Below are 105,441 nucleotides of genomic sequence, written 5' to 3'. Positions count from 1 at the left end.
GAGGCACGCGGAGGCCGCTATTGCGCCTGCGCAAGGTGAGGCTCTCCGTCCGCTCTTTTCCCCCGCAACGGACGGCCGCAGCGCCCGCGTGGGGGAGGGAGGCATGCCGTGCCGTCACGTGACTCCGGAGAGCGGCGACTGAAGCCGGGAGTAGAGCGGGTGGGGGGCGTGAAGCTTCCATCGACGTTCCCAGGCTCGTGCCTAGCTTCGGGAGGCCGCGGGTGGGCGGGCTCGCGCCCCAGTCAGGGCTGGGGATGCTCCAGCTCCTGTCCAGAGCCCTGGCCTACTTCTGGAGGCGGGCAGAAGGGGAGGGGCCCGGAGAGAAGCGGCCGGCGGCCACAGGTATCGCTCCCTGACTCGCCGCAGCCGGGAGTCTAGCGGGCCCTAGCGCAGGCCCGTGAGGCCAACTCCTCTGGGCGCGATGCTCCAGCCCCAGCGGCCTGCGTCACTCGCCTCCCTCTGGGAGCAGGAGTCCCTGGGGCTGGTCAGAGCCGAGGGTGGCTCCAGCCTGTGCCATTTGATGCCAGCAGTGCCTTGTGCTGCGGGCAGGGAGATCCTGTCCCTAACTCTGAGCTGGACAGGCCCCTGGCCTGGCGAGATCTCTGCGGGGCAGAGAGAAGGGGACCTGGTCTTAACCAAGTAACTGTTGTCTGGTTTATTTCAGCATGCGGGTCAACAGAGGTATGGCCTGCCTGCCACAAATCAACTCGTTGTGGCAGCAACACAAAGACACCACCTTTGTTGTGTCACTTCTCTAGTCTTAGGAGGCAGCGCCTAATGGTCTGAGACAGGATAGGGAGTTTTTTGAAGCAAGGATTTTGTTCCAGAGCTCCAGGACAGCCCTTGGCTTGTGTAATTATGGGCTCTCACATCTTTTATCCTTGGTGCCTCAGATTCCCCATCTGGAAATTGGGATAAAAATGTGTAGCCCCTACGTTGCAGGGGTATTATGAAGCTTCCTTTCTGTTTTCAAAGTACAAGATAAAAGGTACTGTTAGAATGTACTTGGTTGGTTTTTTCATACAGACAGTGACTTGAATACATAGAGCAGTATAAACTGTACACTGAAATCTGAGTACAATATTTATATTCCAATTGATTTATTTTATAATTTATGGTAAAAATGGTAAAGTATGCAATTTTTCAATAATAGTGTGCTGTGGCACTTTTGTATTTTTATGTCTGATTTTGTAAGCAAGTAATTTTTAGGTGAGGTGAAACTTGGGGATACACAAGACAAATCAGACTCCTGAAAGGGGTACAGTAGTCTGGAAAGGTTGAGAGCTACTGTCTTAAGTTATTAGAACTATTTTTCAGAATCCAGTTTTATATATTATTTAGGCTGATTGCTTACTGTTCACATTCCTTGCAACTTTGACTTTGAAAATAAATTTCTCAGGTTCTCAGTGTGGCAGTATTTTGGTTGCAAGCACAGTTGGGAATTGTTTCCATTACATGGCATTTATGATAACTACCACAGTTATACATTTTCATCAAAAATTAGTTTTGTTTTTATATAAGCATATAAACATATTTTCCCCCTTTCAGATGATAAAGAGTTAAAAACCGTACAAGGAGTAGTGACAAGATTTTGCCATGATTATGGGATGATAGATGACTTGATTTGCTTCACAAGTGATGCTGTGATGAGCGGTGTGCCACTGAATGTTGGACAGAAAGTCCTTGCTATTGCTGAAGAGGATAAAACATCTAATGGATTGAAGGCGATCAGGGTAAGACATGAATGAGTAGTGCAATTGGTCTAGCATTTTGTGTTATGAACTGCCTTTGTAAGGAAACGTCTCTAAAGATTTTTCTGTCTGGATGATTTCTGAAGTAGGTGTTTTGTATCACTTTTGGTCAGGTTGACTTGTCACAGTGCCTTTAATTATTGGGGTCCCACACTACCAAACTTGCATCCAAAATATTCATTTAACCCTTTTTCCCATTGAAGGTTGTAGGTATGGGCAGGGTAGGGAATGTCCAAAATGCCAGGGAGAAGAGAGGAGGATACATTTAACTGAAATGGTAGCTGGACAATATGTAGGAAACTAAGCCTCCTAACTTTTTTAATTTCAGTGCCTTGGACACGCCAAATGAATTCCCTGTTCCTGACAGGGCCTTACCAAATTCACATGAAAAAACAAATTCTATGAAAAACATGTCATGGCCCGTGAAATCTGGTCTTTCGTGTGCTTTTACCGTATACTATACAGATTTCATGGGAGAGACCAGGGTTTCTCAAATTGGGGGGTCCTGACCCAAAAAAGGGAGTTGCGGGGGGGTCACAAGGTTATTTTAGGGGGTTTCAGTATTGCCATCCTTACTTCTGCACTGACTCCTTTTTGGGTCAGGACCCCTACCATTACACTGAAATTTCAGGTTTAAATAGGTGAAATAATGAAATTTATGATTTTAAAAAATCCTATGACTGTGAAATTGACCAAAAGGGACCGTGAATTTGGTAGGGCCCTACTGATGTCGAAGATTAGGACCTGATCCTGCAACCATTATTTGTGAGAAAAAGGAGTGTTCTTGTGTTTGCAGGATTGGGTCCTTACTTGGCATGTGTTGTAGGATAATACATATATAGATGGCCCTGATTTTGGAAATGGGCATGGGGTTTATGGATTTTTTTTTTTTAAGTGGGATTCTGACTTAGAAATAAAGCAACTGTATAAGAATCATTTTACTGATCGGAAAATGTCATTCAAAATAAAACCAATAGCAAGTAAAAGTATCTTATTGTCTTGTCCCATTACACTGTTTATTAGAGTAACTAAAATGTAAGTAAAATGACAAAACTGTTTCAGTATAAGTTTCCACATGGAGCAGAATAGGAACACATATCTTCCCTTTATTTTATGAGAGTTGGATCAGTATTCCATTTCTTTTCAAATTTTATTTGTTCTTCACCTTCTCCAAAGATGAGTGACACACACTGAAATAAGGTGAAAGCAAATTGGATTAGGAACTACTCCCAATTGATATAAAATAAACCCTGAGACACTCATATCTTATTCAGACCTGGGTATTGTTAATCATTTAGATTACCGAATATTTCTTTAAGGTTGAAAAGTGTATTAGTACCTGTCAATTCATATAACTGTAAATGTATTCATAATAATATCTTTACCTTCCTATATAAAAATGTGTAAGAAGAAAACTTAAATATTTTGCAATAGCTACTGCACAGTGGTATCTGGTATCTGTCCGTGTACTTTTATGGCCTACCACCTGAGTGCCTGTAATGGTTATGGATCTAGTTGCACCTTTGACTCATCTCTGGGGGTGCTTCTCCACAAGGTGTTAGGCTTCTTTCATTCACTTGTCCTGCGATGGAATCCCCTGATTTTCCCCATTCTTAGATTGAGTCTTGGGCTACAGCCTCCTGTATATCAACCCTGATTTCTCTACATGTGTGACTGGGTTTAGCACCCATAGCTTCCCTTCTGGAGCTATGACCAGTGACCAGAAAACTTTCTTAAAACGCTGTTTAATCTCAGCAGTAGGCACACAGCACAACATAAGAGAGAGCAGATTTTAAAACAATAAAATCATGTATATCAGTTTTCAGAGTAACAGCCGTGTTAGTCTGTATTCGCAAAAAGAAAAGGAGTACTTGTGGCACCTTAGAGACTAACCAATTTATTTGAGCATGAGCTTTCGTGAGCTACAGCTCACTTCATCGGATGCATATGCACATGCATCCAATGAAGTGAGCTGTAGCTCACGAAAGCTCATGCTCAAATAAATTGGTTAGTCTCTAAGGTGCCACAAGTACTCCTTTTCTTTTTATGTATATCAGTGGTTCTCAAACTCTGTCTGCATCGGGACTCCAAAGTTGGTCACAACCCCGTTTTAATGGGGTTGCCAGGGCTGGCCAAAGCCCAAGCCCCACCACCTGGGGTCAAAGCCAAAGCCTGAGGGCTTCAACCCTGGGTGTGTTACCTGGGGTTCTTTCAACCCAAAGCTCTTGGTAACTTTTACTCTATGCGGGGTGGTGTCAGGAAATAAATCAGAAGACACCCGACCGTTGGACGGATAAATGGCTGGCACAAACAGGACAACACAAGAGTGCTTTCACTTAAAGCTAAACTTTATTTGGTCTCAAGCACTTATACACGTGTCCGCAACAGGTTAGTAAAACACCCCCAGTCCTTGATAATTACCAAAGCTGAGTGTGGCTCTCGAGTGGCACAGTGGGGAACACAAGATGTATCCAGAGGGAGAGTCCAGTCCTGAAGAGTCCCACTACCTCAAACTTTTTCCCCCATTTATACATTAGTAATAGAATGACATGTCCCTTAAAGCAAACTTGTTAAGTTAGCAGTTTCAATGGTCAAGCGAGAGGTTCCTTCTGATTACTGATTAACCAGGTGTGGGTTTTTCCAGAGTTTGCAGACTTGAGGCCCCAGTAGACATTCCTGGGGCACATCCTGCTCTTCTAAAATGCATGTATCAGTAGCTTCAACACAGTCCTTATCAGGAAGGATGCGGCGTCAAGCTGCCTTCTCTGTGGCACCCAAAAACCCATTCTCTTCCTCCTGCCTTGGTTAAACTGAGACTGCTGAATGGCCAATTTACAGCCTGCTGACTTGGCTGCTTTTAGCAATAAACCATAGTGGTTTCAGGCACTTTACTGGTTTGCCAAAGTCTCCCCGTACAGGTGGTGGGGCTCAGGTTATAGGCCCTCCTGTCTGGGACAGAAGCCTTTGTGCTTCAGTTTTGTCCCCACCAGCCTTTGGAATTGGCCCCCCTGCCCAGGGCAATGGGGCTCGGGTGGGCTCAGGCTTTGGTCCCCCCTTTTGGGGTCGTATAGTAATTTTTGTTGTCAGAAGGGGGTTGCAGTGCAATGAAGTTTAAGAACCCCTGGTCTATACTCAACTATTTTTCCTAAGGCTTACTATTCCCTAGAGCAGTGGTTCTCAACAGGGGGACCATAGCCCCCTGGGGTCCATGATCCCTTTCAAGGGGGCCACAAGGCCCCGTGGCTGAAACCCAGAGCCTGAGCCCCAGTACCCCCCGCGGGGCTGAAGCTGGGAGGCGTTTGGCTGAAACCCTGATCCGTGGCGCCCACCATGAGGCTGAAGCTGGGAGGCACAGGTGCTCCTTGTGGGGCAGAAGCCCTGAGCACATGGGCACATTTGGGGACATGGAGGCTTTTCCCCTCCTCCCCAAACTGCAGCGCAAGAGCATGGCAGTCCCAGGGCCAGCTCCACATCTCCCCTCCCCCCCCATCTCTTCTCCCTGCCCCCTGGCCAGGTCGGAGGCAGTGTGGGGCAGCTGCTGCTCTGGCTGGTGCCATGGAGAAAGCAACGGAAGCGTTCCCTCGTCTCCTGCTGGTGCCCCGAGTTGAAGCTGCTCCTCAGTTCCCAGCCCCCTTTGCTCCCGCAGAGGCAGCTGGTAAGAGCCACCTGGATGGGGAGACCTGGCTCTGTGGCTGGCAGACCCCTCTAGGAACCAGGACTGCAGGGGTGCCCTCCTAGCACACAGCCCCTAATATCCCTCTCCCTGCACCCTGAGGTTATGCCCTCTCTGCACCCTGAGCTACCCCCATGCCTGAGCACAGCCCCAGGTACCCCTCTCCCTGCGCCCTGAGCTACCCCCATGCCCGCACACAGTCCTGGCCACCCTACACCCAAAGCCACCCCCTGTATGCACACAACCCCAGTTGTACCTTGAGCTACCCCTTGTCTGTACACGCCCCTAGCTACCCCCTCCCTGCACCCTAAGCTGTGTTCAAACTTTTTGAGCTAAGCCCCCCACCTTTGAGTTCTAATTTTTGGTTGCACCCTCCTCCAACCCAGACAGGCTGGGTGGCCTGATGAGGTGAGTCGGGGATGGAGGTGGCATTCCCTCCCTGGACCCCGCCATGAGGAGGTGGCTTGAGCCCTGCTGGTCCCTGCCCGCCCTCCCCAAATAGAAGTCAAAGTACGTCTATGGCCAAGGCCCAAGTTCCCCTTCCCCCCTTGGAATTTCTATAACATATTGAGGTGGGCCTCAGAGAGGAAAAGATTGAGAATCCCTGCCCTAGAGCTTTGGAAGGCCTGAGTGCTGTGTGTGCAAGTGAGTGGGCTGATTGTGAAGAAATTGAGGGAAAGTAGGCACTACATTGTTTTGCATATATTTTGAAATAGGCAATAATGGTGTAATATCTGTTGAGTAAATGCTGACATTTTACTAGGAACCACAATTCATAATATTTGATTTCTGTTGTTTTGGGGCAGGGTTTACAGCAGCACAGAACTAGCCTGCTGAATGTGCTAAGAGTCCACAGGAGAATTAGGTCCAAATCACCTAAATCTTAGGTGATTCATACAGGGAACCTGCCTCTGAATACCTTTCTTTCATATGCAACCCCACCCTACTCTGCAACAGTAGCAGGACATTTTGATCAGTTGCCGGCAGTAATTTAGGATGGATTTCCAGTCATAGTTTTGAGTTGTTTTGTGGAGGGTGCATTGCACTATGGTAATGAATGCCCCCTTGAAGCTTGGGGATGACCCTTTTCTGTGACTCTTACGGACTTCCCAAACTACCATTCGATTACAGACTATGTTCTGAGATCATCTCTTAACCTTCTTTAACCCTCATAGTATGTTCAGACTCACTTTCTAATTCCCAAACAATTTTTCATAGTGGGTATGCCATCTTAATACAAGGTGGTGGTCCATGAGAGAAATACTATTTATGATTGTATAGTATCCCTATAGAAACTACAGCAGTTGCTTGCCTGAAAATGTCATATTTGGTAAGTATTTAGGGTGATATTTTGAAAAGTACATGGCATTGGCCAAACTCTTCTCCCATTTAAATCAATGGCCATTAATTCCAGTGGTAGAGTTGACTAACACTTAAGTGCTTTTGAAAATACCATCTTTTTTGTATTTTTACCTCTCATTAGACCAATAACTACTGTATTGCTGCCTTAGTACAATTTTTGTTTCATCTCCCCATGCATTCTTTTTCTCCTCTTCCTACTCTGCTCGGTGTGTTTTCCTGCTGTTTGATTCCCTGCACTAGTGATGCTGGCTTGTCACCTTGTCCTCTTCTCCCTTGGATATCCCTCTCATGCTGCTTTTAGCAGCTCTAGCATTACCAGAGGGTCCATGCTCAAAGGGTGGTGCTTATTTCCTCTCTTTGAGTAGCGCACAACCCCAGTAGAGACTGCTAACATGTCTCCTCCTTCTTGGTCTGTGTGGTGGTTTGTGGGTGTTTTTTGTTTGCTACTTTCTGAAGAAGGGTCTGGAGGCTTGTAAAGAAGGTCCAGAGTATCTAGTGCTTAACAGACTACCAATGGTGTATCGATCACAGCTTGGATAGCACTGTTCAAGCACATTGCTGCAATCTTCTTCCCTCCATGCTGCAGTGCTGAGGGTTTAGTATGTCCTGTAAGTAATTGCGGGGAAGAAGTGAGGAAACTTACTAGCTGCAAGTTTTCTATTGTGAAACAAGGATATGTGAGTTAGTTGAGTGTTCTACAGGTGTTATTTATTTATAAAACAAGATCTGGACTTGTATGTAAACTGATCGTGTTTCTTTGCTTGGTTTAAAAATCTATTTAAAAAATTAAAATCTACTTAAGTTAAATTTCACTGCCTCACTGTAGTAATTATTCTTTAGGGAAAAACTTGTATCTGTTCAGTGCAGAAGTTAGAAGCAAGACTTCTGATAAACAAGCCATTAAAAGCTTTGTAACCTATGAATAACGGTTAATATTATATAACTGTGGTGCACTTAACTCTTCTGCTGGGTCTTTGAGCTTGTTGTCTCTGTACACTTCACCTCCTGGGATGTGCGGTTGCTGAAAAATTAAGGCCTAAGCCACGATCAGCCTTTTAAAGGGACACTGTCAAGTCAAATTATTTTTATGTAAATAGCTTTTTAGATGGTTATGATCCTATAACCTTTCTGAAAATGAAAACTGATTTTTTTGTTTTTGTCTTCAAACCTGCATGCTTTCTCCAGTGTTACAACCCTCCTTTTACAAGCTCATTTCTAGGTAAAACAATAAAGTTTGTTTACAGATCATGTTAGTTCCTGTGCCCCAGATTGGTCATAACACAGCAGTGCTTGAACATGATGAAAGTCTACCTGTATTCTCTTTTATTCATTTTAAAAGAAAACTATGTAATGGGATATTTATTATATATGTGAGTTTTTATTATATCACTGTTTAATACTAAAATATATTTCACTTTGCTTTCCTTACAGTAATCCCATATCTCTTTACTTCCACAATACCTGCTTGAGTATTTTTCCCCTATCTAGTCCTTTTGCATGCCTTGCCCAATTTCTTACACTGTGCAGTTTCCTCATATATACCCAGACATGGTTTATTGTGAGAGTCTAGCATCAACTGCTGCTTGGAGGTGTAAGGGGCTTTTGGCCAGTGACATCAGTAACTATTACTCTTGAGGTGAGAAGGGGGCTTATGAGTGCTGGAGACCTCCTTGAGGAGGGGGGAAATCCTTGCAGGATGAAGGAACTCTCCTGATAGATCAGTGACTTGTATAGTGGGGACTTTGGTCTAGTGACAACAGTGACTCCTTGGAAGCAAGGGCATGGTACTTAAAGTTGCAGCTGCTGCTTAGCCCTTGTAGGGAGTGTTTCTCTCAGGCCACTGATTCCTAATTCTACCCTAAACTTCCCAAGTAATTAAGGAATCATTACTGCTTCCATGGGTCAGGCAGCTAAGAAGCCTATGGTATCTGCTTCTTTCTTCTAGCACAGCAGAAGACTGGTTGTGTTTACATGACCCTTCTCAGGCTGACATTTTGCAAACACCAGCCTGGAGCTGTTTACCTGCTTAATAAAATGAAAGAGTACATTTTAAAAGCATGGAGGTAAAAAAACCCATTAATTTAAAATTACCAATTGTCACTTGAATGTCCCTTTTTAAATTTTTTTATAGTGTATAAACTGATGACAAATAGTAAGAATTCTTGCATTTGCTGATTCACAGAATGGGAAGTGCTCTAGCTCTAGTCATTTTTTGCACAGAATTAAAGTGTTTGAAAACAAATTCTCTCCCAACCTGCCAGGAGACCCTGTAAGATACTGCCTTGATCTTAAAGTGAGATGGACAAGGCAGATAGATTAATGAACAACAATAATAAATATCAGCACTGGTGCAACTAATTGAAACAAATGTTTGTGACAGTGAAGTTCCTTAGCACCTTTATATCATTGTTACTGCTAGTGATTCCTTTATTTTTATAGTATTTTTAATCTTTTGTGGTGGGGGGAGACATGAGTTTTTGACAACTAAAATGGGTATATAATCCTGTAAATAGTAGTTTTGGTTGGCTATAAAATGTAGTTTAAAATACTTGAAATCTGGTACATCACACGGGACATATTGAGTGTATTTTTAACTTTGCTGCTAACCTAATAATTAGTGAAGTAGAAATATCAGCTATGGGAATATTGTATTTTTGCACTCTTTAGGTAGAAGCTGTCTCAGACAAATGGGAAAACTATAGCAGTCCTACTTACGACTCTTCTGAATTAAAAACTAAAATGTTAATTGGCAATATTACATCTCTTACTAAAGATGGTGGCTATATTAATAAGACAACTTCTTTCACCATGGACCGGGTTTGTGAAGGTATGACTTGGAAAAAAAAATCTTGATCATGTTCATAACCATTTTAATGGTCTCGAAAGTCTTGTGTGTTAAGTGTCTGGTGCACAGTACAAGAATTTATATTTCAAATAGCAGATAATCCTTATTAGAGTAAAAGTAATAACTGGGATGAAGACAGCTATTTTTTTCATATTTTTGAGTGCTGTAGACTGAGCTCTAAGTCACTTTCATTGAAAGTAGGCTTGCTTTGTATGAGAGGTAATTTCTTCTCACAGTTAGTGTAGCCTACCCTTACTCATTTTAAATATAGAGAAATTAGTGAAATTTAATACGTCTTTTTGAAAATAAACATGTTGGTATATAAAAAGGACTGACTCCTAACCTTGGCTGAGGGTGTCCCACACATTTCATTTTAAAACCCTATTTTCAGACGGGGTTTTACACTTATCCAAAAAAAAAAAATGTTGCTACAGGCTGAAACTTGTTGTAAAAGGCCCTTTCCTGAGGGAATGCAGCTGTGTGATCTCATAATTATTGTGTTAAATCTACAGAATCTACAAAATTAAATCTACAAAATAGATTCTGTTTCAAGTGCTATTTTTCACTACTGTAACATGAACTTCTAAAATAATGTATATCTAAAAATTAGGATTATTTTATTTTTTTAATTTGTGGCTAAGATTTCGCCAAATTTATAATACATAAGTTGTAGTCCAAAGTCTGTTCATCTTTGTTTTATCACTGTGACTCCTGAAGTTTACTGTTGAGTGGGAGTAAAGCTGTAACACAAGTAAAAGTATTAAGTATGTGAAGCTATGGCTATCCGACAGCTTAAATTGACATAAATTATGTCACTTAGGAGTGTGAAATAGCCATGCCCCTGAAGGACATAATTTATGTCAACTTAACGTTGTCCACACTGATGCTCAGTGGGAGATCTGCTCTTGCCAACATAGCTACCGCTGCTCATGGGGGAGCGGGGCTGGATTAATTAAACTGACAGGAAAGCTCTCTTCCGTTGTCTTAGAGCAGCTACACTAGAGAGCTTACAGTGGCAGAGCAGCAAGCTCTCTAGTGTAGCCATAGCCCGAGTTTGGTGATGCTTTGACCTTTAAACAACTCCCCTATAAGTGATTAGCAAATGTTGTGGCTTTCTTTGGATCACAGTTTGATCACAGATCTTTCATTGTTGCTAGCCATTTGAAAACTTATAAATTGTAACGTTTAATTACATTTTAATTAATCTTCATTGTTTACTGCAATGAACTTTTAAAAAATCCTATTTCAGACACTTAGTAAAATTCAGTAACTTTTTTTTTTTTTTAAAAACTAGCTTTAAAATCCTCTGTGTGGCCAGCTCTGCGTAGGCTTCGTGCTGCTGGCTAACATGACAGCTTGAACAGTGAATGTTCCTTCACAAAGTAGGGTGGGATATCCAAAACCACCTGTGTAGACACTTGGCTCTTCCATGTAGCTGTACTGACTTCAGTGGAGTTCTGCACAGATGTAGGGGGCTTCCTGTGCAGAATGTATTGCCAGATTAGGGCCAACATTTCTGTGTCTTCAGAATGGTACTCCTTAAACTGTGTTAAGTATTAAAGACAAAGGTTTATCCCTCGCAAGTGTAATTTATGAATTAAATTCCCTCCTCCCCTGTCAAAAAGTTGATGCACTCTCAGTGAAGTCTCAGCCTGTTGCAACAGTCCATCAGGCAACAGGGTAGGAGCTCATGGACGTGCTTTTTGGTGGACACAAAAAATAAAACAGCGTTAAAGTTAAGTGCTGAAGTTCTCTGTATCTCCTGTTACGTGTAGCACTCAATATATAGTGTTGTAATAAGTATACTTTTAACACATTTTAGCAGGTAACTTTAAAGTTCCTTAAATTATGTCAAATCACAGTGCCCTCTTATAGCAAAAACACGACATGCTTCCACAGAGTTATGCAGAGTGTCTTTTTATGACCACTTAACTTGCAAAAATGTCACTGTTTTTATAGGCTTCAAACCTTGTAAAGGTGACTGGGTGCAAGCTGAATATTTTATTAACCCAACAACATGGAGCAGTGAAGCAGTTTCTGTAAAGCCACTGAGATATAAGCGAGTGGACAAAGTATGTATTTTGCATATTGCTCTGGGCATTTGGCAGGGGAATATTCACGCTGTACTGTAAGAGGAAAAATGGCTGCTTGTCTTAGTAGATCTGCTACAGTGTTGGTAGTGCCCTTTGTTTTCAGTTTTTATTTTATTTAATTTTTTCCTGGGAATTTATCGGTGTTTATTACTACAACAACAAAAACTACTGAAAATCGGTGCAAAAACTATTAATAATTTTTCTAGGTAAATATCGGGGTTTATTTTGGTGGACATAAGGACGGAGAAAAAAGTATTCAGTAGATTAATGCTTTGAACAGAATTCAGTGTGGTTTGCTGTATAACTAAAACAGAACTCAAAACAATGTCACCTTTGAGTTTAAGAAAACACTATATCTCTAATCCTTAAATATAACATAATGTTGAAACCATTATCTGCTAACAGCTTGAAATGTGTACATGGTAGGCGTAAGATTTATCAATATATTCAGATGTGCATGCACTTCAGAGCTTGCATGCGTGCCCATTTGTTTCTTGTGTGTATCTTCCAGATTAATACATAGCCTTACTTCAGCAGGCAGTTTTGCATATACACACAGACTAATGTATTATCGTAATACATATATCTCATGCAATGTATTGTATTTTTCCTAATAAAACAAGTTATTTTTATATATTTGAATAATACGAAAGTAGGATGAAAATCGGGGAAAAAACGAATAATAGTTTTTGTAAAACCCAGGATTTTTTTGGTTTAAACTGAAAATGAAGGGGCTTAAGTATTGGACAAGTTTTCATCTGAAAGATAAAAGAAAATTAAGTTCATTCTAATACTCATGAGTTGATATAGGATTATTTCTAAAACAAAGTTTGTGTGTGTGGTGGCAGGGGGAGTTAAATGTGTCATATGGGAAATTTTGTTATTTTTATTGGTTGGGTTTTGTGGTTTTAGCTACCAACCACTTGTTGAGAAGGTAACAAATACCCAGATCATACTGTCTGTACACAGACCTGCTCAGAATTAAAACATCTATACTTACATACACTTGATGCAAAACTAATGAATATCATTTATTCAGTGGATGTGCTTATTATTACGTTTGCTTTAAAAGTCTTCCAATCACTCTGGGTTATAAAAGGACGCTTGTCTTTTTTGGTGAGTGAAAATGTTACTATTCCTTCTTGAGTCACCACATATCCAGTATATCCACAAATGAGTCTTTACAGGTGTTTATGTCAGTTGAGTGTCCAATTAAAAGATAAAACTGTCAGTTTACCAATATCATAGAATCATCATAGAATCATAGAATATCAGGGTTCGAAGGGACCTCAGGAGGTCATCTAGTCCAACCCCCTGCTCAAAGCAGGACCAATCCCCAATTAAATCATCCCAGCCAGGGCTTTGTCAAGCCTGACCTTAAAAACTTCTAAGGAAGGAGATTCTACCACCTCCCTAGGTAACGCATTCCAGTGTTTCACCACCCTCCTAGTGAAAAAGTTTTTCCTAATATCCAACCTAAACCTTCCCCACTGCAACTTGAGACCATTACTCCTTGTCCTGTCCTCTTCTACCAGTGAGAATAGTCTAGAACCATCCTCTCTAGAACCACCTCTCAGGTAGTTGAAAGCAGCTATCAAATCCCCCCTCATTCTTCTCTTTTGCAGACTAAACAATCCCAGTTCCCTCAGCCTCTCCTCATAAGTCATGTGTTCCAGACCCCTAATCATTTTTGTTGCCCTTCGCTGGACTCTCTCCAATTTATCCACATCCTTCTTGTAGTGTGGGGCCCAAAACTGGACACAGTACTCCAGATGAGGCCTCACCAATGTCGAATAGAGGGGAACGATCATGTCCCTCGATCTGCTGGCTATGCCCCTACTTATACATCCCAAAATGCCATTGGCCTTCTTGGCAACAAGGGCACACTGCTGACTCATATCCAGCTTCTTGTCCACTGTCACCCCTAGGTCCTTTTCCGCAGAACTGCTGCCTAGCCATTCGGTCCCTAGTCTGTAGCTGTGCATTGGGTTCTTCCGTCCTATGTGCAGGACCCTGGACTTATCCTTATTGAACCTCATCAGATTTCTTTTGGCCCTATCCTCCAATTTGTCTAGGTCCCTCTGTATCCTATCCCTATCCTCCAGTGTATCTACCACTCCTCCCAGTTTAGTATCATCTGCAAATTTGCTGAGAGTGCAATCCACACCATCCTCCAGATAATTTATGAAGATATTGAACAAAACCGGCCCCAGGACCGACCCCTGGGGCACTCCACTTGACACCGGCTCCCAACTAGACATGGAGCCATTGATCACTACCCGTTGAGCCCGACAATCTAGCCAACTTTCTACCCACCTTATAGTGCATTCATCCAGCCCATACTTCTTTAACTTGCTGACAAGAATACTGTGGGAGACCGTGTCAAAAGCTTTGCTAAAGTCAAGAAACAATACATCCACTGCTTTCCCTTCATCCACAGAACCAGTAATCTCATCATAGAAGGCGATTAGATTAGTCAGGCATGACCTTTTCTTGGTGAATCCATGCTGACTGTTCCTGATCACTTTCCTCTCATGTAAGTGCTTCAGGATTGATTCTTTGAGGACCTGCTCCATGATATTTCCGGGGACTGAGGTGAGGCTTACTGGCCTGTAGTTCCCAGGATCCTCCTTCTTCCGTTTTCTAAAGATTGGCACTACATTAGCCTTTTTCCAGTCATCCGGGACTTCCCCGGTTCGCCACGAGTTTTCAAAGATAATGGCCAATGGCTCTGCAATCACAGCCGCCAATTCCTTTAGCACGCTCGGATGCAACTCGTCCGGCCCCATGGACTTGTGCACGTCCAGCTTTTCTAAATAGTCCCTAACCACCTCTTTCTCCACAGAGGGCTGGCCATCTACTCCCCATGTTGTGATGCCCAGCGCAGCAGTCTCGGAGCTGTCCTTGTTAGTGAAGACAGAGGCAAAAAAAGCATTGAGCACATTACCTTTTTCCACATCCTCTGTCACTAGGTTGCCTCCCTCGTTCATTAAGGGGCCCACACTTTCCTTGGCTTTCTTCTTGTTGCCAACATACCTGAAGAAACCCTTCTTGTTACTCTTGACATCACTTGCTAGCTGCAGCTCCAGGTGCAATTTGGCCCTCCTGATTTCATTCCTACATGCCCGAGCAATATTTTTATACTCTTCCTTGGTCATATGTCCAACCTTCCACTTCTTGGTGAAAAGCTTTAGGTTTTAGTGTTCTCTCAATTCCATTACTTCTATGGAAGGGCGAGGGAACTCTTTGATGGCTATGGTATCTTGAAGTTCAATAGCCAGCCATTAATGTACTATAGCATACAGTTAAAGCATGATTTTTACCCTGCACATGTAGTTGCTTGTGTTTGGGTACTTTTAAATTTAAGGAAACACTAAGGTGATTACTATCTATACTAAATCTATAGACATACTGTGAAATGCCTGGGTGTCAGTTTTCTTCAATAATAAACATATATGATACATGTACTATTCTGTGGTGATTGTTTTAAAAATTACTGCCTAAGCAAATTTAAGCATGTGACATGTAATAAGACTAATTGTGTAAATGTTACAGGTTCGTATTTCCAGTGTTTGTGGAAGAATTGGCGTAATAGATGACAGTATATTTTTCATTCTGGATTCTCTGAGACTTCCTGATGGTTATTCACCTCGTAGACATGACCTGGTCAATGTGGTGGTTGTGGAGAGTAACCAGTCATGTTACATTTGGAGAGCACTCTGCATGGCTCCCTCAGTCAAGAATGGGTAACAGGAAACTTCTCATGTTTGAAGTTAAACATAACTCTTTTTTAAGAAGGGAGAGGAAATAACATGATTTATGCTCCCACAGCTTCTTAAACCAGTTTTTAAAAACCCTCATTGAGGCCTACTAGGAGGTTCATTCTGACCATGGTTCAGTTTAAATTGGTTTAAAGGGACATGCTGCAGAACTGTGTTCATCACCTTGAAATGCTTCCTGTAGCACTATGTCCTACTAATGGTCACTTGTGATAGCAACATAATACAGCTGTTTTAGTGTTCCTAAAGCTCCTGCTTATGTTGTTGATACTCTGTACTACCATGCAGTTAATTTGTAGTCTTCCTTATTTTGTTTTCTAAATTTGTCATTTTTATTATTTTTGCATGAAGTCCCTATACTAAACTGGTGCTTTAATTATCTGTTTTTAAAAATAGAGTTCATGGGTTGTCTTCTACTTGCCAATTGTAGCATCTTCCCCAGTATTGTAAAGGGTAGGGATGAATATCTGTCCACTGTCATAGCAGTGGGAGACATCTAGTGGGGGTTGGGTGGAATTTAAAAAACAAACAAACTTTTTTATTAAAGAAAATCTGCACTAGTTTTTTTTTTTTTCTTCTGTTGCCTTGGATAACTACAGAAAATTCATTTCAATCAGAATATGTAATTTCAGGTATTTTTCATTACTGCTTTGAAATTTCCCTCAATATGAGTTGAACATCTTTGTAATACCGAGGGTCTTACTGATAATTTAGACATAGCCAGAAAGTTGCAATCACTGACACTGATGGGAAACTGCAGGTGGTGGTATTTTTTGATTTTGGTGTGGGTTGTGTTACCTTTTTTTTAAAGTTTAGGCTGAAATCCGCAGTCACCTTAAAAGTGTTTTAGACATCCATAAAGGGACTCCCATGAAGCCAGCAGCAGAAGAAGGAAACTTGAGAATTGTCCCAACCCAGTCATTTCACTTTGTACCTGATTCTAAAGCTTCTCCTGGCATTGGGCCATAAGAAGTTGCTCATGGAAAAACTGCCCTCTTTGCTGATTTTGGGCCCTGGTTTAACTCCCAGTGAAGTCAATAGGAGTCATTCCATATACTTTAGTGAGAGTTGGACCAGGCCTTTGAGGATGAGTAGGTTGGTTCCAAGCCATTACAGGCTACATCCAAGATTTTGACCTCTCTAAAGAAAGGCTGTGTGTGTGTAATACATATATATATATATATATATATATATATATATATATATATTTTTTTTTTTTTTTAAATCATTGCTTCCCCTAGTAAATGCAACTTAATAGCTTGGGGGTCATGGTAGATGGCTGAGAAAGCATTTTTGGACTTCTGTACTCAAACACTGAGGGAAAGTACTTAAGTTTTGTTGGATCTTTAAATGTAATATTTATTTTTATATTTTCCTGAGTCTAACCATTTAACTTTGATTCAAGACAGTGTCATGATTTTTACAAACTATCTGCCACTAGTGAAATGAACTTGGATGAGTCGTATGAAAATTTAATGAGAGACAAAGGAGGACTGGAGGTGTCAAGAATGACTAACTTTGGAACACTTAAGCTAGGGGAGAGTAAAAACATGGTCATTTGGATAGAGTAAGCTCTCTAAATTATTCTCTTATAACTCTTTCCCTTTTGACTGTGCTATTTCTTTTTCTTATACCATTCCTGACACTCTGAATTTCAGACCTTGCACATATCTGACAGGATCAAAGTTGAGTTGCATCCATGTTGCTCACCTTAATGGTCACCATTAAACATTCAACCTTTACCAATAGATGGCACATCATGGACTCTGTTCCCACAGCTATTTCTTAGTCTAAATACAGAGGAATATTGTATAAGCTCTGACGATCTGTTATGCTGTACTAGAACCTAATCCATGGGTCCTACTTACATTACCTTATATTAAAACTTCACAGATAACTTAATCTAGTGGTTTATTCTTTTTATTTTATTTATTTATATTTATCTTATTTTAGTTATCCTGAAAATTCTTCTCAATGGAGTTGATATCCATGCCATGCTTCAGTGAGGGTGGATTTATTGGAGTGTAACTGAATTTGATTCTGTCTTGATTTGTGTGTTCTTTATTGCAAGTAACCTCTTTTTCTCATAAATGTTGTTTACATATAACTGTTTAATTATTTCTAGGAATAAGGGAAATGTACCACATTCCTTAATCAGCTGCAGACTAGCTGGCTGGGAAAAAGAGAAGCAGTTTAGCTTTCAGTTGCCTGAAAAAGGCCAGAAGACTCCAACAACATTTTTGTCATCATCTGTTCCTGTGAAACAAGAGAATTTGTCAAAGGGGAACATCAATTCACTCAATGACAGTAGCGAACCTATGTGCCAGCCACTGAATAACGCATTTGTTATGAATAATGGAACCCCACCAGGTATGTGTGAGATACATACACGTATGTAATGTCTAACTCTTTAAAGCCCTGTATGTTCCTTCAGTAGGACCTTGCATGCCCCACTTGTCAGTAAATAAGAACATAAGAATGGCCATACGGGTCAGACTAATGGTCCATCTAGCCCAGTATCCTGACTTCCAACACTGGCCAGTGCCAGATGCTTCAAATGGAATGAATAGAACAGGGCAGTCATCAAGGATCCCTCCCCTGTTGTCCAGGCCCAGCATCTGGCAGTCAGAGGCTTAGGGACACCCAGTGTAGGGGTTGTATCCCTTACCATCTTGGCTAATAGCTATTGATAGACCTAGCTTCCATAAATATATCTAGTTCCCTTTTGAATCCACTTAGTTTTCACTTCAGCAACTTCCCCTGGCAACAAGTTCAACGGGTTAACTGTGCATTGTGTGGAAAAAGTACTTCCTTTTGTTAGGCAGCAAGTTTAAAACCATTAACCATTGGGAGGCCTCTGGTTTGTGTGTTTATGTGAAGGGGTAAATAACACCTCCTCTTTCTCCACACCATTCATGATTTTATAAACCTTTATCATACAGTAATTAAAGCTTACTGTTTATGTGTCTGTTTACTACAGAAGGAATTAATCCTAAGGATCCAAATTTAGCAAGAGAGAATAAAGATCTTGGTAGCAGAGAAGATGAAAATCTGTGCAGTGGAGAAAATGGACAAAGTGTGGAAGAACAACCAATAGTTGAGGCGGAAGCTAGTGGGGAAATCTTCATACCACCTGAGGGAAAGACTTCCATTGTGATCATATGTACCGCAGTGTATGTGTGTTTTTGTTTTTTTTCAGCTGCTATGCCCAAGAAAGCTTAAGGATGAGATATTACCCTCAGATTTGCAGGCACAGCTCCAGTTGACTGCAGTGGGAAGTGCATGTGTATATGTGAAGGCAGAATTGGTCCAATCCTTTTTGAATTTACAAGGCAGCAACATAATGCTTTAACTTTTAGGTCAGTCTGCATTTTAAACATCTAGTTCTTCTTCAAGTGCTTGCTCATATCCATTCCCATGTAGGTGTGTGCACACCACGTGCCTTGGTTCCTTCTTTCCTCCTGTAATGGTTTTTGGAACTGCTCATTTTTGCTCTGCAAGTACTCCCCAGTGGACTTTTCTTGTGCTTGTACTTTTTCCTGTAAACAGTTATAGAAAAGTTTAGTAGTTAGTGTTACACTTAGTGTAGTGAAGGATCCCGCTTAACAAAGTTCTTTCCCACCCAGGCATTGGGGCATGCCTTGGTTTCCGGGGTGTAAGCTGTGTGAGCTTGCCATAAACCTATGCCTCTCAGTGACCCCTACTCTAGTTGTCTCAGGTCTTTGGGTGAATCTCACCTGTGTGATCAGTGCAGGATCTGTAGAGGTTTTAAGCCCCAGACTCAAGGAAAGGGAGCAGAGGCTAAATTCCTCTTAATGGAGATGTCTCTTTGTTCTTCTTGGAGCCGGGTCACCCCAACTCGGCACCAAGCACCTCTGACTCCAGAAGGTGCACACCAGCTTCCATGGGGGACAGGCACTGCAGCCCGGCCTTCCCAGCACTGAGGCAAGATTCCTCGTTGGCATGGCACGACTCCAGGCACTGCCACATTTCGCCAGTATAGAGGAGGTTGGTACAGGAGAGTGCATGGGCACCACTCCCACTCTCTGGTCCTGTGCAATAAGCAGCGGAAAACTGATAGGGGCACTTCCCTATCCTGAAGCCTACCCGCCATAAAGACTTCGGCAGGCAAGATCACTTGGGCTCAACAACCGCTGCTGCGGCACCATTGACTCCTGCCCCTGAAAGGAAACCATCAAGTCTGGTGCTATTGGACTCTCCCCCCAGGGAGAGCCATAGGAACATGGGAATGGCACTCCCGTCCACACTGGAGGCATTCTGGGAGGCATGGGATCTGATGTCCCTCCCGGTGCCACCGTCACCACCTAGATGTGAGCCAGTACCAGAGGCGAAAGTAATTGCGACACCAAAGCAGGTACCGTCAAAATGGAAGCCGGTGATGATGCAGTATCCCCAACCGGCATCGCGCCCCCGTGGTGTCCGAGGAGTGAATCCTCAGCATCTGACTCGGAACCTGAGTCCTATGTCTCAAGAAAGAGCTGGCACCAATTGCACCAATGGTACTGGAATAACGAGATGAGCCGGGGACTCCCACTCATGGGCTGGCCAGTACAGTGGCAGGTGCCGGTGCAGGGGCCCTTCTGGACTCCTTGGGCATTTCATCAGGCTCAGGGTCCTCAGTCAAGGAGGTCAGATTTGGTGACTTTGGAGGGTTGAGCCCCACCACCACCATCACCACCTCTAACAGTCAAAGAACTGATCACCTACCACTGTTTCCAGACATGATCTCCCAGGATCACGGACATCTCCTTCATCCGGGTCTCAGATCCTTCCACCTGACAGCTTGGAAGCTCCATGGCTGAACCCTTTGGAGTTAGCATGCTTGGAGCCGGTTCAGGAGATCCTGTTAGGGAGCAGAAAACCATCCACCAGGGCCACCTGTCTGGTGAAATGGAAAAGGTTCTCTATCTGGGTTGGACAGAAGGGGATCTTGCCCACTTGAACTACAATACCGACTATTGGTTACATCTAAAACATCCAGGATTGTCTGTGTCTTCGATTAGGGTGCACCTGGCAGCTATCTTGGCCTTCCACCCAGGTTGAGTGGCAGGTCCATCTTTGCTATCGTGTTCTATAGCCGTTTTCTTAAAGGACTGGACAGACTCTACCCACAGGTAAAATAGACAGTCCCGCCTTGGGATCTTAACTTGGCCCTCCTCAAGACTGATGGGGGCACCATTTGAGCCTTTGGTGGCATGCTCTTTGCTCTACTTATGGAAAGTGGCTTTCCTCATAGCCATCAGAGCGGGCAGGAGGGTCTCATAAATCAGGGCCCTCACTTCAGAGCCACCCTACACAGTTTTTCATCAAGGACAAGGTTCAGCTTGGTCTGTTCTCTGCTTGCTTTACCTGGGTTACAGCTTTTCTCTGACCTTGGCTTGGTAAATGCTGCCACCACCCAAATGACCAAAAAAAAAAAAATCCTTGGACCCAGGAAGAAACACTTGGGAATTCCTCCCTGTGGGATACCCTCAAGCTCTTTCACCCTCCCCTCCCCCCCCCCGGGGAGGAGCTGAGAAAGAAAACAAAGGAAATTAGCTGTGCTACCAGCTAATCAAACAAGCACAGACCTCTTAGGACACCAAAAATCCAATCCTGTTCTTAAAAAAGGTACATTTTATTTAAAAACAAAAAGGAAAAAAATACATCTGGAACTTAAGCTTTTGCTTAGGCACCCGCCACCTTCCAGAGATTGGTAGATAACAACCTGGCTGGATTTGGGGAATTTGCAGTTGCCTACCTTGACGATGTGGCTGTATTCTCAGATTCATGGGCAGAACCCCCTGGAAAACCTCCAAACTGTCTTCCAGCGCATAAGGGAGGCAGGACTAACTGTTAAGGCCAAAAAGTGTCAAATAGGCCTAAACAGGGTAACGTACCTTGGACACGGGGTGGGTCAAGGTACTATCAACCCCCTTCAGGCTAAGGTAAATGCTATCCATAAGTGGCCTGTCCCTCAGTCAAAAAGCAGGTCCAATCCTTCTTGGGCTTGGCCGGATATTACTGACGATTTGTACCAAACTACAGCCAAATTGCCAGCCCACTGACAGACCTGACCAAGAAAAAACAGCCAAATGCAGTTCAGTGGACTGAGAAGCGTCAGAAAGCCTTTAACCAGCTTAAGGCGGCCCTTACATCTGACCCTGTACTGAGGGTCCCGGACTTCAACCAACCGTTTGTTGTAACCACAGATGCGTCCAAGCGTGGTGTGGGAGCAGTTTTAATGAAGGAAGGACCACATCAACAATTCCATTGTGTCGTGTTTCTCAGCAAAAAACTTTCTGAGAGGGAAAGCCACTAGTCAGTCTCAGAAAAAGAATGTTACTCTATTGTGTATGCTCTGGAGAAGCTACGCCCATATATTTGGGGGTGGCAGTTCTACCTGCAGGCTGACCGTGCTGTACTGAAGTGGCTTCACACAGTCAAAGAGACTAACAGGAAATTTTTTCGGTGGAATGTAGCTCTCCAAAACTTTGATTTTGAAATACAGCACATTTCAGGAGCCTCTAACAAAGTGGCTGATTCACTCTCCTGGGAAGGTTTCCCAGAATCAGCCAGGTAAAAATGTCCCTGCATTCTAAGTCATTGTAGTCCTTAAAATGTAAAAAGTACTGTTTAGTTCTTCATGTAATTATTAGTAAAATTAGAGGTGCATGTATCTTATTAACTCTTTCCTAAACCTCCAGGAAGAAATCCCAGCTGGTGTGGACCCAACCTGAATCAGACTGGCCAGCACTGTCTGTGATTTGGGAGGCGTGTGATCCATGAAGTGAGGGGGAGTAGCTCCCTTTGATGGACACACAGCCAGCCAGTTAGCTGTAAAATCCCTCTTGGTCTGTTCTCTGCTTGCTTTGTCTGTAAAGGGTTAACAATCCCACAGGTAAAAGAAAAGGAGTGGGCACCTGACCAAAAGAGCCAATGGGAAGGTAGAACTTTTTAAAATTGGAAAAGAAACTTCCCTTTGTGTGGCGGTCTCCGGGCTGCAGGGCCACGGAGCAGCAATGCTGTAAGCAGCTTTAAGCCAGGTATGATTATAGATGATCAATTCATACCTTGAACCTACTTATCTGAAGCCGCAGATATGTAAGAAAATTAGTTAATGACTAAAAAGACGCAATTAGGGTTATTTCTTGTTGGCTTGTGGACTCTTCTGTGCTAATCCCGGATGCTTTTGTTTGCTTGTAACCTTTAAGCTGAACCCCCAAAGAAAGCTATTTTGAGTACTTGATTTTTGGAATTGCTCTTTTAAAATCTAGCAAAAGCCTAAGTTCCAGATATATTTTTTTTTCTTTTTTTGTTTTTAATAAATTTTACCTTTTTTAATTACGGGATTGGATTTTTGGTGTCCTAAGAGCTTTGTGCATATGCTGTTTGATTAGCTGGTGGCAACAGCTAATTTCCTTTGTTTTCTTTTTCAGCTTTTCCCCGGGGGAGGGGGAAAGAGCTTAAGGGTACCCCACAGGGAGGAATTCCCAAGTGTTTCTTCCTGGGTCCAAGGGTTTGGGGTTGCATTTGGGCGGTGGCAGCATTTACCAAACCAAGGGCAGAGAAAAGCTGTAGCCTTGGGAGCTTAATATAAGCCTGGAGTGGCAGGTGTTAATTTTTAGAATCCTTCCAGGCCCCCACTTTCTGCACTTGGAGTGACAGAGTGGGGATTCAGCCTTGACAGATGGTATTGCAGTTCCACAATAACCAGGAGGTTTTCCTCCTTGTGTTCTTCCTGAAGCCACCTGCCAATAGCCAGGAGCAGAGGTGCCATGCGCTAGACATCAGGTGGATGCTGGTTTTTACCTAGATAGGGTCAGATCGTTTAGGAGGACTACTCAGCTCTTTGTAGCAGTGGCTGATAGGATGAAGGGCCTCCCAGTCTCAGCCTAAAGAATTTCTTCGTGGATTACCTCGTGTATTCACATGTGCTATGACTTGGCAAAGGTCCCTTCTCTGGCACTGGCAGCCCGCTTCACAAGGGCGCAAGCATCTTCACTAGCATTCGTGGCACAGGTTCCCATCCACGATATCTGTAGAGCAGCCACATGGTCTTCAGTCCACACCTTTGCAACCCATTATGCCATCACGCAGCAGGCCAGAGATGGTGCTGGATTTGGCAAAGCCGTGCTACAGTCTGCTTGTTGTTGAACTCTGAACCCACTTCGTCTATCTGCTTGGGAATCAGCTGCATGGGAATGGACATGAGCAAGCCCACAACAAAGAAAAAAATTGCAAGCCCTTTCCATGACTATTGTTCTTTGAGATGTCATGTCATTCCCAAGCCTACCCTCCTACTCCTTTGTCAGAGTTGCCTGCAAGAAGGAACTGAAGGGGTGGTGGGGTGGCAGGCCCCTATATAGCGCCATGAGGGTGCGACTCTAGGGCGCACTGGGGCTGACCCAACAGAAACTACTGAGGGAAAAATCTTTCTGTGACTGTGCACGTGGCTTGCACACACCTACATGGGAATGGACATGAGCAATGCATCTCAAAGAACAACAGTTAGGGAAAGATGAGTAACAATTTTTTCAGTTTTTTTTTAGGGGTAAAGAAGTAAATCGACAAAGCAGAATGAGTGAGTCCATGTTTTAATAACACTAGTAAGACATGGTCTGTCTTTGAGCAAAAAATACCCAGAGTGTATATTTTTATGGATAGTTTTTAAGATCCTGAGCTTTATAAATACTCTGTCCTGGGATACTCAAAACTGAGCTGTTCTGGAAACTTAACTTTTTTTGTTTGCCTACATATTGGATTTCTGTAATATAACTGTGTAGAGCACACAGATTCTGCTTCACAGGAAGGATTAACAAAAATAAATCTGCAACTAGGGTTTTTGATTTCAAAAGGGCTGACTTTCAAAAATTAAGGAAACCAGTTAGGGAAGTGGATTGGACTGAGGAATTTATGGATCTAAAGGTAGAGGAGGCCTGGGATTATTTTAAATCAAAGCTGCAGAAGCTATCGGAAGCCTGCATCCCAAGAAAGGGGAAAAAATTCATGGGCAGGAGTTGTAGACCAAGCTGGAAGAGCAAGCATCTCAGAGAGGTGATTAAGAAAAAGCAGAAAGCATACAGGGAGTGGAAGAAGGGAGGGATCAGCAAGGAAAGCTACCTTATTGAGGTCAGAACATGTAGGGGTAAAGTGAGACAGGCTAAAAGTCAAGTAGAGTTGGACCTTGCAAAGCGAATTAAAACCCCCCAATAGTAAAAGGTTCTATAGCCATATAAATAAGAAAACAAAGAAAGAAGAAGTGGGACCGCTAAACGCTGAGGATGGAGTGGAGGTCAAGGATAATCTAGACATGGCCCAATATCTAAACAGATATTTTGCCTCAGTCTTTAATAAGACTAAAGAGGATCTTAGGGATAATGGTAGCATGACAAATGGGAATGAGGATATGGAGGTGGACATGACCATATTTGAGGTAGAAGTGAAACTCAAACAGCTTAATGGGACTAAATCGGGGGGCCCAGATAATCTTCATCCAAGAATATTAAAGGAATTGGCACCTGAAATTGCAAGCCCATTAGCAAGAATTTTCAATGAATCTGTAAACTCAGGGGTTGTACTGTATGATTGGAGAATTGCTAACATAGTTCCTATTTTTAAGAAAGGGAAAAAAGTGATCCGGGTAATTATAGGCCTGTTAGTTTGACATCTGTAGTATGCAAGGTCTTGGAAAAAATTTTGAAGGAGAAGGTAGTTAAGGACATTGAAGTCAATGGTAAATGGGACAAAATACAACATGGTTTTACAAAAGGTAGATCATGCCAAACCAACCTGATCTCCTTCTTTGAGAAAGTAACAGATTTTTTAGACAAAGGAAACGCAGTGGATCTAATTTACCTAGATTTCAGTAAGGCATTTGATACTGTGCCACATGGGGAATTATTAGTTAAATTGGGTAAGATGGGGATCAATATGAAAATTGAAAGGTGGATAAGGAATTGGTTAAAGGGGAGACTACAACGGGTCTTACTGAAAGGTGAACTGTCAAGCTGGAGAGAGGTTACCAGTGGAGTTCCTCAAGGATTGGTTTTGGGACCAATCTTATTTAATCTTTTTATTACTGACCTTGGCACAAAAAGTGGGAGTGTGCTAATAAAGTTTGCGGATGATACAAAGCTGGGAGGTATTGCCAATTTAGAGAAGGACAGGGATATCCTACAGGAGGATCTGGATGACCTTGTAAATTGGAGTAATAGTAATAGTATGAAATTTATTAGTGAGAAGTGTAAGGTCATGCATTTAGGGATTAATAACAAGAATTTTAGTTATAAGCTAGGGACACATCAATTAGAAGTAACAGAGGAGGAGAAGGACCTTGGAGTATTGGTTGATCATAGGATGACTGTTAGCCACCAATGTGATATGGCTGTGAAAAAAGCTAATGCGGTCTTGGGATGCATCAGGAGAGGTATTTCCAGTAGAGATAAGGAGGTGTTAGTACCCTTATACAAGGCACTGGTGAGCCTCACCTGGAATACTGTGTGCAGTTCTGGTCTCCCATGTTTAAGAAGGATGAATTCAAACTGGAACAAGTACAGAGAAGGGCTACTAGGATGATCCAAGGAATGGAAAACTTGTCTTTATGAAAGGAGACTCAAGGAGCTTGGCTTGTTTAGCCTAACTAAAAGAAGGTTGAGGGCAGATATGATTGCTCTCTCTAAATATATCAGAGGGATAAATACCAGAGAGGAAGAGGAATTATTTAAGCTCAGTACCAATGTGGACACAAGAACTAATGGATATAAACTGGCCACCAGGAAATTTAGACTAGAAATTAGACAAAGGTTTCTAACCATCAGAGGAGTGAAGTTTTGGAATAGCCTTCCAAGGGAAGCAGTGGGGGCAAAAAATCTATCTGGTTTTTAAGATGAAACTCGATAAGTTTATGGAGGAGATGGTATGATGGGATAACATGGTTTTGGTAATTAAATATTCATGGTAAATAGGCCCAATGGCCTGTGATGGGATATTAGATGGGGTGGGATCTGAGTTACTACAGAAAATTCTTTCCTGGGTATCTGGCTTGTGAATCTTGCCCATATGCTCAGGGTTTAGCTGATCGCCATATTTGGGGTCGGGAAGGAATTTTCCTCCAGGGCAGATTGGAAGAGGCCCTGGAGGTTTTTCACCTTCCTCTGTAGCATGGGGCACGGGTCACTTGCTGGAGGATTCTCTGCTCCTTGAAGTCTTTAAACTACAATTTGAGGACTTCAATAGCACAGATATAGTGTGAGGTTTTTTGCAGGAGTGGTGGATGAAATTCTGTGGCCTGCATTGTGCAGGAGGTCAGACTAGATGATCATAATGGTCCCTTCTGACCTAAATATCTATGACGTTAGCTGATTTAAAGAAAACTCTTCAGTTTAATAACGGAGCCACATGCCATGCAAAATATTTTATTTTTGTGAAACAGTGTTATAAATGTGCATCATACTTGTGTGATTCTAATTTAAAACATAGTACAATTTTATCCTGTTTTTCCATCTCCATTGCTACACTGTCACTAAAACAATGGTGCAGCAACTTAAATTTCCAGTTTTTATGAGAGCTGTTTTAGATAGAATAGCCCTTATAGAAATTGGAGAAAAACCTTCTTTTAGGGTAGGATCTGTTTGTGAAACCCACCTCTGAAGGAGAAATACAGATTGGGACCCTACTATATGTGGATTGGATAACTCTGTACATATCTTCATGAGAGAGAACGGTAAGAGGATGCTGAAGCTTTAGGGAGGCAACAGGTGTGGGATAAGTGGGGGGCTTGGAAATCACTGGGTAGTTGTTTTGTATAAGGCTGAGCACCTTTATAGGCACGTAAGCCCAGGTCCTCAAAGGTATTTAGGCTCCTAATTTCAGTGAAAGTAAGGAGCCTACACACCTTTGTTGATCTGGGACTTAATGTTTGTTGTAAATTTCAGCGGGAGGGCTAGTTAAGAGTCAGACAGCTAGGGGGATTGTGGGTAGAGGATCAGAACTAAGTTATATATGTTGAAGAGGTGAGGAGAAAATTTGGTGCTGGGACAGAACCTGGAAAGAAATTAAAGGATAGGTTGTGTGGGATAAGAGCTCTGATAGTCTGGAGCATAAGCTCCTCAAACTCTCCTTTGCAGGAATTTGCACTCCCCTTGTTGCCACTTCCTCTGCTGACAGGAAATGCTTGTCTTTGAGGGGTCAGGCTGGGACTTCCCTCTTCCTCACTAGCTCTGTTAGCTCCTGGAGGTCCATGTAGAGGAACATAGACCTCCAGAAGAGCAGAGTTTTTGCTGCTGTGTAATGAGATGCATCCTGGATGAGGGCCTTTCAGCGGTGGAGTGACTGTACACAGGATATACTTTTGGCTAACTCCATTCAGTTTTAGTAATCACAAGGGTGTACTTGTGATTATAGTAGGTACAAAATTTTCAGACTGGTACTTCTGTTCTAAAGCACAGTTCCCCTTTAAACTTTTTTTCAAGGTCAGGCTTGTTAATATTTGGACTTTTTTAGTGCTTAGATTTTTTTTTTAAACTTTACTTTTAGGGAATGTTAGCTGGACTCAACTAAAACTCTTCAAAATTTTGTGAATGTGACGAATTCTTCTATATCAGCCATTACTTGATTTTTAGGGAGGTCCCTCAAAACCTAATCAGTCTCTTTCAACAATATTGTGATCGCTGAACCGATAAGTAAAATCTGTGGTTTTGAAGAACCTAACTTATTTTTGCTTGTTTACTTAAAGAAACCTTGGCCGCTGCAAAGAACTTCTGTTGCTTTGTTTTTCTGATTTTATTATTGGACGCTACATTGAAGTAACTGTAATAAATGAAGAGGAATCTCTAATAGCAGCCACTGAACCATTCTCCCTAAGAAAGCATAAAGTTATTCCGGAGTTACAGCACATGAAGACTACAGTGGCTGTAACAGAACGCAAAAGGTACTAGCAAATAATCCACATTCAGCTGTATCAAATATGAAGGATATGGAAAGGCATGCCTTTATATAATGCTAATTGAAGTAAATGTATAACTTTAGTTTCAGGGCAGTTTATCGTACTGAACTAGCTTATCTCCTGTTTGTAGCTACTATTCATTCAGTAAACAGGAAAAAGAAATAAAAACGGGGGTTTTTCTTCAGAGCTCCGTTGACTGAAATAGTTTTTCCCTGTTCAGCAAACTATTTGAACTTTCTTTACAGATGTTTTTCTTATGATTCACAAACTGTCCTCCTGCTGCATGTTATACACTTAAGAATGAGCTAGAGGCTAATTAAAACTAAAGGTGTTGCCAGAGTGCACCCACTGGTAGGAGTGGTGCAATCTCATGGTGTTTTAGACAGAAACCCAGGAAATCCCTTGACTGAATTACTGATATGTGAGACATTGGTCAAGTCATTTGATGTAACTGGGTCTTGGCAATACAAACTAGAAATTTCTTGAATGAAAAACTGGAAGCGGTCCTTAGATAAGTAAATTTTCACAACAGACAAAATACATTTTAACAGATACTCTAAAACTGTAACTAACATTAAATTGTTCACCATGACACCTTCGTTAGGGAGGAAAAAGTTGGGGTCATAACATTTGAAAATAAAACATGCTTCTATAACAACATTCTCTTCCCCACCTCAATGTAGCAAACTTCTGTTCCTTGTTTTTATTTGAACCTAAACTGAAAAAAGTTTCATTTACTGTACTTGCGCTTTGGTATTGCTGTCTTTGTAGCCTTGAGGATGGTGTTTGCTAACTTGTGGTCCTTCATGTGAATCTTTTTTTTTTTTTTAAACTTATGCTTACTTTAGTAACTACAGAATCTTGAGTTTTGTTCTTACTCTTTAGTAAAGAAATCCACACTAACCAGCTCAGTTCAGTTTGTAAGAACTACTTTGTGCAACCTAAAAATACTGACTTGAAGTAACTTTGAATTCTTATTTTAGAAGTTGTAGAAGATGTCTTCCAAGTTTCCTACCACATTATCCCATACCGGATAGATTAAGAAAATGTGTGGAGCAAAAATCGGACATACTGACTTTTCAACCTCTCCTTGCAGAGGTATGAGTGCACACATATATGCAAGTGTAAAATATCTCTTTGCATCTTTTTGAATGCTAACCTGAACACATACAAAAATACTCCTGTGTAGCTGCTTTCTTTATTATATATATGTGTATGTTAAGGCTGCATGTCTGTCATGGAAGTCACGATTCCATGACTTTCTGTGACCACTGTAACTTCTGCAGTGGCCAGTGCTGGCTCAGGGGCTGCCCGCAACAGCAGTTTAGGTGTGTGGGAGGGAGGTCAGGGCTATGGACAGGTGGTTGAGGTGCGGGGCAGCACTAACCTTGGGGTGGGGCATGTCCCTGCAGCTCCTAGCCAGAAGGGCCAGGGGGCTCTGCAGCTCCCACCCCTGCAGCTCCCATTAGCTGCTGTTCCCGGTCAATGGGAGCTATGGAGCTGGCGCTTGTGCTGGGAGCAGCGCGCAGAGAGCCCCTTGTGACCCCTCCCCCTAGGAGCTGCAGGGACACACGAAGCCAGGTAGGAAGCCAGGTAGGCAGCCCTTCCAACCCTCTCCCTACAGTCCCAGCAGGGGTCCCGGGCCGCTGTTTCTCTCCCTCTCCCCCCACTCCCAGCACTAGTGGGGGTCTTGGGCCACCACCCCCAGTATCCATGGTGCCCCTGCACTGCCTCCCAAAAGCCCCTGTGGCGCGCCGCCCCCCCCACCCAATTTTTAGTTAGGGGTATATAGTAAAAGTCATGGACAGGTCACAGGCCATGAATTTTTGTTTACTGCCTGTTACCTGTTCATGACTTTTACTAAAAATACCTGTGACTAAAATGTAGCCTTAATAATGGTTATCATGTAGGTCTACAAAATCTAGTTAAAAAGTAAGAGTCTGATCCTGGTAGATGCTCTCTTGACTTTAGTGGGAGTCAGAGTATTGCAGGCCCTGAACCAGAGAAGAAATTAGAAGGCCTAGGCAAGTGAGAATTTGAAAATGGATGGGGAGTATATTAGAGTGCCATATGGAAAAGGCCATCTCAGATGCCAGAGCTGCAAAAGAACATGTTTCTTGAACTAGCAGTGTATGGTTGTGGGGAAGAACAGAGAGGAAGTAGGCACAGGATTAACAGGAATAGGTAGGAGGAGAAGGACAGGGTTTGTGAAGTAGGCTGGAGCAGCTCTAGAGAGTTTATTACTATACTGCTTTCTGGATAATGCAGTGTTTCACAACTCATCAGTGTCCCAGCTCTTCCCCAAAATTCCCTGTGTCAAGGCCTGAGTCTAAATGGTTGGAGAAAGAGTTCACAGAAGATTTGAGGGGTTATGGGTTTTTTGGGAGGGGTGGGGGAATCCTTTAAAATAATCCAGAAACTAGAGAGAGGACTGCTGTTCAACCAACATAACGTAAACCAGCAAACTCTCTGGTCACATTCCATTTGTGCATATTGGTAATTTTTATAAACTCCAAACAGCCATAAACATGGTAGCTCTTCGTCTACAGAGCTCAAAGTCCTGGCTTCTGGTTAGCATGCCCTTGTGTCTCCTTCAGAATCACCCAGCTACCTTTTTATGGTCTAAGCATAACTGCTTCAGCTCTCACCTAGGACTCTGAAATCCCGATTGTGATTTAACAAAAAACCTGTTGTCTGAGTTGACAAGTGGCTTCTGAAGGGTACAACTGAGGCATTGCAATAAGACACCAGGGCCATGAGACTGCTTCCAAGAAACTCCAAATGACCTGTATGCTCTGACGCATGCCAATCTTTCACAAGCCAAGAATGATCTCTGTATTTTAGCCTTGTGGTAAGCCAGGGGTTCTCAAACTTCATTGCACCGCGACCCCCTTCTGACAACAAATATTACTGCATGACCCCAGGAGTGGGGACCAAAGCTGTCCTGGGTGGGGGCCTGTAACCTGATCTTCGTCTTCCAGGGCCGAAGCCAAAGCCTGAGCCCCACCACCCTAGGATGAAGCTCTTAGAGTTTTGGCCCAAGTGGTAGCGCTTGGGCTTTTGCTTCGGCCCTGAGCCCCAGCAAGTCTAATGCCGGTCCTGGCGACTCCATTAAAGCAGGATCACTACCCACTTTGAGGGTCTCAACCCACAGTTTGAGAACCCCTGTGATAAGCTAAATCTGCTGCTAAACATGTGGCACAGAATGCAGTGACGGCATTTGTTAATCTGCTAATGCTGCTACTTCTGCATTTCTGTTTTATTTGTGATTTGGGAAAAAGGTGAGAATCGCAGGGTAATCTGAATTTGAATCCTTCCTTCACTGTCCGAAATAGTTTAGGGCTCAAACAAGATTCTACCGTTTCTATCTATCCTGGGCTGCTCTCTCCACATCCTCTGTTGTTAAGTGTCATAAGTGTTCTCTCTTGGAGTAATGTTTGACGGGGATTCTTTCAGCCAGTGTTCTTCCAGCTGTGCAAGGGCATGCCTGCCTTGGCAGCGTAAACATGAGTAATGTTGGCCAGTTGAAAAATAAGTGGTCTAAAATAAGTCCCACGCTCTTTTCCCCTCGGAAGTTACAAGGAACTAGGGTAGCCTGAATGCTATTTGTCGTTGCTATTGTTTTTAAAAGCATCTTTTGAACTGCATAAATCAGTAACATTTTTTACCTTATCCATTTCCTGTGAACCACTAGCTTCCCTGATACCAAGAACTACAATTCCTTTGTCTACTTTTTAGTACCAGTACTGGATTTTGCTTTCTTCTTTTGAAAGAAAGGAGTTAAATACAAAAACATTTTTTTAACTCTTATTAAAATTATTTAATTAAGACCTTCTGACTCTTCCAATAGTTCATTCTCTCTTATTTTCTCCTAGAAGTTCAGTATGTTATTTTAGGGTGCAGGAGTTGGTATTTGGTTTTAGAAAAAAGGGTCTCTGAGAACTTTATGCTTACTCAAAGGTCAAATACTAAATCTTAGATATTTTTGGAACTACTAGTCTTCGTTACAAAATTAGTAGTGTGATCTAAATAAAATACAGCTAAAACCAGGATACTTCTGTATTTACCCTTTAAGATGATTTTTAGAGACATCTCTCAGATTATAATGCAAAAAGTGTAGAAGTACAGTGGCTTAGATTTTTTCAAAGGAACCAAAGGGAATTCTTAAACTTCAATGGGATTTGGGTGCCTAACCAGCTTAGGCTCTTCTGAAAATCCGTGTTCATGTACATGAAAATGGTAAATTAAGGCTGATGTTCTTCCAAAATTCCCATTGTCACTTGCTACCTTTCATTAGTGGATAAGGCACTGAACTGGGAGACTTGAGTTATGTTTCCAGCTCTGCCACTAACTTCTCTGTGACGTTCGGCAAGTCATGTCATTCTGTGCCTCTGTTCTCCCATACCTTTGTCTGTTGTTGTCTACTTAGGTTGTACACCTTTTGGGGCAGGGACTGTGTCTTCATATGTGTTTTGTATGGCGCCTAACACAAGGGACTCAGATTTTTGTTGTGGCATCTAGACACTATTGCAATACACATAACTTACTTTTTTTTAATTTTCAGCAACTGAATCTGTCTAACTATAAAGCAAACCTTTCTACCCTGCTGTGGCTTGAGGAGATCCATGCTGAAATGGAGATCAAAGAATTTAGCTTGAGTGGAATCATTTTGAAAAAGAATGGAAACTTCTTGGTGCTGGAAGTGCCAGGGTTGGCAGAGGGAAGACCTTCCTTATATGCAGGTGATGATTTACATTTAATAAAATTGTTAAAGCTGAATAGCAAGATGATCAATATTCTCAATCTACACAATAGAAATTGATGCATTTTATCTTTTCTATGTTTTCTATTAAAAACATTTGAAGAGACAGGTATTAACCCTGGCACCTAGATAAATAGAACATTATGCCAATATATTTTATTACAGTGCCTCAGAATGTTTGATTTCTGGAGATGTTATGCTTTGAAGAAGCAGTGTATGTGTTTCTATGTGCTTTCATGGCTTGTCCTGGTATAGTCAGGATTCTGATGTACAGTAATTGATTGGGTTTTACATAGAAAATATACTGTACTGTTTAGTATTATACTAAATTAGAGAACATGTGAGAGGCTAAATGTAAAACCAGGTTAAAGGAGTTAACTTTTTTAGGTCAGAATTTTTGAAATCCGTTGCATTGTGCGGGATGTTGTTTCCAATAAATAGTGCTGAAACCGTGTTAGTCGCATACCACAGTAGGTGTCTTAGAAGTATTACACACACACACACACACAAAACTAGGTATTCCAATTTTAAGAACATAAGACTAAATTGAGCTGAGGTGTGCACAGATGCATCATCTTCAGTGATGTCCCTTTGTTGGTGAGTTTGCAGGACCCTTGAAACTCATTAAGTTTCACTGTATTTCCCCCCCACACGTACACACGCACACCCACACCAGTGGCTAGTATTTCAGTGAGAATTTTCCAATATCTGGTAACAGTATTTTTATACTAAACATTGTATTTAACTTTTTTTAAAACTAGGTGACAAAGTGATATTAAAAAGTCAAGTCTACTCTGAGCATATAATAGAGTACATTGCCTATGTTACTGAGGTGAGTGAGTTAGCTTTTCTGCTAAAAACAGTAGCCCACAAAACTAAGGGGAAACTGAGATTTAAAGGAGTAATTGTTTAGCTTTTGTGAAACTGGATTAATTTCAGTTACTCTCCCCCAAATTATTGATTCTACTTTATTTCATACTATGTTCTTGGAAGACAGAAGCTTTTGCTTCTTCTCAACACCACAAATTTCACCCATTAAAAGCAAACTCTGTAAAACTCTTATATAGAAATATGAAATTATATGGTAGATGTTATCCATTTTTTGTTTTTAACTAGTATGAGCAAATGTTCCAGGAGATTTTTCAAACATAAGGGATCTGATCCTAATGAGTGCTGAGTGCCCTCAAATCCTACAGGACTAATAAACTGTCTTTTTTTTTTTTTTTCCCCCCCTCTCTTTAAAACAGATTCACGATGAAGATGTTACGCTGAGACTTAACCCAGAGTTTGAACAGGCTTACAACTCTGAACCCATGGATGTAGAATTTGCATTCAATAGGTATTTTTGTAGACTTTTAAAAAGCTGTATTTCACTGTCCTTTATTATGTTAGTCTTATTACATGCCTATTTGCTTAATTCTGAAAAGTTCACATGAAAGGAAAGGACAAACAAAATCTAAGAACTGGATGGTCCACTGCCTGGCATCTTCTGTACTCATTAATATCTCTGCAAAATGCTATCAAATCAGAAAGGGAGTGATTTACATTTTTTACACACATTCTTTTACATGTAAATGACTACTCTAGGAGCCAGGCGATGGAAAATTGGACTCTGTAATTGAAATAACTTTGTGGCATCAGAGCAGGACAAGAATGGCTGATATTGACCTCACTATATTATTTTTAGTATGCTGCCAACATCAAAACTTGCTTAGAAAGCATTATTTTCCATAAAAATTCATCACTTCATCTTCCTTAATAAAACGAGTTGGGTTTTTTGTTTAAGGAAAAATATCTTCCTATCCTGCTTATCTCTGAAATCCCAGGTAACTTATTTTGTCCTTTTAATGAGAAACACTTTTCATATTTTATCAATCTATCTATTTTAAAGTTTGGTGAAATATGCCTATAAAAGAAACTTGACCAAGTAATCCTTCAGCTAAATACCACATGAAAACAGGAATTGAGGGAAGAAATACATGGTTATAGAGGCTTAATATTTCATTTAAGTCTTTGATATATAGCATTGATTCAAAGAGGAAGTGAGTATTGCTGTATTCTATGAAAACTTTAGTTTTTAGTTTAATCCATACTATTGCTATTCTGTTGACAGGACTACCAGCAGGCGATGCCAGTTTGCAGTCGAACAAGGCATCTATCTGGGTGAAAAAGGTAACCTTCCAATAGCGTGAGGGCATTTTTCCTCCCCTTCAGAAAATACTGATGTGAAGTTAATGTACTGTACTCTTTTGGTCAGATTTCAAAATGCAATGTTTCACTGGGGCTTCTATTCATTCATCTAAAGTACCCCATATCTTTGTTGAGAGAGGAGCAATTCTTTGTCACAGAGCAACCACTATGAAAACTGATTTTCTCTCTGTGGTGTTTCTACATGAGGAAAGCAGTTTGACTCCAATTAGAACTAACATATCTAATCAATTTCTAACTACTGGTGCCACTATGTTGTTTTGCACAATGTGAAAGAGTTCTGCAGGACTTCCCAGCTTGGGTAAATTGGGAAAAATGCAGGAGGAATATAGGGAAGATGCAGAATTCCCTTTTAACTTTTTACGTAATCCTCCTCTGTTAGAGTTGGCTAAATATAATGGCCTTTGTATTGAAAAGAGTTGCACATTTCTGATCAGCTCTACAGACTACAGAAATGTAAACATGGATTTCAGTTTTACCTTCCAATTCCTCCCTCACCATACCTCGGATTTTTACATCAAATTTTCATAAATTGGACACAGCTAATTCAAAGTGCAAGGAAAGAAGCTGATGATTCAGTTATAATTAAACCCTAACAGTAAGTATCTTAATGTATCTATATTGATAGAGCCATGTAAAATGCATTTTCAAAAAAAAAAATTCTTTTTCCCTTCCTTAAACCCAAAGTGTTATTTCCAAATACTCTGGTTTTACAATCCCCACAAGTCGTCAAGATTTGGAATAATATGGGATGTCGTACTGTTGCTGCTGATCGTGAACAGTATACCAAGAAGAAAGATAAGGTAAATCTACTATAAATGTATTTCTTATAATCTTTTACACTTAAATGCCAACAGTTTGCTACTGCAGATATAGTCTTCGACAGGACCAGTACAATAGTGAATGCATTGTTATATCTGGTGTATTTATGATGTCTTCCTTCTGGTGGCAAAGATCTTGTTTCACAGTTCAGTGCTTTGAGTGGATCAACCTGTGATCCATGATTTTGGTTTCTGAAAGGGAAACTGCTTATGAAACTACGAGTCTGGGTTGTCAGATTTGCTTTAGACTGGTTTTCGTAAGCTCCTTTTAAAAAAAAAAAAAAAAAAGGAAGAAGAAAGATACTGGGCTGCAAATCATACTGACTATAGGAGCCAATGAGAATTGTTATTGTGAGGCATAATTATGCTTCCTGATGCGATTGATCCAGCCTTGATACGACTCCTGATTAAACACATCATAAAAGAGGTGAATATTTCCTTAAAAATAGACAAAAAAGCACATATTGGCAGTTCTTATAGGAAAGAAAAACAGATAAACCAATGGTAACTTTTGAAAACTCATCCAGATCTGCAGAATATGTGTGCAATTAGCAACAGTGCTTTAAGATGTCATGAGTAACTTTTTTTCTTTTGTTCAAATAAAAGGGGCCAGGATGTGAGGATATTTGTCTGGGTTTTTCCTTTCCTCTTTGTCCTTCCCCACAGCTTTTTCTGTTGATATGCAGTTAAATGGGAGGAAGTGCTAAACATTTCTAACAGTCTTAAAAGCATTACAAAGAGAGAATAATTATAGCATGCTTACGTTTGATTATTTGTGTGTGTGTTTTCTGTAATGATCTTTTCAGAAAAAGAAAATGCAAAATGAGCAAACAAAATGCATGGTGCCAAAGGAGAGAAACATAGTGGCCATGCCTCGAATGGTGACTGTTGCTACACAGACAAGTAAACTGAGTATGTTTTAATGCTTTCTTTCCATCTTGTACTGATGTTTTGGATTTGAAAGTTGACTGGTAAACTGGTTTGGAGGATGGAGTGTGTATATGTGTGTGTATATGTATGTATGTAGTTTTTAAACAAACCAAAAAAACCACCCAGATCTTGGTACATTGAGGAAGTTCCAGAGGACTGGAAAAAAGCTGATGTTGGACTAATACTTAAAAAGAGTCAATAGGATGACCTAGGTAACTATAGGTTGCTTGGCCTAACATCTGTCTCAGGCAAAATCATAGAAAAGCTGTTATGGGACACAGTCACGAAAGAATTAAAGAATTGTAATGTAATTAATACCAATCAGTATGGTTTTTATTGAAAATAGGTCTCATCAAACAAACTTGATATCATTTTAGATGAGATTACAAGGTTGGTTGATAAAGATAACTGTTCATGTGAGATACTTGGATGTCTCTAAGGCCTTTGACTTAATGAGCACTATACAGAATCAATGTAGCCCTTATTAAATGAATTAAAAACTGGTTAACAAAGGATTGCAAATGAGAATAATTAACCATTAGAGGGTATTTCTAGTGGGATCCTGCAGGGATCTGTTCTTGGCCCAGTGCTAAGCTTTCTCAATACTCTATCAATGTGGAAAAAAAATATAAAATCATTACTGGTAAAATTTGCAGATGACACAGATTGGTGTAGTGGTAAACAGTAGAGCTGGCAAGCGATTAATCATGCTGTTAAGCAATAATAGAATACCATTAATTTAAATATTTGTGGATGTTTTCTACGTTTTCAAATATATTGATTTCAATTACAGCACAGAATACAAAGTGCACAGTGCTCACTTTATATTTATTTTTATTACCAATATTTGCACTGTAAAAAACAACAGTATTTTTCAGTTCACCTCATACAAGTACTGTAGTGCAATCACTTTATCGTGAAAGTTGAACTTACAAATGTAGAATTATGTACAAAAAATAACTGCATTCAAAAATAAAACAATGGAAACTTTAGAACCTATGAGTCCACTCAGTCCTACTTCTTGTTCAGCCAATTGCTCAGACAAACATGTTTGTTTACATTTGCAGGAGATAATGCTGCCTGCTTCTTGTTCACAATGTCACCTGAAAGTGAGAACAGGCGTTCGCATGGCACTGTTGTAGCCGGCATCACAAGGTATTTTTGTGCCAGATGTGCTAAAGATTCATATGTCCCTTCATGCTTCAACCACCATTCTAGAGGACATCCGTCCATGCTTATGACGGGTCTTGCTTGATAACAATCTAAAGCGGTGCAGACAGTGCATGGTCATTTTCATCATCTGAGTCAGATGCCACCAGCAAAAGGTTGATTTTCTTTTTTGGTGGTTTGGGTTCTGTAGTTTCCACATTGGTGTGTTGCTCTTTTAAGACTTCTGAAAGCATGCGCCACACCTTGGCCCTCTCAGATTTTGGAAGGCACTTCAGATTCGTAAACCTTGGGTCGAGTGCTATAGCTATCTTTAGAAATCTTACATTAGTACCTTCTTTGCGTTTGTCAAATCTGCGGTGAAGGTGTTCTTAAAATGAACATGTGCTGGGTGATCATCCGAGACGGCTATAACATGAAATATGTGGCACAATGCAGGTAAAACAGAGCAGGAGACATACAGTTCTCCGCAAAGGAGTTCAGTCACAAATTTAATTAACGTGTTATTTTTTTAACGAGCGTCACCAGCACAGAAGCATGTCCTCTGCAATAGTGGCCAAAGCATAAAGGGGCATATGAATGTTTAGCATATCTGGCATGTAAATACCTTGCTATGCCAGCTACAAAATTGCTACTCAAACTCTGATTCGCACTTTCAGGTGACATTGTAAATAAGAACCAGGCAGCATTACCTCCTGTAAATGTAAACAAATTTGTTTGTCTGAGCAATTGGCTGAATAAGAAGTAGGTCTGAGTGGACTTGTAGACTCTAAAGTTTTACAGTGTTTTGTTTTGGAGTGCAGTTATGTAACAAAAAAAATCTATATTTGTAAATTGCACTTTCACGATAAACAGATGGCACTACAGTACTTTGTATGAGGTGAATTAAAAAATACTATTTCTTTTGTTTATCATTTTTACAGTGCAAATATTTCTAATCAAAATAATAGAAAGTGTGCACTGTACACTTTGTATTCTGTGCTGTAATTGAAATCAATATATATGAAAATGTAGAAAAACATCCAAGAATATTTAATAAATTTCAATTGGTATTCTATGGTTTGACAGTATGATTAAAACGGCAATTAATCACGATTAATTTTTAATCACAATTAATTTTGAGTTAATCACGTGAGTTAACTGCTATTAATAGATCAATTATCCAGAATGATCTAGATGATACCAATCATTTGGTAAGGTTGGATCATTTGAACACCATGTTTTAGTGCAGTTAAGTGCAAAGTCATACATCTATCTAGAAGAAAAGACTGTAGGTCATACTTACAAGATGGTTGACTGAATCCTGGAATGCAGTGACACTGAAAAGGACTTAAGGGTCATTCTAGAAAGCCAACTGAACGTGAACTCGCAATGTGATGATATAGCTAAGAGGTGAACGTGATCCTTGGATGCATAAGTAGGGAAATATCAAGTTAGAAGTAGGGAAGAAGCATTACCTCGTTATACAGCATTACTAGAATGCTGTGTCCAGTTCTTGTGCCCACACTTCAAAAAGGATATTGAAAAGTTTGGAAAAGGTTCAGAAAAGAGTTGCAAGGATGATTTGAGGTCTGGAATACATACCTTAGAATGAAAGTTTTAAGTACCTCAAATTAATTACTTTATCTGAGAGAAGGCTAAGAGGTTACTCGATCATAGTCTACTAGTACCTACATGAGGAAGAAATTTCTTATAGATGACTCTTTAATGGGGAAAAAAACATAATGGGATCCAACAGTGGGAAGTTGAAGCTAGACAAATTCTCATTAGAAGTAAAGCACGTCTTTTAATGTTGAGGATAATTGATCATTGGAACAGCTTACTTAGGAATATGGCAGAATCTTCATCATGTGAAGTCTTTAAATCAAGACTTGAATGTCCTTCTTAGATATGTTCTAACGGTCAAACAGAAGTTATGTATGGGCTTGATGTAGAGCTCACTGGTGTGAGGCTCTTTGGCCTGCGTTATGCAGGAGGTAAGACTAGATGATTATTATGGTCCTTTCTGGCCTTAAAAATCTATGAATGGCCCTTTGCACATTTGAAACTGAAGGCCTTGTTTTTCTATTTTAATTGTTATTGGGATTGGGAATTTAAAGAGTTGTCAGTTACATTTTTAGCTATCACTGTCTTTTTAAAATGATTATATTATAAAGTCTAGATCACATTAAATCAAAATCTGTTTAACTGAAATACTAATTTATAAAACAAACTCTCCTTGTGTATTTGTAATGCTTATCTGTTTTGAATATAGTCAATGGAATCGTGACACCTGAACACAGAGACTGTGAATTTTTCAATCCTGCTCTGAATGAGCATCAGAAATTAGCAGTGAAAAGGATACTTAGTGGTGAATGTCGTCCAACTCCTTATGTTCTCTTCGGACCACCGGGAACTGGAAAAACTGTAACAGTGATAGAAGCGATCTTACAGGTAATAGTGAACAACAAAGCAATAATCTCTGGAATTGCCATAGATACTTATCATAATCAAAACTAAAAATAGCTTTTAAAAAAGCATGCTAACACTTAGAGGGTATTTCAGTTCAACTCTCTCCATGTGAAAATAAATCCAAGAGAAGATCTCTGTACAAGTTTGTGTTCATAAATCTTTTAACAACATATAGTCAGTTTTTTAATTCAGTATTTTTGTTTAAATACTATTCACTAGGGCAGGGGTCGGCAACCTTTCAGAAGTGGTGTGCCGAGTCTTCATTTATTCACTTTAATTTAAGGTTTCATGTGCTGGTAATACATTTTAATGTTTTTTAGAAGGTGTCTCTCTCTTTCTCTAAGCCTGTATATTATATAACTAAACAATTGTCGTATTGTAAAATAAACAAGGTTTTCAAAATGTTTTAAGAAGCTTCATTTAAAATTAAATTAAAATGTTGATCTTACGCCGCTGGCCGCTCAGGGGTTCCATCCGCTGGCTCCTGCTAGCCAGGATCCCAGCTGCTGGACCCGCTCAGCCCGCTGCCAGTTTGAGGTCCCGGCGCTGCCCAAAATACAGTGGGTACCTACCTTCTCCCTGGTTCTAGCCTATTCTCTTCCTCTCTCTCTGCACTGAGCTGAGAGTGGGAGTCCACTGAGCACAGGCTGGGGGTGAAGGAGCAGGCTGGGGGTCGGGGTGTAGGGTCTGGCCAAGAGCTAGAATGAGGGAGGGGGCTCAGGGTTGGGGCAGGAGGTTTGGGTGTGGAGCGCTTACCTGGGCAGCTCCCATTTGGTGGGAGGGGTGCAGGTGGGAATGTGGGGGGGAGGTGCAGGAGCTCCCATTTGGTGCACAATGTGGGGATGGAGAAGTGGGGGGTGTGGGGGGGCTGGGGATGTGGGGGGGTGCAAGAGTCACGGCAGAGGGCTGGGGACATGTGAGGGGGGGTGCAGGTGTCAGGGCATAAGGTGCTGGGAGCCTTGGTATGTGTGGAGGTGCCAGAGTCAGGGCTGGGGTCATGGGGGGGGGTGAAGGAGTCAAGCAGAGAGCTGGGTGTGTGTGGGGGGGGTACAGGGCTCAGGGCAGGGGCCTTGGGAGTGTGCGGGTTTGCAGGGCTCAGAGAAGAGGGCTGGGTGTGTGTGTGGGGGGGTCAGGCAGAAGGCTGGGGTCCTCACGGCAGGGGGGCTGGAGGGGATATGCCCCATTTCCCCAAGTCCCTGCTCCCGCTTCTTCTCTGCCTCCACCAGGAGCAGCGAGCACACTGACTCCGCTCCTCCCCCACCCCTTCCCCCTCCCTCGCAAAGGCCATCAGCTGATCGGCCGGCAGGGAGGGAGGGATGGTGGGGTAGGAACCCAGCACGCTGCGGGAAGAGGCAGGGGAGCTGGCAGGACCAAGCTTCTGCCCCTTGCCCCCGTGGGAGGGGGCGGGGAATGGAGAAGAGTGGGCCGGGCCGGATTTTTAATGGCACGCTGCTGCCTGCCAGGACCCCGGCAGGCAGCAGTGTGCCATTAAAAATGGGCTCGCATGCCGTCTTTGGCACACGTGCCATAGGTTGCCAACCCCTGCACTAGGGCTTTAACCACCGCTTTAAAAGCACATACCCTGCATTCATGGTGTGTGTTTCAATCTGATGATGGTGATTGAATTTCCAGTCTAGGGAAAGATGTTTCCTTGAGTTTTGACTGAACTGCAACATGACGAATGTAGAAACATGACGAATGTAGAAACATTCGTAATTGTATTCTGAATTATATTAAATATTTGAACTGTGTGCTTGCTTTATTTGTGATGAATGTAGCTTTTCCAAATGAAATGTTTTAAAAAGCTGCACTTTTTTTAAAATGCAGATACATTATACTTTACCAGACAGTCGAATTTTGGTCTGTGCACCATCCAACAGTGCAACGGATTTAGTTTGCTTACGACTGCATGATAGTAACCTCCTAAAACCAGGAGCTATGGTCAGAGTTAATGCTAGCTGCAGGTGTGAAGAGGTAAATTTTGTAAATCCTTTTTAATTAAAATACTAAAAAAAAGATGTATACTTTTAATCTTAAAATGTCACTCCTAGGACTTTCCTTTGTTTATTAGACTCACTGAGAAAAATAGTATTTATATTTTTAGGGTTAAAAATAATTCACTAGATAATCAATTGGCGAAAATACGTTAATTGTGGTAAATAGCTGGAATTTGTGCTAGAATTTGAGCCTAAACTTAAACTCATTGTGTAACGCTTTTTTTTTCTGTAAGTAGGCCATTTATGTCAACGGGACTACTTCAAACAGTAAGATGCTACTCACTGTGGAAAAGGGTGATGGAATTTGCTCCATAATGTATTGAGTTGTATGTATGTAACTGTGACGGGGTTCCTCTGGTGCAACCTGGACCGTGGGACCACTGAGCCCTTTGTCCTACCAGCCTGGGGTATCCCTCTCACACTGATGTTGTTGTTAAGCCACAAACCTCTGACAGGCGCTACATTTACACAGCCATCCACAGCCAGGGATGCACCCAATCAGGGCCATCCCGACCCATACGCAAAGTACGCAGCTGCATAGGGCACCAGGAAATTTGGGGCACCAAATTTCGTGGTGCCCTAAGCAGCTGCGTGCTGCTCCACTTCTTCTACATGGCCTCCGCCTGTTTCCACCCCACCCCCACTCCAGCTAGCTCTTCCCCTGAAGATGGCTACAGGGGTTGCGCTCCCTGCACTCACCAATGGCAGTAAGTAGAGCGACCCGGCCCCAACCTGCTCTGCTCCCCGGCTCCCAGCCCTGCTGCTTGCAAGTGCAGAGGAGCAGTTCCCCCGAAGCGTAGGAGCCAGAGGAGCAGAGCAGGCTGGGGCCAGGTCACGCCACTTCCCGCAGGAAGTAGCCAGCTTCGCCCCTGCAGAGGCCTGGAGCCAGCCCTCCCCCCCCCCCCGCCCCCACAGTAGTCTGGGTCCCCACACAGCCCCCACCCCCGCAGGGGGGCGGCTGCTTAGGGCATTAAAATGGCTAGAGACGGCCCTGCACCCAGCTGAGTTACATGAATGCTTTGCCAGCCACTGATGAACCAACAATAGAGAGGCTCCCCCCAGCTCCTCCCCAGCCTTGCTGCACCTCAGAACTGTACTGTCTTGCTCTGGTCAGAAGCCTGATCAGTGTAAGTTCATTACCCAGTCCACCCCCCCTCGATGTGGAGAGGATACACACTAGCCTTTGTAAACTGAGCTGAGATTTCCCGAGCACTTCAAAAAAAGCACACTGTTTTAAGTAAAATATTAACTACAGAAAGATAAATTTTAAATGAATATAAAGAGCAAGCATAGAGATCCAAATTGGATACTTAAGAAACAAAAATAAATTGCAGTCTGAGTTTTACATACTAAACAGGATTTGAATCAAGCAGTGTCTCACCCTGACAGATGGTGCAAGCAGGTTACAGATCCTCAGCAGGTAGGCTGGAACTCGTTTCCAGCCTGGGACCAGCCTCCTCAGTTCAAAGTCTTTATCCACCAGACATTTCTTCTAGGTGTTGAGTTGAAGGGGGAGAGAGGTCCAGTAATGATGTCACTTCCCCTCTTTTATAGTTTCTTCCAGCTTGCTGCAAACATCTGTTTGTGATGTAGTGGTCTGCTACCATTGGTAAAGGAGTCTCCATTATTTACATGTTCTCTCTGAGAAGTCTCCATTGTATACAGTTCCTGAGATAGTGGATTCTGTCCTTGATGGGTGTTGATGAGCCATTAACTGCTGTCTGGTTAATCCATTGTTGTACCTGAAAGGCTGTTTGTGGGTGTTCCATCTTCAGAACATATTTCAGTAACACATACATGTCAAAACTTCATAACCTCACATACAGTGATAGCACATACAATCCAACAGGATATTAATGTTCAACAGATCAAGACTTTTAAAATGGTACCTCAGAAGGCATACTTTGTATGAATTATATGACAGTGGTGAATATGGGAGTTTCAGGGTGGCACTCTAAGGTACAGCACGTTCAGTGGTGGATTGCCCACAAGGCCCATGCCCAGGGGCCCTGCCTCCTGCTCCTCCTTTTCTACCCCCATTTCCTCGGCTAAGTTCCCTCTAAGCCGCACGGCAACCTATTAAGCGCTGCACAGGCACTCAGGCTGCAGTGGGGAAAGATGCCTCTCCCCCAGCCCCAGACCTGCTGCGGCAGGGGGAGGCGCCTCTCCCCACCAGCCCCGGATTAGCCGGGGCAGAGGCACCCCAACCCAGCCCTGGACCTGCTGCAGCTGGGGGAGAGGCACCCCTCCCCAGTCTGGTCCCAACCCAACCCAGCCCTGCTGCGACAGGGGGAAAGGCGCCTCTTCTCCTCTCTCATCCCCTCCCCGCCCCCCCGGTGCTGCTGCAGGGAAAGAGCTGGGGGGAGTCCTCTCTTCCCACCCTAGCCCTGTGGCAGCCTGGACCCCCAGCCGAAGCCCTCACCTCCCAACACCCCAGCCCTTTGACCCAGCCCTGAGACCCTCATCCCCAGAGCCTGCACCTCCCTCTATCCCCGCACCTCCACATTCTGCCCCAGTCCTGAGCTCCCTCCCCCTCAGCCTCACCCCCGCCACATGAATTTTATGTGCACCAATATGGAGGATGTGTTGCTCTGCACCTGTGTGGGAAAAATTAGAGGGAACACTGCCCTCCAGGATCCCTCCACCCTGCTCCTTCTCCTTGAGGCCTTGGGCAGGCTGGAAGACAGACCCTGGGATAGGGTGAGCATATACCCCTTCGCCCCCCATCCCACGTGGAGCTGGTCCAAGCCCTTTTCCCCACCTCCTGTGCATAGCTGGTCCAAGCCAGTACTCCAAGTCCCCCTCTTGCCTCACGTAGGGCTGGCCTGAGCCCAACTGCTCACCACCTCCCCGAGCCCCTTTTTGGCAAAACTGGGCATTTGTCCCATTTGCTCTTGCCAACGAGTTTTGCCAAAAAAGTTGGGATATCCAGGACCAAAATGGGACATATGGTCACCTTAGGCTGGGGTCCCCAAACTTTTTCGGTCATGCTTCTGCCACCCACCCCCCCAACCACCCCATCCCCTTGCAGGAGCAGGGGGCCAGAGGTGTGGCTGGGTGGCAGTCTCTCCCCACCCCACCCCCCGTGGGGGCTGTCCTGGGCCCTACCATGCCCCCCACATATGTTCCTCTCTGCCCCCCTAGGGGGGTATGCCCCACAGTTTGGGGACAACTGCCCTAGGCTGAGGTAAGAGCTGCCCAGGGAGCCCAGAAAGCTGTGTGGATCCCTGGACCGTCCACTCTTCCTGGGTTGGGGACCGAGAACAGCCCCCAGCCCATGTCCCTGCCCCATGGGCACACCACCCAGTGCAGGTAGAGGGTCCAGGGTTCCCTACAGTGGCCCAGGTACCTTGGGCAACTCTTACCATGGCCCAGCTTCCAGCTAGGCCAGGGGGCAGGGGCAGAGGTGAGGGGCCCAAATGTTCTTGGGCCCAGGGCCCCAATAAAACTTAATCCGCCTCCTGAGAGTGTCACAGTAACATACACATCTATTTACTTATTTTAATAATTTCTTCGCTTACATTCAGAACACAGGAACATCCATACCAGAACAGACTAATGGTCTATCTGCAGTAGTGGGTATCCTGGTTTGAGTTGTGACTTATATTGAATGCCTAAAATCCTGCACCTCGCCATGCCCTGAAACAGAAGTAATGACAACCCTTGTCATCTTTGTCCTAAATAGTGATGCTGCTGATGGTTTTTTTTTCCTGTATGAATTCTTCTTTTTAATTTTACTAAGTTTATTTGGTCAAATAATATGCAGCAGGAATTTTCCACTGTTCAATTATTCACTGCATTTTAAATACTTTTTTTTTGCGGGGGGTTGGCACTGTTTTTTTGGGTTGGCACTGTGTAGTTTTCATTTTGTCTTTTTAAGTTGGCTTTACTTTTTTTTTTCCCACCCTTTAATGTTGTGTCCCTGTGTTCTTGTTTTGTGTCACAGAGCAATTGATCTTTTCTTTGACAGTCATTATTTTATGTTCATCTCTTCTTAGGGCTTGTCCTTACATAGAGGGGTAATGTGCCCTTTGAGGGTATTATTTCTGAAGGGCATTAATGTGTTGAGCATTAATTGGTCCATGTGGACCCTGCTGGTATGCATAAAAGGTTCCCTAGTGTGCTTTAATGTTGTGCTCACTAGGGAACCTTTAGTGCATATCAGCAGGGTCTACACAGACCAATTAATGCACTATACATTAGTGCACTTCAGAAATCACACCCCCCCCCCAAAAACACATTACACCACCATGTAGACAAGCCCTTATTGTTTTCCAGACTAATGAAGTCTACATTTATTTACAAAGGGAGATATGGACTATCTTTACAGCCCTTTTTGACCGTTTCTATTTGTGCTGTGTCCTGGTTGTACATATGTTAAGATTTGATCTTATAAAACTAAGAATAAAGACAATACAATGTTATTTTTTGTAATAAAAATGTGCTTTATTTTGCACTCCTCCTTGTTTGGGCAAACTCAGGACCGAACTCCCCTCAAAGTGCATTGCTGGGTCCAATAAATACTTAAAGTACAGCTTCTAAAATAAAATCTTATTAAAATATTCTTGTACAGTTTTAAATATTTAGTGGTTTTGAACTTCAAGCTGGCCTGTATAATTTACACATCATGAGCTTGGTGTGTGGCAGTTTTATAAAAAATACTTGAGTAAATAAGTGTCTTCTGTTTGCAGACAGTCGGTGATACAGTAAAACTTTACTGCAAAGATGGTGAAGATATTTGGAAAGCATCACGGTTCAGGATAATAATTACCACATGTAGCAGTGCAGGAATGTTTTATCAAATAGGAGTAAGGTACTGTGGATGCATGTCATTAATAGCTTTGGACACTTGGGGCTATGAAATAAATATTTGGGGGTGCTCTGCAAAGTAGTTTAATCTGTTTAAACCAGGCAACTGTTAACAAGTAGTAAAACATTGCATTCCCAGCTAAGCTTACAGCCATATTAAATTTTAGTTAGCCCTTCCAGCATAGTTGAACTATAAAATTATCTCAAACGACATTATTTTCAAAATACGTAATTTAAAGATCAAAATCCCATAAAAGTGAGAAGACTGTGTGGCACAATTGTGGTTTTGGTTTTTTCCCCCTCCCCTACAGCAGTGATTCTCTGGCATTTATGTGTATTGCCAAGGACCAACTGTAATTGAAAGCATTTTAGGAGTTAACACTGTAGGTCATGCTGCACTTGGAAGTAAGAACATAAGAACGGTCATACTGGGTCAGACCAAACGTCCATCTAGCCCAGTATCCTGTCTTCCGACAGTGGTCAATGCCAAGTGCCCCAGAGGGAATGAACAGAGCAGGTAATCATCAAGTGATCCGTTCCCTGTCGCTCATTCCCAGATTCTGGCAAACAGAAACTAGGGACACCATCCCTGCCCATCCTGGCTTATAGCCATTGATGCACCTATCTTCCATGAATTTATCTAGTTCTTTTATTAACCCTGTTATAGTCTTGGCCTTCACAACATCATCACAGGTAGTGCTGATTGGGTCATTTTTCAATTATTGCTGCTAAAGCACTTAGCTCCCTTGAAACCATGGGTGTGTCTCTGTTCTCCTTGCCGCTACCTGCACAACACATGCAATCCTGCTTAGCTTAAGAATTACTAGCACTGCTGTGCTGGAACACAACACAGAACATCAGCTCTAAACTAATGACATTCTCCAGCTTATATGGCGGGTGGGAGGCAAAGGGAGGGTGAGGAAAAGTGTCATTTCTATGTCAACTTAAATTTTCTATTCTGACCAAGTTAAAGAAAAACAGGAAATATTTCTGATATATATCTTTCAAAATACGTGACCTCACAAATGAGGGCTAAGTTTACTAGGCTTTTGCTTTCTCCCCGGCAATATTATAAAGCTGTCAAGTGTTGAAATACCTCTCATGTTGAAGATGTGACTGCATCTAGCACACATACTTGATCCTTGTAATTTTTTTCAGAATTATTTGACCAGGTCAACCACAGGGTGGCAGAATATACTAACCCTAAAACAGCTGTCTGAAGTGATTTTATTTAACTCTAGGCTTGGGCATTTCACACATGTATTTGTGGATGAAGCAGGACAGGCAAGTGAACCAGAATGCTTGATTCCGCTTGGGCTGATTTCAGAAGTTAATGGACAGGTATGTATCTTAATAGATGTATGGTTTTGTTGTTGTTTTGTTTTTATTAAAGGGTTTTAGGCTTGCTTTCTTCACTTCCAGTAACAGCTTCCTATTTCTAACGCGATCACTTCATGGCTAGTGATAGGATAAGTTGCTATTTCCAAGAAATGAGCGTGCAGTTCTGGGAACTTGTATTAGTTTGTTAATAGTGTATTATGTTGTAAATACATGTTGCCACTTAATTTGAAGCTCTTAAGTTTTAAACAAATGCTCTAATTTTCAGCATTTTCTACTCTTAAGTAATAGTTTTGAGTACTTTTCATAAAAAACACTATCTTGCTAAAACATACTTGTTTTTCAAGATGTGTTGCTCATGAAATTCCATTCTAGGTATGCGTGCGCCCATGTGCATGGTCATCCGAGATTTTGCCTTAGCGTCATCTGTACGGCCAGCTCTGGTGCCCCCTTGAGTGCCACATTCATGCATCGGTATATTAGGTGCCGCTGGTCCTATGCCCTCTCAGTTCCTTCTTACCACCCGTGGTGGTTAGTCAGAGTGCCTTTCCTTGCATAGCAGGGCTAGCAGTTTCATCTCTTCTGACTTGAAGCTTTAGGGCCTTGTAAATAGTTTGTTATAGTAGTTAGTGTTAAGTACACTTCTATCCCGATAAAACACGGGTTTGCATACAATGTGGTAAAGCTCTGACACGCTGCTCTGAGCAGTGTGTTAAGGGTGCCGGGCCAGGGCCGAGGGGTTGGATAAGGGGCAGAGGGTCTGAGGGGCGGTCAGGGGCTCCCCCCAACCCCCAGGGTCTGGGAGGCAGGAACTGTGGGTGGGGCACTTTTGGGGGCCCCGCAGTCCCAGAGCAGCCTGGGGGATTAGAGGGGTCCGGAAGCAGCCCGCTCAGCTTCCCTGGCCCCAGCCATGTCGCTCGGGGGAGGGGGCTTGGGGGAAGGGATCCCCTGGCGCACTCACTGGCAGCAGCGGAAGTGGAGCAGCCCGGCCCCAGCCTGCTCCACTCCGCCAGCTCCCAGCCGCAGTGCTCCACTTCCTGCCGCAGGTGAGTACGGGGGGCATCCTTTCCCCAACCTTCCTGCACTCGCCAGCGACGGAAGCGGAGCACCACAGCTGGGAGGTGGTGGAGTGGAGCAGGCTGGGGCCACCGTTGCTCCACTTCCTGCCACTGCCGGTGAGTGCCTGTCACGGGCTGGGGGATGTGGATATAAGTCAGAGCAGTCAGGGGGCAGGGAGCAGAGGGGTTGAGTAGGGAGTGGGGTCCTGGGAGTGATTAAGGACGGGGGTCTCTGGAGGGGGCAGTTAGGGAACAAGGAACAGAGGGGCCCAAAGCAAGTTCGATATGACACGGTCTCACCTATAACGTGGTGAGATTTTTTTGTCTTCCGAGAACCGCGTTATATCGGGGTAGAGGTGTAGTTCTTAAGTGTAGTTAGAAGTTAGTCCTAGCAGGGAGTTTGCCCCATGTGGGGCATGCCTCGGTCTCCGGGGTTTTAAGTCCTGCAGACTGTAACAGGCCTATGCCTTTAAATGACCCCCACAGCAGCTGCCTCAAGTGCTTGGGGGAATCACATGTGAAGGACAAGTGTCATATTTGTAAAAAAATTTTGACACAGGACTCAGAAAAAGCGGGATATTCACTTGGGGCTCTCCTCATGGAGGCTGCCCTTTGTCCAGCTTCTGAGCCGTCCCACCAAGACTCGCCTAGTACCTTGCTCTCGGTGTGCAGTGCACCCCCAGCACTGAACTCCGCCCGGCACCACTCCCAGTCACCAGTGCCCCAAGAGAAAACAAAGAAGCATGGCTTCCCAGCACTGAGCAAGAAGGGCCATGAGACATCTGGCAAAGGACTCAGTTGGGGCCACCTGGCCACTCCGGAGCCACATGGATGTGCCTCCCTGGTCGGGGCCCTTACCCCTTAAAGGATCCACTGCCGACTCCCAGGAGTGGTAGGGGACCCAAACTTCTGGCAGCATCAACGTCTTCCCAAGCTCTCCTGGTGCCGAGAGAGCAGAGGCCTCTGCCAGCACCGCAGGAAACGGCAAAGGCTCCCCATGAGGGCAAGCCAGCTGCTAAGACCCCCTCGGGGGCAGTGGCACTCCACCAATCCCCTGAGACAAGGCAGTGCTCTCCTCCAAGCTGCAGATCTTCGGATCTGGGGTTCGCCCTCAATCTCCAGCACAGCAATCGCAGTCCCTGCTGTTCAATGTGGATTGCATCAGGGGAGGCGCTAGTCTCTGTATTGCCAGCACCATTCATCCTCCCGCCAGTCATCCTCTCAGCGCAGATCTCAGTCGCCTGCCCTGTGGGGAGCACTCCCTGTCATGCCTCTGGTCCTCTCGATACCGACACCAACCCTCTCACTTCAGGCACCAGTCTCCAGCGGCAACCGTCAGCAGGCAGACGCGGGCGTCGATGGCCCACTGTGGTCACCAGAAGGGGATTCCTCTGGCACAGAAGGGCAGTTCAGCCCCTCGCCCAGACTCCACCAAAGTGATTGGGCTCTCAAGGCTGCGCTGATGTTGACAGTGCCGCCTTGGCAGCATGGCCAATGGCCAGCACTGTAGCCTTATTGGAGTGCATGGGGCATGCCAGTCATGACAATGCCCCCTTCGCATCGTTCATCTGCCACTGCCTTGGAGCAACAGCTGGCAGTACTGACAGCACCAGACTCAGTGCATGAGTCACACTCGGAGGTCAGGGTAGAGGAGGCTGCACCCACCCCTAAACCTCCTCAACAAGCTTCTCAAAAAGTTGAAAGGTTTCAGAATAACAGCCGTGTTAGTCTGTATTCGCAAAAAGAAAAGGAGTACTTGTGGCACCTCAGAGACTAACCAATTTATTTGAGCATAGGCTTTCGTGGGCTACAGCTCACTTCATCGGATGCATACTGTGGAAAATACAGAAGATGTTTGTTTTTATACACACAAATCACGAAAAAATGGGTGTTTATCACTACAAAAGGTTTTCTCTCTCCCCACCCCACTCTCCTGCTGGTAACAGCTTATGTAAAGTGATCACTCTCCTTACAATGTGTATGATAATCAAGGTGGGCCATTTCCAGCACAAATCCAGGGTTTAACAAGAAAGTCTGAGGAACAGTGGGGGGGAGGAAGGAATAAACAAGGGGAAATAGGTTACTTTTTATAATGACTCAACCATTCCTAGTCTCTATTCAAGCCTAAGTTAATTGTATCCAATTTTCAAATTAATTCCAGTTCAGCAGTCTCTCGCTGGAGTCTGGATTTGCAGTTTTTCTGTTGTAATATCACAACTTTCATGTCTGTAATCGCATGACCAGAGAGATTGAAGTGTTCTCCGACTGGTTTATGAATGTTATAATTCTTGACATCTGATTTGTGTCCATTTATTCTTTTACGTAGAGACTGTCCAGTTTGACCAATGTACATGGCAGAGGGGCATTGCTTGCACATGATGGCACATATCACATTGGTAGATGTGCAGGTGAACGAGCCTCTGATAGTGTGGCTGATGTTATTAGGCCCTGTGATGGTGTCCCCTGAATAGATATGTGGGCACAGTTGGCAGCGGGCTTTGTTGCAAGGATAGGTTCCTGGGTTAGTGGTTCTGTTGTGTGGTATGTGGTTGCTAGTGAGTATTCGCTTCAGGCTGGGGGGCTGTCTGTAGGCAAGGACTGGCCTGTCTCCCAAGATTTGTGAGTGTGTTGGGTCATCGTACCAAAAGGACTGACGGTAAAAAATCCATTACGATCTACATACCACACAGACTATGCTGACAGCTTGTGCCACACGCTCTTAAAGAAACTGCGGAACCACCTGATCAACATTCTCTACAGCAAACAGGGAAAGATCAAGAATGAGCTCTCAAAAATGGATAGTCTCATAAAAAACCAACCTTCCACGCAAACTTCCTCGTGGCTGGACTTTACTAAAACTAGACAAGCCATTTACAGCACACACTTTGCTTCTCTACAAAAGAAAAAGGACACTAAACTTTCTAAACTATTGCATGCCACAAGGGGCCACAGCAATGGTTCCTTCAACCCACCCAGCAATATTGTTAATCTATCGAACTATACTCTTAGCCCAGCAGAAGCAGCTGTCCTGTCTCGGGGCCTCTCCTTCTGTCCCTCCACCCCCACAAACATGATACAGTTCTGTGGTGACCTAGAATCCTATTTTCGATGTCTCCGACTCAAGGAATATTTCCAACACACCTCTGAACAACATACTAATCCACAGAGACCTCCCTACCAACACTACAAAAAGAAGGATTCTAGGTGGGCTCCTCCTGAAGGTCGAGACAGCAGACTGGACTTCTACATACAACGTGCATGGGCTGAAATTGTGGAAAAGCAGCCCCACAACCTCAGCCATGTGGAACACAATGCCATCCACAGCCTCAGAAACAACTCTGACATCATAATCAAAAAGGCTGACAAAGGAGGTGCTGTTGTCATCATGAATAGGTCAGAATATGAACAAGAGGCTGCTCGGCAGCTCTCCAACACCACTTTCTACAAGCCATTACCCTCTGATCCCACTGAGAGTTACCAAAAGAAACTACAGCATTTGCTCAAGAAACTCCCTGAAAAAGCACAAGATCAAATCCGCACAGACATACCCCTGGAACCCCGACCTGGGATATTCTATCTACTACCCAAGATCCATAAACCTGGAAATGCTGGGCGCCCCATCATCTCAGGCATTGGCACCCTGACAGCAGGATTGTCTGGCTATGTAGACTCTCTCCTCAGGCCCTACGCTACCAGCACTCACAGCTATCTTCAAAACACAACTGACTTCCTGAGGAAACTACAATCCATCAGTGATCTTCCTGAAAACACCATCCTAGCCACTATGGATGTAGAAGCCCTTTACACCAACATTCCACACAAAGATGGACTACAAGCCGTCAAGAACACTATCCCCGATTAATGTCACGGCTAACCTGGTGGCTGAACTTTGTGACTTTGTCCTTACCCATAACTATTTTACATTTGGGGACAATGTATACCTTCAAATCAGCTGCACTGCTATGGGTACCCGCATGGCCCCACAGTATGCCAACATTTTTATGGCTGACTTAGAACAACGCTTCCTTAGCTCTCATCCCCTAACGCCCCTACACTACTTGCACTATATTGGTGACATCTTCATCATCTGGACCCATGGAAAAGAAGCTCTTGAGGAGTTCCACCATGATTTCACCAGTTTCCATCCCACCATCAACCTCAGCCTGGTCGAGTCCACACAAGAGATCCACTTCCTGGACACTACAGTACTAATAAACGATGGTCACATAAACACCACCCTATACCGGAAACCTACTGACCGCTATTCCTACCTACATGCCTCCAGCTTTCACCCTGACCACACCACACTGTCCATTGTCTATAGCCAAGCTCTGCGATACAACCGCATTTGCTCCAACCCCTCAGACAGAGACAAACACCTACAAGATCTCTCTCAAGCATTCTTACAACTACAGTACCCACCTGCTGAAGTGAAGAAACAGATTGACGGAGCCAGAAGAGTTCCCAGAAGTCACCTACTACAGGACAGGCCTAACAAAGAAAATAACAGAACGCCACTAGCCGTCACCTTCAGCCCCCAACTAAAACCCCCCCAACGCATTATCAAGGATCTGCAACCTATCCTGAAGGTTGATCACGCGATTACATACATGAAAGTTGCGATATTACAACAGAAAAACTTCAAATCCAGACTCCAGCGAGAGACTGCTGACTTGGAATTCATTTGCAAATTGGATACAATTAACTTAGGTTACTTTTTATAATGACTCAACCATTCCCAGTCTCTATTCAAGCCTATTTCCCCTTGTTTATTCCTCCCTCCCGCCCCCCCGCCCCCACTGTTCCTCAGACGTTCTTGTTAAATCCTAGATTTGTGCTGGAAGTGGCCCACCTTGATTATCATATACATTGTAAGGAGAGTGATCACTTTACATAAGCTATTACCAGCAGGAGAGTAGGGTGGGGAGAGAGAAAACCTTTTGTAGTGATAAACACCCATTTTTTTCATGATTTGTGTGTATAAAAACAAACATCTTCTGTATTTTCCACAATATGCATCCGATGAAGTGAGCTGTAGCTCACGAAAGCTTATGCTCAAATAAATTGGTTAGTCTCTAAGGTGCCACAAGTACTCCTTTTCAAAAAGTTGAAGTTTCACATGGTCTCCCTGGCCACAATCATCCCTTCCCAGGTCACAGATGCTTCCTCCATTTCATAGTGGGTAGGCTCCATTTTTAATTCACAGTGCTACCCTTTGGCCTCTCATCGGCCCACAGGGTGTTCATATGGCGCCGTGGCTGCTTAGCTGAGATGCCGAGGGGTCCAGGTCTTTCCATATCTCAACAACTGGCTCATCAAGAGCAGGTCTCAGGAGCAAGTGCAGAGGATCCTCAGTCTGGTGCATTCCACTTGCCACAACCTGGGCCTGTTAATAAACAAGAAAAAATCCAGAGAGTTCATTGGGGCGGTTCTTGACTCCATGTGAGCCAGAGCCTTCCTTCCGTAAGCATGTTTTCAGGCCATGTCAGACCTGATCTCCCATGTAAAGAACCACCCGCTCACCACGGCTCACACCTGCCTGTGGCTGTTGGGCCGCGTGTACATACGTGGTCAGCCATCCTCTGCTCCATCTCTGGCTCCTGCAAGCACGGCTGGCGTTGGTCTACATTCCTGACAGGCGTGACCTGGACAGGGTAGTCAGGGTACCATACCACATCAGGCCTTCCCTGGGTTGGTGGTTGGACCCCGAATCGATGTTGGAGGGAGTCCCCTTTGTGACCCCATCCCCGTAGCTGACTCTGGTCTCCAGTGCTTCAGACCTGGGCTGGGGAGCCCACCTAGGCGAGCTGAGCATGCAGGGTCGCTGGTTGTGGGATGATCTGGCCCTCCATATAAACATCAGGGAGCTCAGAGCGGTTTGCCTGGCCTGCCAGGCATTCTTGCCCCACCTGAAGGACAAGGTGGTGCAGGTCCTGACAGACAACACTGCTGCGATGTGTTACATCATCAGGCAGGGTGCTGCCATGTCTTTGGCTCTTTATCAAAAAGATCTCCACCTTTGGGATTTTTGTGTGCGTCATGCCATTCATCTGATAGCCACATACCTGCCTGGAACCAGGAACGTCCTGGCAGATCACCTCAGCAGGACTGTCTCCTCTCACCACGAGTAGTTGCTCCATCCGGAGGTGGTCAGCATAATCTTCCAGAGGTGGGGGACTTCCCAGGTGGGCCTGTTCGTGTCCAGGCAGAACAGAAAATGACACGTGTTCTGTTCAGTCTGGGAAACTGACGGGCTCCCTGCCAGACATCTTTCTCATTCTGTGGTTGGGAGCGCTGATGTATGCCTTCCCACTAGTGCCACTGATTCACAGAGTCCTTGTGAAGATCAGGCAAGACAAGGCAAAGGTTATCCTAATATCCCCCACGTGGCCTCGCCCAGCACTGGTTAGGCAAGTTACTGAGCCTTTTGGTAACTTCCCCACTGCAGCTGCCTCTCTGGCCGGATCTGCTGTGACAGAACCACAGCAGCCTTTTGCATCTGAACCTGGTGGCGCTGCACTTTATGGTTTGGCTACTACATGGCTAAGCATGGAAGAATAGGCATGCTTGACCCGTGTCCAGCTGGTCTTGCAGGGTAGCAGGAAACCCTCCACAAGAGCGACTTACCTGGCCAAATGGAAAGATTCATGTGTTGGGCCTCAGAATGGGTGTATTTGGGTCAAGCAGGCCCTGCTGCAGGAGATCCTGGATTATCTGCTGCACCTCAAACTCCAACATTTGTCCCTGTCATTGGTCAAGGTCCACCTGGTCGCTTTCTCAACTTTCCATCCTCTGTTTCAAGGCAGGTTGATCTTCATTCATGACATGGTAGTACAGTTTTTGAAAGGTCTGAAGTGTCTCTACCCGCATGTTTGAGACCCCATTCTCCCACTCCCCTGGACCTGAATCTCATGCTGTTGAGGCTCATGGGGTCTCCATTTGAGCCTCTGACTTCCTGCTCTCTTCTGGAAGGTCTCGTTCCTGGTCACGATAATGTCAGCCCCCAGGGTGTCTGAGTTCAGGGTGCTTACTTCTGAGCCTCCCTATATGGTCTTCTACAAGGATAAGATCCAGCTGTGATTGCACTCAGCGTTTCTGCCCAAAGTTATTTCCCAGTTTCATACTGGCCAGGAGATGTACTTGCCTATCTTCTTTCCAAAACCTCATGTGTCAGATGAGAGTAGACTACACACCCTGGATGTCTGGAGGGTGCAGGCCTTCTACATAGATAGAACAAGGCCGTTCTGTAAGTCAACACTGTTGCAGTGGCAGAACGAAAGGTCGCCCAGTGTCTGCTCAGAGAATTTCGTCCTGAATCACAGCCTGCATCCGCTACTGCTGTGATCTGGTGAAAGTGCCTCCGCTGGCAATCGTGATGGCACACTCGACTAGGACACAGGCATCGTCAATGGCCTTCCTGAGACAGGTAGCAATCCAAGAGATGTGTAGGGCCGCTACCTGCTCGTCTGTTCAAACGTTTGTCTCATTTTGCCCTTACCCAGCAAGCTTGAGATGATGCTGGCTTTGGCAGAGCAGTGCTGTAAGCTACAAGACCACGAACTCTGAGCCCATCTCCTTTGATAACTGCTTGTAAGTCATCTAGAATTGAATCGACATGAGCAAGCACTTGAAGAAAAAAGTTACCCACCTTTTTCGTAAATATTCGAGATGTGTTGCTCATGTCCATTCCATTACCCCTGCCCCTCTGTTGGAGTTGTCGGCAAGAAGGAACAGAGAGAGCGTAGGGCCGGTGGCCCCTGATATACGAACGCCTGAGCATGGCACTCAAGGGGGCGCCACAGCTGGCCCTTCAGATACTGCTAAGGCAAAACTAATGACCACACACATGGGCACATGCACACCTAGAATGGAATGGATATGAGCAACTCATCTCGAACAACAGTTACGAAAAAGGTGGGTAACTGTGTTTTTGGGGGTTTTTTTGTTTTTCAGGTGCAAATAATTGTATCATATTTTATCTTTAAAAGAATAAAATTCTTGTAGATTTGTGCAATAAAGTCAGCCATCAAGTTAATCATTACTTTGCACCTTCCCTCCACCCACTGAATAGTGTTAGCCATTTGAGAAAGAATGTCTACAGTATTGTAACAGCAGTTGATTTTTTTAATCCTTAGTTTTTTAAAAAAAATGTATTCATCTAACTTTGTGTCAGTTCTAATACAGAAGAGGGTTTTTACTTCTTCTGCAGATAGTGCTCGCTGGAGATCCAATGCAGTTAGGACCAGTAATTAAATCTAGACTTGCAATGGCTTACGGATTAAATGTATCCATGCTGGAAAGACTAATGTCACAATCTCTATATCAGAGAAATGAGGATACTTTTGGTGCATATGGATCGTACAATCCTCTATTGGTAAGTTAAACTGCAGGGTTTTTTGTTTTTTTTTTTTAAGTGAGCTGCCCTAAGAAGAAAAAATACGTGGATGGGCGGAGGGAGTGAGTTTCACTTCTATTGTTGCTTTCTGATGTATAAAGAAAGGAGGACCAAGTTTGGTCTTCTGTGGTTTTGTTGGAAGACTTCAAGATTTCAAGTGTGTATTGTGAGTTTTCTTGTACCTTATTTATTAAAGAGTTAACATGTCTACCCCTTCAAAGATGGTTTTCCCCCTCAACTATGTGTTTAGACAGTGGAATAATGTAAATGTTAGACAAAAAACAAAATGCTTAACGTTGACTTAAAATCCCTTCCCTTTCCCATTATCCACTGTGACAAAGCTCTGTCCTTGTCTCCGTGGGTCCTGCGTTTCCTGGCGGATTTTGCTAGCCTCAGAGGCTCACTGTGACCCTCCACGTAGCTCTTCTCTCTCTAGAGGCAAGGGTCACAGCCTGCTGAGCTATTTTCATCATAAGCCAGCAAGGGAGGTGAGGAGAAGCAACCCTCCCTCACACAGTCTCTGTTATCTCCCAGTCTCAGTGATTAATCGGGGAGGGAGCCCAGGCTCACCCTCTACTCTGGGTCCCAGCCCAGGGACCCTAATAGTAGCAGCTATGGTAGCTGACTTTTTGGAAATAGGACATGTAGAATTCCTTGGGCCACTTCCCCACAGCAGCCCCCGCTTCCTCAATATCTACTTCACCGTTACCTCAGGGCCTTCTTCCTTGTGCCTGAAATGGTTTGTACTGCTCTTTGCTCAATTCCTCCAACAGTGCAGCTTCCTCCTACAGCTCCTGACACGCGCCCAACTGACTAACTGGAAGCTTTTAACTAGTTTCACCCAGCCCCTAATTGGCTTTAGGTTTCCCAATCAACCTAGCTATCCTCCCTGCCTTCTGGAAAGATCTTAATTGGCCCCGGGTGTCGTAATTGACCTAGAGGAGCTGGCATTTACTTACCCTGGTACCAGGGATTTATTTAGTCTGGGGCCAATATATCTATCTCCCACTACTTTTCTATAGCCATCTGGCCTTGCCCCGTCACACCACCTTTCAGGGCTTGTCTCAATGAACACTTAGTCGTGGCAAGCTGGGATGTAAATCTACCCCGCAGTAGCCTGCTATGCACTGTGTGCCTGTAGAAACTGCTGCTCACTAAAAGAAGTTCTTCGAGTGGTTGCACATTCCAATCCTGTGCTCACCCAGTGGTTCCAAATAGCGATCACCATACACACTCCCTTTTGTGCCTTGGCAATGGACACATTAGGAGGGGCGCAATATTTGCCGTTTGCTCAAGAAAAGAACGCATATTTCCAGAGACGTGCCTGTTCAGCACCTCATGGAGCATGTGATGAGGACTGCCTCAGTCCCAAGGCCCTTGAGTAAACACCCTGCCACCCTTGTGCAGACTGCCGCTGTGGTTGTCTTGACAGACCTCTGGACTTGAAGAATCTTCTCCACGGAGAAAGAAGGGTCAGCCTTCTGCTCCGGGGCCTACCGAAAAGAGGGGACATGACAGATAAGAATCCCTTGAAGTTGAAGAAATATCCTATTCAAAAAGGACTCAGAACATCACTGGAACTCTTTAGGTACTCATGGTGGAGCTGGGTCATTGACCCATGTCTCCCTGATATCATGGATATCTGTACCATGCCATCAACTCCGGAACCATCAGCAGGACAGTCATTAAGTCTCTGGATGCTGTTTCAGTACTGACAACTTTGCAAGCTTATGAGGCAGCAAAGGATTTGTTATGCATCTCCATTCCAGACTCTCCTGTGAAGCAGGAATCTATTGTACTGCAACTGCTTTTGTTGTCCCAGCTTCTGTGCAGAGATTGTTAGCAGTACTAGTATCTGTACAAGCTAATAAATATGGCGGGGACTCAGCATCTTTGTATTCTCTTTGGCATCGGTACACATCATGTCAGCACCAGTACATTCTTCAGCCCTGATACAAGAATGATCGTCAGAGTTGAGTACTGATTTACAGTTGATATTGTGGCACCAACTACAAGGTCTTTCTCGGCACAGATTCATGATGCCATACCTTTGCCGTTTCAGGGTGCCACTGCAGTATAGACTACCTTACTTAGGTACCGATGTTGGTCTCTTTATAATGGGCCACAGATAAGTCAGGTTGCCTAGTGACCCGATCAGTCTTTGAACCTCCAATGACCACTGACTACTCAGGCGGCTCTTTGAAGTCTGTCTTGGAATATTCTGGTAATTTACCATCCCGTCCTTGGTGCAGTGAGTCTAGCAAGTTGTCTAGGCAGCCTCTGAAAGGCCTCAATGGTTCTGGGAGTGGGACCAATCATTCATCAGAGAGAGATCCTCAGGGCCTAGTAATTACTGGCTGCCCATGTCTTTTTGCTGACCCTCAGTAGCCTTTTTTGCCCCCTTGGGGTGCTTTGTGATCCCCCCCCAGATCTTTATCAGTGGCTCCATCTAGGGGAAGGTTGCCGAGCATCTGGCAGAGCAGCTTCCAGAGCTATCTAGGTTGGAAACATGCAGAGACACTGTTTCCCCTGAGCAGCCAATACTACGAGAGGAACTGTTTCCTGTTTCTTTCCCATCACAGGAGGATCTGTCATTTCTTGTTAACCTGTCTTCCTCCTTGCCCATTGACTCAATGACCCCTGGACTCTTCTTTTCTGATTCAACTTTCAGGAGTTGCTGAGAAGAATTATTGCAGCTTTGAGCATATAAGCTGAGCTTGTTCGAGAGAAGTTACAGGCTTTTCGATATTCTACAAATGGCTGCCCCTGGAAGGGTAGCCCATCCAATTAATGAGACTCTTCTAGAGCTGGCAAAGACCTTGCAGCCCACATCGGCTTCCTTAGCTCCTACAGCTAAGCGTACAAACAATGCCTTGTTAAGATACCAGTCTTTGAGTGCTTTTATTCCCCATCCTGCCCCAAACTCCAGTAGTTGTGGGTGCACCAGTGAAAGATTGTGTCAAGGGAGATTTAAATCAGCTCTCAAAGAAAAAGAGCCCAAGAGGCTTGATTTACTTGAGAGACAAATTTATTCCACCTCCTCTACAAATCTATATAGTGAACCAGCAGGTAGTGTTAGCTAAATATGACTTTGTAAACTGGGATACGAGGTCCATATTTACTGACAAACTACCAGAAGATGCAAGGGAGGAATTTAAGGCTTTCCTGAAGAAGGTTGTGTGGTCACCAAGATGTCATAGCAAGCACAGACTGGAATGACTGCAGCTTCTTCTAGAATGATAGCCTTTGCAATAACAATGAGGTGAGCCTCGTGGTTACAGAACTCGGGCATTGCTTCCGATATCCAGCAAGCTATAGAAGACCTCCCCATTTGATCATCTGTTTTTGTTTTCAGACAAAACTGATGAAACTACGTTCATTTAAAGACTCTCCTGCTACTCTTTATTCATTAGTGGTCTGTGCCCCAGCCTCCAAAAGCTGTTGGTAATGTTGCTGTGGGTGTCAATATTAACATCAGTATTACAAAGAGCCACCATACCAACTCCCAGCTCGACACAGCCAGCTCATCTTCAGTCAGTTACTAGGAAGGAACCCATATGACTTCTCTTTCAAGGACAGCAATACTCAGTGATCTTTCTGTCATTTCCCCCACATTGTTTGGGGACAGATTATCCCATTTCCTCATGCTTGGAAATCTAGAACAATGGACAAATGAGCCCTAAGCACTATGCACTAGGCTATTCTATCCAATTCCTGTCCACTTTGCTTTCTCACCAATCCCATTGCTTTCCAGGGACCCATCTCACAAGTCAGTGCTCCTTCAAGAAATTCAGACTGTTAGCTCTAGGGGCCATGGAGGAAATTCCCCTTTAACATCAGGGAAAGGGGTTTTATTTGCAGTACTTTCTCCACATGCAAAGGGGGAGGTCTGACACACATACTGAACCTTGAAATCTCAGCAAGTTCTTTAGGCATGTAAGATTTCACATAGTTCCCTAATGTCAGTCATTCTTTCCCTTGACCACAATAACTGGTTTGCTACCTTTGATCTTATCTTCAGGCTGCTTACATACATGTGGCAGTACTGCCAAGTCACAGAATGTTTTTAGGACTTGTAATAGTGGGCCAACACTGTCAATACACAATACTTCCCTTTTAGCCTGCTGTGGGTCCTGCATGTATACCCAAGTGCATGGCAGTAGTGGTGACCTACTTGAGGAGAAAGAGAATTCATGCCTTCTGAATGATTGGTTAGGACAAGGCAGGTCTGAACATCAGGTTCTCCACCATGTCCATATATCATTCGTTTCTTCGACTGTCTGGAACTCTTGCTGAATAGGAGACCATCTACATTAGTCCTGACATGGAAAATTTGAATGAATTGGGGCTGTAACACTGCCTGCCGTGGTAGAAGAACATGAGTACCAACCTCAGGGCAGACTGTTAGGAACCAGGGCACAAACCCCAAATAGGCTGAGAGTTCCAACTTAAATTTCACCAACCAATATCAAGTGGAAACATCTCAAGTATTATACTGACCCTAACATGGAATCACAGACAATTCCCTTGGGTACTCTGACCTATCTCGCCACCCAGCCCTTACACCAAGAATCACCACTCTATTCAGATTACTCACAGTCCCAAAGCACTACTCACTTACCACAGGTCAGTTGCACCTTAGATCTAACACCAAAGACAACACTTACAGCCAATTCTATAATAAAGTATATAAAGATTCATGAAATATTAAAAGGAAATTACAAGGTTAAAGCAAGCAAACAGTCACATGCATGAATGCCTCTTCAATTTTAAAAGGCAATATAGGCTTCTGTAATCAGCAAGCTCTATTTGAGCTTTAGGGCTAACTCAGGCTAAGCAGCTGGGGATCTCTTGCTATGCCTAGATACACCTTGCTGCCAATGCTCCCCCCAAGTCCAAACAGCATAGAGATACCTAGTTCCTTCTCTTGGGATTTTGAGCCGCTCCTGCCATGTGGTCTGAGCTGCAAACTCAGCCGATGGGAGGAATCCGCTTGCATGACTCATTGTCACAGGGAGGAGAGAAGAACAACAAAAGTCTTTTGTCCTCTTATTGACAGTACATACGGAAATTCCAGTTGCAACGTCCCACAATCTGGTATCGATGGACTTTTCCTTTGGGGAAGGGCGTAATACCTTCTGTTGAAGATCAGCTCTTCACACTAATTAATGTGTCTCTCCTGTCTGGTGATTTCCCAACTCACAATACAACTGCTCAGATATTACCTTTACAATATAGGCTACAGATGTTCTAAATGAGATTAATTCACATAGCTACTTGCAAGTATTCAATAAACTCTGAATACCAAATGCATGCTTACAATCTTAATACCTGTTTTACCAATGCTAACACATAAGTGAGCCAGACTGATTCCAGCTATGTATTTGTCAGTGTTCAATTGAGACATAGGGACCTTGGCATGAGAGGACACCTGATCTGCCAGTGTCACGGGGCCCTACTCCATTCTGCAAATTTGATGGCTTTTCTCTCTCTAGAGAAATCTCAGACCATTCACTAGTTGTACTTATTTCTTAAGTCAGACCCCACCGTCACAATCTAATGATGACTAAGGCTTTTAGGCCATATTGCCACATGTACTTGTGTGACCCAACAAGCCTTGTTTCTCCTGTGCATCCTTCGAGCGTGGCTGAACTCAGTGTATCAACCAAAAAGACATCCCTTAGAACACTGGTACGAGTTTGTCCTGCAGTCCTATAGCCTCCAGAGTGGTGGATGGGTCAGAAGAACACATGCAAGGGCGTACCATTTTCTTGCCCCCTTCAATTGTTACTGATGCTTCCCTCCTGATAGGGCAGGGTGCTTATCTAGAAGGGTTACAAACCTAAGAGTTAATATGGAGAATTGCCTCCTGCTCTATCTGTGTCCGCAAATTCTGCACGATTCAGAGGGCTTGCTGTGCTTTTCTGCCTCATGTAAAGAGCTTGTTGATCTAGAAGCTGACCAAATATACAGCCACAGTGTACTGCCTAAACAGACTGGGACAGCATGATCTGATCAGCTTTGTCTAGAGGTGATAAATCTATGGGACTTTTGCATCAAAGAAGGGGTTGCTCCCATTTCCACACACTTACCAAGTTCCCAGAATTAGTTGGCCAATCACCTCAGCAGGAGACTTTCCCAAAATCACAAGTGGTCCCTGAAGAATAGTGTGCTCCGAACCAACTTTCAGGTCTGGGGTATTTCAGCATTTGACCTATTCACAACAAAAGACAAGAAGTGCCATCGGTTCTGTTCCATTCTGAGTGAGCCAGAGTACAGGTTTGCTAACCCAAACCTTTCTCTCAACATGGGGACTGAGCTTCATGTATGCATTACCCCCATTCTGCTTATCCCACAGGTTATTGTCCAAGTAAAACAAGACCAGGCCAGGATAATTCTCATAATGCTATCTTGGTCAAGCCAGTGCTGGATCTCTGATCTTCACAGTTTCTCGATTCAAACTCCATGTCATCTCTGTCTATTCTTCCAGGCCTACTTTACCAGCATCCTAGACCTACATTGCACCCAGATCCAAACAGTCTGTACCTCATGGTGTGACTGTTGAGTAGTTAGATCAAACAGAGAGACTGCTCAGTGGCAGTTCAGGAAATATTGCTTAATAGTAGAGAGCAGTCTACTAGATGCACTTTTTCTTCTTTGAGTTCTTGCTCGTATCCATTCCGTGCTCGGGGTGTGTGTGTGCCACGTGTGCGGTTGCTAAAGATTTTTCCCTTAGGGGTATCCATAGGACTGGCTCTAGTTGCCCCTGGAGTCACATGCAGATGCGTCGGTATAAGGGGTGCCGTCAACTCCGCACCCTGACTGCCTGTGACGGTTACTTGGAATGATCCCTCTTGCTCTTGCAAGACTTCTTTCCCTTGGACTTTATAATATATTGTATAGTTTTTGCAGTTAGTTTATATAGTTCTTAGTAAGTGTTAGTGTATATAGGGTGAATAGTGGTCCCTGTTGTTGACGGATTTTCATACCAGGGCCTGGTCATGCCCCAGTCCCCGAGCTTCAAGCCATGTGCCTCCTGCCACAAGCCCATGCCAGAGAGTGACCCGCATTCTAGCAGTCTAAAGTGCCTCAGGGAAACTCACATTAAGAAGAAGTGCCAGATCTTCAGGAGCTTCAGCCCACATATTCAGAAATATAGACACATTTGTATGGAGGCAGCCCTCAGACTGGCCTAGGTGCCAAGCTGATCCAAATCAGCACTGAGCACTTTATCTTCCCTGCAAAGGACTCCACCGGCACCATTCTCCATCCCTGGTGCCGAGGAAGAAGCATTAGAAACAGCGCACCAAGAGAGGGCGCTCTCCAGTTCCAAAGAGGGACAAGTGAGTCCCGGACAAGGATAAGGACAGGACAAGGAGTAATGGTCTCAAGTTACAGTGGGGGAGGTTTAGGCTGGATATTAGGAAAAACTTTTTCACTAGGAGGGTGGTGAAACACTGGAATGCGTTGCCTAGGGAGGTGGTGGAATCTCCTTCCTTAGAAGTTTTTAAGGTCAGGCTTGACAAAGCCCTGGCTGGAATGATTTAATTGGGGATGGGTCCTGCTTTTGAGCAGGGGGTTGGACTAGATGACCTCCTGAGGTCCCTTTCAACCCTGATATTCTATGATTCTATGATTAAGTGGGGAGTGACTAATGCAATGAGACCCGTGCTGGGCCACTCGTCCTCCCTAGAGCCATTGTTGGCTCTGGCGACTCCACCTAGAGTGCTAAGTCCAGTCCACCTGCAACAGCAGGGGTAACTTCACTGTTTCACTCCAGGCAGTGTCAGGAATAAATCAGTGGGAACACAGCAATTCCATATGATGAAAGATTAATGTAAGTAAGCGTGCTCTATCTAAAACTGGAGTTTATTAGATTGGAACAGTATTGAGTAATTAACAGCATGTTTGCAGTGGCCAGTTGTTCACCTGCCAGGGAGAAAAGCCATCAGGAAAAACATCTCTCAAGGTGGCTTCAGAGGACTGCTCCAGAATACACTGATTTAGCTCATCTTTTATAACTAACTTATACATCTTAAAGAGTAGCAGCTGTGTTAGTCTGTATTCGCAAAAAGAAAAGGAGTACTTGTGGCACCTTAGAGACTAATAAATTTATTTGAGCATAAGCTTTCATGAGCTACAGATCACTTCATCGATGCATTCAGTGGAATTTTCATTTTCCACTGAATGCATCCGATGAAGTGAGCTGTAGCTCACGAAAGTTTATGCTCAAATAAATTTGTTTAGTCTCTAAGCTGCCACAAGTACTCCTTTTCTTTATACATCTTAGAGACCCCTATTAAAATCATTACTTTTCCTAACTTTCAGTAAACTACTTATCAACACATTCCTAACAATCTTAATCATAATAATACTTCTGTATCAGTCACCCAAATTCAGGGTTTTCCATCCACTTAATTTCTTTTTCTCAGTTGTTGACTTTTCTTTCCCCTCCTCCCATTATGATTAGCAGAAACTGCCAGCTAGTTTTGACCTTGCCTCTAAAAGCCTGCTTTCAAATTAACCCTTTATTATGTGGTGTTCTATTTTATTAATTCATGGTGTGTGAACGCGCATAATACGGTTGCAATGAGTTTGATCACATTCTGCGGTACACTCCCCCCCCCCTCAAATCCAAGGCAGCAACCTCACCATCAGGATTCTGTCAAGTCTGTATGCTTGTCATACTGTGTCTTGAGTAACAGTAGTTGTGCTCACACTTGGCTTCCCCCCCACACACGTAATGAGCTCCTGGACTGCATCAGGGACAGATGTCTGTCATTAGTCAATTGTTGGAGAAATGTGTCCATCATTGTTGTGATGCCAGCCATTTCTAATTGGGGAAGGGATGTCAGGCTGAGCCTCCTTGGTATGGTTCCCAGTAAGGCTAATTTATGTGCTTGGTATGTTGCAGAAGATTATTGTAAACTGGGGGGAAGGCTGCCTTCTGGGCCTGTTTGTGACAGAAAAGCTTATATCGCAATTTTATTTGCACCCACAGAGTTAGCTTTTGGGTTATAGAGAAGAGCTATCGGAAGCTCTGCTGATGCCAGCTGTGCAGGAGTAACCACCGTAATGGCAAAATTGGCAAGGCTTTTAAATTTGGGTGGATTCTTCTGACAAGCTTCCATGGCTTTAGTTTGCCAACCCTTGCCAAGCAGCAGGTTGAATCACACCCAGTCAGCATGCGTACTACTGGCAACATTCTGTATTGTTGTTGGCCAAGTTCAGCTGCTATGGTGTGGGCTGGTATAAATATGTGGTGTTGTTTTTTTCACACCAGTATGAAACCAAAGCTCTGAAGTTGTTTCCAACTTGTGAATAAAATGTACACAGAGAACTGCAATGTCAGTGTCTGAATAACACACCACTACAGAAGGGTATTCTTGTGAAGCATGTGCAACATGAAATAGAAGCCAAATATCTACTTATTCATCCAATGAGAATAGATTGTCATAGTCTACAACTCCATCTGAAGTGACCATGTGAGCAATGAGGCCATCCTTTAATATACCAGCAATACTCATTTTCTGATTTAAACTAAGTACAGTTTCTGCCATATCACATCATGATTCTGAGAAAAATTTTACCAGATGTGCTTTATTCTTGGGGTTTCCAATGAATTTTCTCCATTGGGACCATGGATTTTTACTTCATTGCTTTGTGATGATGCCTCTGTGCATGCCCAGAAACTTTCAATTGAATCTTTGACATGATATAAGTAAAGACAATATATGTTCTTTTGCAGCTCTCATAACTCTGTAGAGGGTGGTGTACTATTCTGAAACCCAAGTCAGCAAGTTCTGCAAAGCTAGTTGCACCTTCTGGCCTGACCATTTGAATAACAGACTTGCCATTTGCTATCCAAGTTGTGGGCATGTTGAATGCTGGCAGTTGATATGGACTCTCACTCTTTCTAATTCAGGCAATAGCTTACTCTTTGCAGTTTTGTTCAGGGTACCATCCAAATGTGCTAGAACATATTGAACTGTAGAATGCTCATGTATCTCTTGTTTGTGTAGTTACTACAAGACAGCTAAACAACTGTCTGCATTGATAGTCGCTGTCTTATCACTACTAACTTTCAGGTTGAACTTCTTGCTTAGAGATGCAAATGTTTTGATGCTGAGCTTAGGCAGTGGTTCAAAGAAGAAACCAGTGGTATTTGAATTTAATCTCTTCCACATACTGTTTCATTGCTTTGATTCCTATATCATTTGTAGTAACAAGCTTGGTAGCAATCTTTGCGGGTACAAACAATGCCACTTGCAATGTTGGTGAGTGTTCTCAATTCACATTCAAATCAAATGGGTTTGTCATGGATTCAGTGATGGTGCAAACTCCCTTATTTACATCTCCTTCATCACATTGCATGCAAAGTGGTGCAGCCTCCTTGTGTTTTCCTTGTGACACATCTGAGTCTACTATATAACACATGTTATCTTTGTGGAAGTTGTGATAGCTAAGCACTCATGAGCAGTGATGAACCATCTAAGATCCTGGTTTCAAAGTGAAACCCACTGTATCCCCTTTTTTCTTTATTATCACAGTTTACTGTTTGTTCAAGTGCCATGTCTATCCAGACTTTGCTGAATTTATTTGTAGACTGAGCCACTGCATAAGTTCCTTGCACAGATTGATCATGAACTTTGGACGGTTTAATCTGGCAGAAACTTCGTATCACTGATGTACACAGATACCCAGCGGGCATAGCTAGTACAGTCAAAAGTGAAAAGTAGTAGTATCTCTAAAAGCACTGCAAGATGTATGTGCCAGTTGTTTTCACTTTCTGCTCTAATGAAACACATTGAGATGTTAACCATTTTGATGTAATCATATCAGAATGCAAAGGTTTGGGAAGTTGCTGTTCCAAAATTGCAGAATCTGTGTACTACATCCAGTACATTCTTGAGGGCATCACTGAGCTGGGCAAGTGTCTGCTGTGAGACTTGTTGCACCATTTTCGATACCGGAATTTGACATTATTGGAGCTTACTGTTGGTAAGGTCTACATCACAGTCAATCTCATTGTCTTGTATCCATTTACAAAATGCCTGCCACCGCAATCTGGACAGAGCCTCCATTGTAAGCTTGTGGACCTTCATTCCACAGTTGTATAACTGCCTTTAAGTAGACTGCTTGCTGTGTTGCTACCATGCAACTGAAATTCTATGAGGATGTCTTCCAGAGCACTCTTCGTACTTCTTTCCAGTTATAGCCAGAAATGTCTGTGCTATGTAGAAACCACCCATTCTCAAGATTGTTTTTTCTGAAATTCCTCTGGGCACCTCCACTGAATCACTTTAGCCTTACAATATATAGCCTCATCAAATGTCAAAACACCATCATCTTGGCCAAGTGTCCTAGACATCTTGTTGACGTTCTTCATTACAGTGAAAACTGTATCCCATTCAATAGCTGATGCTGGCAGCACTGGACAGTACCCAATAGATGTTACTGTTGGAATAGCAGATGAAATAATCACATTACATTATGTAAGCGAATCATAAATTACACATATACACAAAACAACAAGCAGAGAACATATTTAAAGTAAATTTGCTATAATGAAATCACTATGGGATGAAATAAATGTATAATTATACACGCATTAAAGAAGAGTCATTACTTGGACTTTTTCAAGAAATGCATGAAGGCAATTTGAGATGATTTACAAAAGCACCCATAATTCTCAATTACCACTACATAATACAACACACACACAAGCAAATAACTCCAGGGAATTAATCCCTTCATAAAAATGTGTTAACCATTTCTGCAGATGGATGCTACAAATTTCAGATTTAGGCAGGATTTTCCATTTGGGCCCCTAGACTATAGCTTCTTTAATGGGCCTCCATTTGAGCCTATGGCCACCTGTTCTTTTGTCTTTTGATATCAGAAGACATCCTGCCTCATTCCTATTATGTCAGCCAGAAGAGTGGGTGAGCATCAGGGTCTCGTAGCAGGACCTCTATATATGCTGTTTATCAAAGATCCAAGTAGCTTTGAGAGCACATCCAAAATTTTTAATATATTTACCTGTGTTTTTTCTTGAAAGCCGCTCTCAAATAGGGATGAGGCTCATCTGCATACTTTATATGTAAAGCCAGTATTAGCCTTCTGTCTGAAGAGGACTGAGCCTTTTAGGCTGTCTCCTCAGCTCTTTGTTTTGTGTGCTGACAGAGTAAGACAGCAAGCAGTTTCAGCACAAACATTTTCCTGACAGATTACTTCCCCTATCATGACAGCTTATGAGATAGTGAATACCCCTCCTTCACAGAGACTGTCAGCCCATTAATGAGATCTCAGGCTATCTCTAGCTTTTCTAAAGGGCATACCCATACTGGATGTTTGTAGGGCAGCTATTTGGTCCTCTGTGCATACCTTCATTCATCATTACACCATCACTACAGTTGCAAGATCTGATACAAACTTTGGAAAAGCGGTGTTATAGTCGCTATTTAAATAGACTCTGATTCCTGCCTCCTAATGGTACTGCTTGTCACTCACCTGAGTGGAGTACACATGTGCAACCACTCGAAGACAAAACTGTTACTTACCTTTATTATAACTGTTTTCAAGATGTGGTTGCACACGTCTTCCACGACCCAGCCTCTGTCCACTCTGCATCGGAGTCCTGTTTCTCCAGGTTCAGATGCAAAGGATCTGAGGGTGGTCTGAGTGGTGCTATTCTTACATAGTCTTGGGGGAGAGGGTCTGAGGATGTGTAGGGTATGAGCACTGCCTCGATGGGTTCTGCTGCAGAAAACTCTCTGGCTCCAGCATCCTGGTTGCGCATATAATTGAGTGGAATACATGTGTACAACTGCATCTCAAAGAACAACAGTTACAGAACAGGTAAGTAAACATTTTTTCCGCTAGTGCACTTTGATCTACTCCTGGGAGTAGATTAAAGTGCACTAGGGACGTGGTTCTCAACCAGGTGTCCGTGGCCCCCTTGGGGGCCACAAGTTGGTTTCAGAGGATCTGTGAGCCCTGAGCCCCGGCATCCTGTGGGGCACAAGCCCCGAGCCGATGGGCAGAGTTGGAGAGTCTCTCCCCCACCCACCCCCAAACTGTAGTGCCTTAACCAGAGTGGGGCAGTCCCAGGGGAAGCTCCAAACGCTCCCTCTACCTCTTCTTTCTCCCCCCCATGCCCCCTCCCGAGGCCTCACCCCCCTGCCCAGGTCAAAAATGGGAAGCCAGAGCGGAGCAGTACAGGATGGCTGCTCCTCTGACTAATGCCATGGAACGGGCAGCCATGGTGCTCCTCCTCCTCCTGGTGTCTGGGTCTACAGCTGCTCCTCAGCTCCCATCCCCCTTTGACTACCCACGCAGCCAGTAAGAGCAGCCTGGATGGGAGTACCTGGCTCCAGGGCCAGCAGAGCCCTTTGGGAGCAGCAACCACGGGGTGGACCTGGGGAGCCCTCCCAGCACACAGCCCCTTGCTATCCCCCTGCCTGCACACAGCCCCTAGCTACCTGTCTCCCTGCACCACGAGTGCTTTTCAGACTTTTTGAGCTGAGCATACCCTTTGAGTTATGATTTTTAGTTGCTTCCCCCCTCCCTGTTCCCCTCTTCCCCCCCTCCCCCAACACCGACAGGCTGGGTGGCTTGCTGAGGTGAATCGGAAGTGGAGTGTGGTGCTCCCTTCCTGGGTCCTGCCGTGTGGAGCTGGCCCGAGCCCCATCTGGCCCTGCTCCCTAAAATAGAAGTCAAACTATGCCTATGCCCAAGTGCACTGTCCAGCAGGTGGACCCTGTGCCCCACAGGCCAGAATCCCAGAAAAACACACGCACCACACCACCACCCCCCTGCGGCTGAAGCTCCAAGCCTCCCTGGGCCCTGGAGTTTTTATAGCATGTTGAGGGGGGCTCAACGAAAGAGGGTTGAGAACCCCTGCACTAGCAAATTGTTAGTGCATGGCAGCAGGGTCCACATGGAGACTTACTGTGCATTAGGGTAGTGCAGGGCAGATCTACATCCTATCTTGCTGCAAACTAAGTGTTCATGTAGACAGGGCTTCAGTCTCCTGTGATTTCATAACTCCAGTAGTTCCTCAGTCCTCCATAAAACTCCAGAGGTAAACAGGACTTGCTTTTTTAGTAGAAAAAGCAACTCAGAAATCCTCCCCCGTATTTAATATTAATGTAAACAAACATAAGAAAAATGTTCAGACATTCATCTATCCATAAAGATGCCGCACAGGCACTATTGCCCCACCTCCCAATTTTAGGCCACCGTTTAACATAGAAGGTATAAACCTGTGAATCTTTCCACATAAAAGGTGAAAAGATAATATTGCAGCAGCAGAAAATAAGCTTTTATAGAATTGCTGGAAAGAAGTGAATGTAAATATTGTCTACTTTATAACAAAGCTGTAAAACTACTTCATTCACCACAGAGCTGAAACAAAAAGAAACTCTAATAGTCTGTTCAATGGAAACAGCAGGAGAACTTAAACTGATTATGATTACTGGAATTGGAATTCACTCAGATGTGCAAGCTTTCTTCTCAAAAAGGGCAAAGAATATTTAAGTAACACACGTGATCTGAGCCTGTGGTACGTTTTGCCCAAAGTAGCACAGTGTCCACTAAAGTCTTTCTGAAGCATTGGTTGTACTGATTCACTTGAAAGAAAAATATTTAATAAATCACCAGTACCACTTCCTGCAGCAGTTATTCCATCCAAGAGGTTGAACTAGCCCACCCTTACTTATCCTGAGATCAGACAGGGTCACAGCAGATAATAATGGCCACAGAGATGAGAGGGAAGGGCAAGAAGACTGTGTTTACCATTTTTTCTAGGCTTTTGGCTGTATAATTGTATGCACGTAAAATGAGCTTGTCCCCTTTTCATGCTTCAATAGCAAAGTTAAAAGTCCCATAACTGATTCCCTTTCATTAAGGTCTATTTTGGCTGAGTCTAAATATTATGGAGTCTACTGGGAGTTACATTTTACCATTTGGGAAGAAGGATATATTTAATGAAACCAGTTTTTATTATTTTTTTTAAAAAGCTACAATAAATCTCGTCGTAGAACTTTTACTACAAAAAAATCAGCTATATTCTTCTTTAAGCACGAGAGATCCATGAGTTTGTAGAGCCTGCACTAGAGCAGTCAACAATTGTTGCTGTGCTATGGAGATGAAATAGTGTTGTTTGTTACTATAGTGCCTACGAGCCTTAGTCATAGACCAGGACCCCATTCATCAAAGTGGAGTACAAACCAAACCGATCCCTGCCCTCATAAGCTTATAATCTAAGAATAAGATGAGACAACAGATAGATGTAGATAGATGGGGGAGTACAAGGAGTTGGTGTGATAGGCAGTGATCTCTGCACATCAGCAGCCTAACCATAGTCAAGTTTTCTATAGGCATCGCAGCAAAGGAGCATTTTGAGGAGGGATTTAAAGGTTGATGATGGGGTAGTTTGTGCAGATATTTACAGGAGAAGAGCCCCCCAAGCCCGAGGGATAGAACATGAGAAAGCATGAAGGTGGTTGTTTGAAAATTTAACAAGTGAGTGATGGAAGCTGGCATCATGGACCAATTCAGGAGGAGCATCAGCTTGATCGGGAATAAGAGATGATAGGTAGGATGGGGTTTGACTGTGAAGGTCCTTGAAAGTGAAGACAAGAAACTTATTTTTGATACAGTAGAGAAGGGGAAGCCAGTGGAGGGGCGCAAAAGAAAGCTATGGTCTAGGAAAATGATCTTAGCAGCAGCATTCTTAATGGAAAAGAACCTTAATGCAGTAATCAAGATTTAAGGTGACGAGAGTTTGGACAAGAGTTTTGGCTGTGTAGATGAATAGGCAAGTCCTTATCTTAGGTAAGATATAGATACGACCTATGAGGACCTAGAGAAAGGGCAGAGTAAAAAATCATACACCGGTTATTGATGTGAGTGAGAGGATGGTGAAGTTGTCTACAGTAATTGAGAGAGGAGGTAGTGGCGAGGGCTTGGGATGGATTATTAGAAGCTGTTTTTAACCATATTCAACTTGGGCTGGCAGCTACACATCCACAAGGAGATCTCACAGAGAGAGGTTGACTTTTTAATATGGCTAGAAGAAGACAGATCTGGAGTAGACACACAAATCGGTGAGTTGTCTTCTTAGAGATGGTAGCTGAATTTGTGTCTGTGGATGAGATTACTCAGATAAGTTGTAGAAGAAGAAAAGGGGACCAAGGACAGAGCCTTGTGGAACCTTCACAGAAAGTTGGAGGGAGAAAGAGGATTCTTGAACATGCTGAAGGAACAATTAGAGGTAGGAGGAGGACCAAGAGAAGACAGTCAGGGAAGACAATATTTCAGGAAGAGGAGTGTGGTAGATAATGTCAAATAGGGCTGATGGACCAAAGGGCATGAAGATGTAGTATTGGTGCTGAGCTTTAGCTAGGAAGAGGCCATTAGAGGTTTTAGGAGGAGTGGTTTCAGTGGTGTACAAGAGGCATAAGCTGGATTGGAACAGGGTCTAGGATACAGCTGAAGTAGAGGAACTCCAGACAGTGACTGTAGATAGCACATTCAGTGAACTTAGAGACAAAAGGGAGATGGGTAGTTGGAGAGGCAAATGGGGTTAAGAGGCTTTTTGTTTGGTTTGTTTTTTTTAAGATGGGAGAGACTTAAGTATGGTTGTATTGTCGGGGAAAAGAGTTAGATGTGAGGGAGAGGGATTAAGGAAAAGAGTGAGAGGATGAGAGTAGGTGTGGAGGAGATCAGGTGATGGGATGGGGTCACTGGGGCAGGTGAAGGGGTTAGAGAAAAGAGCAGACAATAATCTTCTCTGTGCTGGGAGAAGGAGACAAGAATTGCAGGATGTGGTATGCGTGCAATTTCATTTCATGGATTTTGAGTTTTCGTCCTTGCAGGTTACAAAACTTTTGAAGAATTACAGATCACATTCTACATTGCTTGCGTTGCCCTCTAAACTGTTTTATCATAAAGAGCTGGAAGTTTGTGCAGACACTTCAGTAGTAACTTCTTTGTTGGGTTGGGAAAAATTACCGAGGAAGGGGTTTCCACTAATTTTTCATGGCATAAAGGTATGTAAAATATTCTTACTAAAATGGGGGTGGGGAATTAAGGGAGATTTGATAGGTGGGAGACTCTTCTTCTTTAGTAACATAAATTTCATATGCTTGGAAGTGCAGTAATTGGAGAAGGACCTGTTCATTTTTCCTCAGTCTAATTCTAGACTATGTAGATACATTTAATCAAATTAGCCGACATTGCTGTATAGTTTGACTTCTTTCCAAACCAACTCCTAAGTATTAAGAAGATAATCAGCAGGTATTTATCACTAAATTTGCAACAACTCTCAGTGTCTGATCTTTATTTTCTTCTCTCCTAATGCAGGGCACTGAAACACGTGAAGGACACAACCCCTCTTGGTTTAATCCTACAGAAGCAGTTCAAGTAATGCGTTATTGTTGCCTTCTTGCAAAACATGTTAACAATGCAGTGTCGGTGACTGATATTGGAGTGATTACACCATATCGTAAACAGGTCTGATTCTGATGCTTATAAGTGATAAGTTTCTGAATTTAAACTCATATTTTTGATTCACTGCTAGTGCTGTTTATTGCAAGAAACTATTGCAAACTTTGGACTGCTTTCCTAGTCGCATTATGTATTGTACTGTCAATCATATTTAATATGCTATTAAACTATCAGATAAAAAGCTAGTAATGAAAAAGGACACATTCTGCTTCTCTCCCCCACGTTAATGTCCCCAGATCTATCACAGTTGGTCTTCTGCCTACTTACAGAAGCAGTTGAGAAAATTGTGGAGAGACTGGATAGTAGCTAAATACACCATAAGAATTTCAACATTACAAAATTTCTTAGAAACTATATTAATGTGAGGAAAAAGCCAAGAAGTGTGAACTAATTTGAAACTGAAAAAATATCAGTTGCTGGTTAAAATGTTGAGATTAATTTTGTCCATAGACAACTAATCGTACCTAAACTGTGTTATTGGGTACTTTACCCGTTAGCCCTGGTCTACACTAGGACTTTAGGTCGAATTTAGCAGCGTTAAATCGATGTAAACCTGCACCCGTCCACACTATGAAGCCCTTTTTTCGACTTAAAAGGCTCTTAAAATCGATTTCCTTACTCCACCCCTGACAAGTGGATTAGCGCTTAAATCGGCCTTGCCGGGTCGAATTTGGGGTACTGTGGACACAATTCGATGGTATTGGCCTCCGGGAGCTATCCCAGAGTGCTCCATTGTGACTGCTCTGGACAGCACTCTCAACTCAGATGCACTGGCCAAGTAGACAGGAAAAGAACCACGAACTTTTTAATCTCATTTCCGGAGACTGCGGGAACAGTGGGATAGCTACCCACTTCGCAACACTCCGGAAGTCAATGCTTGCCTCGGTACTGTGGAAGCACTCCGCCAAGTTAATGCACTTAGAGCATTTTCTGTGGGGACACACACACTCGAATATATAAAAACGATTTCTAAAAAACCAACTTCTATAAATTCGACCTAATTTTGTAGTGTAGACATACCCTTAGTTTGGCAACAGGTTTGACACTTTCCCATGTGAACTTTGTACTTAATCTAAAAGCTCTTGTTAATCATTCCCAGTTAGAACATTTGCTCTCAATCCAGATGCAAACACTTTGAGAGGTATAAAAATTTTTACATTAGGTTCTATTTTTGGTACACTTTGTATGAAAGATACTAGTTATTTAATCTAAAAACAAATTCCTTCAAATATTTTTGTTTTATAGGTAGAAAAAATTAGGTTTCTTCTGCGAAATGTTGATTTGACGGATATTAAAGTTGGTTCTGTAGAGGAGTTTCAAGGGCAGGAGTACTTGGTGATCATCATATCGACAGTATGTAAAAGTGCAATGTTTTTTATACAACAGTAATCACCATTTTAAAAGGCAACGTATTTTTATCTACCACTTATGTATCACAGCACCTAAGATACTACTTCATTTTCTAAGTACAGGCAAATACTGCAGTATGTCAGATATCATTTTGTAGTAGTTGGTAAATATTTACATTTATATTGTAACAATTGTCTCATTTATTTTACACAAGGGTATGACTTTTTTACTTCAAACTTCGAGTACATTTAAACATAAATTGGGGAATTGAAAATTGTGTAAATTTAAGCTAGTAACTATAGAGGAGAAAACTTTTAATCACTGTGATAATGAACCTGTCTACAGCTATTTGATTTATATGAAAGTTAACATTCAGCCCACTTCCTAATGAGAGGAGTGCACATGACCAGAGTCACTGCCTCAGTTGATACCTTTGCTGGTAGTCTATCCAAAAGCACCAACACCAAACATGCATGGAGACTGAACTATCTTATCACCTTGTAAATTTGTAGGCTTGGCAGAATTTGATTTTTTTTTATAGTTTTGATGAATAATCTGTTTATTTTTAAGCATTTTTTTAATGTTTATCAATTTAAAATTTCAGAGTTGCAGAAAATTATGAGGGGGATCAGACGATAATTATTTAATGACAGTAGATTTTGTGATTCAGAAAGTTAAATCCTCGTAACCATTAAAACACAAATTTCAGTATCGTATGTCAAAATATGCGAAGTATATAGCCTTAAATCAAACTCTGATTTCTCAAGCATCATTTTTTCTTTCTTTACCAAGCTGTGACTGTCAATTATTGATGGAAATACATTTTCACTGGTTTCTGTATGGTGAGATCGACGTTTATCAACATTTACCGATAAAAATCTAATGCTTCCAGGCCATATTACTTGTATTGTGATAGTACTTATCTTGATCTTAGCTCCATTACCGTAGTATGAGTGCCTCACAGTCTTTAACATATTTATCCTCCCAGCACACCTGTGAGGATACTGAGGTACAGAGATGAGTGACTTGCCCACAGCAAGTCTGGTAGAGCAGGTATTTGAACCCAGCTCTTGAGTTCCATGCTAGGAACCTAACCATAAGGTCCCATTGAGCTTGGGTGCATGTGTGTGCACACACAGGTGAAGAAGGTCTCTGCCCTGAAGTGTTCCTAATCTAAATAGGAGACAATAGGTGGATATAACATACTGGGAGAGAACAAGGAAACAACATGAAGTGTGATAAGTTGTGGTCCCAGAGTACCAGTTGTCTGAAGAAGGTGGTCCCTCCATGTTAGGTTTGAAGCATGTCTGGGCATTGTAAGGAAGCGTGCAATACTATTCTATGTACAAATACAGTAGCTTAGTCTGTGGGTTGATCAATTAGAACTTCTCTGGAGCATTACCTACCTTCACCAATAAAATTAAATAATGTTCTAAGATGGCGTTCTTCATTAAGATATGTACTACTAATTTCTCATTCTGAATTAGGATTGGCACCCCTGATTGCTGCTTCACTGGGGCCACTTTACACACCATTCTCCTTGAGCAGTCTCATCTGGAGAACTTACCTTGTGTAGGGGATATTTAGAGTGGCAACATAGTTGGCGGGGTGAAGTTGTGCTTATTATATGTTTTCTCTGATCCATCCTTACTACAGTAGGAAAGAAAACAATTTTTGACTGCAGTATATTTTGATGAGTTTCCGTCTCACTTATTGACTGTTGCTTTGTTTGTCTATTCGTTTTAGGTACGATCGAATGAGGGTTCATTTGATGATGATAGATACTACTTGGGATTCCTCTCTAATGCAAAACGATTTAATGTGGCAATTACCAGACCCAAGGCTTTGCTTATTATGGTGGGAAATCCTCATGTACTTGTAAAAGTAAGGTGGTATTTTTGTTTTTTCGCTGTTTAAAAAAAAAACAGAAGTGTGTGTATGCAGTATTTGTATGGTATTTTGGGGCTATGAACTGTTTTGTTTTTTTTTTGAGTTTTTATTTACTTGGTGTGAAGAACAATGACTCTTTGTTCTCCTTTATATGAAACTTTTTCAAAACAGTGTTGAGCACTGCTTTCTTTTAGTGTAGTTCTGGTTTGAAAAGTGATTAAAATGGCACCTTCTAACCTAACACATACCTGTCCCTATGCATAGCTGGCACATTATCTCTTGACTTTAGTGAAATGTCACTAAAAGTCAAGTAGTAATTTTTTTACTCATGTTAGCTGCATTGTTCTGCAGTGCTAGGTTTGTGAGCTGGATTCTCTTTTAGCATATTTATTGTTTTAAGTGTGGAGCCAAATTCTGCTCTCACGTGCAGAAGTTCCATTGGATGTTGCTTTCAGTAGGGTTGCACAACTGTAAAATAAAGTCAGAATTTGGCATGTATAATCTCCTACTGATGGTGGTGATGCACAAGTGTGAAAGAGTCTGGCCTGACTTTCAGATCCCAGAGGGAGTTTGGAGGATGGGCAGTTGGGGTCAGGGCCGGCTCTAGGATTTTTGCTATACCCCAAGCAAAAAAAATTTTTGGCCGCCCCCGCTTTTTTTTTCATGCCCCCCTGGCTCTGCCCCAACTCCATCCCTTCCCCAAATCCCCGGCCCCGCCTCCTCCCCCGGGCGTGCCACATTCCCCCCTGCATTACTTCCTGCCCCCCCATACAACCCCTGACCCTAGTTCACCTCCGCTCCGCCTGCTCCCCGGAACATGCCGTCGCTCCGCTTCTCCCCCTCCCTCTCAGGCGAGGGAGAGGCAGCGCGTTCAGGGGAGCAGGCGGAGCGGAGGTGAGCGGGGGTGGGGGGTGCGGCAAGCCTGGGAGGGAGGGGGGAGAAGCAGAGTGGCGGTGGTACACTCAGTGGAGGAGGCGGAGTGGAGGTGAGCTGGGGCAGCAGGGGCACATTTCTAGGGGCGGCATGGCTGGCGCTGGAATGCCACCCCTAGAAATGTGCCACCCCAAGCACCTGCTTGTTTTGCTGGTGCCTAGAGCCGGCCCTGGCTGGGGGAGGACGGAGTTTTTACTTGTAAACTGAGTAAATTTCACCTAGAAACCAGAGATGCCACCAAGATGGAACCTTGGCATACTGTTTCTAGTTTCCTGTATTTAGTTTTTTCAGTGCACAGCCATCTCCTTTATTTAAATTTGTGTTCCTATCTGTGACTAAAGGGACAGTTAGAGAAAGGAATTTATATGCAATATTTTTGACTTTTCAGCTTGTGGTTTCAATTGTGCTGGGACTCTTTATATGTTAGTACTACAGCTATTGACTTCCATGTCCTAAGAAATACAATGGGCATTGTCATCCACAATGTCAAAATACTTTTAGATATCACTTACATGTCTTTAGAATATTTAGCTCTTTTTGTCCATGTCTTCTGCATCTCTAAAGGACTTAAGAGTAAGCAAATACGTAGAAGTAGGACAGTCAGAATTTTTCTTAGTCTAAGCCATCCTGTTGACAATCTTCCCTACCATATAGGGAAACTCTAGATATGTTTAGATGGAGAAAATCCGTGTGAAGCATCATTCTTTAAGTTACCATCTGCAGCCTTACCTGGATATGAAAGTGTTTTAGTCCCTCCTCTCATCTTGGTCAATATGAATTTATAATTTAGAAATCAATATATTTGTAGGTAACAGTCATGATGTTTAGGTTAATTTGGATGCATTGTTAATCTTGTTAGAGAGATTCTCTTTTTGCTTAATCTTCCCAAAAGAATCCGAGTGCTCTTAGAGCTTATCTATAGTGTGTCTTAGTTCACACCAGTCCCATTTTTGAACAGAACTGCATTAACATGCATAGAACTTTTAGTGCACACCAGCAGAGTTTACACAGGTCAGTTAGTGCATGACACAAGCTGGTGCGTATTACAGTTCTCACCCCAGCTGGTGTGGATTTAGGCACTGTATAGACAAGCCCTAAGAGTCCTTGGATTATTTTGGGAATACTAAGCCTAAAGGGAATCTAACAAGCTATTAACAATGCATCCAAATCAACCTAAACAACATGAAGAAAAGGAATACTTGTGGCACCTTAGAGACTAACCAATTTATTTGAGCATAAGCTTTCGTGAGCTACAGCTCACTTCATCGGATGCAAGTGAGCTGTAGCTCATGAAAGCTTATGCTCAAATAAATTGGTTAGTCTCTAAGGTGCCACAAGTACTCCTTTTCTTTTTGTGAATACAGACTAACACGGCTGCTACTCTGACACCTAAACAACATGATTGTTACCCACAAAATAGTGATTTGTAAATCCATGTTGACCAAGATGAGAGGATGGACCAAAACACTTTCATTTCCAGGTAAGGAAATGAGGAGGACTACAGCTAATAAGAATTCTGTGTATTTAGAATCACTATCTTCCTGTGTGTATTAGGTTCATCATTTATAGTGAATCAAAAAAATAAGGTTAGTGTGCCTTTCCAGAATGCAGTGTTTCAGAAACTTCTAATATTTTTAGGAGCACATACGAATCTATCTGTAGAAAATGTAAATTCCAGCTAAAGACAGCAACATTATTTAATTACCTTCTGTTAACCAGTCTGCAGGTTCTATTTTTTGACCAATAATTTATTCAGATAAATTTAGGTCTCCTGTACGCTTGCATCACCTGTTAATACTCTCTGAAATACACAAATTAATTCTAACTGCACTACTGTATTTAAACATAACTTTTTTTTGGTAGGATCCCTGTTTCAGCGCTCTTTTGGAATACAGCCTAGCAAATGGAGTTTATGTAGGTTGCGATTTGCCTTCTGAATTGAAATCTCTGCAACAGTGAGTGCCTGCTTCTTCAGTATGCTTAAGTGTGGGGGCAACTTACTGTGTGTGTTTCTAAACAGATACAGACTCTAATAAGGGTATGATAAATACAGGAACATCTGTTTCCATATTCAGAAGGTGTTGTTACTGAGATATAAGCGTTTCTTTTCCCATATGTGTTAATTATCAAATTCTAAGTTATATAGACTATATTGTAACTTATCAAAATTGTGCACATGTATTTGGGGAACTAGATTTTTTTTTTTTAAGTTTCCTCCAAGTCATTAAGTATGGCCTTTGGAGACCTACAAATAGGAAAAGGTACATCAAAAAATTATAAGTGAACCAAGGCCATTATATTCCAATGAGTGCCTAAAAGCTAAGCACCCAAACAGAGCTTTGTGTATCAAAACAAATTGGCTGACTGCTTGTTGAGCATTCATACCAATAACTTAAAAATCTGATTTGAAAATCTATTTCTAAGGTTTCTAAGATGATGGCAACTTAACTAAGGGAGAACAGTTTTTAAAGAATGTGATTTAAGCTAACTGAGCCCCTTTTAAGCAAGATACTAGATTTACTACACAGGAATTAACTTTTTATCTAAACCAGCACCTTCTTATTCACAGGAGGGTGGTTGGATCTACTTCACCATTTGTAATTATTTTTCCCTTTTACTTTTTAACTTTAATCCATAGATACGACTTCCAGTGCTCAGGGCGTGACCCGAAGACTTTTCCATCTGAAAGTGAATGTGTGAAAAGCATTTGATCCAAAACAGAAACTCAGAACCTCTAGTTTCAGCATTGTTTTCTAAATAGTTTGTATTCCTAAACTTTAAGGGGATTTTTTTTATTTAACTACAAACAACTTTAAGTTCAAAATCCTGTGCGTCAAGGTAAAGTTGCTATACTAACTTCAGTCTTGTACCAAGCGAGTATAAATACCTAAAGTTTATGCATACTGTAATGTACCATTATCCTTTTGGCTTCTCAAAACAGAAGCTAAAAAGAACCAGGAACTAATGTTGAATTTCTCCCATCTGACGTTTAATTTTGTATCTGTAATAGTCTACGATTTTGTAATGTATTTTATTCAGTGCCCTGCAATCCTCTGAGTTCATGTAGTACCGGTTCAGACCCAGGCAAGTATTTCAATCCAGACTTCTGAGAAAGTTTTATGTCAAAAGAATAGTTTTTACAATGTTTCAAGGATTTCTGTTTCTTCTTCTTCTTCCCCTCTCTTTAGTCTCTGGCATTTTTCTCTGAAGAAAGCTGTTGGTTTCCAAAAGGCTTTTTTCCTTGCTCTCACCTGTTGTAACAAATCTGTAGCTTCTGAAGGTGACTTAGCCTCTTTGGGCTGAAATATCACAAAAACCTATAATAGAGGTACTATATTTATGAAACTCATAGCTTTGTGCTGCACTTGGGCTTTGTCCAGGTTCTCATATTAATGAGAGAAAGGAAGTGGTGACATAAAGCATTACATTTTAGGCAACCTCTAACTTTTTTTTGTTTTTAATACAGCCAATAATCCCATGCAAGCAGATAACCTAGATGGCTTCTAGTGCACTTTCACAGAAAGGATCAGCTTAATGATTTGGGGCTAGGAAATTAGAATGTAGTTTGGAAGATGTCAGCTAAAGATTACAAGGGTTACTTAGCGATAAAAGTTATACACTGTAGGATAAAGGTGGAAAAACACTGCAGCAGTTATGCCAAGAAACAACCTTTAATTTTTTGTTTTGGAAAAACAGTGTTCAGAAAATCCATCCCTATGAGAATGACCTGCATTAAGTATTTTTTTTTACAGGCAAAATATGAGAACATATATATGGCTTATTTTCCTGTATAAGTGAGATAAAGAGTGTTTAGAAATTTACTGACTAATGTTTAAATAATAAAGCCTGGTGTACAAAAATAACCTCAACTGTAGCTATCTAGTGATTTTTATGAAAACTTAGTGGTGCAGCTCCTTTCAGGATTAAGAAATACTGTAAGCAACAATATGATCCAGCCTGGACTGCCTACAGTTTCATTTTTTGGGTTTCTGACTGCCCATATACCTTAAACAAAGGTTTTGATTAAAGGTATTCCCATAACAAGCAGTACAAGGCTTATAGTCACCTCACTGTTTTCTTTTAATTTTTTTTAAACTACCAAAATTTGTGGGTTGTTTTATTTTTGTTTCCCACTTCAGTAAGCAAACAGCTGGCAGTCTTGCTATAATAGATCTGATCAGTGGTTCATGCAGTCTGATGGCCCTTTACAAGGCAGTGACCTATGTCATGCTTTTCAATATAATACATTAGGGGAAAATCTGAAATTCATATAAGATTAAAGCCACAAGGGACAACTATATTTCAGTCCGATAGGCCACAGAATTTCACCCATTAATTCCTGCATCCAGCCCAATAACTCTTGGCTAAACCAGAGCATAGCATGTAGACACTGTTTTTGATTTTTAAGGTTTCATAAATAGACCTTTGTGATCATTTAGTCTGATTTACATAAGGCCATAGGATTTCCCTGTAATAATTCTGGCTTCAAGTCCTATAGCTGTGATTGAACTAGAGCACATTTTCTAGAAAAATATCCAGTCTTGATTTTAAAATCTGCAGTGGCGGGGAATCCACCACAACCCCTGCTGGGATGTTCCAGTGATTAATTATCCTAACTGTTTAAAAACGTGCACCTTTATTTCTAGTCTGAATGTGTCTAGCTTGAACTTGCAGTCACCAGTGGATCTGTCATACTTTTGTCAGCTAGTTTAAAGAGCCATCTGTTACCAAATGTCTGTTGTCCCATGTGGGTACTTGCAGACTGCAAGCAGGTCTCCCCCTTTGATAAGTTAAATAGATTTAGCTTCTGGAGTCTCACTGTAAGTTATGTTTTCCAATCCTTCAGTCATTCTTGTAGCTCTTCTCTGAATCCTCTCCAAATTTTCAAAATCCTTATTGAAAAGTGGTCACCAGAACTGGACACAATTCCAGTAGCAGTTGCACCAGGGCCAAATACAGGTAATATAACCTCCCTACTCCAATTCTGTTCTGTTTATATATCCCGCAATCACATTATTAGCCCTTTTTGGCCACAGCATCACACTGGGAGATCATGTTCCATGGATTATACACCATATCACCAATTCTTTGAGAGTCACTGCGCCTCCAGTTCCTTCTCACTGCTGCATGGTCTGAGTTGGAACTGTTAGTGTCCTCTCCTCTTTGATGCACTTTTAAAGAAAAGAAGTTTAGAAATTCTATATATAGTTAGTTTTAGTCTACTGTTTTTGCTGTTTCTTCATAGTTTAGTTTTTAGTAGCAGTTTTAGTAGGATTTGGACTTTGGGGGAATCTGTTTTCCCATTCTTCCCCCTCCCACCCACTCCCCAGCACCAACACACAGATTATGACAAAGATGCCACGTTTCAAGATCTGTGCCTCCCGTCCACGTTCATTCTCAGTCAGTGACACGCACCAATGCTACCTCTGCTGCTTGGAAGAAGCCCACATTTCATCCAGGTGCAATATCTGCAGGTCTTTCCCAAGCCGTACCCAGGAAGACCAGGCTCATCACCTCTAGAAGCACCTCATGGAGGTTGCCACGAGTCTGAAGTCAAAACCAGGCCAAGGAACACCCCACCCCATACATTGGCCTGAGAAACTCAGGAGTGTTTCTCTGGCTGCAGAGCTTAATTCCAGCTCCAGTGGTACTGCATCTACAGACCCCGTACTGGAGCCTAGTTGGGAGGTAAGGAAGCATGCACATAAGCCTGGCAGTAAATCTTCCTCCAAGCCAAACGATGATGTGCCTTCCATGAGTTCCAGTCACAGAGAAGTGGCGGCATTCCAAGGCACACAAACATGACAAAAAATTGCACAGACCAACAGATCTGCTGGTACCAAGCCATGCACACCTGCAGTGTCAGCCTCCCTTAAGATCAGGGATCCGCCGGTTCGGGGACAGTGCTCCGCTCCAGTATAGAATGGGTAATGTTGACACAAGGTGTTGGGATACATATATCCATACATAATCCATATATCCATGTAATATGTTATAGGCCTAGTGTGGATGAAGTGTGTTTGACCTGAGTTGCATGTTGATAACCGAAACGAGAATTTGAGGTTTTAAGCCATCCAGAGCTGTTTGTGAAAAATATGAGAAAGATGGAGAAATACCAGATAAGGAAATAGCATTGGGGGTATTGCCATGACAATGTACCTGTTGAAATGTATCTGTTGCAGTATAAACAAGAACTGGGGAAAGAGGAACATCCTGGGCCTGGGACTGTTTCTAAACATCTTGGGTTTTGACAATTTGCCCAGAACTGTTTCTTCCATCGGTTTCGATAGTACCACCACTGGATTCAGGATCTGAGTTCTTATATTCGGCTGATTCCGACAGGGCACAAGAGCCACCTGTTCACTGCTGTTAGTACAATTACATGAAAGGTCCACCAGTGGTGTGGCAATACCCTCCCCTTCAGCAGCATGGAAGCTGCTGGTTGCCCTCTCCATGTGGCGCTCTGCACCATCTGCCAGATCAGTCTTGCTGGCCCTATTGGGGGTCCTGGCCCCAGTACCCACCCTTGGAACCCACTCGTTCTACGAAGGAAGCTTAGCTCCTATATCTATTTAGGGCACCCTCAGGCAGATGCTCCAAACAAGCTATGGAGGATGAACCACTCAGTCCAGTTCTGATGGTACCAGCGGAACAGGAGTGTTTCTCATTATCCTCTCCAGATGCTGCAGTCCTTCAGCCTCCCCCTTACCTCCAGATGACTTTTTCCAGTTTCAGGAACTCCTGTGAAGGGTGGCAGGCAAACAGTATATTCCACTGGAGGAAGTACAGGACAAGCAGCATCAGCTCCTGGACATCCTTCATTCCTCAGTACCAAACGGGGTTGTTCTACCCATTAACTATGCCATTCTCCAACCAGCTCAAACAGTTTGACATACCCCAGCTACTTGCACGCCTACCCTCAAGGGGGCAGAGGAGAGATACTACATTCCAGCTAAAGGGTCAGAGTTCTTTTCTCTAACCCCTCACCCAATTCCCCTGTGGTGCAAGCAGCAACAGAACAATCCAGACAGCAAAATACATGCTCCACCTCGAAAGATGAGGGCAAACTCTTGGATCTTCTGGGATGCAAGGTTTTCTCTTCAGCAAGCCTCCAATTTCAGATTTCAAACTACCAGGCCTTGCTGGCCAAATATGAATTTCTTAACTACAGTAAATTGGAGGACTTTGCCAACAAGCTGCCTCAGCAAGACCAAGCATGTTTCTAGTCTATCCTGGAGGAGGGCAAGCTGGTGGCTAGAATGGCGCTACAGTTGGCTACAGATGCAGCAGATACTTTGTCTCACTCAATGGCCACTGGTATTGTCATGAGGAGAGATTGATGGCTGCACTCATCCAGGTTCCCCAGAAAGTGCAGAAAACCATTGGGGACCTTTCTTTTGATGAGTCACATCTGTTTAATCAGAAGACCGATGATTCCCTTTATTCCTTCAAGGATTCCAGATCCACATTACAATCACTGGATAGCTATACACCTGCACCCAAAAGGAAATTCTACTGCCCGCCGCCTAGACTCTGGTTCAGGACTCCCCAGTTCTTCCACCAGAGGTCATATAAAACTCCTCATAAGTGCCAGAAGACGCAAGGATCCCATCCTCGGGGCCCACCTTCACAATGTTCCTGATCTCATGTTCAAACCTCTCAAAAATGACATTTGAGTGCCACTAGAAAGTCGTCAACCATCACCGTGCCTACCACCATGCAACCAACCCTCTCCCTTCGAGAGTCGTCTAGCACTCCTTTTTACCAGCTTGGAGTGCAATAACAGTGGACACATAGGTCCTGGATGTCATCCACTATGACTATACAATTGAGTTCACTACGCTACCTCATCCATGTCCCCTGCCCTGATCCCTTTTCAGGGACCATATTAATGACAATATCCTCACCCTAGAAGTGGACTTCTTGCTACAAAGGGGAGCAATAGAGCACATCCCTTGGACCTATCAGGGCACGACGTTCTATTCAGTTAGGCTGCTGACCAGGAAGTAATCTTCCAGAGACTCAAAACATGATTGCAGACTCTCTAATTAGAAGATTCATCGTTGATCACGAATGGGAGCTGCACAACTCCATAGTGAATGACATCTTCTGCCAATGGGGGACTCCCACCAGAAACTTCTTTGTTTCTCACATCAGCAACAAATAGAGCACATACTGCTCCAGGAAGGTGTTGGTATCCACTCTCAAGGCAATGTCCTCATCTTCTGCTGGTCGGACCAGATCAACTACACATTTTCCCCACTCTCCCTCTTATTCCATGAATCCTCCACAAGATCAGACGGGGGAGGGCCAGGTCTATCCTGATAGCCCTGTTCCGGTCCCGCCATTTTGATTTCCCACACTTCTCCACGTCGGCCCGTCCCCCAATTCCCTTACCCTCTTCTTGGAACTGCTTGTGCAACACAACAGCAGGATCAGACATCCTGATCCACAGACATTTCACATGAGAGCTTGGTATTTGGATAGGCATCTTCTCTAGAACAGGAATGTTTGTTGGCATTACAAGACATCCTTTTAAGCCACAGGAAAGAGTCCATGAGGCGTTTTTATCAGCCCAAGTAGAAACGCTTTGCCCTCTGGACCCAGCAGATAGGGGCTTCGCCCCTGAGGAAGTGGACATTCCCCTTCTTTTAGACTTTCTGTCCCTGAAGACTTTTGGACTTGCCCTCAATTCTATAGCAGTTGGTTATCAGTGTCTTCCATCCCCCACACCTGTGTAGAAGGGCACTCCATATTTACACACCCGTTGACTACCAGATTTTGGAAGCGTCTCAGGACTTTCCCACACACACAACCTATTGTCCCCAGTGGGACTTCAACCTTGTTCTCTCAGCGTTGACTAAATCACCCTTTGACCCACTGGCTTCATGCTCTCTGTCCCTCCTTTCCATGAAGGTCAAGCTTCCTGGTAAAACACTGTTGGGAAAAGCCACTTCAGCAGCAAGCATCAGCAATCAAAGAAGGATACTAAAGGATTTATAAAGTAAGCCTGTTAGTTTTAACTATAACTTAGAATATAGCGGGAGTGGGGTTTTTTACTAAGAATGCATAAAATACTGTTACTAATTGAGACTTTATCTGTGTAAATTTTAGAACAAATTCAAGAACTGCTGTCCATGATTTTTTACAAACTGGCGATTTGTAGCAAAGCACTTTGCTTGGAATCATTTACACTATATGCTGTCATAATTTAAATGCTCTTTTAAACATGTAATAAGGAATTAGTGTAAGGCAGGGGTTCTCAAAATTCATTGCACTGCGACCCCTTCTGACACCAAAAGTTACTCCATGACCCCAGGAGGGGGCACCGAAGCCTGAGCCCACCCAAGCCCCATTGCCCTGGGTGGGGGAGCCAAAGCCTGAGCCCCACTGCTCCGGGGAGGGGGAGCCAAAGCTGAAGCTCAAGGGCTTCAACCCCAGGTAGGGGGCCTGCAACCTGAGTCCTGCTGGCTAGCGTTTCCGCCCCGGGCTCCAGCAAGCCTAAGCCAACCCTCGCGACCCCACTCAAAGGGGGTCACGACCCACAGTTTGAGAACTGCTGGTGTAAGGGGTTTTGTGCCTTCTTTAAGATTTTTAGATCATATTGTATTAGGGATTATTAGCTACATTAATAAAATACTTTATTTTGGAAACATGTAGTGCCTATGTCAATTACTTTATTGGAAGGTTATATCCATGTCCTTTAGTGTTTTCTGTAACAACTCCAGAAACTGATACCTCAGGAAAGACAGATAAAGAGGCAGTAGGCTTGGGATGCCAAAAATCCATTTTTCAGGGCAACACCCTGAGTTTGAGAATGTTGTTGTGGACAGAAGCTTCTTGAGGAGTCCGTTTGCCCTGGCGTACAGAGCCTTGGAGATGGGCATCCTAACACAGCAGGGAAATATCCATGGTAATGAACCTTTGTGGGGGTGGATGCAAAAAAATGCAACTTCCACACAGACTTTGAAAAGATCCTTGCACCAGTTGAGGGAGCAGAGAACTCTGAGATATGGTCACTTGTTTGGATAGACTACGTCTGTTGGCGTGTAAACAGTCCTGAGCCGGTCGTGAAGGTATTTAAGTTGTAGTCTTGCATGGGAGGACCAAGCTGTCAAAATGGCTGTTTAAAAGGAAGGTGCAGACTGGGAGGTAAACGTAAAGGGTGAGACCCCTTCTTGTGAGGTCTGGACCTCTTTCTGGAGGGGTCTACAGGACTTCTATAGGTCTGGTATTGAAAGGGTCACGGTTGTTGAGCAGGCTGCAGTTTGCTAAATCGTCTCTTTGTTGCAGGCCTATAGATCCTGAGAGATTCAGTGTCATCCTGGAATTCTTGAGAGCGAAGTGAACAGTTGGTGTCGCTACTGAAGAGCTTCAAAAGAAAGGTTCTCCACTGTGTTCTGAACCTCCCTGGGAATGCTGGAGGTTTTATAGCCAAGAGGCTCACCGAATGATAGCGATTGCTATCTAATCTAGGGAGCCTTCATGATCATCTGGCCTTCTCAAATAAGAGCTTAAAATGATTCTTTGGTCTTGTAGCAGGTAGTCAACGAAATATGCTTTATTAGATTAAATATGTACATTTTATTGTCGAGGCTTAATAGTTCGTGACCCTAAACTGCAGAGCAGCAGAGGAGTAGCTCTTTTGGCCCAGAAGCTCCAGCCACTTGAGCTCTTTATCTGAGAGAGTCTGTTTGGAATAAGCTTGTTGATGGCTCCTTGTTTTTACTGCTTCCACTACAAAGGAGCTGGTAGGAAAAAAGGATGGGAAGAAAAAAATCTACTACCAAGGATGGGAGGAAAAAAACTCCATCCCCTTGGCCGGGACATAATACTGTTTTGTCAGCCCTCTTTCACGTGGCTGGACTGATGACAGGTGTCTGCCATACAGTAGATCGGTGATAGTAAATCTATTAATAGGGTAAGACAGCCTTGCCCTAGGAAGCAGAAAGTTCACCAGGAAGTGTGTGGCGGTTCCTTGACTTTCTCCAGTGGGACCAGAGGGAGTCTAATCTCTTCAGCAGCAGAGTATGGGGGCAGGGGCATAACCCCCTCAGCAAGGCAGGATAACAGCCTCTTGTATCACATCCAGTAAGTTTTCTAAGCTGTTCTAACTCCTATGTAAAGAAATCAGTACCAGAGACAGCACTATCCCACACAGCTGGAAGCAGGCAGAGCAGGAGAAAAACTTAGTGAATTTTACCTGCTCCAATTAGCATAACAAAAATCGTGACAGTATCAACGTTTAGACATACATAAAATATAGATGTAACTAATTTTACAAATATTAGACAGTGATAGTTTATAGCAGGTTTAGCTAGAAATCCAAAGTGGCAGCCATAAAGATTTTATTTAAAAAATCAAAATGGTGATCTTAGGCTGAATTGACCAGTAGCAGACAGGTAACTGGGGTTATAACAAAAGATTTTGCTTTTAGCTGCTCTGAAAAGCCTTGCAGCACCTTGGATAGAGACTTGCAGACAAAAACTGAAAAAGCGGCTTAATCATCATAAAATCGTATTTCTCCAGATTTGGTATGACAGTATCATAACGCTTTGGTTGCATAAAACAGTAGTTAGTTTTAGGATTAAGGCTTTAGATAAGTAGGAATTAATGATAGTTTAGAGTCAGAAAACCAAAATAGTGGTTGCAAGTACTCTCTGTGGAGGACATAGGTTTAGATAGAGTTCAATGGGGAATGACCCGGCATGTCTCCCAAGACCTCAAGGGGAGGATCTATGCTAATATTGACCTCCAGGGGAAGATCTATGCAGCAAGGGGGGGGAGGGGAGGATGAGCCTCTATGATAACTGGAAGCTGATTGGCTGAGTGGATCTAATTGGGCAGGAAAGATTATGCTAATAAGCTGGATTTGAGAAAGCAACCAGTATATAAGACTGACAGCCAGCAGGCTTAAGTGTGTGGGCATGTAGGGTACCTGAGCTGCAGAGCTGAAGGGAATAAAGCTGAAGAAAAAGCAGAGGCTTCCGGAAGCAGCTACCCACAGGCAACCGAAGCTTCCAAGTAGCTTCTAAGGCAGCACAGCAGCACCAGCAGGTTCCGGGCAGGTGGCAAGGGGAGCTTTGTGAAGCAGCAGCAGCAGCCATCCCCAGAGCAGATATCTCCAAATTGACAGAACAGAAGGACCCCTTGAGATGAATCAGAGGGATTTTGAGTGAGAGTGTGTAAGTCTCTAATTTTTCCATCAAATTTTTTTTAAAAAATGACTGGGTGTACCTGTAAATAAAAACCAGATGCCTGCCTGAGTGAGATCTGCCCAACCCATTCTGTGATCGTCTGGCCACCACTCACAGAATGTTACTGTAAATAATGATTCTTTAATGTATTATAATGTTTTGTTGTACACATGCATAGAAGCTCAGTTTGTTACTTTATGATGGGTTGCAATATACCATTGTATTGGGGCTCTATGCATGTGTATGAGATCTCTATGCGCCTTAATCATCATCATTGTAACTGCCATTTGACTTATGTATGCTATGTTTCCTATGCTGTCTTATTTTATTATGCCATTTTAAATGTTATGTCTTGTAGAATGATATACTTTTTCTTGCTTTATTAAATATATTGTCATTGCTTATCTCCTTTTGTGATAAATTAAGGGGGGTTAGCTTCCTTTTATGGACACCCAGCCAGCCAGTAGCTATAAAATCCCTCTTAGTAACTGTTCTCTAATTGCACTACCTGTAAAGGGATAAAAAGTCTCACTGCTATGCATAGGTAAAAGGAAGGGAGTGGACACCTGGCTAAAAGAGCCAATGGGAAGGCTAGAGCTTTTTTAAATTGGAAAAAAAAAAAAAGACTCCCCTTCTGTCTGTCTGTCTCTGCCCTCCTGGGGAGGGGCAAAGAGGACAGCAGCTATGCTGTAAAAGCTTGGGCCAGGTATGAAAAAATCCTCAGTATCATACCTAGAAACTACTCGTTTAAAACCCCAGATATCTAAGTAGATCAGGAATGTCTAGAAAGATGCAATTAGTTTTATTCCTTTTATTTCATTATGGCTTGTGGATTCCTCTGTGCTAACCCGAGGTGCTTTTGTTTTGCTTGTAACCTTTAAGCTGGACCTCAAGAAAGCTAGTCTTGGTACTTAATTCTTGTAGTTGCTCTTTTAAAATCTAGCAATAGCCTGAGTTTCCGGATGTATGTATTCTTTTTTTATTAATAAAATTTACCTTTTTAAAGAACAGAATTGGATTTTTGTTTTAAGAGGTTTGTGCACATGTTGTTTAATTGTCTGTGGCAAGAGCTGATTTCCTTTTTTGCCTTTCTCAGCTCTTCCCAGCGAGGGGGAGGGGGATGAAAGGGCTTGAGGGTACCCCACAGGAAGGAATTCTCAAGTGCGCCTTCCTGGGTTCTCAAACGGGGGATTTTTTTGCACTTTGGGGGTGGCAGTATCTACAGCTTTTCTCTGATCTTGAATTGGTAACCTTGGGAGTTTAATACAAGCCTAGTGTGGCCAGTATTATTTTTTTAGAATCCTTGTGGGCCTCCACCTTCTGCACTAAAAGTGCCAGAGTGGGGAATTAGGCAGAGTGGGGAATTAGCCTTGACACCTTAAGTAAATGATACTTTGTTTTCGAAGAATTACTGTTTGCATGTCAATCCTTTGAGCAAAGGCCTGTATCCGTGTTCTTCCAAGGGGTAGCAGGATTAGCCTGCTCTGGGGAATCCTCTGCAGGTCAGCAACAAACCCCCTAGTACTACCCTTGCAATTCCTCTAGGGCGGGCCACCACCTTATTACTAAGGCTACGATTTTGTCATTGTTTTTAGTAAAAGTCATGGATGGGTCACAGGCAAGAAACAAAAAAAATCATGGAAGCTGTGACCTGTCCCTGACTTTTACTAAAAACATTCCTGACAAAAGAGGGAGGGAGGAGGGTCCACCACCCTTCCCCCCATTCCCAACCTGCAGTAGCTGGGAGTAGCAGGGTCCCCGTGGAGCTGGAGCAGGCGGGGGGCAGGGGTCCCCTGCCACTGCTGGTTGGAGGAGGGGGGGCTTCCAGCAACTGCTGAGGTCCCTCTGCCATGGCCAGAGGCGGGCAACAGCTGCTTGCGGTGGCGAGCAGCTGCTGGGGGGGGGGGAGCCCTGGCCAGCGGTGGTAGCTGGGGAGCTGTACGGGTTCCCATGGCCGCTGAGTAGCTCTGGGATCCCTCTGTCATGGCCAGAGGTGGCTGGGAACTGCAGGGCGGGGGGTGGCTGCTCGTGGCCACTGAGCAGCTCCTGGGTTCCTCTGCCACCACCACTGGTGGCTTGGCAGCTCAGGGATCCCCGCCAGTGTGGTGGCCAGTCAGTTCCAAGGGTCCCACCACCACCAGCATCTGGAGAGCTGTATTGCTATGTAGCTTGTATTGTGTTATATTGTCTTCTTTCTTGATTATATAATGGTTATAAATGATCATTTGGTTTTCAAAGAATTACTGCTTGAGACAAACTCCCTGGTAAAACGTGGGTAATTCTTCTAGGGGAGGGCCTACTTCGATGGGCCAAATTGACAGTTGGTTTACAGACCATTATTAGGGTGCCATGGGTCCAAATTTTGGGGTAACAGATGGAAGTGTTGCCTCAACTGCTGCCTTCCTCTGTAGCATGGGGCACGGGTCTCTTGCTGGAGGATTCTCTGCTCCTTGAAGTCTTTAAACCATGATTTGAGGACTTCAATAGCTCAGACATAGGTGAGAGGTTTATCACAGGAGTGGGTGGGTGAGATTCTGTGGCCTGCATTGTGCAGGAAGTCGGACTAGATGATCATAATGATCCCTTCTGACCTTAATATCTATGAATCTTTTTGCCCCTGTGTGGCTACTTCCTGGGGAGGCTATTGTGGTACTAGTAGCTGCTAGTCCAAAATGGGTCTCTTACATGAAGCTAACCTACAATACTGGTCACTTTAAGGAGTCATGGGGTTTTAGAAGATCCACAACAGTTGTGCATAGAGAAAAGGTCCCTGGGGTTTTCCTGCCAGGGGTGATATGGACATCTGGGATCTTTTCCCCAGGAAACACCTACAGCGAAGAAGGTGGGTTTGGGATGGAGGTGCAGTCCTGGACAGAAATGTCCAAGTCAGAGGAGGTTTCTTCTTTGCCTCCAGTAGAGGAGCTCCAGGAAGTGATACCAGGAACCATGTCCATTTTGGAGGCTAAGGTGGGGCTGGTAATGGTGTTGGTACCAGCCGTCAAGATTTTATGCTGGGATGCAGTACAAGTGGATAAGTTCTCTAGCAATACTGGGGAAGAGTTTCTCAGTACCGCTTCATAGGGGTGATTCCAGTTCCTCTGCAGGAGGTCTTTGTGAGAGAGGAACCTGGACAGTAGTGGGGAAGCTAGAAACAGGGAGAGGGTGCAGCAGTACAATTCATGCACTCCATAGTTATGCACCCCAAGGAGGAATATACCAGAGACAGTGCAGAGGGATGGTCCATGCACTTCTTGTGGCTGTGACCTAAAGGGGGCGATACCAGAACCTTAGAAGAAAGCTTCTTAAGAATCATAGCACCTGGAGAAGTCTCTGGGGCTAGAGGGTTTAGCTTCAGTAGCGACAACAATGGCTCTCAGCATGATTTGCTAGAAGATTTCTTTGTGCAAGTATACCACAAGTCTTGGTAGGTATTGGTGCTTTGGTACCAGAGCCAATAGCAGTACCCATTACCAGAGCATGAGCTCTCCCTATTTCCAGTCTTGAACAGCAACTTCCCCTTCTTTTGGAGTCTTTCTGCAAGAATTTGGTTCTCCTTTTTGAATGGTTAGTTTCCAAAACTGCTCCACGGTCTGTGGAAGACACCACTGTAACCTAAGCATGTGAGGCCAGCGTACTGGGACAGATTAGACTCCGTGAGCCTGAAGGAACTCTCTCAGCTTGCAAGAACTGTTTTTAAATGAGGTGTAGACCTTCCATTTTCACAGGATGAGAGACTCCCTGACTCGGCTAGAATGCCTGTTGATGAGGGATGAAGACCTGTAGCAGGGCTGATGGGCTTTGAAACCTGAGGGGTTTGGCATAACCCAACCAGGGAGGCCCCAGCAGCACAAGGAAAGGGGCAGCTGGAAAACACTCCCTACCCTCAAAAGCACAAACGTATGCTAAAGTAAAAACAATAAGGAATGAAATTTAAATACTTATAAAAGGATGCTGATAACTAGCAGCAGACACTGCAGTGCTCGAGCTCGAGTTGAGGATGGTTGAGAAGGAACTGGAGGAGTAATGAGTCTCTCTTTATATACTCTCGCACCAGAGCATGAGGGAGTGTAGGTGTAGAGCTAAGTTCCCTGTAAACTGCATGGCCGTGCAGCAGCCTATTTAGCACCATGCAGGAGCTTAGGGAACCCACCTGGGGACCAGCGGTGTGTCTCCCACAACCCCAACTGCAGCCCAGACCTGCCACGGGCAGATGAGGCCTGGGGCAATGCGGCTGCAGCGGCACAGACCCAGGTGCGGCCAGATCAGGCCCAGGAACAGCCAGAGTGGCATAGACCCAGCCTGACCCCAAAACGGCCTGGACCCAGCTGCAGTGCCCACACCCCCAGCCAGCCCCTTCCCACCCCTGCACCCTCCCACAAGAACCCCTTGGCCCCACTCCACCCCATGAATTTTGTTACATGCACCAATATGAAGGTGATGTGTCAGACATCACCTCCATATTGGTGCACATAACAAAATTCATTCTGCACATGGGTGGGAAAAATTAGGGGGAACACTGGTGTAGACCCTCAGACACTGCAGATTAAAATCTCCAAGAGTGCTTGAGTGTGCACAAATCCTATGGTGGAGCACCCAGAGTGACACATATTTGTTTAGATGGAGTATGTGAGCCAAAGATATTAACATCAACTAGACACCATCACATTATACAGTGTAAAACAAGGTCTGAGGTTTGGTACACAGAGACCTCAGGCTGTTTTGTACTATGGCAAATACAACTAAACATCCTTTTAATATTTTATTAAAGATAAAAGAAAAAATTTAACTTTTGAAAAGTAAAGCATTAAACTTATTTTTTAACATCCCTTCTTCCCTTTCCCAGGAGAGCGTTTTTAGAAGGCAAACCCCTTTGTCAGAGAGAACTTTCCTTTTGGGGAAAAGAGAGAAAGATAGTTGAGGTGGGCTGGAACTGTTGTTGTTCAAGTCTGATCCCATTTCAGCCAAGTGCTGCTAGGATTCAGCTACAGCTAGTAGACGTGGCAATGTTATCTGGGTCCCTCTCTCTGGTCTGATTGGGAGATCTTTCAGGATTAGGATGAAGACCACTCAGGGTCACAGGAAATGGTAGGGATGGCAGCCATGATGGTGAAGCTCACAGCAATAGCCTCCATCTGTTATTTTGTCCCCAAAGTCTCAAGGACGCTAAAGGGTTTGGTAAGTAGAATAGCCCATCCTGTCATTCTGTCCACAAGTTAGTCCTAACACCCAGCATACCAATTTGGTTAATTAATTTCCAGATTCACATTTGCTTGTTTATTAAATATGATCTCACTAGAGTCTGAATTATATTAGCAGGCTTTTTTGTTTGGACTAATTCAGTTTGTCTGGTTTTCTTGCACCTGTTCCTAGCAACATGTATTGTTATAGGTTACAGTGACATCTTATGAACTTACTCACTTTTTACAGCTGAACTCAATTAGAGTACATTTGTAAACCGAATTATCATAGATGACAACTCAAAAGGGAACCATGCTCTTTGTGAGCTCCAGGTACACCCATACCAGAGCCTGAAATTATGGGGGAGGTAGCCCTTTCCTCTTAGAGGATGCAAGAGGTGGCGATTCTTACTTTTTATCAGGGTGCTTGCCTTTACCCTCCTCATTTCTGAGTTTGGATGAGTCCTTGGGTCTGACCTCTGAGTATGCAGAGTTAAGGAGCGCAGGGGCTAGAGGGGCACTAGGCGGTGGCTCCATCCAGTGCATTGCAGAGCCAGAAGACCCAGGGTCAGATTGGGGCCATACGAAAGGCTCCATCGAGGTTCTACAGCGCTGTCACATTTGAGGGAAAGAATGACGTATCTTGCACTTCAAAGGGTGGGTCTCCCCACAAAAGCATAAACAGCTCTTGTAGGGATCACTAACCCGGAAGAGCCCGGGGGCAGCCCAGGCAGGATTTGAAGTGAGGGAACTTGGGCATACTAAGTGCCCAGACTTGTACAGGTACTATGGGGAAACCCTAACCCTGACACTATTACTAAAAAATATCTAAAGAGCAATTATTCACAACAGCTAAACCTAAGAGCAGGAATGCTAGGAAAGCTGGTGGACACTGAGGAAGTTGTGTCTCAGGTGACAAGTGATAGAAAGAAACTGGATAGAAGGTCAATCTATGCTGCCTCTCAAGCCCTCAGTTCAGAGCATAAGGAGGAGCAGGTGCAGACCAATGGACACTGCTAGTGAAAAATTCATCTCAGGCACAGGGAATGCAGGTACACCGATAGTGAATACACATAGGGACCACCACTCAAAGAAGAACCAGAAAACACAAAGTATAGGAATATGCCAATGCCCTTGGCCCCCTTGGAGCTGGCAATATCCACTAAGAATTACCTGCATGCACTACAGATGCATTCACTGTTAAGAATAGCTGTGATGAATGGAGGGATTAGTTTTAGTAACCATTTTTTTCTGCCAAGTTTCTCACTTTCCATAGCTATTGTTCTTCAAGATGTGTTCTTCATATCCATTCCCTGTTGTGTGTGCTCACCCCATGCACCACTGGCAGAAGTTTTTCCCTCAGTGGTATCCACAGGGGACTGGCTCCGGAGTGGCACGTGTATGAAACAGCATACGGGGCTCCCCCCTCCCTCAGTTCCTGCTCACTAGAACTCAGACAGAGGAGGAGGAGGGCAGGTCATAGAATGGACATGAGCAACATCTCGAAGAACAGGGGTTATAGAAGGCTTTTTTTCTTTGAGTGCTTGCCCATGTCCATTCCATATTAGGTGACTCCCAAGCAGTATTTCTGGAGGCAGGTAGGAGTTCATGGATGTGTCAATAGCAACACAGCTCTGCCCAATCAAGCATCATCTCTGGCCTGCTGAGTTATGGTGTAATGGGTTGTGAAGGTGTATACCAACGACCACGTTGCAGCCCTGCAGATGTCCTGGATAGAGACTTGTGCTGTGAAGGCTACGGACGTTGCCTGAGCTCTAGTTGAATGGGCTGTCACTATCTTTGGAGGTACGACCTGCGCCAACTGTAGCAAGTACAGATACAGTTAGTAATCCAAGACGAAAGCCTCTGAGGAGAGACTGGGAAGCCTTTCATCCTGTCAGCCACCTCGAGGAAGAGTTTGAGTCATCTAAGGAAGGGATTGGTATGCTCTAAGTCGAAAGCCAGAGCCTGCCAGACATCCAAGGTGTGTAAGTGCCTCTCTTCAGTGGACGAGTGAGGCTTCAGGTAGAATATGAGGAGGAAAATGTCCTAGCTAACATGAAAAGACACCACCACCACCTTCGGCAGGAAGGCAGGGTGTGGACTGAAACTTCTCCTTGTAGAACACCGTGTAAGGGAGTTCCAACCTAAGGGCTTCAGTGAGGCGAGTCTCCAAGATTGAAGTGATAGCCACAAGGAAAGCAACCTTCCACAATGGATGTGAAAGAACAGGAGGCAAGAGGCTCAAAGGGAAGGCCAGCGAGCCTAGAGAGGATGGTGATCTGCTGTTGAGCCCTTGAAAGGAGCAGAACTGATGGCACTTCCTGTTCCACCTGGTGGCAAACAGGTCCACTTGGGGAGTTCCCCCCTCCCCCCCCCGGAAGATCATTCTGACGACCTCCGAGTGGAGGGACCACTGATGGTGAGAAAAGAAGCACTTGCTGAGGCAATCTGCCAGCATGTTTCAGACACCGGGGAGATGTAGAACTTTGATGTGTATGGCATGCAGTCCCACAATCAAAGGGCTTCTTGAGAGAGGGCTGATGACCATGCTCCTCCTTGTCTATTCACATAGAACATGGAGGCCGTATTGTCCATCAATGCTTGTACCACCTGACAGGACAGTTGCGAAAAGAACACTTCACAAGCCAACTGGAGGGCCCTGAGCTCCCTGACATTGATGTGCATTGCCAGCTCTTCCCTGGATCACAGCTCCTGGGTCTTTAGTGATCCAAGGTGGGCTCCCAGGCTCAAGTCAGACACGTCCAACACTAGCACCATTGTGGGTTTCGGGGTCGCAAACGATATTCCTTCAGATATATTTACAGGGTTGGACCACCACTCCAGAGCAGTAAGTACTTGTGGCAGAACTGTGAGGACTCTGTCCAGGTGGAGCCTGGCTAGGTTATAGTCTGATGCTAGCCACATCTGGAATGGTCTGGGATGTGGTTGTGCATGTTGAACTATGTAAGTGCTTGCCGTTACGTGCCATAGAAGCCTGAGGCATACCGTGGCTGTGGTGAGAGGGTGGCTGGTGAGTTGGGCAATGAGACCTGACATTGCCTTGAATCTGGGTTCTGCGAGAGAGGCCCTGGCTCGGGTACAGTCTATAACTGCCCCAATTAACTCTATTCTTTGTACTAGGACCAATGTGAATTTGTTTGTTTACAGCAGACCTAGTGCTTGGCACATGGCTTGCACCAACCAGATGCTGTGCTGGACTTGTGCCCGTGAATGACCCTTGATGAGCCAATCATCTAGATATGGGAAGATTTGAATGCCCTGGCACCTCAGATATGCATGGCGGTGGTCGCAGCCTTTCGTGAACATCCTTGACACAGTAGCCAGGCCGAATGGAAGCACTGCAAACTGGTGGTGGATGTATCCTACTACAAACCGCAGGAACCTTGTGTCCATGGAAAAAGGAAATATGAAAATATGCATCCTTCAAGTAGAGGGCAGTATACCAGTTTCCAGGGAGGGGATAATGGAGACCGGGGAGACCATGCAGAACTGCAACTTCTTGAGATAGTTGTTGATGCCTCATGAGTCCAATATGGGTTGTAGATCCCCCACCTGAATCCCCAACACTGAACGCTGCATCTGGGTCTCTGATGCCTGGGGAACCCCCATGGGTTCCAAAAGTACCACAGGATGGCCCATTGCTCTGGCTGGTGGCCTTGGATGAGCACCCCTCCCCCCCCCCCCCCCCCCCCGGATCTGGCTGGGTACACCTGGCAAGAGGGACCTGCTATCTCCTCAGCCTCCAAGCCAGGAGGAGGAAAGTTTTTGCCTTGGAGACTATTGCAGTGCCAACGCTATGTCCATATCACCTCCACGCCTACCATCCCAGCATCTGTGGCTGGGGCTCGGCGTCCCTGTGCCGCCTGGCCGGAGACCGGGGGCGGAGCTCGGCGAATCAGCAACAGTACACTAGCAATCAACGCCTAAAGCTCTGGGAATGGCAGTGGGAGTCCGGCGACAGAGAATGAGACGGCAGAGAATGCCACCTTGACCCCTGGCATCAGTGCCATGAGTCTGGCAATCTGCATCTCAGCACCGGGGACCAGTCTTATGGTCCCAAGGATCGGCGGCATGGTCTTAATGAACTTCTTTGCCCTGAGGAGCGATGCCTGTGCTCCAGTGACTGGTGCCATGATTTCAGGGACTGGTGGTGTGCTACTGCTCTGCGCCAACCATTGGGCGAGCGATGCCACGCCTTGGGAGACCAGTGCCAAGAGTCCAGCAAATGGTGCTGGGAACTCCAGTCAGTGTGGAAGCACGTTCCTGAGGATCGCTGCTTCGACGTCAACCACCACAGTGCTGGGGAGAGATGCCACACAGACAGAGCCCATTACATGGGCCCCAGTGCTGGCTTCCCTCTAGAGATGGGTACGTCTTGACGAGGCATCGGTAGCAACGGCAAAGACATGTCATCTTTTGCGGTCTGGAAGGCCTCCGGCGTGGATGGGACTTCCGCCACTACCCAGTGTGGCTGGATAGCCTCACCCGCGATGCATGTACCTGGCTGGGCTCCGGAGACATGCTGCCCCGCCTGGGCCTATGCTGCTCTCTGGACTTTCACTTTTCAGTATGGGATGTCAGGGAATGCCGTCTCCCGGTGTGCTTCCTCTGCTTCTTAGCAGGTACCGGGGACCGGCCTTGGGAGGCCAGTGCCAGCAGTGCACTTTGCCCTGAGCACAGTGACATTGGTACGGAGTCCGATCTCTGCGACCGGCACAAGGGCCGATTCCACGAGGAACGCTCTGAGTCTTATGTCCCGCTCCTTTTTAGTTCTGGTCTTTTAGCTCTTGAAGATGTGACACTTATCGCTAACATGGGTTTTCCCCAAACACTTCAAGCAGCTTTGATGAGGGTCGCTGATTTGCATAGGCTTTTTGCAGCGATCACAAGGCTTGAAGCCCAGGGACTGGGGCATGCCCCATCTCTGGGCTAAGTCTCTTAGGGGACTGTCTAACTTATCTACAGTCTATTAGCTAACTATTAAGAGAACAAAAAGAACTACTTACCTAACAAACTATTTACACAATGAATGATAGGAAGAACCTCTGAGTAAGAGTACTTGCTGAAGCAAGGAGATGTTCCAGCACCATCACCGGCGATAAGAAGAAACTGAGGGAGTGGGGAGCCGGTGGTGCCCCTTATATCAGCACATATGTGCTCCACGCCAGAGGCACCAGAGCCAGTCCCCTACAGCTAACACTGAGGAAAAAACTTCTGGCACTGGTGCATGTGGTGAGCACACACACTTAACATGGAATGGACATGAGCAACACATCTCAAAGAACTAGGCTTGTGATAGGAGGCAATCTGCCTTATACTCTGTCTTTCAGTGTCCATATGCCCTATTCCCTGACTGTTCTTCACTATTTCTAAAGGCAGAATGTGGGGGGTGGGAGGAAGGGGGATAATAGGTGTATTGGGGTGTCATTCAAAGTGGGAAGAGTTGAGCATTAGCACATACCATAACTATTCACTTCCTGGTTTTCAGAGGTTAGAGTGCACAAAACTCATTATTTTGGAAGGGCATGAAATACCATTAGCCAACCCTAACTGTGTTAATGAAGTATTTTGTCAGTAAATATCCATTTGGGTTTTTTTAAACAAAAATGTTTTTGTTGAGTCAATAACTATCTATTATGTGACCATTATGTAGGTTGGCAGCTGTCACTACTGTGGCAAGGCATTAGCACACATCTAAATGGCTTAACTTTTTTGAATAACATTTTCACTATTACTTCCCTTAACGGCTAGTAGGTATTATACAGTAGCTAGGATAAATCTTGAGTGACAGACCATTTGGGGCACGATCAGAGCCATAGTTTGATTCCCCAGTCTACACAAAGCCATTGGTAGAATGTCAACCTTAAGAAATGCTGGATCTCAGAAACTCCTTGCTCAGATAACTCCAACTTTGGATCACTAACTCTACCTGCCATCCTCTGAGGCATACCAAATTTCAAAGCAATTCAAATAAACATGGGGCTTTTAGAGCACTCAGTCAACCTTTAAACAGAAAGGGCTTCCCTGCCTTAACTAAAGCAGAGCTGCTGCTTTGCCAAAATGTACTGTAGCATATCCTACTGTAGCATCTGTACCAGACCTTGTTATTTGTAACCAAGTTATCCACTTCCAAGTTATGCCACTATATTAACTGTGACAATAGTAACCGGCTAGGTTGTTTACTTGGGCTGTGAACTTCCTTTCATATAGCTGAATCATATCTACCACTAACAAGAGAAAGGCTCATTCAAAGTGGGATGGATCTTAAGAATGAAGGCTCAGTTACATACTCTAGACATCCTAACCAATTAAAATTTAACTTTGCCTTGTAAGACTAAATAAGCTCAGCTTTCACATTATCCGCAATTGTAAATTCTACAGCACTTTTACCTTTCTCTGGGTATCATTTGGAAGTGAAAATTTATCTACAATAGTTCATATGTCTAAGTTAAACAGCTCGGCTAATTTTGATTGCATAGTAAACTTAGTAACATAAGATGCGCTTCAAACATTTGCTTCCTGTGCTGGTGTCTTAGCAGTCAAGAAGGGTGTGGAAGTTGTAGGTTAACTGTTTGTCAGAAATGAGTGGATGAATCCTAATCTCTTCCTACTCTGTTTATGTTTACAATACACATATACTCCCTATGAATGATTTGAAGATGCAGTATAGATGATGCTTTTATAGCCACAATAGCAGCATTCAATCTTCCAGTGAGGTTGCTGATCACATACTCTAAATGCTGTGTAAAGTGCCTTAGCTCAACCTAAAGATAAGAACAAGCAGTAGGAGGTCATGCAAGTAGTTGCAACAACCAGGATCCAAGCCCTTTAGAGTTACTGGATTTAAGACCTATTCTATGTCTGTCAGTTATTGATATCATGTCTTTACCATACTAGTTTGACTCCAGTTACAAAGTATCTATTGGCCTATTCATCTCAGCAAAAACTAATCCCAGTTACTTGCTCTTGACAACCGCATTTACGATGCTCTGGGCATCATATAGTGCAATTTGACAAACTAGAGGTAGTTCTGAGAAAAAAAAACAGTTCCGAAGGAGGTGAGAGGATTGATTGTGACAGTTTAACTAAAAGACTAAAGGGAGAGATGTCTGACTCTTTGAAGGATGGAATTCTGAAAGCATAACAAGGAAGAGAGAAAATTAGGAAAGAAAATTTAAGCTGAGCAGGAAAAGCTTCATCACTTCACAAGGGAGGCTATTCTTGAGAGGAAGAAGCCCTATCATTTTCAATTGAAAATGAGTTTAGAGAAGGCTATAGGAACAAGCCTCTATTGGCAGAGATGGGCTGGGTTATTTATTAAGTTTTACCCATCTCACCTTCTCTCTTCATAGTAAAGAAGGGAGAAAAATATGTTCAGAATGGTAATTTGCAACATGTTCATTTAAATTCTTCTGGATATTTACAGCAGGTTGTATGTCTGTATATCCAGAGAGCGAGTGAAAAACATGCACATACTGGTATAAACCAGATCAAATGCCATCCCTATTTAATTTTAAATCAACCATGCTGACACAAGGTGTCATGCACTGCAATAGATATTTGTCACAGTCAATAGTAACATTTCCCATCTTGGATCAAAAACTACTTCCTCCACTCATAGTACAAACATAAACTAGCAGCATTCTTCTTCAGTCGATAAGCATTTGAAGAGATGTGATCTTAACTCATTTATTGTTTATGCACAATATGATCCGAGTCTGGTTTTAGTGAGCTATTCAAAAACAGTGGGTCAACTTCTTCATTTGTTTCAGCTTCATGTTTAAATATAATTTTGACAACACTATCAAAAGCAAAGTTTATTGTCAAGACAATTAGTGTTGAGTTTGTAAATAAGATAACATAGCATAATCTATAATACTTCCACTAACAAACTCCATTTTTCCTACTGGTGATCTATACAGTATTATAATGTGAAAAATATACAAAATCTCCCTGGAAAGGGTGAACTTA

The 105,441-nt window shown here is 43.6% G+C and overlaps 1 protein-coding gene across 1 annotated transcript; it reads left to right on the top strand.

Moving 5' to 3' along the window:
• Nucleotides 1–254: 254 nt before the first annotated feature.
• On the top strand, nucleotides 255–82,031 carry MOV10L1 (Mov10 like RNA helicase 1). The gene is made up of 26 exons (XM_077807850.1): nucleotides 255–342; nucleotides 1,549–1,733; nucleotides 9,454–9,613; nucleotides 11,591–11,703; nucleotides 15,280–15,470; nucleotides 16,909–17,070; nucleotides 17,629–17,873; nucleotides 18,484–18,676; nucleotides 28,240–28,434; nucleotides 29,433–29,547; nucleotides 33,014–33,191; nucleotides 33,973–34,043; nucleotides 34,459–34,550; nucleotides 35,325–35,383; nucleotides 36,107–36,222; nucleotides 37,047–37,152; nucleotides 40,592–40,770; nucleotides 42,616–42,762; nucleotides 47,477–47,598; nucleotides 48,836–48,935; nucleotides 58,200–58,364; nucleotides 75,269–75,442; nucleotides 75,756–75,905; nucleotides 77,145–77,252; nucleotides 78,996–79,133; nucleotides 81,936–82,031. Exons 1-26 carry the CDS (start codon nucleotides 255–257, stop codon nucleotides 82,029–82,031), a joined length of 3,648 nt encoding a protein of 1,215 aa, XP_077663976.1.
• Nucleotides 82,032–105,441: the final 23,410 nt, after the last annotated feature.

The sequence above is a fragment of the Eretmochelys imbricata genome, chromosome 1, assembly GCF_965152235.1.
Source record: "Eretmochelys imbricata isolate rEreImb1 chromosome 1, rEreImb1.hap1, whole genome shotgun sequence".
NCBI classification, from domain to species: Eukaryota; Metazoa; Chordata; order Testudines; family Cheloniidae; genus Eretmochelys; species Eretmochelys imbricata.
The sequence above is the reverse complement of the archived record's forward strand: the minus strand, read 5'-3'. Positions and strand labels throughout refer to the sequence as shown.

What these genes read in the sequence shown, in the direction of transcription:
- MOV10L1 (XM_077807850.1), top strand. Translation starts at nt 255, where the DNA reads ATGCTCCAGCTCCTGTCCAGAGCCCTGGCCTACTTCTGGAGGCGGGCA. An exon ending in GATATAAGCGAGTGGACAAA is followed by an intron (nt 11,704 to 15,279) that starts GTATGTATTTTG and finishes TAAATGTTACAG; the next exon opens with GTTCGTATTTCCAGTGTTTG. An exon ending in TAATTTTTCATGGCATAAAG is followed by an intron (nt 75,443 to 75,755) that starts GTATGTAAAATA and finishes CTCCTAATGCAG; the next exon opens with GGCACTGAAACACGTGAAGG.